The sequence below is a fragment of the Furipterus horrens genome, unplaced genomic scaffold, assembly GCF_987537825.1.
Source record: "Furipterus horrens unplaced genomic scaffold, mFurHor1.1.pri manual_scaffold_2, whole genome shotgun sequence".
NCBI lineage: Eukaryota > Metazoa > Chordata > Mammalia > Chiroptera > Furipteridae > Furipterus > Furipterus horrens.
Window position 1 is genome coordinate 157,853,203 of NW_028327172.1, and position 144,179 is coordinate 157,997,381.

The following is a 144,179-nucleotide window of genomic DNA, read 5'->3' on the forward strand; positions in this document are numbered from 1 at the left end:
CTAGTCTCAGAAGTCATATAACATCAATTCCACTTTATTCTATTTGTTAGAAGGAAGTCACAGTCCACACTCATGGGGTAGGGAATTAGGCTCCATCACTTGAAGGAAGGAGTTTCAACTAATTTGTGGATATATTTTAAAACCACCACAGTGAAATTTAAATCTCATACATTTGAAGTTTTGCACAGTGCTAGGCACCTTTCCTCTACGTAAATAACATTTTATAGATTCGACTAAATTAAAATAAAACTAAAGTGTTATTGGAAACAGCTTCCTAGAATGCTCAGTGCTAAAAGTTCAGGGCAAGTTTTATTATTTATACATTTACATATCTGTATTATTGAGTGTCATTGAGTTACAAACTAATATATATTTGGTTCAAAAATTATGAAATATCATAGTAAGTGATTCTGTATAGAAATGTTTAATGCATATGTTGTAAATACACAATGAATTCTAGAAATTACACCTTGTTATATATAAGAATCAAATATTTTACATGTGAATCAGAGTTGAAGAATATGAGAGCTTGAAGAAAGCTTACAGATGGTCTGTTTAATCCAGCTCCTTTATTTAATAGAGAGAACTGAGAGTCCATTTAACCTCAAAATTCTTTTCTAGAGCTCTCACACATCAATGGCAGAAAGCCACTGTTGATGGGATGGTCACTTCACAATAATGTTGGAGAGGGAATTCAATGCTTTTTGAGGTTCTCTTTTAGTCCTGAAAATCTACATGTCTGAAAACAATCTCTGGGAAAGGCACAATAGGTGTAACATTCTCCCTCTTTTAATGTTGTTTGCAAGTAAATTACAGACTAGTCCATTGGCTCTTTCAAGATCACTTAGCAACTTGTTTGTAGAAATTGGGATTAAAGCCAAAGATATAGATTCTTTCATTTACTCTTTAACTCCATTTATTATTTACCTCTGAAATTTTATTGCCGTTTATCACAAACTGAATTGGCTTTATTATATAAGCAAAGAGGATTGAGTAAAAACTTTTACCTCATTTTGTAGAAGATTAAAGTACTAATATCTGTAAATACATTATGATTTATGTAATTTGATATTAGATAGGAAGAGAATAAAGGTAGAAATAGGCCTGCGGTTTCTTGACTCTTAGATTAGGTACATTAGTCATCAAACCTCTATTGACTGTACTGAAATTTTATAGCTTATATCAGCAAATAAATTTGTATGGCTTACTAGGCATACAAAGCAGGTGATAAGATAGTTTTATTTACCTTGTCTATTTTTTCCTAAGGGCTATTATACTGGCAAACATATATAACAAATTTTGAATATGTACTTACATATGCAAGATGGTGTGAATAGTACAAAATATCAGGGCTTATAATAAATATTATCTTTTGCATTTCTATGCACAGGTTTTAAAAGTAGTTATGATTTTACATGGTTATAGCTTTTATAAAATGGTAAATGAAAAATTTTGATGGAAAATTTTAGTACCTTACTATGCTTCAGATTAACTTAATACCCCATATCGCAATAAAATCATTGGCTTGAACAAAACTATATTTTTCAAAGAAATAGTTGGAAATGAAAGGCATATTTCATTGTGTTATCTCTATATGTTCATTTATTTAACAATTATGTATCAGCTGTCTCACTTGCCATTGGTCTTATAGTTCCTCTATTTCCAGCTACTGAATATACATTTGTTTCTGGATTGCCTATAGACACTTAATAGTCAGCTTCTTTATAGCCTGCTTAATTATCTTGACCTCTCAGTTTATTTCTTTTATACCTCCCATTTATCAGGAGGGTACCTATTGCAAACCCCAAAATCATTTTATCATCTTCCTTTCTCTTACCTTTCAGAACTTGTAAAAGATTCTATTTCCTCTCCTTCATCCTCACAACCTCCCAAGTTCCATCCCTCATCCTCTCTGTCCTGGACCTTTATAGCAAGAGTCTATCTAAGGTGTGCCTGACCACCTCACCCTCCACCCTCACTGTCACATACGCTTCCCAAGCAACCCACATGGCAGCCAGTTACTTACTAATATAAATCAGATCGCATTATTCTTCTTTTTAACATTTCTTATGGGTTCCTATTTCCTCAAGGATGAAGGGTAAATTCTGAATTTCCTAAGCTGATCTCAATTTACCTTTTTGAAACCTTTGGTTACAAACATCTTTGTGTCCAAACATCAACCCCATCTTTCTACTCAGTCTCCAAAACTGATTGCCCTCTGCCAACTCATCCCTTTAGTGTCGCCTCCTCTGTGGCTTTCTCTTCTCCAGGCAGAGTTAATTGCCTTCTTTTCTGTCTCCCTTTACACTATGTGTCTATCTTTATTATAGCTCATATTGCACAGCATCTTCTCATTACTGAATTTAGAGGGCAGGAACCAAGCCTTATTCAAACTAACAAAGGGTTGGAACTCAATATTTATTCTAGATTGGGAAACTGTTATTTATAAACTATACTGACAAAAAAATGGATTTTCTTCATTTTCAAGATGTACTTTTATATGTGCTAGTGAGATAAATGCTTTGTAACTATTCCAGAATTAAGAATTAGCCAATAGCCCTAACCTGTGTAGCTCAGTTGGTTGGTTGTCCTCCCGTAGGGAGAAAGGTTGCTGGTTCGATTCCTGGTCATGGCATATGCCTGGGTTTCGGGCTGGGTTCCCGGTCAATTGGGGCATGTGCAAGGAGCAACTGATCAGTGTTTCTCTCCCTCTCTTTCTTCCTCCCTTCCCCTCTAAGAATAAATAAATAAAATTAAAAAAAGAATTAGACAATATATTGTGGTAGAATAGAGTAGGATTGCAGCAAAGAAGAATGATAAGTTGTAATAGATTGGTTTTGGCCTTTCTTTTTGTGCATATTATGTGCTATATATAAACACTTTTATTTGTAACTATTGATATTGTTACCAAGGACACCCGAGTCAGGGGCTCCCTTCCTTGGTTCTTGCCTTGCTCACAAGAGAACAGTTCAAGCAAGAGATAATACATATAGTAGAAATGAAATAGCAAGTTTATTTATGAAATATACTTGAGCAAAAAGGCTACAAGTGGGTACCCTGACCATTGGGGTTCAGGGGTTATATACTTTAGCTAGTTTCTAGGTATGCCTCCTCCCCCTTGTAGACCTTGGGATCAATATACAATTACAGAGGCTTTCTTTCTCAACTAGTAAAGGCTTTCTGTCTTACTGAAAATGCTACAGAGGCTCTCTTTCCTAGCACAGAGTCTCAAGGACGCCCCTCCTCCTGTGCTATCTTTGCTTGTGATGTTCAGAACACCCAGCAATCTTATCAGACAGGGTTCGGGACTGCTGAATTAATGGGCGAGATGTGCCTCCCTCCCAGCTCCTGCATTGGTTTACTATCTATCCTACCTAACATTATCATTGGATTATTTTTCTGAAAAAAAGGTAGTTTCAGCAAATATGTGATATTGTCCCTTCAGAATTTGAAATGTTGGAATTAAACTGAGAAAGAAAATTTTCAATTAAGTCTTTAATATTTCATTTAAAGGTGCACATATTTGATGTAAGAAACAAGCTAAAACAATGGTGTGTGTAGATTACATTTACAATCAACAATAAACCTGATCCCTGACTATAACATCCTGTCAACTCCATTCATCACAATTCTTCACAAAAGAGCCTAACACTTAGGAAACAGTGGCTTTGTTACCGGTGGTATGTAGACTCTTGGTTCTTGAATTCAGCAAAGAAAGAACTCAGAGCCAAGAACTCTAGCAGGAGAGGAAGTTTATTTAGCATGCAAAGCAAAAATACATTCGAAGGGAAGATTTGAGTGGGCTACTTAGAGAGCTACCTTGGCCTTTTTGAAAGAAAGTCACAGAGGCAGAAGTGAGCCAGCTGGGCTGCACAGACACAGAAAACAAGTTACAGAAGCTAAAGGAGGTCCCTTGGAGACAGGTTCAGGGGGTTAGGCCAGGACAAGCTGCCGCTACCCACTGCCCTAGTTTTAAGAGATTAGGAGAAAGAAAGCAAAGATACAAGCCCGAAGAAAGGTGTGGGCTTGCTCTAGAGAGAGACACCATGCAACAGGTCATTTGTCTTAAGAGTCTTTTATTTGTTTTCTAAAGGCAGGAATTTTAGGGTAGATCTCAGGGGAGGATCTCAATAGAATATTCATCAGCTTTCCAGGCATGTCCTTTAATATGCTGATTCATCAAAATGAGCATGTAGGGTCAGGGTCCTGGTCTCTACAGATTGGTCAGCACTAGGGTAGGGGGCCATTGGTCATTGCATCTGGTCCTGATGCCAGCCATGGCCTCACTTCCTCTGGTTTTGCTGCTTTTCTGGGCCTGGAGCTGAAACATAACTGGGATGTAGATGTCATTTCTAGTTTGACAAAAACTGTGTGTGGTCAACAGACTTTGAGGCTTTGTTCCTAAGATTATATGATGCTGATCAGAATCTCATTGTTCTGAGGGCTTGATGCCTAAGGGAGTGGTCCTGCAAGAGAGAAGGAGGCAGGTGAGTCAGAACGCTGGATGAGATTTGAATCAGTTGTCTGTCTCAGTTTCCCCATTGTACTTGCCGAGGAATTTTCCTGGCTTCTTAGGTAGCCTGCCTCAGCTTTGCTATTTTTGTGTAATTGACAGCCATATTGTAGTAAAAACTCAGATTTTTTTACACTGCAAAGGTAACATAGAAAATACTGAAGAACAGAATACAGGAAAAAAATATGCCCATAGAAACACCATCCAGAGACAACTTTGGTTTTCAATCTTTCTTTTTTTTCTAATACCTAATTTTTATTAAACAGATGTGATCATACTTACTTCTATTAAAAAAGCCACTTGCCATGATGTTATTATACATTAGATAAACATTTAAAACTGTTACCTAAAATGCTGGAGTAGACATATTTTTATTTTTGTGTCTTATAATAATACTTTGATGTAGAGTTTATGAAAAAAGCTTTTGCTCTGTTTCAGATTTTTTCATTCAGAAAGAATCCCAGATATGAGATTATAGGTTCCAGGAACATTTTTATAGGTTGACTCACAATTCCAAACTGCTTTTTAAACAGGTTGTTTCAGCTTATACATCTACTCACAATGTCTGTGAGCACCCTTTTTATCTTAGCAGTCTTGAATATTATCCTTTACTTAAACATTTACTAATATGATAGCCAACTGAAATGTTACAATTTCTGTTGTTCGCTGTTGCATAGTAAGGAATAAAATCAAGGCTTTGGAATCTAATGTAACTGGTTTGGTCATAGCCCTGCCACTTTCCAGCTGTGTTACATTAAGCAAATTACTTAACAACTTTGAGGCTCTCTTTATTCATTGTCTTCCCCTCCCCCAAGCACAGGGGTGTTGTAATTATTAAAAGAAATAGTCACATAAAAGCATTTCACACCAGAGCTTGACACATGACAAACAACAGTGAATCTTCATTTTCCACTGCAAAAGAATGTAATTTACTTAATGTACTACCTAGGAATTTACTTATTACTTTGATTATTATGCATGCAACTTGTGGATGATTTCTTGCACTCCAGGGAAGTGGTCAGGGAACGATCTTAAAAAAAAAAGAACATACCTGACTTGCATCCCTCCATCCTTGAGGAATTTGCAATCTGAAGTCCTTTGAGTTAACTCTTGGTGCTTTTAATTGTTCAGAGAAGTCTCAAAGGGCAATGGTGGAAACTCAATGACGAGTATAGTCGAAATGATCTGGGGAGCGAGTTCCAGGAAAAGCTACTATCTCAGGGAAGGCAAATGCTAAGGAAATATGACTTATTGTTCTATAGAAGTTAAGTACACTCAGGGGGTTTTATTTGAAGCTAAAGTTTGTTCTTAAAAGGTAAACTATATGAAGCACCACAAACAGAGCCAGCTAGGCTAATCTGATGTTGTGCACTTGCTCTTTGTATATTTGTATAGCAAGTTTTGCTCTTTGCAACCCAGCAGAAATAGAGGAATCATGGCATAGATGATGACACACACTGACCAGAAGTCTATCTAGTCCCAGCCATAACTTAAGTGAGTAGGCTAGAGTTAGACTATGATCAAATATCTTCCTCTAAATTCATATAAATTTAGGTTTGATTGCTCTTTGGGGCTCCACATCCAACTTTTTAATCGACTCCTTCCAAATGCCAAAGAATGTTGGTAGTCATAAAAAATCATCAAATATGCTCGCCTGGATAAAAATCTGCACTCTCGTTTGGGGCCATATCCATCAGGGTAGTGGTGGAATTTAAAAACTGCCCCTGAAAAAGCAAGTTTTTCTAGTTGGGTGAAATCTGCCAAAATAATTTACTGTTCTTTGTTACAAATATAAATTCCTCTAAGATAGACCCATTTCTCTCTCCTGATCCACGATTTTCAAATTGAACAACTAAGCAACACACTCGTTCTGGTTCTGTATCACCTGTGGGAGGAATTCCTCTTTGGGGGCGATGTAGACGCCCTCGGTGAGTTTTCTGGCACCAGCGGGAGTTTCAAGTTTCCATTCATGGGGGTGGCGGCAGGCGCACGCTGGACTTTGGGTTGAGCTGCTCCGCTTCCCCTAACAGCCGGCTTCTCTGCAGCCCAGCCCCTGGAAGGAGTCTCTCTTCCTCCACTCTCGCCCCATTTCCCTAGGCGTTCTGGGGCCCTCATTCCGGCCCCAGCGGGATACACCCCGGGAGGGCGAAGCTCGTCGACTCCCTGCACGGCTGGCACTGGGAGCCTGACGGGCGGGGCGCGGCGCGGGCGGCTCTTGCGGCGGCGGCGGCGTTGGCGTTGGCGCTCGGGTCGCGGCGCGAGGCTGGCCGGCCGGCCGGGAGGGGGAGGCGGGGGGGGGGGGGGGCGCGGAGCAGCCCCGCCTTTCCCCCCCAAGAGCCACTGGGCGGCCATATTGCGGAGCTGTCTGCGGTGGCGGCGGCGGCGGCGCCTCTTCTCTTCCTACTGCTAGTAGAACCGCCTTTCCCTCTCTGCCGCAGCGCAAGGCGCGGCATCGCCGCTGAGCGCCGTAGCCACACTCCGGGCGGGAGGACCCGCTAGCTGTTGCGGTAAGCTGCCGGCGCCCCCCCCCCCCCCCCCCCCCCCCCGGCCCCGCTCTGCGGCTCCACCAGAGACGCTGAGGTGGCGAGAAGTTCCGGGGGCCTGCGCTGCTAGGGCCTCGCGCGCCTCTTTTCGCGCGCCACGGCGTCACCACCCTAACGGCCGGGCCGGCTGGCCAGGCCGCTCCCGGGGCCAGAGGAGCCGCGAGACCGGGCCCGAGTCATGACCGGGCTGCGGCCCGAATATGCAGTCGCACGATTCTCTTCCTGGCGGGCGCGGGGCTGCCTTCGGAGTCGGCCCGGCACCCCTCTGTGCTCCGAGGACGGTCGGATTCCCGCCGTATGGGCGCGGCCCTGGGCTCGGCCTGGCACATCCCTTCAGGATAGTTTGAAAATACAGATAGTAAGCGTAGGTAGAAATAGAATTTGCATTTTAGTGAAGGAAATTATTACAATTTCTTCCCCGGCCTCCAGTTTGAAAGTAAGGGTGTTGAATTACTAGAGAGCGTGCGTTCCGCCCTGGTGGCAAAGGGGATGTTGCATTTCGGGGTTTGGGCGCGGAGCCGCTCCTGGCCACCCGCACCCACGCTTCCCGGCCGCCCCTGTACCTGCTGCTGCTGCTGCTGCTGCTGGCGGCCTCGGAGCCTTAGAACTTGCTTGGGCCCCGGAGGCAGTCCGACAGTATTTTAGACCTCACCAGGCAAGTTGAGCACGTTACAGTCCCCCCCGCTCCGTTAAAGGGTTCTAAACTTAATTCTTAGGCTGGCTAGAAAAGGGAGGCACTACATTATTTCAGTTTAAAAAGAAACCTCACTTCCTATACATACAGGTATGTCATGGTTCTTTAATCATTCCCAATATTTGGTATTTTTTTTCCCTTGAAGAGAGGTTTGGAATAAGGTTGGAAATGTAAAGTCAACTACCTCAAAGCTGTATTTTAAAATACAGTTGAGATTTTCAAGAGGACATTTTAATGAGTCCTATGGCACCAAGACTGGCATGATGTAAATGGAAAAGCCTAAGATGAGTACTTGGACGGAGACATTACTAATCTATTGTTTACGGGGCATTTTTTAGAACACACACTAAATACGCTTTTATGTTTCTGACGGAGTTCTGAATGAACAATTACCTCGTTCATTTTGACGGAGAAATAATGGCTTAGTCCATTTGCCAAAACAGCATTATTAGATTTGAGAAGAGAGATTAACATTCAGACTTGCAGTTTTTTTATTTTTAGAATTCCATTGCTCTCAGTGTGCTTTGTTTTCCAGAGAGATTAATGATAATTTACCTCAAATATGACAAAATTTAGATCATTCATTTTGAAGTTAATATAGTATGCTTTAAAAAGGATTGCACTTTCTTTGTTTAATCACTTTTATATAGGGTGGAATTTAATAAGCAGTTAATACACTTTTTAGTAAGGAATAAATAGAAATACATTGGAATTCTTTAGGTTTATTTAAATGAAACAATTTGATTATGGCATTTAGAAATATTAAGTTCTTGCCCTGTGGATTATGCATAGTTTTGTTTACTCCTGTATCCCCTCACATGGAAGAGCGGGTAGGACAGGTTCAAATATTTGTAGAATAGATGTAATTAATTTTGGTGTGGGGGAAGTAGGTTGTGTTTTTTGTTTTAGACATTGTTGTTAATTAATTGAAAATTCATTTTTTCTGTGGTGGTAAGAAACGATAAGCTTTACTATTCCTTTTCTCTCTTGCTAACTCAGTAGTCTCAGGGAAGGGGAGCAAGGATTGTTTTTTGTTTATTGCTTTACCCTTCTCCAGAGCAGAATTGGGTTTTTAAATTCATTTTAATCTTTTGCAGGCTGTTGAAAGGCTCTATATTTTACCTTTACTTTAGTACTCAATCTTTAGTCTACTATGCATAGTTTAACATAATAGAGTCTGAAATATTGGATGATGGTGGCAGCTTTGTTTTTCATTCATTTTTAGTTTACTGCATTTTAACTTATGCCATTTAAAAATGGCCACTTTCTACTAATATTTCCCAAAGACCAAACCCTAAAAACATGTGTTCTATTAAGATTGTGAAGACTGAGCTATGCTGGTGGAGCATCCCTGATAGAGCATAGCTAATAGAATTTTATGCTACTGCTGTGAATCTGGGAAATCGAAGAAGTCACCCTTTCTTGGATGGCTTGGGACCTCCTTTAAGACCAAGAGCTAGGGGGTACTTCTTACCTACCATGAACCATTCTTGGGATTCTGGTGTAGTGGAACTGTATTGAGTTGCTATAGACTCCACACTTACAAGGTTATTTTAAGCCTGATGGTGTTTCTGAGGGCTAAAAGCTGTTTGGGAAACCTCCCTAACTTCTGCAATCAGTATATATGCTCACCTCTTAATGGTAGTAGAAGTGAGAATTCCTTTATCTCTAGCTTCTTTCAGAGAAATCTTGCCTTTCCTAATCGTTTTGGTTCCTTGTGTATTTCTCAATATAAATTTATATGAAAATTTATTTCAAACCATTTTTTAAGATTAAAAAAGTAATACATTTTAGGAGAAAGTTTAAAGACCCAAAAAGATGTAAAGGGAAACGTAAAACTCCTCCTCTCTCCCCAGAGCCCCTCAGCCTCTTTCCCAGTCCTGTTTCTCAAAAGTACGAATTTCTGTCAGCAGTTCCTAGTATGTAGAAAATGCGAGTGCTTACGAGAGGATAAACATATACTTTATATATCTTATTTTTGACGTTAAAGTCTATAAAAATAAGGTTACTTTATAACAGACATTGAAAGGATGTTTATTACTGTGTTAAACATTCATGTTTCTCAGATTTTCATCATTTGTATGGAATAACACAGTGGAATTTCCTATAACAGCGATTTTCAACCAGTGTGCTGCAAGAATTTTTAAAACATGCAATACCTGATTATTTAGTCAGGGGCACTGACCTCTCTTCCCTTAGATTGTCAAATAAAATAATGACAACAGAGCTGGCTGGGCAGCTCAGTTGGTTGGAGCCTCGTGTGTACACCAAAAGGTTACCAAAAGGTTGCAGGTTTGATCCCTGGTGGGGGCATATGTCAGAGGTAGTAACTAATTACCTCCCCTCTTTCCCTCTTTCCCTACTTCCCTGCACTCTCCCTCCCTTCCTCCCTTTTGCCCTCTCCCCCCTCCTCAAAATTATGCCTATTTGTCAGATCAGCAAAAAATTTATTTTTTGGTGTGCTGCAGAATTTTAGTAAGTTTGTGTGTGCCAGGAGACAAACAAGATTGAAAATCGCTGTCCTATAAAAATTCTTAAGGGTGCTTATGTATATGTGCAAATTTTCTTGACTAATGGTTATAGGTGAAATTCACCTCTTTAAGAAAAAAGAAAAGGTTTTATTTATTTTTTTAGAGAGGGGAAGGGAGAGAGAAAGAGAAACATCAGTGAGTGGTTACCTCTCATGCACCCCCAACTGGGCACCTGGCCTGCAACCCAGGCATGTGCCCTGACTGGGAATTGAACCAGTGACCCTTTGGTTGGCAGGCTGGCACTCAGTCCACTGAACCACACCTCCAGGGCTGAAGTTCACCTGTTGTTTTCTTCTTAAGAGTATGGTATATAAATCCCAGTGAAAAAATGGTGTCCTTTGAAAAACGGTTTATGGTTTTGGATAGTGAAATGTCCACATAATGTTTGTATTTGTACTTGGGAACTGTTTGAAAAGAAAATAAGGTCCATGTGATTCACTTTTTTATTTCTTCAGTTATTAACTAATTTCAGCCTCCCGGAAGAGAGGGGTTTATTCAGATTAGGAGATACATATAAGATTTTTTTTTAAATGTATAGACATCCTTGCAGATTCACTAATTTAAAATACTTAGTTTTATTTAGTGGGTAGATATTGTAAATTTGCATATGATAAGTTTTGTATTTTTTCTGTGGTAATATCTGTTACATTTTAATAGAATTCTAAATTAATTTTATGGATGTTATGTACAAATAAGGTAATTAGACTATTATCAAGTGTTCTAATGAGTATGAATAGAATGCTCAAGAAAAGCTTGTTACTTTTTTACTTTTCTGCATGATTTATTTACATTTTAAACAAACTTTTAAAATCATCACTGGAGGATATAGCTATTGATTTCAGACAGAAAAGGGGGGAGAGAGAGAGAGAGAGAAACATCCATCAGTTTCCTTCTTAATGCCCTCCCATAGGATACGGCAACCTAGGCATGTGTCTTGACCAGGAATTGAACCCACAACCTTTCTGTTTAACGGAGGACTCTCCAAACGAGAGACCAAGTGTTTAAGTAAACTATTTTTAAGGTCTAGTAAAGTTGATTTGTTTGTGGAAGATATTCTCTTTGCTGTTAACTATTTAGAAATCAGGTCAGGTCAGCAAACTGGTTTACAAGGCCAAAGCTAGCCTGCTTTTGTAAATAAAGTTTTATTAGAACACAGAAATGCCCATTCGTTTACATATTGGCTGCTTTTGAGCTATAATTACAGTTCATATTTTTGCAAATTTTAAATACTATCTGGTCCTTTACAGAAAAAGTTAGACCCCTGATTTAGAGAGGGGGAAAAAATCCTATTGAAAGAATATTTTAGATAAAGTATCAAAGAAGGAGGTACTGCATTTTTTTCCTTCACAATTACAGAAATTATAGAAGTTACGAATTTCAGTATCAGTAATCTTTATATATATATATCCCCCCCTTCCTGAGTTGTAGGTAGTCTCTGGGCTTTCAGGACCTTAAATGTTGTTTTTTTTTTTTTTTTCTTTTAATTTGTGAGAAGTTGTAGTTAATAGGACTGGCTGCAGGTGAAATTGTGAAGTGAGCAGTCTTTAGTTTCAAGTCTGTACATCATTTAAGATGCTATGGCTGCCATAACAGAAAGTTCTCAAAAAATGCTTCAATAATAAGGAAATTTATTATCTTACATAGTAAAGTCTTAGAGGCTCAAGAATAACAGTAATAACATCAAGAATTCATTCTCTTTCTAATTCTCTGTGTTGCTGTCTTCCCATGAACTTCATAGTATGACTGCTTCCTCTTGTTTCCAGTTTGGCTGCAGCAGGACCAGCATCTCATCCAGACACAACAATATCCAAAGAAATGAGAAATGTCTCTTTTACAGAAGGCCCCCCCCCCCCCGCCCCCAGCAGATACCTTAGTCTCATTGGCCAGGATTGGGGCACGTTTTATATCTAACCAGTCACTGGTGATGGTAATGGAATTGCCCTTTCTTCTAACTCTGTTTCCATTAGATTATTTCCCTTGTTCATATACTAAATGTTTTGGGTTCTTCTTACTTCCACCCAAAATCAGATACAAGATTGATCTGTCATACATAATCTAGCATGAATATGTGAGTTCATATTTATTTATGTATAATCCTCACCAGAGGATATGCTTATTGATCTTAGAGAGAGGAAGGGAGAGAGAGAGATCAAGAAAAAGAGAGCGAGAGAGAAGAAAACAGAGGAACATCGATCAGTTTCCTCCTGTATGTACCCCATCCAGGGATCGACCTGAACCCTAGGCATGTGCCCTGACCAAAGGTTGAACCTGCATCCTTTTGGGGTACAAGATGACACTTAACCAACTGACCCACCCAGCCAGCGTCAAATTTATTTAAATTATGGAGTGAAAATAATTGATTTTTCTGCTAAAATATTTTAAGGCAGGGGTTGACAAATTATGGGCCATGAGCCAAATCCAGCCTGTTGCCAGTTTTGCAAATAAAATTTTATTTGAATGCCTCATAGCTCATTTGTTTGCATATTATCTATGTCTACTTTGATGCTACAACAACAGAGGAATTACAACAGAGACCGTAAGATGAGCAAAACTTAAAAAGTTTATTTCTCTGGTCCTTTACAGACTAGTTTGCCAACCCCTGCTGTAAGATATCTTTCATACATTCAGATATTTATAATCATATGCCAAATATTCTTATTTGATGTGTAAGATGTTGAGAAGGTCACCCTCTAATGGGAATATAGTTATTCTATATGACATTATATAGGTAAAAGTGCATTAGTATTGCTATTAAATACAGTATTAACACTGAGCTAAACATAAAATAAACATTGTTCTGTGTATATTAGAGGTTTTAAGTCTGTGAGTCTTTGAACTTGGGTTGGGAAAAAAGTTCCATCTTTGTGTAATTTTATTTCATTATGAATGTGGGCAGCAGTAGCAGAGACGGTTTCCATTAGAAATTGCAGGTAGTTCATAATCCGTTACTGTTGCAGATATCTTAAAATGACACTTATACTCATCACTAGAAGTTTAAATATTAGATCCACTAGTAGATATTGTTTAAAGATTAATAAAGAAGCACATATCTTACTATGTTATAAATTTGTATGTTTTATATTTTGATAATTGTATTCCAGTATAATTGTTTTTTTGGTGTTATTTTATGTATTTCGTGCGTTTAAAAATTTTATTATGTTTTTAGAGAGAGAAACATGGATGTGTTGGTTTTTTTAAAAAATTGATTGGTTGTCCCACTTCTTTATGCACTCATTGGCTGATTCTTGTATGTGCAACCTTGGAATATAGGGATGACCCTGGAACCAGTGGAGCTACCAGGTCAGGGCAGATTTGTTGTTTTTTTGCATTTTACCCTGGCCAAGTAGCTCAGTTGGTTAGAGCATCATCTTGATACCTCACGGTTGTGAGGTTTTTTGTTTTTTTTTTTAAATTATTTATTTATTTATTTTTAGAGAGAGGGGAAGGGAGAAAGAAAGAGAGGGAGAGAAACATTCATGTGTGAGAGAAACATCTATTGATTGCCTCTCACATGTCCCCAGCTGGGGACCTTGTCCACAACCCAGGAATATGCCCTGACTGCGAATCAACCTTTTTGTTCCCAGGCTTAGCCCTCAGTCCACTGAGCCACACCAGCCAGGGCAAGGTTGTGGATTTGAGTCCTGGTCAGGGCACATAAGAAGCAACTGATTAATGCATAAGTGAATGGAACGATAAATTGATGTTTCTTTTCTTCCTCCTTACTTTCTCTTTCAAATCAATTAAAAAATATTTTATAGGAGGGGGTGCATAGAATTCATCAGAGGGGCCCAGGGTGGGTGAGATGAAGAACTTTTTTTGTAGATGTTGTTATTGATTTGACTGCCAGAGATACCTTATTAATTCAATTTATATTTCTCTTTGTTATACTGTTTCCCAGTTCCCTAGTAAATTGGCAGAGGAATTCTTTAGTAATTTTTTAGTCTAGAAAGACCAAAATCATGTTCAGAGATTACTTTTGTGTTGCAAAAAACAAACAAACAAACAAACAAAATTACAGCTAGGCTTGGGGAAAGATTATCTTAAGAGTAAAATTAGGCAGCCTGGTATAAATTATTGAAGCTTTAGTGTAGGCCCAGTGTGGACTAGACTTAACACCTGTTTTACCACCTGACAGGCAGGAAAAGTCTGTTGTGCTGCTGACTTACCATAGTGCAAGGTGTTAAGCATGAGGCTGTTTTTCCATTGTGTGAGGTAGAGAGGAGGCTGTTTAGGGTCCCATTTAGAGTTAAAGGAAAAAGAGGATGTTTTTTATGAATGATTTGTTTCTAAAATGTGACACATTTAGTGTTTGAGCACATATTCATGGAATTCAGGAATATGTATGCTGGTAGCATCTCTTTTAAAAATTATATTTTATTGATTGTGTTATTACAGTTGTCCCAGTTATTCCCACTTTGTCCCCTTCCACTTGGTACCCCCATCCCCTCCAACACTCCACCGTCCTCCTTAGTTCATGTCCGTGGGTCATGCATATAAGTTCTTTGGCTTCTCCATTTCCTTTATTATTCTTAACATTTCCTTGTCTATTTTGTACCAATTAATTATGCTTCTTAATCCCTGCACCATTTTCCCTTTCTCCCTCTTTTCCCTCCCAGTTGATAATCCTCCAAGTAATCTCCATACCTGTGCTTCTGTTCCTATTCTGGTTGGTTGTTTAGTTTTTGCTTTTTGGTTTCCCATTGTTGATAGTTGTGAATTTTTTGCCTTTTTAATGTTCATAGTTTTGACCTTTTTCTTAAATAACTCCCTTTAACATTTCATATAGTAATGGCTTGGTAAAGATGAACTCCTTTAGCTTTATGTTGTCTTGGAAACACTTTATCTGCCCTTCCATTCTAAATGATAGCTTTTCTGTGTAGAGAAATCCTGGTTGTAGGCCCTCTTGCTTTTTATCACTTTGAATACTTCTTGCCAACCCCTTCTTGCCTGCAAAGTTTCTTTTGAGAAATCAGCTGATAGTCTTATAGGCATCCCTTTGTAGTAACTCTCTGCTTTTCTCTTGCTGCTTTTCAGATTCTCTTTTATCTTTCACCTTTAGCAGTTTCATGATGATGTGTCTTGGTGTGCTCCTCTTTGGGTCTAGCTTGTTTGGGACTCCCTGTGCTTCCTGAACTTGTGTATCTATTTCCTTTCCCAAATTTGGAAAGTTTTCTTTCATTGTATTTTCAAATAAGTTTTCAATTTCTTGCTCTTCCTCTTCTTCTGGCACCCCTATGATTCGTTTATTGGCACGTTTGGAGTTATCTGAGTCTTCTTATACTGTGCTTGTTTTTTTGAATTCTTGTCCTTCATTCTGTTCTGATTGAAAGCTTTATTTCTTCCTTATGTACCAAATTGTTGATGAATCCTGGCTTCCTTCACTTCACTGTTGGTTCCCTGTAGATTTTCCTTTATTTCACTCAGTGTAACTTTCATTTCTTCCTTTATGTTGTTGCTGTACTCAGTGAGTTCTTTGAGCATCCCGATCACCAGTGTTTTGAGCTGTACATCTGAGAGGTTGGCTATCTCCGTTTCATTTAGTTCTTTATCTAGGGTTTTGTTCTGTTCTTTCATTTTGGCCATATTGCTTTGTCTCCTCAATTTTGCAGCCTCTCTGTGTTTGTTTCTGTGTATGAGGCAGAGCTGCTTTGACTTCCTTTAAAAGGCGCCCATCTGGATGAATGTGGCTCCTTTAAATCCTTGGTTGTTGGACTTCTATACAGTTCAATTTTCTGACAGTTCTGGGTGTTACTTGTTTTGAAGTTCAGTTGTAATTCTTTCTGTGGTTGTGTGAAGAAAGGAAAAATGCCTACCTATGCCTCCATCTTGACCGGAAGTTCTTGGCAGCGTCTCTTAATTTTTGGTTACTTTTCTGCCATGATTGTGTAGAGTAAGACTACTTTAAGAAATTTAGGAAGGGTGGGAAGGAGGGACTAATTTTTTTCTCAATAATTAGGTATAATGAGGGCAGAGGAAAGAAGAGTTTATTTTTACAATATATCTTTGATATACAGTGGTTTAGGTGATTATATATTCCTTTTTTTTTTTTAAGATAAAGAAGACACTGACAAAATATTCAACACGAATCAATTAGAGATGGAACCCTAGGAGACATGTATTTAGGTATCATGGCTTTTCATGTGACATTTGTCTGTTCTGCTACTAACAGATTCCAGTTTCAAGAACAAATACAGTAGTCCCTCTCTATATCGTGGTTCACTTATCATGGCCTCACTGTACTGCAGGATTTTTAAAAATATTATATTTAATTATTTATTGCTATATTGAGGGATTTTGCAGTACTGTATATGTATGTTAAAGTTATGTAGGTTTAAGAATGTAGAATATATTTAAGAACATAAGTATGTTTATAAAAGTGTGGAAAAGGTTAATAAGGGTGTGGGAAAGGTTAATAAGGGACTGGAAATGGTTTATAAGTGTGTGGGAAGGGTTTATAAAGCCTTAAAATATATATAAATACTAAAATAAATGTTAAGGTTTCTACTTCACGGATTTTCACCTATTGCGAGGGAGTCTAGAATGTAATACCCGCGATAAGTGAGGGAATACTGTACACTAATATAATTAGAAGGACTAGACATGTTCAACTGAAGTTAAATAATAATTGATGTATTTTTCAATAATCATTTGATTGGCTAAAAACTTGGGATTTAATTACATATACATACAGCCTCATCCTAAAAAATTTAAGGCAGAATTCTTTTCTGTCTCATATTATATGAGCTAGTAAACTGATATATAAACAAGTTAGTGAAATAAATTCTCATCTGATTTATAAAATTAGGAACATAACAAAAATGAGACCTGATTAGAATTAAGTGCTCAGTTCTGTGTATTCAAATATCATTTGTAAGGATACCTATGTTTTGACCTAGTTATAATGGGTGGTTATGCCTTTTTACTTATCTGTATGTAAATGTTGACAATTTGTCATTCTCTACCCCTCAGAAAATAGTTTTATCATGGCACATAGTTTCAACATTAATTGTGGTTTTAATCATTGGTTGTTATAATGAGTGCTACTGAGAATACTTTAGTACAGATTACCTTCTTTTGTAGTTGTTTATTTCTTTGGGATATATTCCAGAAGCATCCTGTTCAGAAACATGTTGTAGCTTTTGTTATGAATTGACAGGTTACTTTCGAAATGTGGAACCAATTTACAGTGCTATGAGCAGTATTTTTCTGCTTGTTTACCAACACAGATTCATCAGTACTGGCATGTATAATTAATAATTGTTTTGATAGTTTAATCAGTAATACTTTAAAGTCATTTTGAAATTTTTTTTAAGTATATCTTATTATGTTGTTACAGTAGTTTCAAATTTTTTCCCCTTTGCTCCCCTCTTCCCAGTACCCACCTTTCCTCCAGCAATCCCACACCCCTTAGTTTATGTCCATGGGTCATGCATGTAAGTTCTTTGGCTTCAACCTTTCCTATATTATTCTTAACTTCCCCTGTCTTTTTTGTATTTACCAATTATGCTTCTTAACCCCTGCACCATTTCCCCATTTCTCCCCCTTCCCCCTCCCAGCTGATAACCCTCCGAATTAACCTCATACCTATGATTCTGTTCCTGTTCTGGTTTGCTTGGTTGGTTTTTGTTTTTAGTTTTTAGATTCAGTTGTTGATAGTTGTGAGTTTGTTGTCATTTTAGTGTTCATAATTTTGATCTTTTTCTTAAGTAAGTCCCTTCGACATTTCATATAGTAATGGGTTGGTGATGATGAACTCCTTTAGCTTAACCTTGTCTGGGAAGCACTTTATCTGCCCTTCCATTTAAATGATAGCTTTGCTGGATAGAGTAATCTTGGTTGTAACTCCTTGCTTTTCATCACTTTGAATACTTTTTGCCAGTCCCTTCTTGCTTGCAAAGTTTCTTTAGAGAAATCAGCTGACCGTCTTATAAGCACCCCTTTGTAGGTAACACTCTGCTTTTCTCTTGCTGTTTTTAAGATTCTCTCTTTATCTTTAACCTTTGGCATTTTAATTAGGATGTGTCTTGGTGTGGTCCTTTTTGGGTCTAGCTTGTTTGGGACACTCTGTGTTTCCTGGACTTGTATGTCTGTCTGTTTCCTTTGCCAAATATGGGGAGTTTTCCTTCATTATTTTTTCACATAAGCTTTTAATTTTTTTTCTCTTCCTCTTCTTCTTCTGGCAACCCCATGGTTTGGTTGTTGGCATGTTTAAAGTTGTCCCAGAAGTTCTTAATCCTCTCCTCATTTTTTTCAATTCTTGTTTCCTCATTCTGTACTGGTTGACTATTGTTTTCCTCCTTGTGTTCCAAATCATTGATTTGAACCCTGGTTTCCTTCACTTCACCGTGGGTTTTGTGGGATTTTCCTTCGTTTCACTTAGCATAGCTTTCACTTCTTCTCTTAGGTGTTTGCCATACTCAAGCATATCTGTCAAGCCTTTGAGGATCTTTATCACCAGTGTTAGTCTCTTTTTGAAAAAAAGATTAGCCTACTTAGATATTATTAAATGTTATGATGAAGTTATAGGTCCAACTTTTATTTATTTGAATTATTGTTCTTTCATTTTAAGGAACTTGTTTTTCCTATTACAGCTCTATATTTTTATTTTAGAAATTTATAGATTAATTCTAACTCATTAGAGACTTAATATTTTAGAGTATGATCATTCTGGTCTTGTTATACTTTTTATTAATAATTTTTTAAAATTGATAATCTGTTACAGTTGTCTCAGTTTTTCCCCCTTTGCCCTCCTCTGCTCATCCCACCCCAGGTCTTGTTACACTTTTTAAAAGAAATGATGATACTGTATGTATGGTTTTATAATCTGTCTTTTAATCAGTATTTTGCAAATAATTTGCCACATCATTTAAAATTTTTTGGTGACATTTTGATTGGCTATGTTTTGGTATAGCAAAGCCTACAGATATATCTAACCTCTTAACTAACCTCTCAATATTCACTTTACTAACTTTTCAGTCTTATATATACTTGTATAAATAGCACTGTAACTAGAATCTTTGTAACTAGACCATTTACACATTTGTTATTTTCTTTTGAGTAAATATTCACAAATGAAATTATTTCCCAGTTTTGTTTTTTTGTTTGTTTTTAATGAAAAAAAGAAGACAAGTTGGTATATGGTAGCACTTGGAACTCTAGGTATCAAAAGCCCATTTGGTCATTTATTAACCCATATGATTTAGGACAAGTCACTTTTATACAGATGTTTCTTTATGATTTAAAGAATCCATATGCTACCTGTGTTGCTTGTCTCCTAATTTTTGTTAATAGGAAATTAAATGATCTATAAGAACATACAATTATATAAATATAAGGCATTGTTAAATAATCACTTTATGCTCATCTGGTAAATAAAGAGGTAGAACTGTATTATTCTCAGATAATTTAAAATTAACTGAAGTAAAACAAACTAACTTGAATTTTAACTTGAATTTTGAAAGAATACTGAATTGAATTTCAAGAGACAACACTGGTCTGAAAATAAACATTTTTAGAAGCTTCTTTTAGAAGTTAACCATATCTGTTTTTGCAAAGGCTTTGGTTAGATTCTGATAGTTAGGCTTGTTGCAGTGTAAAAAACTTAATTAGCTTGTGTAAAAACTTGGTTTTATTTATATTGATCTATAACATATTTTTTTTTTTTATGTCAGCAGACCTCTCTTTTTAAACCTAAAACTTTAATGATGGATTTTTTGTTTGAAAGGTCCTTTTCTGTAGAGTATAACTTGAAAACTTGGGTACATTATTTCCTAAACAAAAAGAAAAAAAAAATCCTACCTTTATTTAGTTCTAGTATTATGAGTAAAACACAGCTTCAGAAATTCTGCAGACCAATGGACGATATTTATTTATCTGCCTAACTGGCTCTGTGTTTGATAAATGCTTTTTCTGTAATTTGAGTGCTTTAACTTTGTTTATACCCTGGCATAGAATTAATGCTCACTTTATATCCTTTGTTTCTTACGAATGAGAACTTGCCCATGATAAGTAGTGAGCAGTCTTTGCTAACTTCTGTAGGGTGTGGTAATAGGGTCTGATATGATAATGGAATGCTAAATCAAGAAAATGTAAAAGTTGGTCTAGGACAACTAAAATTCCTTGTACTATGGAAGGAGCAAATCTGAAATACTTTGTATGGATACATACACAATTCAGGGCTTGTAAGACTCCCACATTGGCAAGGGACATGGGCTTTCTGTCCAAAATTACAAACTCTAAAGAAATAAGCTATAATCAACTGAAGATAGTAAAATAATAATATAGTGACATAAACATTCGTCGGCAGCCGTCCGTCTTGAGAGACGATGGTGTAGCGTCTTAAGAGTCCATCTGCACCGCCGAGAATGGCTGTGCAGTCCGACTCGGGAGTGACATGGTATCTGTCTCCTCCCGTGCGATGACGCTGAAGCTACAGAGCCTGGGCAGGGTAATATGGAGGGTCTGCTGTTGCCCATGCAGCAGACCCCCCCTCTCTTCGCAGCTGAAGGGTCCAAGGGAAAGACGGAGTCGATACAGCTTGGGTTCAGGTGCGCCGCAGGAGTTGCCGGTGTTGACCACAACATCAAACCGCCTTAGGGACTCCGGCTCCGGATTTTCTGTCGGGGTTTACTCCCTTAGCCTTTCCCCTGAAGAGGTATGCCGCAAGGCAGCGGAGGTTTTTTGGAGTCAGAGTTTTCCTTCTCTGATGTACCCTGACTGGAAGATCGAACCAGCGACACTTAGCTCGCAGGCCGACGCTCAATCCACTGAGCTAAACCAGCCAGGGCTGACATAAACATTATAGGGGTAAAAACATAGAGGATTCAAAACAAATTACACAATAAAATAGCATAGTATTGTTAATAAACATTTTTAAAAGCCAAAAAGGAGTTTCTGGAATTAAAAAATATATAATTACTAGAATATTAAACCCATAGACATTAACGCTTTGAGTGCCAATGTTGCTGTGAGCGATGCAGACAAATCTTCCCAAAAGTGCCAGCGTCGCTCCCAGCGACTCTTTTCTCGAAGGCTATAAATGTAAGTAACAATGGGATAATTCATATTTTATGTTTTGTTCTTTTTGTGCCTCAGGTTATATATTGATATAACTTTTTCTCATATTGATCCAAATTTTGAATTTTTACTCTTGTTCAAATACTGACATATTAATTCTATTATGATTTTTACTTACATTTTAAATGGTCCTTTTAATTTCATTTATCTTTGCAATACTCATCGAAACTATGCAGTGTGCATGATAAGGAAGCTTTTGCTAATGGACATTTTCATTGCTTCACGGTATAGCATTAGCATTTTGTTTATAAACTGTTTTTCACTGTTGATATCTATTGATATATGTCTCTAGGGTGAATGCCGTTTTTTTTTTTTATGTTATGAAGTTTTCTTTTTTTAAAAAAAAATATGCAATATTTGGAATACTTTTTGCTTGTTATCCATGTTGCTATGTGTTTTTTCAAATTATAATCATAGGTTTTATATTATGCCATATGTTATACTTCAAAAGCCATATCGAGGGAAAGAATTTATTTTTTCTAAATTGTTATAATAAAATAATTTTGATGCAATAAATATTTTGCTAAATTACATCAAAGAACACCGCTTACAAAAGAAGAGTATTTACTATATGTTGCGAAATTTTCAGCAAATTATTATGAATAATAATGTTTTTATGGACACTTGTCATAAACTCTGCATTTCTCAGCAAAATAGCCTAGCATTTCTCACACGAATTTTAGCAGTTACGCATGGCACTCAAAGGGTTAAAAACAACTGGAGAGAATTAGAGATCAGAGGAATGTTGTACAGTGAGATAAAGAGATGGAACAAATGAAAAAGTAGGCATGGTTAGAGAATAAGATACCCAGTATATGTATAAGAAGAATTGCTGAATGAGGAGAAAAAATGTGAAAGAAGCAGTGGCTAATACTTTTCCAGAATTTACGAAGAGCATAAGTTGTCAGATTTAAGGAAGCTCACCAAATCCTGAACAAAATAAATAAGAGCAAATCTGAAGAACATTCCTGTCCTCCCAATTAAAAAAAAAAAAAAGCAGAGAAGAAAGGCATATTACCTCAGAGAAGTGAGTTAGATTGACACTTAACTTCTCATCAGCAGTAACATGTCCCAGAAAAATAATATCTTTCAAATGCTAAGGGAATAACCATCAGTGTAGAATTCTGTATGAAATTCAATTATTACTTAATTATAAAGGAAGTATTCACTGGAAAGATGTAACACTTGTAAATCTATGCTCACCTAATGACAGCCGAAAGCATATAAATTAAAAAATGGCAATTTACAAGAAGAAATTTGTACTTGGGAAAATGTAATCCATTTTTTTTCAAATTAAGTAGACTAAAATGAATAATAGTAGAGAGACTTTAAAGAAAACATTAAATACTTGGTGTAGCTTAATCTAGTTTATCAAATTCAGAAAATATATTTTTATTTATATTTGGAGCGGTCAAAAAAGAAACTAAACTGACCAAGTACTAAACAAAGGAAACCTAAATGAATTATTTGACTATAGTATAGTAAACTTAAAAATAAATGGTGTAAAAGGTAGCATTCTGCCCCCAGGCCTCTCACCATTACATTTGAAAACTTAAAAAAAGCTCTTAGTAGGGATTAGAAATCATAATTAGAAAATGAAACATTTAGAGCTAAACAATGAAAAAGTACATATAAAAACCTGTGTGAGAAACCACTAACATGACTGAGAGAAATTCTATGGATTCAAATAGAAAGTAAGATATTTTACCATTTTCTTAAAAAATAGTCCCCAGAAAAGGATTTTAAAATTTGTGTTCTTAGGAACTTTCCCATTGCAATTCTCATGTTCTCTTTTTCTTGAACATGAAAGTTCAAGATGGGCACATTGACCTGAAGTGCCTTTTAGTTTAAGTGAGTTTGGAAAGCTCAGAGCTCATCTGATAAGAGACAAAGAAATCTAGCACAGATCTGGTGTTTAAAAAAAAAAAAAAAAAATCACTTAAGACCTGGCTGGGTGGCTAAGTTGGTTGGAGCTTCTAAAATCAATAAAAACACATCCTTAGGTGAAAATTTTTTTCAAAAAATCACTTAAAACTTATACACTCTGGCTACATTATAGGTATTAAAATATATCCCAATGGTACAAATAGGGATAAAAAATTCCTAATATTTTATATAAATTGGTAGTTGTGGCTTGGGATAAAAATTTCAATGACAATAAACACTGATTCAACAAGTGCTTATGTAATCTGGAAAATTTACTGTGACTCAAAAAATTTTGATACATTTATGTCATATCAGGAGTTGGAAGAAAAGTGTTCTATGAAATATGAGATAAAGCAAACAATATTCTGAATTAATATTTTATGGATTATCTGTTTTAATATTTAAGTGTACTAATAAATTATGCATAGTTGGTTATTTTACATATTCAGAGTAAAATTATTTTAAAATATTGTAACTGGCAAAATAGGAAGATCATTTTATATTTGGAACTGCCTTATAATTGGGCATACTTAGTTAATGACCTTAATACACGTATTAGAAAAGAAAAAAGATTGGAAATTACTTGGGTAACCTTTCAAGTTTAGGGATTAGAAAATGGGCCATAAAATAAAGCCAACAAGTGACAAGGGAAATGATGAAAAGAACAGAAATGAACAAAAGAAAAATATATGAAACAAAATAAAAAATGAAAGCTGCCCTTTAAACCAGCAAACTTATGCCAAAATTAATTAAACAAAAGGAGAGGCACAAAGGGAAATGACAAGAGGATTATATCTGCAGATGTAGTAGAGATATTAAAAATCACAAGAACAACTTTCTAGAAATATATTACCAAGAGTTTTATAGAAAAGCAGATTCAGCTACAGAGTAGGGTTTTAAGTGTTTTGGCTATGTTGTATTTGAGATAATCTTTACATGTTGAGCAAGCCAAGTTAGTCAAGCAAGTTTTGGGTATGTACAGATTTCAGAGTCACTGGCTTATAAATGATGTTAATCTCAGGTCCATTTGGAGGCTGTTCTAAAAACCTGAGATGAGAGGGATCTGAACTAAGGCAATGGAAGTGGACTAAGGGTATAGAATTAGAAGACAGAGCTGAAATAAATTTAGGTTATGAAAGTAGGTGACCACAGGAAAGGAATATCTGTCTTACCACTTCATAGCTAAGAGTTAAGGAAATGATTAGACTGAGGAAATGAGAAGTTTAATACTTCCAACTGAATTTCATAACTCAGTGTATTATAAAAAAAAAACTCCTACATTCCCTGTCTTAGAGAGGTTTATTGGCACGTGATTGAGTAAAATTTAGGTAAATGGCCTTACTTCAATGCTTTTACTTTCATTTAGTTTGAAGACTTTTCAGTTTTATTGATTATAACATCTTAAAAAGCAATTGATAATATAGTTTTAAAACATGAAACCTAATTGTATATTAATATAGTTGAGGCTAGTATAATGAATAGTTTCTTGGCAGAGATATTACCAAAATAAACTGATCTTCAAGTAATAATTTATCTAAGTTACCTCTCACTGTAGGTTTTCAAATTGGAATGATAATGATTTTTTTCTGGACATAAAGTATGATTAAGAATGTTTGATCTTTAGGTAGATTTGTGGGGGGAAAAACACCTTTGTTAGATGTTTGTAAGAGCATTTACCCTAAGACAACAGCATGATAATTTTTCTGGATTAGGATTCACTTCTGTTGCCATAGCGGGAGAGGATATAATTAACATTAGTTTTATCTATGTGTCAGTGAGGGCCATTAACTTGCTGGTGAAGTAGCATGCAGATTGCTGTTGTGCGGACTATGGCTGTTCTGCACATCTTAGCTGAAAAAGCTACTCATGCATTTACTTGGATTTTTAAACTTTGAAGAAGAAAAAATAATTTTCTTTATAAAATTATCTTTCATAGTTTATATTAGAATTTCCTTTGTCTTTGGCAATACAGAAAAAAGGTTGAAAAGTATTTTTGAGTTCATTTGTTTAGACTTGAGTCCGTCTGTCCTCACCTTCGCTATCTCTGTGTCTACTAGCCTGGGTCTAGTGGGTGACTGACGCAAGGACAGCATTTGGGCCCTTGTTCCCTTGCTGTGTGTTGTCTCTAATTAAAGTTTTAGTTGGTGATCAATATGCTTTATGTTATTATGTTATTTGAGACTCATGCTATTTTAAATTACAGCTGTAAATATTTTTATAGAATGTGAAATAATAGTAGAAAACATTAAAAATTATAATGAAAGTTCTGTTACTTTAAACTGACGTTTTAAATTTTTTAGAATTGTACACCTGATACATAATTTTATTAACCAGTCACCTCAATAAATTAAATAAAAACTTAAAAAATAAATAAAATGTTTAAATTTTAATGTTATTCTATACATATGATTAAATAAAAGCATTATATTAGAAAGATAATAGGTCAATTATGCTTTCTTTTTCTTTCACAGAAGGTGACAACATAATTTATAAAAGTGAAGAATTTTTTTAAAAGGTGACAAAAAGAGAAAGAAAAATGCCGAAACCAGTAAGTATATTTTATTTTACTTTTGCCACTAGTTATATAGCATGAAGTTCCTTTTGGAACAAGGCAAAGTATTATGGTAGAGTCGCTGGGATGAAAGACTCTGGTATTACTGTTATTTGTTTTAGATCAATGTGGCTAGAGTGCAAAAATGTTATGTAGGCCAATGAAGGTGAAGTATAGGCAACATTGTAGTTCAGTTTTAAGTTTATGGGTTCTAGAATCAAACTGTCCAGTTCTTGTCCTGACTTTGCTATTTAATTTGAGTACATTTGTTTGATTAGTTTAGTCTCTCCAGCTCTTAAATTCTTCATATATAAAATTGAGATATATATGGTGAGCATTGGAAGAAGTTGGTACACATTCAGTGCTCAGTAGATAACAACTTACTGTTAAATAGGAAGAATGAGAGGTTCATGCATTAATAATTATTTCATAATCCTGGCTTTGATGCTGGTGATACCAATGCTGATATTATATAATCTTAGATTTTTTACTTAAGGGTATATGTGTGCTCATTTTACTTAGTTTTATAATTATGCAGTTCTTAAGTTTTATTCCTTTTTCTTTAGATTTTCTTTAACAAAATTTGGGTGTTTATTTCAATAGCTTTCTTTTGGTCAATTACTTTTTAAGAAAATTATTGGTTATAGTTATTGAAATTTTTTGGCATGGGTATCATTTTGGGATTGCTTTAAAGACTTAGCAGATAACAAAGTATGCATTCATTGTTCAAGGGAGAGAAGTATAAAGAAATAAAAGTCATAACCATCAGAAAGGAAGAAGTAAAGTTTTCTATTTGCAGCTACTAGAACTAGTAAATGAATTCAAGATTGTTGGACAGAAGGTTATATTTTTAAAAATCAGTTGTCTTTTTTATATACTAGCAGCAAAATTTGAAAAATTATTTGTAACAGCATCAGAGACATAAAATACTTAGAAATAAATTTACAGAAACTGTACAAGATCTCTATACTGAAAACTTCTGAGAAACTAAAGACCTAAATATACAGAAAAGTATATATTGTCTAGATGTGTCTAGAAAACATTAAAATGTCAATTCTACTTAAATGTAATAGTAGATTGAATGCAATTCCAGTCAGTTAAATTTTAGCAAGCTTCTTTGACTAAAATTGACCAGCTGATTGTACAAGGTATGTGGAACTGCCAAACCAAAATTTATGTGGAATAGCCAAAGCAATTTTTAAAAAGAATGAAGTTGGAAAACTTCGCACTCCTGAATTTTAAGACTTATTCACAAGCTATAAAAATAAGAAAGTGTGATACTGTTGAAAGGATAGCTAATAGGATCAGTGGAACAAAAATACACTGACACACATATATTATAAAGAAAATATCATTATATTTTCAACAAGGTTATCACAGAATTCAATGAGAAAATTAAATTCTTTCCAACAAATAGTGTTGGAACAAAAGCTTATCCATACAGAAAGACATGAACATAAACCCTTATCTCATGCTGTCATTACACAAAAATTAGCTCTAAAATTAAAAACCCAAATTATAAAATTGCTAGAAGAAAACATGAGGAAACATTTTTGCAGCCTTGGAATAGGCAAAGTTTTTTATAGAATGCAGAGTTTTTGAACCGTTGAAAAAATTGGATTTCATCAAAATTAAAAACAGTAATAAAATGAAAAGATAAGACAGAATGGGAGAGAATAATTGCAATATAAAGTGCTTATAGAACTCAGTAAGTCAAATTTTTTAAAAATGGGAAAAAACTTTAAATAAATACTTCACAAAAGAACATATATTAATAGCCAGCAAACACTCAGAAAGATCTTCAATATCTTCAGTATAAGGAAAACACAAATTGAAACTACAGTGAGATAAGACTTTATACTCATTAGAAGTAAAATCGAAGACTAAAATTGAAGACTGATGGTATTGAGTTGGTAAGTATGTGGATCAACTGGAACTCTTAATTTCTCAGAGGAATGTGAAAGTTTGCAACTGCTTTGGAAAACTCAGTATAATTGGAGATTATTTATTTCTTAGGGTAAAGATTCAAAATTGTATATACAGTGGGGTATAATAAACTATATATTGTTAATGCATAAAAATCCTGGAAAAAAATAATTAAAAGTAATGTATTTTTTCCTTTAAACTTTTTAGCTCAGTATTTAAATAGCCACCCCCACCCTCTTCCAAATGAAAAAGAAAAGAAAGTTTAGTTTTTCAAAATGCAAGCTTGGAGAATTTAATTTGATCTTGTTGGCCCAGCTTGTTGGCCCAGCTTTATACTTAGTAGATATGTAACCTAGGTCAAGTGACAACTTTTGAAGATGTTTTTTAAATTGTAAAGCTGATTTAATAATGTGCTTTTATTACCTCAGAGAATTACTGTTAGGATGAAATGAAAAGACTTTACAAGTTGCCTTATAGTGAGTGCTTTTATGTTAAAGATATTGATATGTGATATTTGTATTTTTCATGTTATTTATGTTAATAGCTAATAGGTTTATTCTTGTTACATTTAAATGAATATCTTAAAATTTTCTCAGTTGTAATTTTTATGTTTTGATAGATAACCCACTAAACAGAAATGTTTGGGGAATGTTTTGTGATTTAAGAGTGTAAAGAGATCAGACCTGGAAGTTTGAGGACTTTTGGCCTAGGGCGTTATTATTGTCTTTATAATTGAAGGTGAGTTACTGCTGTGTCTGGCTTGCAGCCAGCAGGAAGGGAGGAAAAAGCACAGGGAAGCTTGCTCACTGTTTTATGCCTCAGCCTGGAAGTGGCCTATATCTCCTCTGCTCACGTCCTGTGGTAAGAGCTTAGTCACGTAGCCGTATCTAATAGCAAGAGACATTGAGATGTTCTGTAGCTTAGTAGCCATGTGTCCAAATATAAGTTTATTACATTTTGGTGGTCAAACAACAAACAATATCACAATTAACATGGTCAATTTAAAGGAGAAAAATTATATAATAAATTTAGAGGGCGCAGTTGCTAAAATTGAACAACTATTCATGATTTAAAAACAGTAACCAATACTCAGGCTAGATCTAAAAGAAAAGCTACAGCAAAAACTGTTGTTAAATGTGTAAACAGTGGAAGCATTTCTTTTAAAATCAGGAACAAGGTAAAAGATAGAGTCTCTCTCTCACAGTTGCTTTTCAACAATGAACTGAAACCTTTACAAAAAAAATTGTTGAAAAGCTAAAGAACCTGAAAGGAAAAACAGCATTTGAAGATGTTAAGATTCTTATTTTATATAAGGGGTTGGCAAATTATGGCCCGTAGGCCAAATCCAGCCCGCCACTTGTTTTTGTATAGCTTGTTAATTGGTTTTATGTTTTGAATGGTTGTAAAAAAAATCAAATAATATTTCATATGTGAAAATCATATGAAATTCAAATTTCAATGTCAAGTTTTATTGGAAGATAGTGTGCTTTATTCTCTGTAACTGCTTTGTTGCTATAGTAACATAGTTGAGTAGATGCAGCAGACTGTATGGTCTGCAACACCTAAAATATTTCCTGTTTGGTCCTTTACAGAAAAGGTTCTCTGGTTCCTGGTTTATATAAACACAAAGATTTACAGGCTTATTACAACAATTGGCAAGGAACTGATAAGGATCGATATAAAAATCAATTAATTGCATTTCTACAGAAGCAAAACCATGAAAATGCTTAGAAAGGTTTTTATTACATTCTTATAATTTGAAACCCTTTAAGCTAATTGAGTTTCAGTATTTGGGATTTTTTGGATTCTAGAAAGCTAATATGCCATATTTATGTGTACATGTCATTATCATGAGACTTTTCATTATCTGTAGATAAGAGTGTGAATATTCATTAGTAGTGGGGTGAATTAATTTACTAGTTAGTCTCATATCACTGCAAGTCAAATTTTTGCTAGAAATTAGCTAATAAACTTGTTTTTAATGCTTTTAGGATGTCAAGGGATTGTGGACCTAAAGAAGACCTAAATTCACAGGGAGAACCATAGCCATGGATAGGAGAGTCCATATTGAAAAGATGTCATTACTCACCCCAAGAGAATTTGTTGTGTTAGTGAATTTAGTATAGTTCCAATTTAAATCATGATAGGGTATTGATTATGATTTATAATGAAAAGTTTACAATTTTATATGAAACTAAAAGCAAAAGCAAAGAGCTAAGAATAGCTAAAACAGTTCTGAACATAATGAGGGGAGACTTGCTCTACCAGATGTCAAGACTTATTTAAAGATATAGTAATTAAGACAGTATGGTATTGGCAGAATGGTTAAATTGACCAATGCAAGCAGAATTAGCGCAGGATCAGACCTATACCTATAGACATTTGATTTGTGGCAGAGTGGTCTTTGGAACACGAATTAACGAACCAGTGTACATCATTTGGATATTTTAAATCTCTGTATCTTTATCCTAATGAGGATTAAAAAATAAATTGGACTTCTACTTCAAATCATAAGCAAAAATCATTGAAGACAACTTATGAAAAATAAAACTTCATTAGGAAAATATTACATGTATACTGATTAGTTAATATTCTGATTTCAGAGTAAGAGAAATATTTCTTAAAAATGGCACAAAAAACTGTAAATAAACATTGGTAAATTCAATATTAAAATTAAGTATATGTGTGCCATAAAGAAGTGCACTTTATAAAGTAGAAGGACAGACTACTAACTGGGAGAATAAAAATTTCCTAACACAAATAACTGACAAAGTACCTAGGATATATAAAGATTTCCTACATAGGGGTAAGAAAAAGACAACCCAACTAGAAAAATAAGCAATACACATGAATAGATATTTCAAAGATGTGGAGACTGAGTAGGCAGTAAACATATTGTATTAGATTTATGTTGCTCTGTAAAAAAATTACTACAATTTTAGTAGCTTAAAACAACATCCATTTATATCTTGCTGTTTTATAGGTTAGCAATATGGGATGATGTGACTGGGTTCTCTGCTCAGGGTTTCACTGGCCTGAAATCAAGATTTAGCTCCGCTGTATTCTTATCTGGAGCTTGGGGTTCTCTTCCAAGCTCATTCCTTTTACTGGGAGAATTTATTTCCTTGCAAAAAATGATCCCCCTTTTATTTTTTATTTTTTTATTTTTTTACTGGAGGATGAAGTTCCCATTTTCTTGCTAGCTGTTGGCCAGGGGTCACTTTTGGCTCCTAGGGGCTGGTGTCAGGTACTTGTCCTGTGACCCCTCCGAATTTTGAATCTGACTTCTGCAACCACTCGGAGAAAAGGTTTTGCTTTTAAAGGATTCATATGATTAACTTAGGCCCACTCACATCATCTTCCCGTGTTACTCATGAGAGTAACAGCAGGAATGGAGATGCTGGGGCCATCTTAGAATTCTGCATACCACCCATACGAAAATGTTCTCAGCCTCATTAGAAATAGGAGATCTGCACATTAAGCCCATATTAAAATGTCGTTTACATCCACTACATTGTCAGACATTAAAACAAATCTGGTAATACCCACTGTTGGTGGAAAATGCAGATCAGCAAAAATTCTTAGACACTATTGATGGGAATTTAAGTTGATACTGTCATGTTGGAAGACAGTATATAGCATTACATGGTAAAGTTGAAGGTATGCACAAGTTATTACCCAGAAACTCTTCTAGAGAAATTGGTCTAGACATATATGCAGTAGGAAACATGTATAAGAATGTTGATAGAAGTATTATTCATAATGGTAAAGATTGGAAACAATGTCTATTGACAGGAAAATGGGTAAATAAATTATTGGCTAACATAGATATTGTATAGCAGTAAATACTACTCACAGAAACATCAGTGAATCTTGGAACTATAATTGTGAAAAAAACAAACTACAGTATAGTATACTTTTTGTTAAAACTTTTTTATCAAATATTTTGTAAGTTGGTGCATATTCATACCCATGTAACTATTGCCCACATCACGAAAGAAAACTTCATTAGTAAGTACTGTACAATTTTAATATAGTTAAAAATCAAGAAAAATGAAATTTTACAAGAAAAACTAACTTTACATATAGATAGAATTATTTGTAATAGAACTGTTCTTTTTTTAAAAAGCAAAGGAATGACAAACAGGAAATTCAGGTTAGTGCTTTCCTCTGAGGGATTAGGGAGAGGGAAATTCACAAAGAAGAAATACACTGATATAGGCAATATTATTTGTCATTTCTTGTTAAGATATGGTGGTAGATTTATGAGTAAATGAAAACTTTACTCACAAAATTTCTGACTCCAGATATGTGGGTTTTCCACATCCAGCAATTCTCCAATTCTGTGTGGATGCTAATTGTGTGTCCTGTAATTTAATTCATTCTGACACTAGCTACCTGGCATTTAGCACAGACTCCACAGGTTAATGGCTGCCTTCCACTCTTCAGACACCAATCACAAGTAGTGGGTCCCAGGTTATGTGCACTTCTATATAATCTGACTACAAATTGAGGATTTCCATGATTCCCTCCTCAGTTGCTTTTATTTGTTATAACAGCTCACAGAATTCAGGGAAACACTTGACTTTCTACTACTGGTTAATATAAAGGATACGGATGAAGAGGAGGGAGATACAGATGATGTGGTACAGAACGGTCCTAAGCACAGGAACTTCTGCCCTTGTAGAATTTGGGTGTACCATCTTCTTTGCATGTGGGTGCGTTCACCAACTTGGAAGCTTACTGAACCCCTACCTTTTGGGTTTTTATGAAATTTCCATTATGTAGGCATGATTGATTAAATCATTGACCATTGATGATGAACTCAATTCCTACTTTCTCCTCTCCCTGGAGGTTGGGGTGCGTGGCTCTAATAACATGGTTGGTTCTTCTGATCACATGGTTGGTTTCTCTGGCTACCACGCCCTCCCCATAGTGATGCTATCTAGGATCCCATCTAGAGTCAACTCATTAGCATAAACTGATATGTATGAAAGGGGCTTATTATGAATAACAAAAGATGCTCCTCTCATCTCTCACTCAGGAAATTCCAAGGGTTTTAGAAGCTCTTCCAGGAATGTCACAATTGAACATTATTATGTTTTATTGTTTACATGTGTTACATGTATTGTTTTATGTGTATCAATAGTTCCTAATAGGTATTACTTTAAAGAAGGAACAATCTCTAAGATTTATTTGATTAGGGAAGGTAGAAGATCTATAGGTATAGAGGTAGTGGTTAGAATGAATAAAAGGTGTAAGGAGAAAGTCTGATTTAGAGTTCTAACAGTGGAGTTAAAGTTTAAAAGATATATTTGCACCACATCATTATGAATTCTAGGTAAAGATGGTACTCTGGAGTTTAAATTATTTTGGTTAACGGAAGGGGGATAACAGAGGAAAGCAGGGGAAGGGTCTGGTCAAGGAACAAGTATGAAGGACCCATGGACATGGACAGCAGGGTAGGGATTGACTGGTAGGGAGGCAGGGCAGGGGAGAGCAATAAGGGGAAAATTTGGACAACTGCAGTTGAACAAAAATAAAATAAACATATAAGATAAATACAAAAATTATTTTGGTTAAGGCATGTTAAGTTTTGGGTAAGATAATCCAACTAGAAAGCTATTTACACACAAAAAAAGTTAGTTTAAAGTAGACTAACAAAGGGCAGTAGATGAATGCTTTTTATAAAGTGAAGAATGCATTTGCAGTATAAATAAAACTCTGATTTTTGTGTTTAAAGAAATAAGAGATACTGAATGACATTCAAAGAATTGCAAGTTATACTTCAGTTTAAATGCCTGTTCTGCATTTGATATTCATGTGTCATTGTGCAAATAATGGGAACTGTTTCAGTTTCTGTAGAAATGAGCATATCTCTTAGAATTGTTGCAGGGGCTAAATGAGAATATGAAAAGTTCATGGCCTAGTGTCTAGTATGTTAGGAATTCAATAAAAGCTCTTTAAATAAGACTTACTAAGGTCTTTGTTTTGTAAATAGATTTAAGATTTTCTATAATTAAAATCAAATCTTCTTACTTTATCTATTAAAGAACCTATTGCCCTGGCTGGTGTGGCCCAGTGGATTGAGTTCCGGCCTATGATCTGAAAGGTCACTGGTTCAATTCCGTGTCAGGGCACATGCCTGGGTTTGCAGGCCAGGTCCCCAGTTGGTGGCGTTTGAGAGGCAACTGATTGTTTCTCTTACATATTGATATTTCTTTCCCTCTCTTTCTCCCTCCCTTCCCCTCTTTCTAAAAATAAATAAGATCTTAACAATAAATAAAATAAAAAGAAACTATTAAATACAGTTATGGAGTTGGTCTTTACTGCCTGCACATTATATTACTTTATTTTAGAAATCAGATAAAAATGTTTTCTCTTGCTTAATAATAAGTGTATTCTCTTTCCCAATGATTATTTCTTTCGTTTTTATTACAGATCAACGTAAGAGTAACCACAATGGATGCTGAGCTGGAATTTGCCATCCAGCCCAATACAACTGGCAAACAACTTTTTGACCAGGTATCATTTAACCACATGAAGTATGCAGCTTTTGACACCATAGTGTGCATGCTATGGCACTTCTTTTTCTGTTTTTATTGATAGTGCAACATTGTAGCACTGGAGTTTTTCACAATACATATTCAGATATCTTGAACAGCCGTATAGATATTCCTTGTCATTCTTAGATTTGAGGGATAGGATTTAAAAAATAAATATTAGCAATTGTTCTTTTTTAGCTGTCATCTTAATTTTTTTCTTTTTTTAGCATTTTATTTTATTTTATTTTATTTTATTTTATTATTGTTGTTCACTTACAGTTATCCCATATCTCCCCTGTTGTTTTCCCTTATCCCCAGCAATACTTGATATCAAACTATATTACAAGGCCACTCTAAATCAAAACAGCCTAGTATTTGTGTAAGAACAGACACATAGATCAATGGAACAAAATAGAGAGCCCAGAAATAAACCCAAGTCTCTGTGATCAATTAATATTTGACAGAGGGGGCAGGAACATAAAATGGAGTAAAAATAACCTCTTCAACAAGTGGTGTTGGAAGATCTGGACAGGTACGTGCAAAAAAAAATGAAACTAGACCACCAACTTACACCATACACCAAAATAAATCAAGATGGATAAAAAAGTCATGACACCATAGAAGCCTTAGAGGAAAACATAGGCAGGAAAACTTCTGATATCCCACATAGCAATATTTTTGCCGATATATCTCCTAGGGCAAGGGAAATAAAGGAAAGAATAAACGAAAGAAACTGCATCAAATTAAAAAGCTCTGCACAGCTAAAGAAAACATCATTAAAATGAAAAGGGAACCAACTATATGGGAAAACATATTTGCCAATGATATCTCGGATAAAGGTTTGATCTCTAAAATATATAACTTATATGACTCAAGACCAGCAAGATAAACAATCGAATTAAAAATGGTCAAAGGACCTCAATAGACACTTAGTCAAGGAGGACACACAGAGGGCCTATGATTTTATTTTTCAATTACAGTTTATATTCAATATTATTTTGTATTAGTTTTAGGTTTACAGCATAGTGACTAGACAATTATATACTTTAGAAATGGTCCCTCGATATTTCAAGTACCAGTCTGGCAATACATAGGTATTGTAATAATGACTGTATTCTCTGTCCTGTACTTTACATCCCCAGCCCTGGCTGGTTTGGCTCAGTGGATTGAGCGTCGGCCTGCGAGCTAAGTGTCGCTGGTTCGATCTTCCAGTCAGGGCACATCAGAGAAGGAAAACTCTGACTCCAAAAAACCTCCGCTGCCTTGCGGCATACCTCTTCAGGGGAAAGGCTAAGGGAGTAAACCCCGACAGAAAATCCGGAGCCGGAGTCCCTAAGGCGGTTTGACGTTGTAGTCAACACTGGCAACTCCTGCGGCGCATGTGAAGCCAAGCTGTATTGACTCCGTCTTTCCCTTGGACCCTTCAGCTGCGAAGAGAGGGGGGGTCTGCTGCATGGGCAACAGCAGACCCTCCATATCACCCTGCCCAGGCTCTGTAGCTTCAGCTCCACTGGAGAGGACACTCCAGTGTCATCGCAAGATGTCGATTCAACACGGGAGGAGACAATTACCGTGTCACTCCCGAGTCGGACTGCACAGCCATTCTCGGCGGTGCAGATAGACTTAAGAAGCTACACCATCGTCTCTCGAGACGGACGGCTGCCGACGAGGACGACGAGGAATAGCAGTTTGATGCCATAGACTTGTTTGCTAGCCTGGGATTAGAACATGGATGTCATGTTAAGGAACTTGGATTACTGATTATTATCTTTTTTTCTCTCCTTAGTGCACAATTTAGTCACCTGTGGTTTAAAAAAAAAAAAACAAAAAAAAAACGGCGAGGAGGGTGGGGCAGTGCTTGGAAACCACCTCCAGAAATTCAGATTTTATTATCTGAGACCTACTTTAAACCATTAGTTTGTGTGTTATTTTTTTTAAAATTTAAGCTCCTCAGGTGATGCTCTATGCAGTGTTCTAAATAATCAAGTTTTATCGGGAAAAGGAGGAGAAAGATTGGTGCCTAGGGGTCAGGTAAGTTAGGTGAATTGATAATTGCAAAGAAGAGGATAGTGATACATCTTGTGTGGCATGAGACTTCTAACATTTATATAAACTTTTATATATGAGCAAGAGAGCGGTAGTCTGTGGTCAGATTAATTTGACCTTAGAGCAGCAATTTTCAACCGGTTTGCTGCAAGAATTTTTAAAACATGCAATACCTGACTATTTAGTTAGGGGCACTGACCTTTTTTCCCTTAAGTTGTCAACAAAAAAATGACAACAGCCAACAAAACAGTAACCATCCACTGTGAATGAATCAAAGTTGTACCTATTTTTGTCCTGGCTGAATAGCTTACTTGGTTGGTGTAGCCCCAATATGATAAGGTTGTGGGTTTGATCCCTAGCCAGGACACATACAAAAATCAACCAATGAGTTCATGAGTGGATGCAGCAACAAATCGGCATTTCTTTCCCTTCTCTCTCTTACTCTGTCCCTCTCTCCTTCTCTCCTCTCTCTCTTTCCCTCTCGCCCTTTCCCTTCCCTCTCTTCTTTTCTCCCTCGTTCCCCCTTTTCTTTCTGCCCCCACCTCTAAAATCAATAAATAAAAATTTTAAAATTATACCTACTTTTTGTCAGATCAGCAAAAGTATATATTTTGGTGTGCTACACAGAATTTTTTTACATCTGTAAATAACCTGTTACACATCTTGGTTTTATTAGGAGTCATTCTCTCACATACTGATCCAAAATATGAAATAAAAAATTTAAATTCCTGGAAAGTTGTTTTTCTTGACAAAGTGGTGTACTTAATTTCTCGATTAGGTAATTAATGATCTAGAAAGCCCTGATAAGGTCTTTTTGGAAGATGAAAGGCTTTTTTTGGTGTGTGTGTGAGTGAGCAAATTGTTTTTTTAAGTATATTTTATTGATTATGTTGTTACAGTAGTTCCAATTTTTTCCCCCTTTGCTCCCCTCTGCCCAGTAGCCCCCTTTCCTCCAGCAATTCCACCCCCCTTAGTTCATGTCCATGGGTCATGAATATAAGTTATTTGGCTTCACCATTCCCTATATTATTCTTAACTTCCCCCTGTCTATTTTGTACCAACTGATTATGCTTCTTAATTCCTGCAACATCTCCCCATTTCTCCCCAGCTCATAACCCTCCAAATGATCCCCAGACCTATGATTCTGTTTCTATTCTGGTTTGCTTAGTTGGATTTTGTTTTTCTTTTTTAGATTCAGTTGTTGATAGTTGTGAGTTTGTTGTAATTTTAGTGTTCATAGTTTTGATCTTCTTTTTCTTAAGTAAGTCCCTTTGACATTTCATATAATAATGGCTCGGTGATGATGAACTCCAATAGCTTTACCTTGTCTGGAAAGCACTTCATCTGCCCTTCCATTCCAAATGATAGCCTTGCTGGATAGAGTAATTCTGGTTGCAGGTTGCCTTTCATCACATTGAATACTGCTTGCCAGTCCCTTCGTGCCTGCAAACTGTCCTCTGAGAAATCAGCTGATAGTCCTATAGGCACCCCCCTGTAGGCAACTCTCTGCCTCTTTCTTGCTGCCCCTAGGACTCTGTCTTTATCTTTCACCTTTGGCATCTCAGTCATGATGCATCCTGGTGTGGTCCCCTCTGGATCCAGCTCGCCTGGGACCCTTCGTGCCTCCCAGACCTGTATGTCCATCTGCTGTGCAAAATTTGGGAAGTTTTTCTCATTTTTTTCAGTTCTTGCTCCTCATTCTGCACTGGTTGACTGTTTTTTTCTTCCTTATGTTCCAAATCTCTGATTTGAAGCCCGGTTTTCCTTCCCTTCACCATTGGTTTTGTGTGGATTTTTCTTCATTTCACTTAGCATAGCCTTCACTTCTTCTCTTATGCATTTGCCGTACTCAAGCATAACTGTCTAGCCTGTGAGCATCTTTATCACCAGTGTTTTGAATTCTGCATCTGTGAGGTTGTCTATCTCCTCATCTGTGAGGTTGTCTATCTCCTTGTCGCTTAGTTCTCCCACTGGAACCTTGATTTATTCCCCCTTTTGGGCCATATTTCTCTGTCTCCTCATTTTGACAGGCTCCTGTGTTTGTTTGCTTCCGAGTCCCAGGTAGAGCTTTCGCTCCTGTTACATTGTAAGGGGCGAAGCCTTACGGATTCATCAGTACAGGTCGACCTGTTTCACCACGTTGTGGCGCTGTATGTGGGGGAGGGGTCCGAGAGGGAACAGTGCTGCCTGCCCAGCACTCGCCCCTTTTCCAGGCACCTTTCCCACTTCCGCACCGGACTGGCGCCCCTCTAGCTGCTGCCCTGGCTGTCGTTTTCAGAGTGGGTGGGTCTGTGGCCGTTCTAGGACCGTGGGGGCCCTTTAAACAAGCAGACTCTGCTGAGAGACCAGCAGTTTCTGCCTCCACCCCAACCCCCACTGGTCAGCACAGTCAGAAGCAATGAGGCTTGATTTTCCTGGTGCTGGGACTGTAGTTGTGAGGTCCAGTGAGGAGCTGGGAACGCTCTTCAGGTGTCCCTCCCGACTTTCTAAAACGTGTGACTGCGCTTTCCGTCAGCCTGCCCCTGCCGCCACTGCTGCTGCCACCACACCATGTCCTCTCCACCCCGGCTCTGCCCCTTCTACCTGTGTGGATGAGTATTTCTTCTTTATATCTTTGTTTGCTGGGCTTCCGTGCATTCTGATTTTCTGGAACTTCTGGTTGTTTCTAGTTTTGAGGTAGCCGTATTCCTTCTTAGTTGTGGAGGGTGACGCAGCGTGTCTGTCTACGTCTCCATCTTGGCCTGAATTCAAGTGAGTGAATGTTTAAAACAAAATCATAAGCAGCTGTATTCACTCTACATTATAGATATTTTACCTTGTGAATTAATAACCACTTATGTTGATTCTTCTAGACCTCTTACTTGTAAATATATAGCCTATCTTATTTGAATAAAAATGTGAATGGAGTTAGCATTTATTGTACTTCATAGCAAGTTGAAATGTTATTTATATAATGAGTGAAATGCTTGTGGTAGTCAAAAACTAACCAGCAAATGGACCTTTTTGATATTGATATTGAGAAATAAATTATTTGTTATTTATTAAGCAGAATTGCTTTAGCCTGGATACTGGGAAAATGAAACCCATTTATTAAAGTGCAATAATGTGTAGTAGCTTAAAAATATGGGCTCTGCAGCCACATCTGCCCACAGTAGAATCCTGGCTATAGCTGTTCAACTTTGGACAGATTCCTGCCTTTGCCTTTTTTTTCTCTTTTGTACAATTAGGTTGATGATAATGTTGCTCCCTTAGAAGGTGGTTATGAGAATTGAGACTCCATGTAAAGTACACAGAACTGTATTTTACATATATGCATACAGTACACATATATACATAATATTTCATATTGTAATTGAAGGTCTAGATTAAGGATTGTTATCTGTTATGGGCTTTCTTGACAATTCTTAGAGTCGCTGTTCTGTTTTCTGACAAATTCTCTTGAGCCTGAGTGTAAGAATCTAAAAGCAGGCTTAAACTTTGGGTGTAGTGAGTATATGGAGTGAACTGGCAGGTAGGTAGGTTCAGGGTTAGGCCAGGAACAGACCTAGAGATAGGTGTCCTCTCAAATGAGGGTACAGTACATAGCTACTTGAATCCACCTACAGCAAAGTCTCTCTTCTAATTATGATGTTGGCTTGAGGCCACCTGCTGTGTGTAGGAGGTTCTAGTTTAGTGCTTAAGGTTCATTGTTTGCTCCCTGCTGACTCTTCCTTCAGTAGCTTCATCTTCCAGCTTCTACCTGTGGGATAGAAGTAGAATATTCATAACCTCAGGGAGTGCTCAGCATGATCTGTTAGGATGCAAGAAAAAAATGTACCAAAATGTTTATGTGTTTGTCTTTCTTTTTTCAAATTATTTAAAAATTATGTGCTTTATAATATATGTATGATAGAATGTGTATAATTTATAAATAAATATACATATATTGTAGTTATGTGTCTGAGCTTATTATTTTTTACTTATACAGGGTGGGAAAAATTGGGTTTACAGTTCATATTAAAAATAGTACAATACTTAATAATACAAAAATAAATTCTGTTTTGTGTACTCACAGCTGTAAACATACTTTTGCCTCACCCTTTACATGTTATGTGATGGAAAGTATCTTGGAACATTTCCAGAAGTAGGCAAAGAGAGCTGTTGAAAATACAAGGCCTCTTCAGGAATTTCACAGCTGAGCTCTCCTGCTCTTTCTGGTGTTTGTTTTGATAGTCTAAAGTTAAGGTACTGTTTCTGGTGCCTACTGTGGCAAGTCCCCTTTTACTTACCCAGCATTGCGAATCACACAAAGTGTAGAGGCAGAAGCTGAGGCCAGCTACACTACACTTTCCTCTCTTGCCCTTGACCTGTATAAATTTCCTCCCCTGCCACTCTGAGCTGCATTGTTTTCTGTGGCTCTGTTGGGACTACCTATATTTTGCCAAGATAAATTATCGGGGTCTTTGTCCATGTAAAAGTTCTGTTGTTTGGCATTGGTTAGATTTTGCATCAGTATGAGATTTTATAGTATATCTCAGAAATTTCTCATCCAGATCATCCAGAAATTTCTCAGTTTTGATTTTTTTTAATGGTAACCCTTCTTAGCACAGCTAAGTAATATTTCCTGTTTTTAATTGGTGTGTGTGTGTGAGAGAGAGAGATTTCAGGGAAATTTTTCAAGAGGGAAAGCAGACTAACAGCTTCAGTTTTGCTATCTTGAAACCAGAAGCCTGGCATGTTTTTATTTTATTTTGTTTTTAAAGATTTTATTTATTTTTAGAGAAAGGGGAAGGGAGGGAGAGAGAGTAGGAGAGAAACATAGGTGTGTACCTTTTGCACACCCCTAACTGGGGACCTGGCTGGCAACCCACGCAGGTGCCCTCACTGGAATTGAACAACAACCTTTCGGTTTGTGGGATGCTGACCAACCCATTGAGCCACACCACTAAGGGTGCCTGGCATGTTTTTAGATTTAAAAGTAAAAATTCCAAGAATATTTATCACTTAAGAACTAATGTTGTATCTTTCTGTAAAGCTTTTTAAATGTTAATAAATTCTCATCTCCTCTGGCTCAATTTTCTCATTTTAAATATGGATTTTAAAAAATATGCTATGTTAAGTGTTGGTACAATCCTGGCTATGGGCCCAAACTTGACACTTTATTTACTCTTAATACTTTTGAGTGCCTACCACAGGCTAATCATTCTTTGAGATAACATGGATATTGAGGTGAATAAGTCAAACAATCTCTTCCCTTAATTTTAGACAAAGAGAGTAAATAGACATACTGCTAATACAGTTAATTATGATATGATAGAGTACTGTTCTCACAGCACATAGGTAAAGTACTGTGGGAACGTCAAGGAACAAGTGATTCATTTTACCTGGATGATAGAACTTCATTTACAGAACGCAGGTTAGTTGAGCTGGGCCCTGAGAAATAAATTATTCAACAGGTGGTAAAAGTACAGAAGAAACACTGTAGGCAGAGGAAAAAGCAAGAGCAAAGTTGTAGAAGGGTAAAATTCATGGCATGTTCCAAGAATGGTTTCTTGCCCAGTGAGGGAAGAACGTAGAATACATAATAGCGAGTGAAGGGAAGAAGAAATGGAGGTGAAATCACCAGTTGGATAACCTGGGGCGTGGCATTTTAATGTCTTCAGAGACTTTGTTACCAAAATGGTACTGCTTGCCTTGCCTAACTGATAGTGTAGTTATGGGGGTAAATGGAACATAGGGTTGCAATATACTTAAATATTTTATTTATTTATTTTTAGAGGGGAAGAGAGGGAGAGAAACATCCATGTGTGGTTGCCTCTTGCACGCCCCCAACTGGGGACCTGGCCAGCAACCCAGGCAAGTGCCCTGACCGGGAATTGAACCAGTGACCTTTTGGGCCACAGGCATGGCACTTAATTGATTGTTTTGGGTTTCCTTGGATATATACCCAGAAGTGGAATTGCTGGATAATAAGACAGTTTAATTTTTAATTTTTTTGAGAAACCTCCATACTGTTTTCCATAGTGGCTGCAGGAGTCTGCATTTGTTGTGGGGGTAAATTGAAATAGTAAAATGCGATTATGACAGCTCTATAGCTGTTTCCCCAGACTCTTCTTGTTATCTTGGGATCATGATGGGAGTTGAAAAGAAAAAGGAGGTATAAAAAAATGGATCAAGTATGATTGAAATAACACTATAAAATTTAATATACAAACCTGAATTTAAGTTTTTAGAAATTTTCCTTTATTTAACATGTTAAATTTAGGAAAGAGCTTCTCTGTAACAAAGGAATATATTTATAATACCTATGTAGTTTTGTTTCTCTTTTGAAGTATAGTGCCATCTAGTTATAGTGTGAATGTTGAACTGAAATTGACTTTTATTTTTTTAAGGTGGTGAAAACAGTTGGTTTGCGTGAGGTCTGGTTTTTTGGACTGCAGTACGTGGACAGCAAAGGCTATTCTACTTGGCTTAAACTAAATAAAAAGGTAAAATATGTATAATAACATTCAGCTAATAATTAAGTTACTTAGAAGGTAATGATCTTGCATTTATGCTAGCAAAGCTTAGGGTCGTTTAATTCAATAAGGCACCATCAGCTTATCTTACAAAAAGAAATATCACTTTTCCTATTTGAAAACTTAGCACATAAGAAATATTATTAGGTATAACTTAGTACTTTGACTTTTATTTAAACATCTACAGAATAAGCTTCTCAAGAGAAGTTACAGTTTGGTTATGAGATAGGATCTATGAGTTATAGGTCATATTTCTGAACATAGAATCTTTTTTTCTTAAATATATTTTTTTAAAGTAAGAATCTTAGAGATTTAAAATCTTACTAATGTTTTACATCCTACCTTCTTCTGAAAAGGATTTGGTGCAACTAGATTCAGTTATTTTGAACTTAAGATTTTTGTTGATTATACTTGAAATTACTGTTTCAGGTTACACAGCAAGATGTTAAAAAAGAGAATCCTTTACAGTTCAAATTTAGAGCTAAATTTTTTCCTGAAGATGTTTCCGAGGAATTAATTCAAGAAATAACCCAGAGACTTTTCTTCTTGCAAGTCAAAGAAGCTATCTTAAATGATGAGATATATTGCCCACCCGAAACTGCAGTCCTCTTGGCTTCCTATGCTGTCCAAGCCAAGTATGGAGATTATAACAAAGAGATTCACAAACCAGGCTACCTGGCTAACGACAGACTCCTACCACAGCGGTAAGTGAAACATGCTTTTATGTTATATTCTCTGAAAAATTATATTTCATAAGTTTGTAAATAGAATTTTTAAAAAACTATGTTAAATTGCCAGCCAAATCAGAGAGTTAGGTTTAAAAGCCATGACTCAGTATGCCCATAGACTTATATAGTCTGCAACTACCTAAACCTTCTGCCTCTTCTCTGTTCATTTCCACAAGAGAAGCAATACATAGAGATTTGGGCTTGGGTGAGAATGTGACTGACTGTTGCTGCTGGGTAAAAATTCTTAACACAGGCAGATAGGTGTTTAACCCTTTGAGTGCCATGCATAATTGCTAAAATTTGTGTGAGAAATGCCAGACTATTTTGCTGAGAAATGCAGTTTATGAAAAATGTCTATAAAAACATTATAATTCATAATAATTTGCTGAAAATTTCATAACATAGAGTAAAAACACTCTTCTTTTGTAAGCAGTGTTCTTTGACGCAATTTAGCAAAAATTTTATTCCATTAAAATTATAACAATTATTTTAGAAAACTTTCCTTCAGTATGGCTTTTGAAGTATAATATATGGCATAATATAAAACCTATTATTATAACTTGAAAAAACACATAGCAACATGAATAACAAGCAAAAAGTATGTCAAATATTGCATACATTTTTTTAAAAAAGAAAACTATAACGTACAAAAAAAATGAACACAAACTGTATTCACACTAGAGACATATATCAATAGATGTCAACAGTGAAAAAGTTTATAAACAGAAATGAAATGCAAAAACAATACAATAGCAAAAGCTTCCTTATGCACACTGCATAGTTTCGACAATTATTGCAAAGATAAATGAAATTAAAAGGACTGTTTAAAATGTAAGTAAAAATTATAACAATTAATATGTCAGTATTTGAACAAGCGTAAAAATTTGAAATTTGGATCAACATGAGAAAAACTTACATCAGTATATAACTGGAGATACAAAAAAAGATAAAACATAAAATATGAATTATCCCATTATTATTTACATTTATAGCCATCGAAAAAAGAGTCGCTGGAAGCGAAGCTAGCACTTTTGGGAAAATTTGTCAGTGTTGCTCACAGTGACGTTGGCACTCAAAGGGTTAATAAATGCTTTTGAGAGTACCAGCCTATGTTTCTTCCATAGAATTAAAATTAAGTTTCTAACTTCTAAAAAGGCATTTAAACTCAGTGTTTAGACTACTAGTCTAGTGTTGTGTTCTTTATCTGCAGTATATTGCTGCCTCAATATGTTATTTCAAGTAGCATGGCATAAGAGAAATCATTAGAGAGGAAACCTAGAATTTGAGTATTGATTCTACTCTTTGCTACTTATGTGCCCTTGGGTACAAAAGCTAAAATCCCCGAGCCTTGAAAATCTGAATCTGCAAAATGGAGATAATCATTCTGCTCTACCTACCTTACAGTTTGTGATTACTATACATGAACTGTATGGTTTACAGTTTTAACTATAAAGTGTGATACAAGTGTTAGTTGATAGCATTACTTAAGAAACTTAGAAAGTACAACATCAGATATTACTTTTAAATATCTTAGTTCTTAAATGTAGCACACATTTCCCTAATATTAGAATGTATGTAAAGATCTTTCTTTTAGAACTGGAGAGAAGTTATTGTTCTTAGTTCAAATTCTCAAGTTTTAAAATTTCTATTTAAATCCAAAACTGTATATTTTTAACCTAAAATTTTAGTTCTGCACCACATCTTCATAGTAGTCAAGTTGTTAGATATAGTTTCTTTTTCATAGGTACTAAATATGAAGACTAAACTATGTCATGTGCACTTTCATTAATTTCCTTTGGTCGTAGACTTTAATGTTTATTTTCAGCTAACAAAGTGTATTCTGTTGATACATGCTTTATAAAGATACTGTTAAGTACAATAGCTTTAATATTTGATTATTAAATGTTACACTATTTTTCCTGTTAATATTATTGCAGTAATAGTTATCTTGGAGGGTAAAACTTCATGGTGTTGAGCAAAAGAATTAGAATTATGAAATACTTATTTGTCTGTAGTTTGTCTGGTTTCTATTATTATTCCAACCCAAAATTCTTTTTTCTTTTTTCTTTCTTTTTTACTGTGGTAAAATACACATAACAAAATTCACCATCTTAATCACTTTTAGTGTACAGTTCAATGGTATTAAATACATTTATAATGTTATGTAACTGTCACCACCATTCATTTCCATAATGTTTTTTTCCATCTTGTAAAATCAAAACTTTATATATATTAAACAATAACTCCCTATTCCCCTACACTCAGCACCTGGCAACCACAATTCTATCTTTAGTCTATGATTTTCACTACTCTATAAATATTTCATACAAGTGGAATTATGTAGTAGTATTTTTTTGTGACTGACTTATTTAACTTAACATAATGAATGTTCTCAAAGTTCATCGATGTGGCAGTATATTGCGAATTTTCCTTCTTTTTCTAGGGTTGCATAATACTCTTTTTTTTTTTTAAGCGTATTTTATTGATTATGCTGTTACAGTTGTCCCAATTTTTTTCCCTTTGCTCATCTCCACCCAGTACCCCCCTTCCCTCCAGCAGTCCCTCCTCCCCTTAGTTCATGTCCATGGGTTGTTCTATGGCTTCACCACTTTTCTGTATTATTATTAACATCCCCCTGTCTCTTTTGTTCCTACCAATTATGCTTCTTGATCCCTGTACCATTTCCCCCTTTCTCTCCCTTTCTACTCCCAGCTGATAACCCTCCAAATGATTCCCATACCTATGATTCTGTTCCTGTTCTGCTTGTTTGCTTAGTTTGTTTTTGTATTTGTTTTTCTTTTTTAGATTCTGTTGTTGATAGTTGTGAGTTTGTTGTCATTTTAATGTTCATAGTTTTGATCTTTTTCTTAAATAAGTCCCTTTAACATTTCATGTAATAATGGCTTGGTGCTGATGAACTCCTTTAGCTTCACCTTGCCTGGGAAGCACTTTATCTGCCCTTCCATTCTAAATGATAGCTTTGCTGGATGGAGTAATCTTGGTTGTAGGTCCTTGCTTTTCATCACTTTGAATACTTCTTGTCAGCTCCTAGCCTGCAAAGTTTTTTTGGGGGAAATCAGCTGATAGTCTTATGGAATTCCTTTGTAGGTAACTCTGCTTTTCTCTTGCTGCTTTTAAGATTATCTTTTTATCTTGAACCTTTGGCATTTTAATTATGATGTGCCTCAGTGTGGTCCTTTTTTTGGTCTAGCTTGTTAAGGACTCTCTGCTTCCTGGACTTGTATATCTATTTTCTTAAACAAATTAGGAAAATTTTATTTCATTATTTTTTCAAATAAGTTTTCAATTTCATGCTCTTCCTCTTCTTCTGGCACTCTTATAATTTGGATGTTGGTACGTTTAAACTTGTCCCAGTGTTTCCTAATCCTCTCCTCATTTTTTTCAATTCTTGTTTCTTTTATTTATTTCTTCCTTTTGTTCCAAATCATTGATTTGAACTCTGGCTTCCTTCCCCTTCACTGTTGGTTCCCTGTATATTTTTCTTTATTTCACTTGTATAACCTTCACTTCTTGCTTTATTTTATGGCTATACTCAATCATTTCTCTGAGCATCCAGATCACTGGTGTTTTCAATTCTGCATCTGATAGGTTGGCTATCTCTTGTTTCATTTAATTCTTTTTCTGGGGTTTTGTTCTGTTCTGTCATTTGGACCATATTTCTTTGCCCTCTCAATTTGGTAGCCTCCCTGTCTTTATTTCTGTGTATTAGGTAGAGCTGCTTTGACTCCATGTCTTGGTAGTGTGGCCTAATGAGGTAGGTGTCCTGTAGAGTCCAATGGCACAGCCTCCCCTATCACCCAAGCTGGGTACTCAAGGTGTGCCCTTCATGTGGCCTTGTAGTTGAGCCTTGGTTATTGTTGGCAGATCAGTGGAAGGGTCTTAACCCAGGCCAGTCAGCTGTAAGGCCTGTCTGTGACTACTGACCACCAACCTATGCCCTCTGTGGAGGATCAGCTGTGTGGGACAGGATGGTGGTGCTCCGATGTGATCTGGAGCTGTCCACTGGGTATGCTGGCCCTGGGGTTTTGGGTGGTGCAGGCCAAGGTCAGCCCCCACCTGTATTTTGCCTGGGCCTGAGCTATAAAGCAATCTGAGATGGCTGCTACTTGTGCTGGCCTTGGAGATTTCCAGGCAAAGCCAAGCTGTGAATCTTAAGCTGGCTGCTGGTAGTGCCAGGCCTGGGGCTCACTGAGGCCAACTGTTGCTTGTTTGATAGGATTTAGGAAGTTGTGAAGCCTGAGCCAAGACCAGCCTTCCATGAGAAAAAGAAGCTTGGGTGGGTCAGTAAGTTGGTGGGGGGGAGTCTCTGGGGATCTCCAAGGGCAGGTCAAACAGTGTTGGCCAGGTTAATGGAATCTCAGATATGGCAGCAGCTTGTTAACTCTATGTGGGGAGGGTTTAGAAAAGAGACAGTGGCTCCTGCTCACCTTGATTCCAGACACTTCAGTTTCTCCCTGTATGCCACTGGTGCCTTTCAAGCTCCTGCCCTGGTGCTGGAGCTCAGAGGGAGTGAGTCTGAGTAGGTGAGTCCGTGTGCAGGTTCTTTAAGAGGAACTGGTTGGGGCTCCAGCAGTTTCTTGGACTGACTCAATTCCTGCTACTTTTGCAGCCAGAAGTTGTGGGGACTTATCTTCCTGGCACTGGGCTGGGGGGCCTGGTGTGGGGCCGGGTCTTCTCGCTCCCATAATATCCCTCTTGAATTTTTATCCACCACACATGGGTGAGAGACCAGCCCGTCCTGTGTCTGCTTCCCTCCTACTAGTCTCAGTGGATATGGTTTCTTTAATTCCGTAGCTGACAGGCTTCCATTCAACTCGATTTCTCAAGGTTCTGGCTGATGGTTGTTCCATATTTTAGTTGTAATTTGGATGGGGTTGCACAAAGAGGTGAGCCATGTCTGCCTATGCCACCATCTTGACCCGATCTCTGCTTAATAATATTCTACTGTATGTTTATACTACATTTTGCTTATCCATTCATCCATCAGTGGATACTTGGGTTGCTTCCACGTTTTAGCTATTTTGAATAATGATGCTGTGAATGTGAGAGTACAGTTGTCTCTTCACTTATCTGCTTTAAATATTTTTTTGCGTATAAACCCAGAAATAGACCTGTTCGATCATGTGGCAATCCTATTTTTAATATTTTGAGGCATCGTTAGATCATTTTCCATAGAGGCTGTACCATCTTGCATTCATTCCCATCAGCAGTGTACAAGGTGCTAATTTCTTCACATCCTCCCCAACAGTTGTTTTTCTTTTTTTTTTTTTATAGCAGCCCCCTTAATGTGTGTGAGATGGTGTCTCATTGAAGTATTGATTTGCAATTTCCTAATAATTAATGTTGAATATATTTATATGTGCTTATTGGCTATTTGTTTTATCTTTGGAGAAATGTCTGTTCAGGTCTGCCCGTTTTTAAATCAAATTATTTGTTTTGTTGTTGAATTTTAGGAGTCCTCTATATATTCTGGATATTAATACCTTATCAGGTACATGTTTTGAAAATATTTTCTCCCATTTTGTGGGTTGTGTTTTTACTCTGTTGGTAAGTGTCTTTTGATGAAGAAGATTTTAAAATTATCGTGACCTCCAATCTGTCTGTATTTTCCTTTGTTAACCTGTGCCCTTGATGACATATTCAAGAAATTACTGTCAAATTCAATGTCATGAAGCATTTGTCTTATGTTTCTTCTAGGGATTTTGTAGTTTTAGATCTTACGTTTGTGTATTTGTGTATTTGATCCATTTTGATTTAATTTTTGTATATGGTGTTAGGTAAGGGTCCAATTTCATTCTTTGCATATGGATATCCAGTTTTCCCAGCACCATGTATTGAAAAGATGGCTCTTTCCCCATTCAATGGTCTTGACACTCTTGTCAAAAATATCATTTGACCATATATTCAGCGGTTTATCCTGTTCCATTGGTCTACGTGCCTGTCTTTATGCCAATATCACATTGTTTTGATAATTGTAGCTTTGTATTAAGTTTTGAAATCAAGAACTGTGAATCCTCTAGCTTTCTTCTTCATTTTCAAGATTATTTGGCTATTTGGAGTACTATATGAATTTTAGGATAGGATTTTCTATTTCTGCTGAAATATCATTGGGATTTTAATAGGGATTGCATTGAATGTGTACATCATTTTGAGTAGAGTTGACATTTTAACAATATTGTCTCTTCTAATGTTTATGGGCCATGTTTCCATTTATTTGTGTCTTCTTCAATTTCTTTCAGCAGCGTTTTGTAATTTTCATTGTACAAGTTTTTCACCTCCTTGTTTAATTTCTAAGTATTTTATTCTTTTTGATGTTATTGGAAATGGAATTATTTTTGTAATTTCCTTTTCACGTTGTTCATTGTTAGTGTATAGAAATGCAACTGATTTTTGTTTGTTGATTTTGTATCCTGCTACTTTGCTGAATTTACTTATTAGCTCTTAACAGATTTTTTTTTTGCTTTTTTCCCCATCACCTTTATCCCCCCCATATCTCTTATGCCTCCGCCCCCCACCCTTGGTCCCTTGCAATTCAAAATTCTTTTTCTCAGATATTTAAAGTACTGAATTGAGAAATAGATTGTTGGCACAGTATAATTTCATTTCAGATAGGATTAGTTTTTATTTTTAGTTGAAGTATAATTTATATATAGTAAAATGTATAGCAGATTGTTTTTAAGTCAGTATGTAGGTAAATATTATGTATAATCAAAGTTACCCTTAAAATTTTTTAATTGTTCATAAAAAAAGACTTTAACTCAACAAATATAACATTTCTTTCAGTGTTAAATCAGATTGATATTTGTTTGAACACCAGATGAAGTAATTGACTTACATTTAATAGTCATATGATTTTAAAAAATCTTAAACACTGCAATCACACTTAACCATGATTTTTTATTTTAAATGTATGTATGCTCTAACAACTCTATTTGAAAGAGAGCACTTACTATTTAAGATTTGGTCTTTGATATTGGAAGTCTAGAGAGCTGTTGAAGTTGATAGTTTCTGGAGGACTAATTCCAGATATCTAAGACTAAAGGAGACTTACTCATAATGTTAGAATACTAATTTTTTTGGTTCAGAATGGAGAGAAATACTTTTACAGTGATCAATTTATTTTGTGTATGGTATATAGCACACTTATTATCTAAGTGATCACCTAAAGGTTATTTGGTGATCACAAATCACAGTAATTCAATGATTTTGGTGGATCCTTTTAATTTTTATATTGAAAAACCCAGATAAGCAATCTGTTCTCCCAAAGTAGTTTAGATTCCTGGTGATACGGATAATCAGCTGCACCAGATAGTATCTTTCTTCTTTAAAGGGAGTTTGATGTACGTAAATTTTTATATCCCAGATTTCTGACTTGGGCAACTGGGAGGTTGGTAATACCTTTTGCCAAGATGTGGTAGGGTGGGTACATTTTGCAGGAGGGAGATTTCAGTTTTGAACCTGTTGAGTTTGAAATATCTGCAGTATAACCAAGAGAGAGAGAGAGCTAGTATTCATTTGTGGATATGGGTTCAGATCTTGGAGAGCAGTTTGAGCTATGATACAGTTTTGGGAATAATTAGTAAATAGATGGGAACCAAAGAGATGGAACTTAAAGTACATAAAGAGCAAGAAAAAGACCTAGGACGGACCTTGTAGGAACTTTACTTTTAAGTACAAAGGGAGAGGCTTCTGTAAAGGATATTGAGATTAATACCAGCAGAGTGTTATATCATGGAATGCTTCCAGGAGAGACTGGTCAGCAGTGTCAAACTGTGCAAAGAGGTTGAGTATGTGCCTGTTGGGTTTAACAATAAGGATATTGGAAGTGACCCTTAGTAAGCAGTTTCAGTAGTGTTGGGGATTGAAGTCAGATTGTGGTAGACCTCGGGCAGTGGATTTGAGGTATGGAAATGAAGGACAGTGAATATGGACAGTTCTCAAAAGAAGTTCATTGTTTAGAAGAAAAAAACTAGGAGTAGGGAAGCATGGGTTTATAGACATGTTCTGTAAAAGAAGGGAAATAATTGATTTTGAATCTCCTTTATTTACTCCACAAATTTTTGAGTACAGTACTCTTGAGTGCCGACAGTGGGCTTTTAGTGGTGAGCAATATAAATGTGGTCTTTGCCCTTTGTAACACAGATAAGTATAGATGATAATATATGTAGGCAGGGAACAATAAATATGTCCCCTGCCATAAAGTATGGAGTGAAGATCCTGAGAAAGTGGAGATAAAAGTCATTTAAAGGCCCAGATAGATTTAAAGTCAAGTTGGATGGGTTGGCCTTAGATGTGAAGAAGGGCTCTTTGGTTCTGGAACGAAGAAAAAGTAGAAAGTTTTGGATACCTGCAAATCGGTCATGCAGATTTAATAATACAAGTACATTATGCAAAATGCAAACAAGTCATATTTGAAATACAGGATATAAAAAGCTATAGCAGAAATCCCAGTGGCATCCAACTTAATTAACCCATACCTTCAGATTTAGTTAACATCCTGAGACCAGCAGTTGGCTGAATTGATTGTGCCTTCAAGGGTGATTGCATTCCTGCTGCTGAGCACAGGCCAAACAGCAACAGGGAGGATAAAGACAAGAAAAATGTGGGAACTTAAATGCTCTGAGGAAGAAGACAAAACTCCTTTCCCCAAAAGCAAGGGCTAAAAGAGAAAGGAGCAGTTTGTAATAATATAACGGTTTGTCTGAAACCCCATTAAGGAATCCACTCTAAACAGTAACTTACCCAAAGGAGGATTGCATCCTAAGATTTTTTTCATATTGCCAAGAAATCCCTTGGATTTCAAGTAAAATTTTTATATAGCAAAACAATATTTTAACACAACATATTTTGCTATCAGTAAAGTATTCTCTGAGGATTCACCACTAAAGAAAGTATTATATGACCCAAAGAGAATAGAAATACATCCTCTGTAGTGTGCATAGTAGGTAAATTATATGCATGTTGAATCTGCTGATTTGATATTAAAATAGTAGTAGTAGGAAATAGTGTGTTTTTATATTTGCATAGAAACACTGGAAGGATACAAAAGAAACAAATGAAAAGTTACTTAGAGGGCATGGGTAGTGAAAAAACGTATGACTTGTCCCTTTTATATAAAGTATTACTAATAGAAAATTAAATTAACGCAAAAATAAATACATCCAGTGAAAGAATTAAGGCCTAAGAATTCTGATTTTCAGTGTTTTCTGTAAATTTCTATTAATAATGAGAGTCATTTTTCACTTTTTTCCGAATATTCACTTAAAAATTTGAATTCTTATAAACTATAACTATTTTAAACAACTTAAATAACAAAATTAACTTATTTTGAGATACTCGTAGGTTCACAGCAACTGTAAAATAATGGAGAGATCCTGTGTATCGTTCTCGCAGCCCTCTTTAATGGTAACCTCTTACATTACTTCAGTACAGTGCCACAATGAAATACAGACATTGATACCATACACCTACCTTAGTCAGATTTCATCAGTTTTACATGCAGTCATTTGTGTGTGTGTGTGAACTTATTCTATGCAATTTTATTGTGTATAGATTTGTATAGCAACCACCACAGTCAGGGTATGATTCTAGACTTTTGAAAGACTATTGATTTTCAATGATAGACTTATTTTTCCTTATAGTGTTTTGGAACAACACAAATTGACAAAAGAGCAGTGGGAAGAAAGAATACAGAACTGGCATGAAGAACATAGAGGAATGCTAAGGTATTTGGATGGTTGTTTCATAGTGTTTTCCTCAAATTAAAGTATTTTTATTTCATAACATTAATTATATCAGATTATCCACCAAAGATTATTTGACTTATTGGAGTAAAACACTAAATTTTAATTCAAAGTATTTTTGTAATTTGTTTGGTATCAGATACTCTTACTTAAATATGTTATAATAAGTTTTATTCCTACAGGGAAGATTCTATGATGGAATACCTGAAGATTGCACAAGATCTAGAAATGTATGGAGTCAACTATTTTGAAATAAAAAATAAAAAAGGAACTGAATTGTGGCTAGGTGTTGATGCTCTGGGTCTGAATATTTATGAACATGATGACAAGTAAGTAAATAGTGAAATCGTCATTAATCAGTTGTCTTGATTACCCTTATTGCTTTTTTTCAAATTAAAAGATAAGTTAATGCCACATAGGCTTTCAGATATCATATTTTCATTTTCCCAGCATCTTGTGGTTCCAGTTAACTTCTCAGTGTATTTGTCAAAATGAGTGGATTCATTTTTATTTGGAGTATGCTTCTTGATCTCTTGTGAGTTATGTCTGGTAACTTAGTTAAAATTTGTTTCCTCAATAGGTGAAGAACAAGTCATACTTTTTTTCACTACCCATGCCCTCTTAAGTAACTTTTCATTAGTTTCTTTAATGTTATGTCTGGCATACAGGTTGAAATTGAAATTAACATATATAAGAAATCAAGAGCAGTGAGACAATGAAATTAAAACATGTTTGATTTATTGTGTTTGTAACACTTTTGTTGAATATTTATAGGAATTATTTTGAATATTTTTGGACAATAGTAAAGTAGAATATCCCTGTATTAAAAATAGTGGACAGTGTAATTTTATTTTGAAATTGACCACCTATTTTTATATTAATATGAAGCACATCCAGGTCTTTTAGCAATTTTCGGAATGATAGCTACTATTGCTTTGTACTTTTAACTTATTTACCATACAACGTAAGCATCCAAGTCTGTGCCAATGAATGGCACCTTCTCCACAGGCATTTCTCTTTATTCTAGGTTGGCTCCGAATTTTTAGTTTCATTGTTACTGGTATCTAATAAAACACATATTTCTAAGCATATACATGATGATTCCAAATGAGAGCATTTTACTAATTTTACTCAGATGTATTTTTTCATTTATATTACAAAGCAAGTTAAAATGCTTTATTCAGAAGGGAAAATTTTTGAGAAGCAAAATTAACTTCAGGGCTATTATAGGCCAAATCTTTTTTTCTTTCTTTTAAAAATTATTGATTTACTTTTTATTGGAGTATCCATTATATATCTTGATACAGATAAAGATGGGGAATATGAAAGAGAGGGGTTATCTCAGGACAAGAGGGAGGGTTTGGGGATCATGGACAAAGTCTATTCTGTAATAGTTCAAGTTATAATGAGAATGTGATCATCTATTATATTTTCAATTTTTAAAAAAAAAAAATCAAAATAGGGTACAACTTTAAAAGGTTAGTTTGGTTCTTTTACCAGCTCTGCTACTAATTACCTTTGTGACCCTGGTCAAGTTATTAACTCTGTGAAATTTGTGTAACTGCCAGATACACATCACAAGATTGTTGTGAGAATTATATGAGGAAATTGCTTTAGAATTTTTTAAAGTAACATATAATAGGATAATATTACCTTAAAAATAGTTCCAGCAACCTCTCTATTAAATAGGTAACTGTGATTTACCTTAGTGGCCATTAAGGGACAGGGTGGTGCATGCATATTGAGTAAAGAATGTTTTTTGTAGAGAAAATTATTTGATATGTTACAGTCAGTCTGCTTCAGAATTAAAAGGACTATGAATAGGTAGAAGTTCATACTCTGTTATTCAAATGCTGACTAAATAGGCCTTTTGGCCAACATAGGTGTCACAGTTATTCATGCTCTTGTTGGATAGCAGTGACACATTTGATGGGGAGTCTGAAACAATGAAATATTTGACATGCAGAAACAAAATTACTTATTCCAATCTGATTCCCTAAATCTTTGTATTTAAGGTGGTAAATGGGGGCAACAGTTGTATAGTCATGGAGTCCAAATTTCAGTTCTATTTATCTAAATATTATATGAATGTTTTAAAAAATTTTGTGGAATATATAAGTCACATACTATAAAATTAAGCCTATTAAAGTGTACTGAAAATTTAGTGTTTTTAGTATATTCATAAATAATGCAAACATTTAAAAATTAAACAGGAAATAATTTTTAGTAAAATGTTCATAATTCACATGAAAAGTTATAAAACTATCTTTTTTCCTCTTCTCTTCTTAAACATATTTCAACTTAATAGTTGTAGTAGCTTGAGCCTAAATTGAGCTTGTGCAAACCTAAGAGGGAATTCCATCCAGGTTTGTGACACATTTATGAAATTTTTGGGATAGTCTTTGTTTTATGTGATTTTTAAAATTTTTAATTTATTTCTTTTTAGAGGGGAAGGGAGGGAGAAAGAGTGAGAGAAACATCCATGTGTGAGAGAAACATAGACTGGCACCCCCCCCCCCCCCAACTGGGGACTTGCTTGCAACCCAGGCTTGTGACCTTGGTAACCTTTCGGTTTGCTGGCTGGTACTCAATCCACTGATCTACACCAGGAAAGACTGTTTTATGTGACTTAATTAATCAAATGTTCCTTAAAATGTAATGTCAGTAGTATGTTATGAGTAAGTTAATACATTTTGAAAATCTGGAACTCTTAAAACTGGTTAACTAAATTAGCCCCCAAAAAGTTGATACAAATTTTGTCCATTGTTTCCTGCTTCTAACTAAAGAAATGTGCTCTTTTTTTTTTTTTTTAAGGTTAACACCTAAAATTGGTTTTCCCTGGAGTGAAATCAGAAATATTTCATTTAATGACAAAAAATTTGTTATAAAGCCAATTGACAAAAAGGCACCTGTAAGTAAAATTTTTAAATGTTTTATGTATTTTAAATTCCTGCTACTTTGCTATGGTATTACTTGAAGAATAACGTTGTTAATTTATTGAATTGCTCCTGAGAAATATTCTTTTTCCATAGTTTAACTTTCCTAAGTGATAAAAAAAAATGGTATTAAAAATACAAAGTTTTAATTTTATTACAACATATAAATATTAGAATTTTATTTTAACTGAAATTTAACTATATTAGGAAGTGAAGGAAAATAATCACCATTCCTAAGAAGCAATTTTAAAAAGCTTGTTTGTTGGTATCTAGAATGTAGCAAAAGGAGGCCTATTCTATATTTATTCTATTTTATAGAATGTTGCATCATGAACATTGTATTTTTGTAACTCGGAGTCATAAACTTAAATCTTTATATTTAAATAGATTCTTTGATTCATCTAATGTCGAGCATACTGTTGTATTGTTAGTAATTGAAAAGAAAAAGGTAAGGAGAAGATTTTTAGGTAAAAAACTTGACAGCCCTGAACAAAGATCAGTTTTGAGATAAATATGGCAAAAGGTAAAACAAACAAAAAACCCTCTTGAAGTGGAGGAACAGATGCTAATAGTTACTTCAGTGAAGAAAAAATAAATGGCATTTAATGTATTGGGAGTATAAGATTATTAGCCTCTCAACAAAACTGGTGGGGAATGAAAAGGTGAGGAACCAGTTATGTGAAAGTATGGGAATTAGGAAATCTTAATGATGTCTAAACTGTGTGTAATGTGACAATTGAATTCATACCACACATTAAAATTTAGTACAGATTATTGTGAGAGATACTGTCGTTCAGGAAGATTTTAAATTCAGAATACTTTATGTTTAGGATTTTGTTTTTTATGCACCTCGTTTGAGAATCAATAAGCGGATTTTGGCTTTATGTATGGGAAACCATGAACTGTACATGCGAAGAAGGAAGCCTGATACTATTGAAGTACAACAGATGAAGGCTCAGGCTAGAGAGGAGAAACATCAGAAGCAGTTGGAAAGGTATGGAATTTATAGCCTTTCATTCTTGATTGATAGAAGTAAGATATTTACAATTTAAGAGTGATGGCCTTGGATGGTGGGGCTCAGTTGGTTTGAGTGTCATCTTGTAAACTGAAAGGTCATGGGTTCAACCCTCACTTAGGGCACATGCCTAGGTTGAGGGTTTGATCTTCATTTGGGGTGCATGCAGAAGGCAACTGATCGATGTTTCTCACATTGATATTTGTTTTCCTCTGTAGAATCAATAAGCATGTCCTTGGATGAGGATAAAAATACATAAATAAAAATAAATTTAAGAACGTTCAGTTTCTTTAACATACTCAGAAGTTACATTTTACACTATTTTCATTGTATTAAAATTAAATGACAGTGTTACCACTATCCTCTTTTAAAAAGAATATGTATAATTTTCAAGTTAGATATCCAAGAAATATTTCTGAGTCAATAGCTTTTCATGATTTCATAGGTGTGCTTTTCTTTTATGCTTGCTTCTCACTGACAGACATTGGTTTGGATATAGTATGAAATTTTCAAGTTTGTTTTGCTTGTGACTTAGGGAAACAATATGCTGAATGTTTTTCTCTGAAACAGTGTCATGGGCCTTGTAGAACTCAAAAAGGCAGTGTACAGAGTACAGTAACACCTGTTCTCCCTACCAGCAACACTGATCTTTTTAACCATGGTTCACTTAAGACTTTCAAAAAAAAGATACTGTTAACTGTATTAAATTGAGAGATTTTGAAATGGAAAGATGCGTTGAAATTCTTATCAGCCCTGGAACCAGATTACTGGGTTTGGCAACAAAATCCCCAAATCTGATGCTAGGTTGATTTAAACTTTGTGCTTTGTTTGAAAAAATTTAGACACGAAATTGAAGTTAACCTTTATTGAAGAAATATTTGTAGAGCAGCATTATAATATAAGAAGTAGACTAGGTCCTAAGGAAAACAATGTTGAGGAGCCCTAAATATATGTAAATTTATATACTTCAAGCATATTGGAAATCACATGATTTGAATCTGATAAATAGGCCCTCTGCTAAGTATAAGTTTGCTACCTATGTTTTTAGTGTTTGTAATTAATGATGCATTTTTTCCTTAAATTTTCTGTGTAATTCAAGTCTTTTATTAACTTAGACTGCTTCTCTCAATTTATCTGCCTTAGAGAAGTTTACTGTATTACAAAATATTTTTTATAAAGGCATTAAACTTGCCAGTAATTCGTGACCACCCACCATTAAAGACACTAAGGTGGTTTGTTACTTTGAGTGGGCTCTGTCATTTTTGACTGCTTTCATGTGGCTTAGGATCACATTGTGGTTCTAGTATTACATGTTTTTTAACATAGTTCTTTATTGGGCTTTACTTTCCATATATTCAGAAATTACAGCCATTCTTTGTAGGGGATTGGCTCTAGGACCCTCACGGATATTCAAGTCCTTTATATAAAATTGTAGTATTTGCATATGACCTATGTATATCCTCCCCTATACTTTAAAGCTTCTTTAGATTTCTTGTAATACCTAATACAATGTAAATACTATGTAAATGTTGTGATACCGTATTGTTTAAGGAACAATGACAAAAAACGTCTGTACATTTTCAGCACAGATAGAACCATCAGAGGCCTAACTACATAGTACACATCAGCAACAACCTAACTTCTTAATATTTTTAATTCATGGTTGGTTGAATGCACAGATGAGGAGCCCAAAGATAGAGAGCACTGATTATGTTATGCATACTTATCACTCAGTCATGTCCTGTTTTGCTTGTCTATAATGCTGATATGTTACTTATTTCTTAAATATATTTGCTTGTTCCTATTTCTCATGCATAGAGGCGTGCTGTGTGGTTTTTAGTATATATAGTATGGTTACTTCCCCTGGCTGGTTTGGCTCAGTGGATTGAGCGTCGGCCTGCGAGCTAAGTGTCGCTGGTTCGATCTTCCAGTCAGGGCACATCAGAGAAGGAAAACTGACTCCAAAAAACCTCCGCCGCCTTGCGGCATACCTCTTCAGGGGAAAGGCTAAGGGAGTAAACCCCGACAGAAAATCTGGAGCCGGAGTCCCTAAGGCGGTTTGACGTTGTAGTCAACACCGGCAACTCCTGCGGCGCACCTGAAGCCAAGCTGTATTGACTCCGTCTTTCCCTTGGACCCTTCAGCTGCGAAGAGAGGGGGGGTCTGCTGCATGGGCAACAGCAGACCCTCTATATCACCCTGCCCAGGCTCTGTAGCTTCAGCTTCACTGGAGAGGACACTCCAGCGTCATCGCAAGATGTCGATTCAACACGGGAGGAGACAGATACCGTGTCACTCCCGAGTCGGACTGCACAGCCATTCTCGGCGGTGCAGATAGACTCTTAAGAAGCTACACCATCGTCTCTCGAGACGGACGGCTGCCGACGAGTATGGTTACTAAGTACCAGTGGTGCTATATTTTAGTTACTTTAAGGCTTAGATGAAAATGGAAAACTTTTAAGTATATTTTTTGCCACAATAAGAATCCTGTGGTTCCTGTCTTGGATAAATTTTATAGCCTTTCATTAGCAAGCATTGTCTACTGTAGGAATTCAGTAACTGTTTCTTCATTTGAATGCCTAGAGGATGTTTTATAACATAGGGATTTGGCAGGTGTCAGAAAATCTTCATATACTCCCTGCTTTACAGCTCAGAAGAAGAGAAATGACAGCTCTATATGTGGGAACAATTTTGGTCAAGCTCATTGGCAAAGTAGCCAGCAGACGTACTGGGGGGATGCTCAGGTGTGCTGCCTGTGCTGCTGGACTCTCCTGGGCAGCAGCAGGAGTTGGGAAGGGGCAGCAAGCAAGCCTCTGCAGTACCTTGGTGTGTGTGATCCTATTCTTGCCCTGTAATTCTCATAACTGGGTTTTTCACAATGAAAATAGTGTTATATATTATATACCATGGGTTATTGGTCTCTGTAGCCTGTGGTCTGAAGTTATTTCCATCCAAATAGATGATGATTCATTCTGTAATCCTGAACATTTTTTTGTATGGCTAAAATTGTTGCCAAATTTAAAAACTAAGAGCCTCAAGTTTACAATTCTAATTTAGACACTCACGCACCAATTGTAGGTTAATTAAGGGATATTTTGTGTCATGGCTGGCTGGCTGCCTGTGTCAGTAGAACCCAGCTGGTGTCATACAGAGAATACAGGCTTTGGAACTAAATAAATCTGGATTTCAGTCCTCTTCTGATACCTGTTAAAAAAAACTTTTGAGTCACTGTTCTCTTATCTTGATATGAAAACAATAGTCGTACCTTCGAGGGTTTTTGTGAGACATAATGACAGCAGTATACAAACATTTAATACATAGTCTGAATTGAAGTTACACATTAGTCTTTTATTTTAAGAAAAATGTAATTGGGCCCATGGGATAGTCTTTAAAAAGTAAAGTATTCTAAAATATTATTTTTTGCATGTTAATACAGATACTTGATAGTTTATTAATATGTTATTTGCATTCTTGAAATAGAACAACTTGGTCAAATGAATGTTTCAAAACCCAAACTCTAAACAAAAATATTTACATCTGTGATTTAGAGTTACATCATTACACAAGAGGCTTCATGGGGAAAGTGGGACTTTACTAAAGCTTTAAAGTTAGAAATAGACTTGAGATTTAGAGAGGGGGAAGATATTTTCAGAAGAGGAAGCCAACATAAGCAAACATGTAGAGATAAGAATATGCATGGCTTGCCTAGGGGCCAGTGAATATACCAAGTTGGTCCTTGCAATTGAACATTGTTTAGGGGAGAAGCAAGCTCTTCAGTTTCATGAGGGAGATAAGACAGACCTGCAAAACTAGGTATAACTAAGGGAAGTGGTGAGCCAAAGGTGTTTGTTTTAATTGAACAGAGCTTTAGTTGGTGATGGCTGTAGTCAGGGGAGAATTCTTATAAGATACGAGGCACAGGCTTTGTAAGAGTGCAGCAGCGTAAACTGTGCATATTGTTTTAAATATAATCAAGTATCTGCTGTTCATTTATTCCATTTTTTGGTACAAAGGCTAATTCTCTGCTCCCAGCCCCCAACTTGCTTGTGGCCAAGTTACCTTTAGTCTTTTTTCCTGTTTCCATATCTCCTTACCTCTGTCCTTGAGGAAGAACAAATGAAAGGTTAACAGGGAAAAACTAAATGAAATCATCACTCATCTCCAGAAGGGGCCATATGTGTGCCAGAGCTCGACCTGACAGGTTCTGAGTTCATGGAATATTATTGTAGCCTTTGGGTCTAGCGATTTGGTTTGTGGTGTGAGGCTCAGGGCCTGCCAAGGAGGCAGGAAGGTAACTGTCCTGGGGACCATGGCGGCACTGGGTAGGAGTGAGCAGAGGCTGGGGAGGTGAGTCTTCATGCTAGGACTGCTGGCAGCCTGGCATCAAAAGGAGTAGCTCTTGCCCATACTAGCAATACTTGAAAAGTACTGTGCTTTTTTCGTCAGGGACAGCCTGCATTTTCAGCTTCCTAAAGGATACAGAAAAGGTAGCAGCCTCTGTGTTGGGGATTCTGGCAGCCACCAGGCCCTTATTTTGCTTAAGGAAATTGGGAAACTCATTCATTTAAGCCTCTTATCACACTCATGTCTCCAAGAGGGGTGGCGTCTCACAAGTCCTTAAATCTCTTTGCCTGCATATACTTGTATATACTCTGTAGATCAAAATAGGATAGGAAGAAAGAGGTGAATGTGCTGCAGAGTGAGGCCAAGTCTAGGGGGTAGGGGTGGGTAGTGGTTGACTCTTCCTCTTGCTGTTGAAAAAGTACCTTGTAGGGAACTTGAACATAGGTGGAGTTCTCCTTAAATGAATGAACTCCAGGCCCTAGAATCTTAAATGCTATGAAGATTCATTAAACCGTTGGGGAGGTGTAATGACTCCTAAACTTCATGTTTGATTTGGTGCATAGATCATTATCGATTATCTGTCTTACCTCTTGCTGACTTGTCACAGTTCTGTTTATCCAAGATGGAGTCTCTTTCTGTATTTGGGGCAGATAGGTATCTAAGAATTGCAGGAATTTTTAAATTTGGGGTTTACAGAGTAAGGAAAATGCCTTTGATGAAACTTTCCTCAAGAGTTTATCAGAGACTGGAGGTTAAGAAACTACATGACTGTGCCCAGCATTTAGAATTGATAATAGATAGCAGTGATGTCTTTTGGGAAGTATTTACACATACTCAGGTAAGTTTCAGAAATGAAACTATAATCCATTTTTTAACTAAAAAAAATGGCAATATTGAGTGTTGATTAAACTTATTAAGTAGGTAATATTTCTGATAATTAACAGAGTCTCCTCTAATTCTTATTTATCTTTATATTTCGGGGCCTCGACATAACATCAGATCCATGGTAGGCTCTTGGAAGATGTTCTATGAATGAATTGAACCATATTTAAAAGAACAGTCTCATTAGGCCCATGGCAGATGCAGCTAAATGATAGAGGCAGTCTGGCCACCTAGCTCTCCTGGTAATTTTTTTTGAACAGCATTAGATACATACCTACTTTCATGCTAATGAAATTGTCAAAGGAAATATAACTGATTTGTCATCTTGTATCTAAGCATAAATTGGTTCTACCTTAGAAATTAAACTTGCATTAATTTATTGCTAATTATTACAAATTGTTGCTTCCCAAGTTATTTTACTGTTTAAAATAAAAGAGGCTTGTGTGCTCCCTTCAAGCTCCTGATAACCTAAAGAAGTCATTTTCTTGGAAATGGCAACTGTGCAATTAACTGCTTTTGTGCTGACCTCTAATTTATTGTCAAAGTTCATTGAGTATGCAAATGATAAATCTTTTTTTTCTTCATACAAGTCTGCATTTAAAAAAAATGCTTACACGGGACATATATTTGACAGTTTTAATTTCCTAACAGTTTTGAAAATTTGTCCTTTGAGACTTTTTTAAATGGCTAAGTTTTTAATATTTTTAAAATACTAAGTGACTATATTTATTGTGACCCCACAATAAGAAACCCAATAAATCCAGTATATGTATAACAGGGTACTTCTATATTTTTAACTATATAATTTTTTTTTGAACACAGATGATTATAATGAAGACATAATTATGCTGTAGTTTCTTCTTAGTTGCTTTTTCAAATTATTAATTTGTAATAAAACAGTTGCAATTCCATTTAAGGGCACAATTAGAGAATGAAAAGAAGAAAAGAGAAATAGCAGAAAAGGAAAAGGAAAAAATAGAGCGGGAAAAGGAAGAGCTAATGGAGCGTCTAAGGCAAATTGAAGAGCAGACACTGAAAGCCCAGAAAGGTAAAAGTTTCTTTTTGACCTTGAATTCAAAATCATTGCTCTGTTGTCAGGCAGTAGTATTTCCTTACTACTATTAAAACCGATTTGTCTTACAGAGAATAAGTACATTTAATGGCCAAATTAAACAGTGAAATTACAACATAAGCATGTTTAAAGCACATTCAACTATACAATTCTAATATGTTCTTTCTCTTTAGTTACTTAAACATATATTTTCATGTGCACTTTTATTCTGTATTGTAAATGACTAAGTATATTAATTTATTTCTGTTCGGGGTTCTATAAACAAGAACACATTTTCAATACTTTCTGGCATGTAAACAAAAAAGCGTTTATGCCGTGCTTTATGGATACTTAAGTACCTTAAGGCATCCAAGTAATTTAAGGCATTTTTAAAGCTATTCTGCCTATACAAATTCTTTTTGGACTCAATCTCTAAATTGGTTTTAGTATCTTAAAAAATACACAACACAGAGATGTTGTGAAGAGTCTACTTCCTAAGCAGTGTATAACCAGAATGCTACAGTGTATAGACGGGTACATGAGATTTGGAGAGTGTGCTTTATATTAAATAACTCTAGGATATATTTCAATCAACAAATAGTGGGAGAACAAAAGAAAAGTATTGAACAAAATAAGATGTTTGTCTCCTTCCTAAGCAATAATATCTCGGGGCTAACATGAAATCAACTATTTATAAAACTTTTCCTGACAGCTAGTAGAACCAGCCATTAGTTTGTTGGAAATAGAAGTTTATTATTCTGTGTAAGGTTTATTAAATAATGACCTCATACAGGTTTATTTTAATTCCTAACACCAGCCTGCTGTGGTGGGGAGGCGCTCTGGAGCAGTGGGTAGAATAATTTGCAATGGGTCTCTAGGGGAAGAAGTCACAAAAATTGCTATAAATCCACAGACTGGTTGATTATTTTAACTCCGAGAGGATTGGAAATAATAATTTCTAAGGGATGAAACAGAAGAAGCCTGGGTTTTATTCTAACTCATTTAGAGACCTTGCTTCCCAGAGCTAGAAAAGGCCTAGAAACTATTTAGTTCAAACCCCAGAGGTAGGAAAGAGACTTGTTCCCAGGCCACAACACAAGGACAGAACTTAATCTTCTGAATTCTAGCTTGATGTTGTTTCTACCACTCTAGATGCCTTTTTCATGCATCGAAGCAGACATTCATAAGGTGCCTGTTTTTGTGCTGCATTTTAGGAATACAAATATAGCATGCCGGGAGTGAAGTCTGTGGTGGCAAAAATATTAATAAAGTGAGATAATGTGTACTAAATGCCCTGTGAATAGTATGAGCAATGCTTTTAGAGATAGAATGCTGTAAAACAAACAAATTCTGGAATGTACTAAAGCGGGTTTTTGAAGAAATTTATGATATTGGTCTGATTTTAAAGAAGAGATTGAATGATAGGTATTTATATAATACCTTTTCTGAGAGAATAGCTACTTACTAAATATTTTAATCTCATTTATTTAGGATGTATAATAAACATATTAATAATTTACACACAGAAAACTACTGAACTAAAGAAATACTAAAGAATATAAGGAAGATAGAACATGGGAAAGACTATAGAACATCCCTATCAAGACCATTTTAAATCAGTCTTCTTAAGGAAAAGGACGTTCAGTTTATTTTTCTAGTAATAAACCTTTTCCATGCTGCCCTAAAGTCTCTATGATTGTCTTATAAATTATGCTAAATTCTCATTCAAATGCAGTAACTCTGACCATATCTAAGTCATGATATGTGGTAGATAAACCTATAATTTTTTTGAGAAGAAACTTTTCTGTACTTCATTATTATCATTTTATTTTTTAAAAATTTTTATGAAGTAATTATTTGAAATGGGTCAAATAATTTAATAAAATCATTCTTCCATTTTACATTTCTATAATGTATTAGTGTTAATTATCTTTTTATAACCATCCTTAAATTAAATTGATGGCTATATTTGGGATATAATACAGCCAGGCTTGCATTCAGTTACTGTTCCAACAAATAACAAAGTGAGTTCCCACCTTCAAAAAGACAACACAGGAAAGAATTAGGGGTGTAGTGATTTTATTCTGGGTACTTATTAAGCAGTGTGTAATATGTATGCACTGTTCTTAATAGATAGTGCAGATCGTTCTATGTAGTTTTAAGTGCAGTGAAGGGAGTAGGCATGTTGATGTGATAAAAGTAGTTGATGTGAGTAGGAGGGTTTGTCCACTTTCAGTTTACATTGTTTACAAATAGGAGCTAAGCTTTAATTTTGTCTTTAACTTAGCCTATGACCATAAGCAAATCATTTTAACGTCTTGATTTTCTAATGTTCCTAATTTCTAAAATGGAAGTAAATAATTCATAACTTAGTTTTCTGAGATTTTCTGAAATTTATAGTTACATTTAAAATCTTTTTTCTTTTTTCTTTTAATATGTTTTATTGATCATACTGTTACAGTTGTCCCAATTTCCCTTCCCTCTGCTCCCCTCCACCCGGTGACCCACCTCCCTCCAGTTGTCCCCCCCTTTTAGTCCATGTCCATTGGTTGTGCATATAGTTCTTCTCAACCTCTCCCTGTCTACTCCATTCCCTCCTACTATGCTTCTTAATTCCTGTTTCATCTCCCTCCCTTACCCCCTTACCCCTCCCTGCTGACCTCCCCCCAATATCTTCCCCATACCTATAGTTCTTTTCCCACTCTCGTTGCCTATTTAGTTTGCCTTTGTTTCAATTCCCTAGCTTCTGTTGTTGGTTCTTGTGATGCAGTTTTCATTTTAGTGTTCATAGTTTTGATCCTCCTTTCTCTAAACCAGTCCCTTTAACATCTCATATAATAGTGGTTTGGATCTAATGAACTCTTTCACTTTTAGTTTGTCCTGGAAGCACTTTCTCTGCTCTTCTATTCTGAATGACAATTTCGCTGGGTAGAGTATTCGTGGTTGTAGGTTTTGGATTTTCATTACTTTGAATATCTCTTGCCTGCAGGGTCTCCCTTGAGAAATCAGTTGATAGTCTAATTGGGACCCCTTTGTACATGATTCTTTTCTTCTCTCTTGCTGCTTTTAAGATTCCCTCTTTATCTTTAACTTTTGACATTTTGATTATAATGTGTCTTGGTGTGGTTCTCCCTGGGTCCAGTTTTTCTGGAACTCTCTGTGCTTCCTGGACCTGTAAGTCTTATTTCCTTCCCCAAGTTTGGGAAGTTCTGCTTTATTATATTTTCACTTAATTTTTCAATTTCTAGTTCTTCTTCTTTGCCCTCTGGCAATCCAATTATTCTTACATTCGGTCTCTTATAGCTGTCCCAGAGGTTTCTGATCATCTCCTCATTTTCCTTGCTTCCTGTTTCCTCTTTCCGCACTGGTTGACTGTTTGTTCCTTCTCTATGTTCCGGTTTGTTGATTTGAACTCTGGATTTTATTTCCTCACCATCTGTCTCGTATGTGATTTTGTTCTTTTCAGTATGAGTGTTTTTCAATCCTTTCTCGTCTTTTTCCAAATCTTTTGTTAATTCTGTAAGCCACCTGATAACAATGGCCCTGAACTGAGCCTCTGACAGGTTCTTATTTGTTCATCTGTCAGATTCTTCATCTGTTGCCTGGTGAGCTGTGCCACCGGGATTTCTAAAATCTTTTTTCATTGAAGTATAGCATAGATATAGTAATGTGCACATTTCTTAGGGTATAAGGCTTCATGAATTTTTACAAGGCAGATTTATTTTTGTAACTACCTAGAAAAAGATACAGAACATTACCTGTACTCAGGGATCCTTACTTGTGTCCCTTCCAAGTCATTTTTTCACTCAAATGTGACATATCATTCTGATTTGGATCATCATAGAGTTTAATCTTATTTATTTATAGTAGCTTTGTTGAGATATAATTCACATACCACACAATTAACCATTTAAAATGTACAATTTAATGGTTTTTAGTATATTCATTGAGTTGTGGTAACCATCAGCACAACTTTAGAACAATTTTTTGACCCCCAAAAGAAATTCCATATCCGTTAGCAGTCATTCCCATTACTCCCAAATCCTCTCTCCCCCATCTCTAGGCAACTTTTTCTCTAGGCAACTCACCGGTTCTGGACGTTTCCTGTTAATTGAATCATGTAAAACGTGGTCTTTTGTGACTTGTCACTGTCTTTCACTGAGCAAAATATTTGCAAGATTCATTCATGTTGTAACATGTATCAAGCACTTTTTTTTTTGTTGCTGAGTAATATTTTATTCTGTGGATAATACTACATTTTACTTATTCATCAGGTTTTGGACATTTAGGTTGTTTCCACTGTTGGCTATTGTGAATATGCAGATATGAACATTATGTACTTGCTATTATGTTTTCATATGTGTTAATTTCTGTTGGGTATAAACTTGGGTGTGGAATTGCTGGGTCATATGGTAACTGTTTAACTTTTTGTGGAACTGCCAAACTGGTTTCTAACGCTACTGTGCCATTTTATATTCCCACCAGCAATGTGTGATTTCTGCACATCCTCACCAAAACTTGCTAATGTTTGTCTTTTGGATTATAGTCATCCTAATGGGTATGAAGTGGTTTTGATTTGCATTTTCCTAATGGTTAATAGTGTTGAGCATCTTTCCTTGTGCTTATTGGCTACTTATGTATCTTCTTTGGAAAAATGTCTTTTCAGATTTCATGTCCATTTTTCAATTGCATTATTTGTCTTTTTGTTGTTGAGGTATAAGAATGTTTTATATTGCTGGATACAGGTCCTTTATCCGATGTCAAATACATGATTTGCAAATATTTTCTCTCATTCCATGGGTTGTCTTTTTACTTTGTTGATGGTATTCTTTGAAGCCCAGTGGCTTTAAATTTGGGTGGAGTCCATTTTATTTCTTGTTTTGTTGCTAGTGTTTTTGGTGTCGTGCCTAAGAATAGTCTTGCCTGGTTTTTTATTTTTTGGTTTTATTTATTTATTTTTGCCTAAACGTATGCATGTAGCTATTTTCAGTTTGGGGATATTATAAAATAAGGCTGCCGTGAGCATTATTGAACATAGCACACATATATTAATTTTTGGGAAGTATACCCTGGGCGTGGAATTGCTGGATAACAGCTATACTCAGATACTGCCACCATTATTCCAAAGTGATTGTATCAATTTTCATTCCTACCAGTAGTGAATGCAAGTTCATATGCTCTATATCTTTAACCATTACTTCCACCACTTGTTATCCTCAGGGTTTCTTCTTTGTGTTGTTTAATCATTCTAGTGAGCACAGTGAGTACAGTACATTGTCTTGATGACCGATGATTTTGAGTACCTTTGTAAATGCTTTAAACTATATGTAAACTGTACTTTCACAACTTTTGCTCATTAAAAAAATTGGATTTTCTTCTTTTTCAGATTGATCTGTAGGAGTTCTTTGCATGTATTGTAAAGTATCTTCTCTCTATGCTTTGTTTACCTTTTTATTTTCTTAAGGGTGTCTTTTAATGAAGAGTTTTAAATTTTAAGTTCCATTTATGAAACTCTTCAATACGGTTGTGAATATGTTATTCTGAACTACCTTCTAAAAGCTTTGTTTTGCCTGTCACACTTAGATCTACAATCTATATGTAGCTAACTGATTTGTATAAGGGTCAAGGTTTTTCTTCCCATATATTTCCAGCTGACCCAGATCCATTTATTGCAAAGACTGTTCTTTCCCCATTGTACTACAGTATCACCTTTGTCACAAATTCAAGACTGTATATGTACAGGTCTGTTTTTAGACTCTGCTTTGTTCCACTTACCTGTTTGTCTACCCTGTTGCCAATGCAACACTGTTCAATTGCCAGTTGTATCTAGAAATATTTGTAACTGACATCTCATAGATGAGTAATAGGTATACAACAAAATACATGCAGTAAGTACACAGTGATTGTCAAAAACAAGACAACACTTGGGCTTACCTATTACTTGAATTTTACATTACCTTTTATGGCATTAATTATTGTTGCACATTTCATACTTTTATAAATTATAAGCCTGAAGTTGAGAAAAGGAAAATAATTAGTTGAAAAAGGTATTATAGGGAGCCATTTAGTTTATAACAGGACAAGCTAAATCTGCAGATTTTATCTGCCAGTACTTGACTCCTTGGTTTGAGTCAGCAATTCAGATATTCTGCCTCTTTTGCATGTACCCTCTTCTTTTTTTTTAATGTTTTTATTGATTATATTGTTACAACAGTTCCAATTTTCTCCCCCTTGTTCCCCTCCACCCAGCACCCCCCTCCCCCAGCAATCCCCCCCAAGTCCATACCCCTGGTTCGTAAAAATTAACTATCCCCCTCCTCTCAAATATTAGGACCCTTTGTAATCTTGTAAAGGACAATGGGCGAAGGTCTCAAGCTCCTCTAGCTGCTTCAAGCTGGACATGGTCGTCGTCCTACCTACCCTTGGGTCCAGAAAACCCTAATAAGAGTGGGGGTGTGGAGGGGAGGGTGGCCTTCCCACATGGGGAAGGATCGTGCAGACTCCAGGTCAGTTGGCTGTCTCCGGTCAACGGCGTGCTTGGTTAAACAGGCTGGTGTCCTTGTTGTGTTCTGGGGGCAACAGATTTGGCGAAAAGGGTTAAAAGACATCATTCAATCCATAACTACTAGATGACAAAAGGCAGGGATTAATTTTTCAATGTTCCATATTAGGGGAAAAAAAAAGCTTCTTTGTAAGAAGGTGTGCTAGGCACATCTTGCCTGTCCAAAACCCTTTTGCCCATTATACTTAGTTTGGGCTGAGGTAAATAGTTTAGGTTTTTCCCCCCTCTCAGACCTCTGGGCCTTTTCTGTCCAAGCCATTAGGATAGAAAAGAGAAACCCGTTTTAAAGTGAAGCCCACAGACCACCCCATTCTTCCCCAACCCAGCCATTTAGTTCAGCCAAACCGTTGAGTCTCAGGAGGCAGCGCTGCAGAGAGGATTAAGTGAGGCTTATGCATACAGATAATCACTCAGGTAATGCGATCATTGGCTTATGTCCTTTGAAAACAAAAAACACGTGTTAATTTATGTAACATAACCCGCAAACAAGTCTCTAAATCTGGAGAAGAAACTTTTAAGACGGTTAGTTGCCCTGTTTTATACTCTACTACTGATCATTGTGATTTTCCTTGAATAATAATTTCTCTCCCTAAGGTTACCCTCCTTGTCTTTAAAGGGACTACATTAAGTCCATTTTTAATTTATCCTGTTCGTTTGCATAAACATAACAAGAGCAGCAAATGATCACTTATGATCTTTAGTTCTGCTTTGCTGGAACTTACCCAAGGAATATTTGGGGTGACCTTCAGTCTGTTCTTCAGGGCACAGAAGCTGTGCCACATATCTGGCATTCATCCTTGCCTGTACACACCTGTTTTTTCCAAGTCTTTCTGGTCTTTCCTTGTGCCTTAAGGTCCCTTCTAGCCATCTTTCAGGAAAACAACCTTCGTTCCTTCCCTGGAAAGATTGCTGTGGACCGCACAACCAACCATGGTACCAGGCCTTTTATCTCACGGGCTTTTATTACCTTTGAAAGTCATTCCCAGTTCCTCAGGGCTTTCTGGTAACAATCTGAGCCCAAGTATGTTTCCTTTAGGCTTGACATTCCAGTCAACGACTTGGTCAAAAAAAAAAAAAAGAACCTCTGTTGACAACTGGTCTTATTAGTTCTATGCAAAGGAACTTATGTCATTACTTACTTGTTTACAATGCCAAACTCTGGAGGGATCAAATAGGGAGAAAAATATACAACGTGAAGGAAAATCTTTGTCCTAATATTCACTGAACTGGCATTTCCATTCTTCATATTTTCATTTTTCCCCCACTAAAAAATTTTTGTTTGTTTTTCCATTACAGTTGTCTCACTTTTTTAGCCCTCTTGTTTCCCTGCACCCTGTCCCTCCCCTCCCCCACATTTAGTCCCCACTCAGTTGCCCCTGTCTGTGTGTCATTCATATATATATATATTTTTTAACTTGACCCATCCCCTTACACCTTTCCTTTCCTCCCCCCCGCCCCCCTTGTTACTGTTAGTCTACTTCTTGTTTACATACCTCTGCTTCAATTTTGCTCATTTGTTTGTGTTGTTCATTAGTTTCCTGTAATAGGTGACAGCATAAGGTATTTTTCTTTTGTTGCCTGGCTTATTTCACTAAGCATAATTTTCTCTAGTTCCATCCATGTTGTTGCAAATGGTAGAAGTTCCTTCTTTCTTTCTGCTACATAGAATTCCATTGTGTAAATGTACCACAGTTTTTTGATCCACTCATCTACAGATGGGCATTTAGGTTGTTTCCAGCACTTGACTATTGTAAATAGTGCTGCTATGAACATTGGAGTGCATAGGTTCTTTTGAATTGGTGTTTCGGGATTTTTTGGATATAATCCTAGCAATTGAATTGCTGGTTCAAAAGGCAGTTCCATTTTTAGTTTTTTAAGGAAATTCCAAACTGTTTTCCACAGTGGCTGCACCAATCTGCATTCCCACCAGCAATGCACCAGGGTTCCCGTTTCTCCGCATCCTCTCCAGCACAAGTTGTTTGTTGATTTGTTGATGATGGCCATTTTGACTGGTGTGAGGTGGTATCTCATTGTGGCTTTAATTTGCATCTCTCTGATGGCTAGTGATGTTGAGCATACTTTCATATGTCTATGGGCCCTCTGTATGTCTTCTTTGGAGAAGTGTTTGTTCAGGTCCTTTGCCCATTTTTTAATTGGGTTGTCTGTCTTCTTGGTGTTGAGTCGTATGAGTTCTTTATATATTTTGGAGATCAATCCCTTGTCTGAGATGTCATTGGCGAATATATTTTCCCATATGGTTGGTTTCCTTTGCATCTTGCTGATGTTTTCTTTAGCTGAGCAGAAACTTTTTAGTTTGATGTAGTCCCATTTGTTTATTCTTTCCTTTATTTCCCTTGCCTTAGGAGATATATCAGTGAAAATGTTGCTACGTGAGATATCTGAAATTTTCCTGCCTATTTTTTCCTCTAGGACTTTTATGGTGTCACGGCTTACATTTAAGTCTTTGATCCATTTTGAGTTTATTCTGGTGTATGGTGTGAGCTGGTGGTCTAGTTTCATTTTTTTGCATGTCCCTGTCCAGTTCTCCCAACACCATTTGTTGAAGAGGCTCTTTTCACTCCATTTGATCTTCTTTCCCCCTTTGTCAAATATTAGTTGACCATATGAACCTGGGCTTATTTCTGGGCTCTCTATTCTGTTCCATTGATCTATATGTCTGTTTTTATGCCAGTACCAGACTGTTTTGATTACCGTGGCCTTGTAGTATAGTTTGATATCGGGTATTGTGATTCCTCCTACTGTGTTCTGCCTCAAAATTGCTGTGGCTATTTGGGCTCTTTTTTGGTTCCATATAAATTTTTGAAGTATTTTTTCTAGGTCTGTGAGATATGTTGCTGGTATTTTAATAGGGATTGCATTGAATCTATAAATTGCTTTGGGTAGTATGGACATTTTAATGATGTTGATTCTTCCCATCCATGAGCATGGTATACGCTTCCATTTATTTGTATCTTCTTTAATTTCTTTCTTCAGTGTTATGTAGTTTTCTGTGTACAGGTCTTTTACCTCTTTGGTTAAGTTTATTCCTAGGTATTTTATTTTTCTTGTTGCTATGGTAAATGGGATTTTTCTTTCAATTTCTATCTCTGAGTTTTTATTGTTGGTGTATAAAAATGCCTTCGATTTCTTAATATTGACTTTGTATCCTGCTATTTTGCCGAATTCACTTATTAGATTGAGTAGTTTTTTTGTGGAGTCTAAAGGATTTTCTATGTACACTATCATGTCATCTGCAAATAATGACAGTTTTACTTCCTCTTTTCCAATTTGGATGCCTTTTATTTCTCTTTCTTGTCTGATTGCTGTGGCTAGAACTTCCAAGACTATGTTGAATAGGAGTGGAGAGAGCGGACATCCTTGTCTTGTTCCTGATCTCAGGGGGAATGCTCTCAGTTTTTGCCCATTGAGTATGATGTTGGCTTCAGGTTTCTCATATATGGCCTTTATTATGTTGAGGTATGCTCCCTCTATTCCCTTTTTGCTGAGAGTTTTTATCATAAATGGGTGTTGTACTTTATCAAATGCTTTTTCCGTATCTATTGATATGATCATGTGGTTTTTGTCTTTCATTTTGTTTATGTGGTGTATCACGTTTATTGATTTGCGAATATTAAACCATCCTTGCATCCCTGGGATGAATCCTACTTCATCGTGGTGTATGATCTTTCTAATGTGTTGCTGGATCCGGTTTGCCAATATTTTGTTGAGGATTTTAGCATCTATGTTCATCAGCGATATTGGTCTGTAGTTTTCTTTCTTTGTTGTGTCTTGACCTGGTTTTGGAATTAGGGTTATACTGGCTTCATAGAACGAGTTTGGGAGTCTTCCCTCTTCTTGTATCTTTTGGAATAGTCTGAGGAGGATAGGAGTTAGTTCTTTCCTAAATGTTTTGTAGAATTCACTTGTGAAGCCATCTGGTCCTGGGCTTTTGTGTGCTGGGAGTTTTTTGATTACTGCTTCAATTTCGCTAGCTGTTATTGGTCTATTCAGACTTTCTGCTTCTTCTTGATACAGTTTGGGCAGACTATAGTTTTCCAGGAATCTGTCCATTTCCTCTAGGTTGTCAAATTTCTTGCCATACAGTTGTTCATAATAATTTCTTATAATTCTTTGTATTTCTGTGGTATCAGTTGTGATTTCTCCTCTTTCATTTCTGATTTTATTTATTTGGGTTCTCTCTCTTTTTTTCTTGATGAGCCTGGCTAAAGGCTTGTCAATTTTGTTTATCTTTTCAAAGAACCAGCTCCTACTTTTGTTGATCTTTTGAATTGTTACTTTAGACTCTATGTCATTTAATTCTGCTCTGATCTTGATGATTTCCTTCCTTCTACTTGATCTGGGTTTTGCTTGTTGTTCTTCCTCTAGTTCTTGTAGCTGTAGGGTTAAATTTTTTATTAGAGATTCTTCTAGCTTTTTTAGGTAGGCTTGTATTGCTATGAACTTTCCTCTTAAGACTGCTTTCGCTGTATCCCATAGGTTTTGGGTTGTTGTGTGTTCATTATCATTGGTTTCCAGGAACTTTTTGATTTCTTCCTTGATGTCATTGTTAACCCATTCATTATTTAATAGCATGTTATTCATTCTCCATGAGTTTGAATGTTTTTGAGTTTTTTCCTTGAGGTTGATTTCCAATTTTAAGGCATTGTGATCTGAGAAGATGCTTGATATAATTTCAATTTTCTTGAATTCATTGAGGCTTGTTTTGTGTCCTACCATGTGGTCTATCTTTGAAAATGTTCCATGTGCACTTGAGAAATATGTATATTTTGCTTCTTTGGGGTGTAAACTTCTATATATATCGACTAAGTCCATTTGATCTAAAGTGTTGTTCAGTGCCTCAATATCTTTGGTGTTTCTTTGCTTTGAAGATCTGTCCATTGTTGACAATGGGGTGTTAAAGTCCCCTACGATGAGTGTGTTGCTGCCTATATCTTTCTTGGAGTCTTTCAAAATTTTCCTTACATATTTGGGTGCTCCTAAGTTGGGTGCATATATATTTATAAGGGTTATATCTTCTTGATGGATTTTTCCCTTAAGTATTATGAAATGCCCTTCTTTGTCTCTTTTTATGGACTTTGCTGTGAAATCTGTTTTGTCTGATATAAGTATTGCTACCCCGGCTTTTTTTTCATGTCCATTTACTTGGAATACATTTTTCCATCCCTTTACTTTCAGTCTGTGTAGATCTTTTGTTCTAAGGTGGGTCTCTTGTAGACAGCATATATGTGGGTCATTCTTTCTAATCCATTCAGCTACCCTATGTCTTTTAATTGGAGCGTTTAATCCATTTACGTTTAAGGTTATTACTGATAAGTACTTATTCATTGTCATTTTCCCCCTTTGTACTCGTGTTCTTCTCTGTTTCTCTCTGTTTCTTTATCTTCTTAGAGCAGACCGTTTAGCATCTCTTGCATTGCTGGTTTGGTGGAGATGTATTCTTTTAGTCTTCCTTTGTCTGAGAAACTCCTTATTTCGCCTTCCATTTTGAATGAGAGCCTTGCTGGGTAGAGTATTCTTGGTTGTAGGCCTTTGTTTTTCCTTGCTTGGAATATTTTTTGCCATTCCCTTCTGGCTTGTAGTGTTTCTGCTGAGAAATCTGAGGATAGCCCTTATTGGAGCTCCCTTGTATGTTATTAGTTGTTTCCCTCTTGCTGCTTTTAGGATTCTCTCTTTGTCTTTGGATGTTGCCATTTTAATTATGATGTGTCTTGAAGTGGGCCTGTTGGGGTTCATCTTCATTGGGACCCTCTGTGCCTCCTGGATTTGCGTGACACTTTCTCTCCTCATGTGAGGGAAGTTTTCTGTCATTAGTTTTTCAAAGAGGTTTTCTATCCCTTGCTCTTCTTCTTCTCCTTCTGGAATTCCAATGATACGGATATTGTTACGTTTCATGTTGTCCTGCAGCTGTCTTAGAACCTCTTCAGTCTTGTTCAGTCTTTTTTCATTTTGTTGCATTGTCTGGGAGTTTTTGTGTACGTTGTCCTCCAGCTCGCTGATCCGATCTTCTGCTTCCTCTAGCCTGCTTTTAATTCCTTCTACTGTGTTCTTCAATTCAGAGATTGTATTCTTCATTTCCTCCTGGCTCTTATTGATAGCTTCCATGTCCTTTTTGATGCTGGTATAATTCTCAATAAGTTCCTTATAGTTCTTCTGGAGTTCACTGTAGTTTTTCTGGAGTTCTTTGTAGTTTCCGCTGAGCTCATTTAGCTTCTCCATAATCCATGTTTTAAATTCTGTATCTGATATTTTGCTCCTCTCTATTTCATTTAGCACTCTTTCTGGGGATTCTACCTTTCCTTTTGATGGAGGGTTGTTTCTCTGTCTCCCCATTTTTGTGATTCCTTTTGTTTGTTGGTGCTTCTTGGAATGATCTGTTCTTCCTGGATCTGCCTCTGGTAGCATCAGATCATGTACCAGACTGACCCTAGGCAGCCTGTTGGAGACTTCCAGGGATCTACTGCCTTTGTCTCTCTTCTTTAGTTGTTACTATACTCAATCTGTGATCAGCTGTCAGGCTTAAGGACTGTGGGTGTGGCAACTTAATTCCTGTAGGCAGGGCTTTTATTTCCCCTTAGTATGACACCACTTGGAGGGGGATGGTCTGTCTGCTGTACTGGGGCTGAGTCAGCACTGGCTGGTCCTGGGAGGGGGTTAGTGTAGCTTCCACTTACTCCTCCGCCCTCCTGGATCTCCGTCTGTGTTGTCCTTGATGATATTTATTTAATCTGTCTGGTTGTATTTCAGCTACTTTTTGGTGGATCTTTTTCTCTGGTTAGTTGATTGAGAGTCACTCTGCCCACCTTGTCTTGAGATCTTTTGTGAAGGTGCTGCTAAAACATAATTACACAACCCAGGCAAGAAACCCACACCCTCCAATGTCTCCCCCAAATACAATCCCACTATAGGCTGCAAATGAGCCCGTGTTAATATACTTGTGGAGATACTGGGACTCTTATTTCGTAGGAGAAACAGAAAGGAGTTGTTTTAAATGAAGGAAGGGTAATTTTTGAGCTGGAAGTTGATAGAGTATTAATATTAGCAATTGGGATCAAGGTTATGTAAGAGAGCAATTAACACTTACACTGTCTGTTTGAAAAGGAGGGGAGGGTTACAGTGTGGAGTGTGAAAGTTGAAGTGTATAGTATTAGGATTATATAATCGGTATATACTATATGATTAGCGTGGGAGGTAGGGTGGACACAACAGACATCCAGGTAGACAGACAGCCAGAAATTGAAAGAGAGGGCTGGGGAGGTTAGAAGGTAGGAAATAGATTGAGAGAGAATTTTTTAAGGATAAAAATACAGAGTAGAAAATAGCAAGACAGGAAGGGAGAGAGGAAAGAGAGAGAGAAAGTAGAGAAGAGAAGGGTAGGAGAGAGAACAAAAGAAGAAGGGGAGGTAGAAGAGAGGGGACTGGATTAAAATTCTTTTTTAAATTATATGTTATAAAAAAGATTAGGAGATTAAAACATGATATAAAGTTGCAAGATAGAAAAGGTGAATATAGAGAGAGAGGAATAGGAGATAGGAAAGCAAGAGGATTTGGGAGGAAAAGAGCTCAGAGGAGGGAAGGAAATCAGGAGGAAGAGGAGATATTAGGTAGGGGAGGATTGAAATTGAAGAGTTGGCAAAAGATAGGATGAAGGAGAGAAATACAAGAGGTAGGGAAAGAAGTGGGGGGATGGGGTAGAAAAAGAGAAGGGGTAAGAATGGGAGAGTAAAGGGAGAGGGGGATAGATTAGAATTATAATTTGAATATTAAGAGATTAGAATATAAAGTGTAATAGGGAGAGAGAGAGATTATGTATAGGGAGAGAAGGAAAATAAGGACAAGAGATGAAAGAAAAATGAATGTAGACTGAAGGGGGACAAAATAAAGAAATTTAATAAAGTTGAAGGTGCGTAGCGCAGAGAAAGGAGAGGGTGAGAAAGGGAGAGAACTTAAAATTATAAAATTAACTGAGAATAGGATGCAGGGGAGAATGCTAAGGGGAGAGAAGGGAGGGAAGGGGAGGGGAGAAAAGGAGCGAGAATAAGAAGGGACTGACGGTAGGGGTAGTTAGAGAGTGAGAGATAAAAGAATGAGGATTTTAATTCAATTCAACTTTTATGCACAGTCTCTGGGTATTTTTGGTTTGTTTGTTTTTTGGTTTTTCCTTGCTTCCTTCCTGAGTCTGCTCCTATTCAAAATTCCATGAGTTTCAAATCTTTTCTGGTTGGTTGGCTGGCTGTGGGAGGGTTCTGCTTGATTCTGGGGTTGCTAGTCTTTTTTTCGTGGGCCTACCGCCACTCTGCTGTGATCTGCGTTTAGCTGTCCCCTCCTGAGGCAGCCTCAGCCCTCCTCAGGCTTGTCCAGCTACTCCTTCCCTCTGTTGGTCCAGCCTGTGCCTGCCAGCAATCCCCGCCCTGCCTCCAGTCCTGTCTCTATTCCCCGGCTACAGCTTCTGCTCTCTTCCCTGTCTATATGCTTGCGCACCCTACCTCTCTCCCTGTCTCAAGATCGTCCTTTTGTTCTGCAGGACTCTGGCACAGTCGGTCAAAGTGCCGGGCCCAGTGGCCCTTTCCTGCCCAGGGCCTCTCCCCTAGTCTGGAGCTTTGCAGTGGCTTTCCTGCCTGTGCTCTTCTCCTTGCCCCAAAACTTTCTCTATTCCGAGCTACCGCTTCCGCTGGCTTCCCTGTCTATCGGCCTGCGCGCTCTATCTTTCTTCCCGCCACAGCACCGTCCCTTTGTTCTGTGGGACTCTAATGTGGTCGGTCAGCGCAGCACTCTCTTTCCCCGGAGCTCTCTGCGGGTCTGGAGCTTCGCAGCAGCCCTTCCCTGCGGGCCCTTCTCCTTGCCCTAAAACCGTCTCCCCTCCAGAACCTCCGCCTCTGCTCTCTTCCCTACTTACACACCCTGCATGTCCTATTTCTCTCTTAGCCCCAAACCTGCCTTTTGTTCTGTGGGATTCTAGCGCGACTAAAGAGCAAACACTGATTTCAAGAACACAGTTCTCCCCCGGTCCGGAGTTCCGCAGCAGCTTTTCTGTGCGGCCCGTCTCCTAGCCCCAAAACTGCTCCTTTGTTCTGTAGGGCCCTAGCGCAAGTGCTGGGGGCGCCCGGGATGCCGAGCTTTCCGTCGGAGGTTGCAGCTGAGGATGTTTCTCTCTAGACTCAGGTCACACAGTTTCTCCCAGTCCTGGTTGTTCACTGTTCTCTCCCTCCTCTGGTTTTTTCGGCCAAAGCCTCTCCCTAACTCCCTACAAGAATTCACTTATCAGTGTGCCCCTAGCAGGGGGAGCCTCCAAGCAGCTCCCGGCTAGTGAGCTCTCCGGCTTGATACTGCAAACGCACGGAGTCTCAGAATGACTCAGCCTGCAGTTTGTGATAAACCCCTCCACCTCCCTCCACGCTGCTCCCACGATCTCCTCCCCGTTCACGTTATCAGATATTCCCACTCACTCAGTCATTCCTCCCCGAGTTTGTTCCTCCTGGATTGTCTCCTTAACAGGAGCGAGCTGAGAACACTGTTCCTACTCCGCGGCCATCTTTCGGGGAAAAAAGCATGTACCCTCTTCTGTTGTATTGCAGGTGATGTATTTACTGGATAGTTCCTGGGTTGGCGGTTTTCTCTTTTTGTTTGCTGTATTAACTATACTTTTCCTCTCATCTTCCATAGCCTCTCATTCTATTTTTTTGTAATCCTTTTCTGAATAGAGAGCTTCTGAAGAGGAAGTTCTGAAGATGGGAGTCCAAGAGAGGAAGAACAGTTGTTGGGATGTCTTTGCTGCAAACTTCTGTGGGCTGAAGATGTCATAACAGTTTCTGAATGCAGCTTTTCTATTGAGTCCCCCTACCTCCCTAGTCTGGCATTTTTAGGTGTTCTTTCCTTAACCTTCCATCCTCAGTCAGGAGACATTCCCGTGCTCTTTACACACTTGCAGTTTTGCTGATTATTTGGTGGTTATAAGTGTTTTATCTTTTTTTTTTTTTTTTTTTTTTTTTTTGAGAGGAGAGGTTCAGTGCATGATTGCAGTGGCTCGCCGTTTTGCTAAAATAAAATAAGTAGTTGGTCTGGGTGTCTGTCAAACACCTCATTAATTTTTAGTAGATGTTTCTCTGTGGAGGGGCTTTGGATTATGGACCTGAATGTTAGAGGTAAAATGAAGATAAAGACTGATAGGTTGAACCTTTATAATTATAAAAGAGGACTCTTGCTCTTGGCTACTTTTGCAGAGTAAGGTGCCTGAAGATCCGTTTCTACATTATTGTCACTGTTACTTTGGACTTTGATTCTTTCCTTATGATTTGCTTACTTCCCAGCTCTCCTAGATAAGTAGTCATCAAAATTATTTTAATGTCCTTATTTGCTAACTCCACTATAATCCATTATAATACTGGATAATCTCTGGATCTAGTCTGTAGTCTGTTTTGGGGGGAATTCGAGGGGTGTCATTTGGTCCCGTCTCCTGGTATGCCTGGTAATTTTGGTTGAATGCCTAACATTGTGTGTGAAAAGTTGTAGAGACTCTGGGCAAAGTTGAACTGGGTCTCAGGCTTTGTTAGTTGGTCTCTCTGGTTTTCCTTCTCTGCTAGTCTGTAGCCCTTTGGGTGTGTCATCTGAAAGACTGCATATTTATGAGGGCCTTTCTGTTTTAGAGGGCCTTGAACTCCAGCCTTTGACTCCCCAGTTGCAAGAGTGACAATCTCTCTTCTCATCTACTCAGCCTCTTCCAGTTGCTTCCTCCTTGTTTACTAGTGTCTAACACTGTGTATATATACTTTAGGCGTTGGCAAACATCTTGAGGGGAAGTAGCAAGCAGATTTAGGGCTTATGTGTCTGTTCACTCCTCTTCAGGATCTTGGCCTCTCCAGCCTCGGATGCCTTGACAGCCCCAAAGTCTAAATCCCTGTCTTCTCAGCCTGGTAGAACACTGCAGGCCTCAGGCTCTGCATTCTGCTCCACCTCTGTTCTACTGTACTGGGAAGAGGGTATGGGGAGTAAATGGCAACAGAAGGAGATGTGCTTGGGGTGGTGAACACATAATATGTACAATGTACAGGTGGTACACTTGAAACCTATATAATTTTATTAACCAATGTCACTCCAATAAATTCATTAAAAATTTTAAAAAACTTTGGAGAGATTACTTTTTTTAAAATAGTTGTGCAATTTTCACTTCTTTGCATTTTTAAACGGTGAAATAGATTTTTAAAAAATTATTGGGCTTCTGCTAAGTTAAAAATGAGGTATATGCCCTGGCTGGGTGGCTCAGTTGGTTGGAGCATCATCCCGTGCATCAAAAGGCTGCAGGCTCGATTTCCAGTCAGGGCACATACCTAGATTGCGGGTTTGCTCCCCAGCTGGAGTGCATATGGGAGGCAATCAATCTATGTTTCTGTATCACATGTCTGTCTGTCCGCCTGTCTTTCTCTCTCTCCTGTCCTTCCCTCCCTCCCTCTCCTTTTCTCTTTCTCAAATCAGTAAACATATCCTTGGGAGAGAATTTTAAAAAAGGAGGTATATGTTCATTTGCAGACTTGCTAATTTAAAAAAACTGTACAGATTGGATTCCTTGCCACTATTTTGGCTTCTTTTGATAATAAGTATAATTGGAATTAATTATTGGGGGCGGGGGGCATACATAATTTTGACAGAACTGGAAGAACAGACTCGAAAAGCTCTAGAACTGGACCAGGAACGAAAACGAGCAAAAGAAGAAGCAGAAAGGCTTGAAAAGGAGCGTCGAGCTGCTGAAGAGGCCAAGACAGCTATAGCAAAACAAGCTGCTGACCAGATGAAGAATCAGGAACAGCTAGTAAGGAACCTTCATTCTACCCTGAGAAGAAGAAAAAATTGCACAAAAGCATGAAGTTAACCTTGTAAAAACTAAGTATATTATTATGCCTTCTGGAAAGCAAACCAAAGATACAAGTAACTTAATAACAAAGTGTGGAGATAAACCTAAAAGTGAAACAGAGTAAAAGATAAATGAAGCCTATTGCTAACAAAAAAATCTGATTCACTTAAACTTTACATGAGCAACTGGCACTTTGCTTTAGATAAACTGACAATATATTGTAGCTCCTATAAGATATCTGTAGGCCATAAGTCATTGGGTTTTTGTTTAGTGGATTTGCAGATAATTGGACTAGGCATCTTCTAAGTAGAAGATGGTTCAGGCATTTACTTGTCTTTGGGTCTTCCTGAGCCTCAGATCCCTCTTTTTGAGTAAAGCAGTAATGCCATCTAATAGGATTATTGGGAAATCAAATGAGATTATTTGACAAAGTGCTCTTTAAACTATGAAGCATTATGTAAATACAGGTTTTTTCTTTTGTAGGCGTTAGCAAATATTTTATTGATAAAAGTTTAAAAATAGCTACTAAGTCACCACATTTTAAGTTCCTGCTACTGAAACATGAATAATTTTATGTCTGTAGAATAATAAAAATTCTTTCACGTTTTCTTCTTAGTAGCTCATTAGACCTACTGTAAATATTTATGATATTAAAGAAATATTACCTTTTTTAAAAATGTAGAACTAAGAAAAACATAAAACAGCCCGAGCATATACATTAAAGCTTTGTTGACTTGATACACATTTTTGAAAATATATTATTTTCTAAGTTTTGGTAATTTTATTGTTTATTTTAGGCAGCAGAACTTGCTGAATTCACTGCCAGGATTACACTTCTAGAACTAGCCAAGAGGAAAAAGGAAGAGGAAGCAGATGAGTGGCAACAAAAAGTAATTATTTGTTTCATTCACTGTCATTTATTGAATATTTTGTACCCAGCAATATACTAAATTTATGGAGATGAACATAGGATACTGTTATAATTTTGAGGAGGAAGATACCTGTGTGTATTGTAGTAAATATTAGCCTATTGATGTGTACGCTAAGTACTTTGGGAGGACAGGAGAGGTGAATGAGGCAGGTGTTGGGGAAACTCTTCTAAGTTTAAGCTGGGTCTTGAATAATAAATTGAGTTTGGGGGTAGAAAAGATTGTGAATGGTTAGAGACTGAAGAAGAAGTCATTCCAGACAGGAAAATGATTGAGTGTAGGAAGTATGAAAGTACATGATAGATATGAGAACAGCCAGTGAGTGAGCAAGCAATTCAGAAATTTTGGGAGATGTGTCTGGAAAGTTAGAGAGGAAATGAAGTTGTGAAAGACATTATATAAATGCCCTGCTAAGGCAAGATGATGGAGAGTATCTGTAGACATTGAGTTCTGAAGATTTCAAAACAGGATTGTATATAACAGGATCAGGTATGGTTTTATAAAAATAACTTAGCAATCAGAGTGAAGGATGAATTGGGATAGTGGGTAGGATTACTTTAGAGCTAAAGACACAAACTAAGGATGTGGCAATGAGAATAAAGAGGAACAAGAATTGTGAGAGACATTTTGCGGAGGATTCAAAAGGGCATGACAGTCAGATGACTGGCTATAAAGTTGAATTAGAGGGATGCAATGATGGTGATACTGAGATTTCTAACATGATTCTTAAGTGGATGGAACCACTATTGTCTGAAATAGCACACAAGTGAAAACTAAGGCTTTAGTTGGAGGAGTGGGGGAATATAAGACTGAGAGCTTAATTCAGACTTTAAATAGCATTAATTCTTAAATGAATACTTACAGTTTTTCTACAATAAAATGGATATGGTTCCTTCTTAAATTTTCTTTGTAGCAGTTTAAATTTCATAGAGAAGTTTTTCATACATTGAGACTTATGTATGTAACTATACAAAAGGAATAAAACTATATTAACCTACCTGTTAACACTACTTTCTTTATTAGAATTTTATAGAGATATATAAACTTAAGAATAACATCACAGGGGCAAATCCTGTGAATTATGAAGATTAGAAAATTCACACAAAGAATCACATTCCCACAAAACCAGGATTAGTATTGTCACACCTCAGTGCATATCCTTTCCGGATCTTTTCCTGTTTGCATATGTGTATCACACACATTTATATATTCACAGTGAGGTCAGATTATATATACTATTTCATTTTAGTCTGTTTCATCTCATCTGTTATTAGACTATATTTAAGATTTAGATATAATTGACATTGTATTAGTTTCAGGTGTACAACATAATTCATATTTGTATACTTTGTGAATGATCACCACAATAAGTCACCATACATAGCTACAGTTTTTTTCCTTGTGATGAAAACTTTTAACTCTCTTAGAGATTTTCAAATATGCAATACAGTTTTATTAACTACAATTATCATTCTGTATGTTACATCCCGTGATTTATTTTATAGCTGGGAATTTTTACTCATTAATCCCTTTGTCGTAGTTTGCCCACCCTTGCCCCTGGTAACCTCCAGTCTGTTCTCTGTGCCCACAAACTCAGTTGTTTTGTTTGTTTTTATTTTACATAAAGGTGAAAGCATGGAATATTTGTCTTTCTCTGACTTATTTTATTTGGCATAATGCTGTCAAGGTCCATGCATGATGTTACACGTGGCAAGGTTTCCTTCTTTTTTTATGGCTGAATATTATTCCAGAGAGAGAGAGAGAGAGAGAGAGTGTGTGTGTGTGTGTGTGTTTAGACAACACCCCGCCCCCCATTTTCTTTTTGCATTTATTCATCATCCAAATTAGAATATTTTTGAAAGTGAAATTCAGGCATACCTGCAAGATATGATAGCTCAGATAATTGGCGCTGTTGGAATACTTCATGTTGTTTCATATCAGATGACACTTAATATCTAGTTAACTAGCCATTAATGATTTTAATTGATTATTGGATTAGAGTAAGTACAGTCTGATCCTTCCACTGTTGGATTACATTTTCCCCCATATAGTTAAAATGTACACTATTAGGTGTGGCATTTTTGGCATTATACAAAAATATCCATTTCTCATCAACCATTTGCAGAACAATTTTAGCAGCAATTGATAATCCTTGCCAGAATTAATAATTTTATTAAGGTTTTTAAAGTAATGTTTTAAAAATTCTGTCACTCCTACCTGCTGGCATTCTTCTATAAAAGTAGAACTTTCATCAGTAGGGTTTATTTTTATTGCCTGAAATACAGTTTCTATTAGGAGGAATTACTTGATTCTTTAAATTACTGATTTTTAAGGTTGCTGATAAATTTATTTTAAATATTCAGGCTTTTGCAGCCCAGGAAGACTTGGAAAAGACCAAAGAAGAGTTAAAAAGTGTGATGTCTGGCCCCCCTCCGCCTCCACCACCACCAGTCGTTCCTCCCACCGAAAATGAACATGATGAACATGATGAAAACAATGCTGAGGCTAGTGCTGAATTATCAAATGATGGGGTAATGAACCATAGAAGTGAGGAGGAGCGTGTAACAGAAACACAGAAAAATGAGCGTGTTAAAAAGCAACTCCAGGTATTTAAAACTTGCAATTCTATGAATATTTAAAATATAGTTTGCATTTTCCTCATTTATCATAACAAAGTTATTAGAAAGGAACATTTGATTTTGGGAAGCATACCTGACATTGTGATCGATTGGCCTGTGAGTGCTTGTCTATAGGTACATCATTTCATCTCTTCCGTTATGTGACTCCATTAGCAAATGTTGGTTAGCTCTATGTAGTGAGGCCTTAACTAGTGAGACATTCTTTAATTACAGTTTAACCCATATTTAAAGATGAAACTATTTTCATGATGTATTTAAAAAACAAATGAATTTAGTTTTTAAACAAAGTGTATATTAAAAAGCAATGATAATTTAATAGACTATCTGTATGACATTACATCATCTGAATTATTTACTTACTGATCTAATTACACAATTAGATCAGAATCAGAAATTTTAATATTCTTGGTCTTTTTTTCACATTAAGTTTTCTAACTTTTCAATTGGTGAAATTTTTAGATATTAATAAAAGAAAATGAGGTGATAACTAATAAATGTATTGACTTTTGGAGAAGGCTTCTCTCATAGTGTAGATTTTAGATCTTACAGTAACATTATTCTGTAATGGCTACATTAAATATTTTAAGTTATATCAAGTATTGTAAGAAAATTAAGGAAATTTAGATTAATACACAAAATCAAAATAGTTGATGGGTGTGGAAATGAAAGGCCATGGGTATTTCTTCCTAACCATTATCCCCTTGATTACTAAAAGTAAAACAAAGTCACACACTTTAAAGAATTCACAGTGGAATTTTAAATATACTAAAAAGCAGATTTCTTATATGTATGTTTTTGTTTTTAAGCCTTTTTCATAAGTTTTTAAAATCTCAGAAAAAAATAAGTCATACTTTTTTATTTTTTAAACATAGGCATTAAGTTCAGAATTAGCCCAAGCCAGAGATGAAACCAAGAAAACACAAAATGACGTTCTTCACGCTGAGAATGTTAAAGCAGGCCGTGATAAGTACAAGACTCTGCGACAGATTCGACAAGGCAATACAAAGCAGCGTATTGATGAGTTTGAAGCAATGTGAGAGCTGTTATTTTGCATACATGTTCTTCATAAGCTGAACCACCAACAGAGAAAAGCAGGCCTTTGCAGATGTGATGGAATGCATCCCACCTTGCCAAAGCACTTATACCAGTTTGACTTGTGGTGGCTAAAAGACATATTTAAGGGGAGCGCTTCAACATTAAGGCAGTGTGACATCATGTTTGGTTTTCTTTTTCATTTGAGCCAGGAAATGGAGGACAGTGTTCATCACCTCCTTTCATATTTTGCATTTTTCTTTTTTTTTTTCTGTTGAAGATTAACACTAATTATCATGTCTGACAAATGTGTATGTGTGATTTAAGCACTTTGTACATTTTAAAGGATGATGGTGATTCAATGAGTGTTTAGGTTGAGTACTCTGTTTTCCCTTGCCCCTTCCATATTTTACCTGCATGTATTTCACATTCTCTCATTAAGTTTTCTCAATGTGCCCTTCTCATATCTTGCCATGCCCATAGCCGTAATTCTGCCACCATACAGATCATTGGCAGTGTTTAAAATGAGGATAGGTCATAGGTGGACAGTCTGATCATTGTGTAGAAGATGACTTTGAATCATGAAAAGGATTAGAAAGTTTAATAGTGTAGTGTCCAGCTGGTGGTTAATTTTTTTAATCCTGATTTTATTACATTATTGGATATTTGCTTGCTTAATTACAGTCATCTTTGACAACTGAATTGATTAGTGTTTCATCTTCTGTCATCCTTTGGTTTTCTTTGCCTACTGATTCACAAAGGTGTAGACAGTAGGTAGTAAGTAGTTCCCTAGAAGTTTACTTGATGATATACTACCTGCAAATAACAGTTTCCTGAAAGATTTTAAAAGTTTTGCTCTTTCACAGACTGGTTTAGACAGACATTTAATAAAAGAAAATACATATTTGTTGGTAATTGATTATAATCATTAAAAACCCTGGACCTTCCTGGAAGGGCAGCATATGAAAACATCAGTCCCATGAGGGGACAGTAATGCTACCTCACTACTACACCTGTGATGAGTGGTTGTTCAACACAATGGAGTGTTCAAGTTATATGTTTTATAATGCATAATAATATTTCAGTCATGGATGACTATGTTTGAAATTTCCTTTTCTTTCAGGATATTTTAGAGTGCTAAATTTTTAACTGCCTTTTTGTTGAGCTGAATCGTGGGACTCTGAATTGTATTAAAATTGTAAGCTCTAACTGGTATACTGTCTTCCTGGAGAGGCGTTCTATGTCTGAGAAGGGAGGGGGTGGTGTGTGTGTGTGTGTGTGTGTGTGTGTGTGTGATTCTGTGTCTGAGAAGGGGTTATGTGTGTGTTGCATTCTGTGTCTGAGAAGGTGTGTGTGTGTGTGTGTCGCGTTCTATGTATGAGAAGGGGTGTGTGTGTGTGTAGGTTGCCCTCATAGCATAAGAAGAGTGTCTGTATCTTTGTTTCTTGGTGTAATTGTTGCATAGTCATTTTAGCACGTTTGGTTCCTAAATCATTGTGCTTATCTTTTTCTAGTCTCTAACTAAGAGTACTGAAATTTGGTTTGTTGATCCTATTTTAGAAATTATAATATTAGGTAATAAATATTAAGTTCAATTATGTCTTTAGAAGAAATCTTTCTAGTTTGAAAGATGTTCTAATATTCACGTTCTAACATTTTTTTTATTGTAAAACATCTGAATTTGGAAATGAGGAAAGCCTTGTTTTCTCTGTGTGGTTCAGCTACTTTTCATTTGGTATTATGCATTCAGATTGACATTTATCTATTGAAATTGCCATTTTGTTAAGACATTTTTCATGCACAGTAGATTCAAGTTGTGTCTGAAAATATCTCTTATGCTTTTTGATTTTGCTGACTTTAAAAGGATTAATCTGGGCAGACATGAAAAAGAAAGGTTACATTTAATATATTTTTTTGGATTTTGTAGGACAAAATATAACTGGTTAACCTTGAAGTGACTGTTGTGCAGTGGTTGTACACATGATTCAAAACACTATTGAAGAGAATGTTTCTACATGAGCACATTAGCAGAACACATGGTGAGCCCTGCATCATGCTTTCAAGCATAAGTGTTCACTTTTCCAAAGCATTAAGGCAATTGCCATAACAGGTGAAAATGTAGACCACCATTGGATTTTTATTAATTTTATTTTTGAATTTGTGTACTACCATTGCTGCATCAGTTTGATATCAGTGTTGAAAAATTACCAGTTATATTTTTGTTTATACTCTATTTGTAGATTAGGATTAAAATGGAGTTAATCCATTTTTAAAGCTGTGTGAATTTTTCTAAACAGGAACAACTATTTGCAATATGGATTTTCATAGTGATTAAACCAATTATAACTTTTATTATTAGCAGTTGAGAGCACATGTTTATATAGCAATGTAAAAATATATTAACGAATATTTGGTAAATTCCAACAGCCTTTTACCATTATCATAATTTTGTGTTGTACAATAAAGTTACAGTTACATCTATAATTTTGGATAACATTCATTGGTTAACAATAAAGTGACAAAAGCTCATGCCTTTAAGGTCCACTGTTGTTATTTAACATGGATTTTTTGGTCTATTTTCTGAAAATTTTCATCTCTATTAGGCCCATAAATCATCACATATTAAAAATGAAAAGCGGTTAGGAAAAAATTATAAAATTCTCATGGCTTTACTCTTTCTCCTAAATTATATCTCTTTTGATATGGAAGTAATAATGATTGTTAATTCTGTGGAAAAATTAAATCGACTCTTGATAACAGAAATCAAGTTTTTCAGTCATTGCTTTTATTGTATAGTGTTGTAGTTTCTTTTTCCTGAAGAAGATAGTTTCATTGTCATTGATTAATCTCACAGTTAAAATGCTAATGTTCTTTAAAGAACTGTACTCTAAGTGCATTTATTTAAATACATATTCTTAAAGTAGCATTACAGAGCAGTTACCATAAATCTAGAAGTTAATTGTCCTTTTAAAAGCTTCTTACTAATTTTTAACATGAAGATTATTACTAATAAACAACTGATAAAGCTAAGTATAGGAAAAACCATGTGTCTTCTCAATCTAGTAATATTTAATTCACTTTTTTATTGCTGTTCTTAAAGGTAGGTAATTTCTTCTCATCCTGTCAGAAAAGGGAATTTTGTATTTCAAGAGTTACTATAAAGAACTAGAATTATCACTTACAGAGTATCTTAGGCCATATTGGAACTCTCACTCCTGATTATTATTATTAGAAAAGAGTTTCAATGTTGGTATTCTGAGAAAAGCAAAAAATGCCTAGACTTTTTGTCTCAGTTGTGATTACCTTGATGAATGGTGATGTTAGAAGTGAAGATACAAAAGCATCCCATTCTGTGTATATATGATGAAAACAATTACGCTTAAAACTGAAGTATAAGGAGTTACTGCCTTTAGCATTAATTTACTGAAATAATTAGTAAACCAAAGCTTAGATATCTTTAGTAAGGATAAGGGAAATCATATAAATATGGAGCTACCCTGCACTGGTTGATAAGTTTCTCTCTTAAGTTTGTTCTAAATGAACAGAAGTTTAGCATTTTCTTAACTAGATTATGCATCAGATATTCTAATGTGGTTTATCACATAGAATGACAGTATTCTAGCACATTTCCAAAGCTTGGTGGATTCTGGAGATGTTTTGATAACTTCGTAAAAGTCAAGGCAATCTGACTCCTCACATTCTACCCTGGGAACCAGGAAAAATTGGCTCACAATAATGTTTCATATATCAAAGCTTATCACTTTCCCATTCTTCACTTTTTCACTTAAATTATCTTAACTCCCATTCCTAGTGGACCTACTTCTTAATATGCCCATCTTTCAAGATTGTAAGAGCTGCCGTTTTTACCTCTGGAAAGATTGTAACTCCTTGCTTTGTTCCCTCAACATTTTTGACCTTCCTTAAACTCTTGATACAAGAGTTTTCTGATTTCAGGTTACATACACTGCTTTAGGAGTCGAAGTATTCATCATATTTTCCACAGAATTTTCAGGTTAAAAGTCATGACTAATATAATTAGTGCCATATCTTTTAAATTCAGGTTTATGTTTGGCTCTGGGCTTCCCCAGCCACTAAATGGTTCCAGGTTCTTATTTAATGATCTCCATTTAGCCAATACGTTTTTATTAAGTACCAGCTATATTCTGGAATATAGAAGCAAGATTAGAATGACTGTGACCCTTTGTAATGGCCTATCTTAAAATAGGAAACTTCAAATATTTATCTAGCTCTTAGACTATTTGCATTCATCTGTTACAATACTAGATTGTTTTTAAAATGGCAGTACCATTTTGTTGATTTATGTTCTTTGTATGCCCAGATTCCTCCGTGCTTGTATCTAGTCAGTTGCTTCCATCCACATAATTTATTATTTGTATTTCTCTATTTTAATTGTTCTTGTTTATTTAATGATCATTTTAAAATTTAGATGTACTTTGATATTTATGCATGTCATATAATTGCTCTTAAAAATAGTGATACTGGTTTTTGTTTGTCTTTACTAAGTCTGTATAGCCAGTAGTCTGTCTTCCAAGTGGTAATATGGTATCAAAATTTTAGATTTATACAATGATCCTTGGAAGAGTTCTTTTTGATAAAACATGGATTTATTTTATAAAATTCTTACACTTTTATAATGTATGCCATAGTATTACTTTTAGTTTTTACAAGTTAAATTAAGATGTTTTATTTTCAGTTTTAGACCTAGAAATGCATGTATGTCTTAGGTTCACAAGGCAATACCCCCCTCTCTTTCCTGTTGTTGATACTGAAACGTCTGTAATTCAAGTCTAGCATTTGAATGTATATGCATGCCATCATTCCATTTATATTATTATTTACTTTAAAATTTTAGCTATTGGATAAAAGTTTTGTGATGAAGGAAACTACTACAACATAAAGCAGATCAGCAGAGGAAAATTAGTGAAACAGAATAAGAAACAGTATAGTTTCTCAGGTATGCTTTTTCTTTGGTAAATTACTTAATTTTTATTTTATAGCTCTAACTTTATAAGAAGACTCATACCCAGCTGACAAAACAAGTATAATAATAATCTGTATTAAATGTTGAGATGTTTACTGCGTTAGGAGTTTTCTATTGAATCTATTTACTGCGTTAAAATATACATAACAGACAAAAATGGGGAGACAGAGAAACAACCCCCCATCAAAAGGAAAGGTAGAATTCCCAGAAAGAGTGCTAAATGAAATAGAGGAGAGCAAACTATCAGATATGGAATTCAAAACATGGATTATGGAGAAGTTCAATGAGCTCAGCAGAAATTACAAAGAACTCCAGGGAAACTACAGGGAACTTCAGAAAAACTACAAGGAACTTACTGAGAATTACACCAGCATGAAAAGGGACATAGAAGCTATCAATAAGAGCCAGGAGGAAATGAAGAATACAATCTCTGAATTGAAGAACACAGTAGAAGGAATTAAAAGCAGGCTAGAGGAAGCAGAAGATGGGACCAGCGAGCTGGACGACAATGTAGACAAAAACTCCCAGACAGTGCAACAAAATGAAAAAAAGACTGAACAAGACTGAAGAGACAGACAGCTGCAGGACAACATGAAATGTAATAATATCTGTATCATAGGAATTCCAGAAGGAGAAGAAGAGCAAGGGATAGAAAACCTGTTTGAAAAACTAATGACAGAAAACTTCCCTAACATGAGGAGAGAAAGAGTCATGCAAGTCCAGGAAGCACAAAGGGTCCCAATGAAGATAAACCCCAACAGACCAACTTCAAGACCCATCATAATTAAAATGGCAACATTCAAAGTCAAAGAGATAATCCTAAAAGCAGCAAGAGAGAAACAACTAATAACATACAAGGGAGCTCCAATAAGGCTATCATCAGATTTCTCAGCAGAAACACTACAAGCCAGAAGGGAATGGCAAAAAAAATATTCCAAGCAATGAAAAACAAAGGCCTACAACCAAGAATACTGTACCCAGGAAGGCTCTCATTCAAAATGGAAGGTGAAATAAGGAGTTTCCAAGACAAAAGAAGGCTAAAAGAATACATCTCCACCAAACCAGCACTGCAAGAGATGCTAAAGGGTCTGCTTTAAGAAGAAGAAACAGAGACAGAGAAGAACATGAGTACAAAGGGGGAAAATGACAATGAATAAGTACTCATCGGTAATAACCTTAAATGTAAATGGACTAAATGCTCCAATCAAAAGACACAGGGTAGCTGAATGGATTAGAAAGCATGACCCACATATATGCTGTCTACAAGAGACCCACCTTAGAACAAAAGATCTACACAGACTGAAAGTGAAGGGATGGAATAAAGTATTTCAAGGAAATGGACATTAAAAAAAAAAGCTGGGGTAGCAATACTTATATCAGACAAAACAGATTTCACAGCAAAAGCCATAAAAAGAGACAAAGAAGGACATTTCATAAAACTTAAGGGGAAAATCCATCAAGAAGATATAACCCTTATAAATATATATGCACCCAACTTAGGAGCACCCCAATATGTAAGGAAAAGTTTGAAAGACTCCAAGAAAGATATAGACAGCAACACACTCAATGGGACTTTAACACCCCGTTGTCAACAATGGACAGATCTTCTAAGCAAAGAAACACCAAAGATATTGAGGCACTGAAGAACACTCTAGATCAAATGTACTTAGTCGATATATGTAGAACTTTTCACCCCAAAGAAGCAAAATATACATTCTTCTCAAGTGCACATGGAACATTTTCAAAGATAGACCACATGTTAGGAAACAAAACAAGCCTCAACAAATTCAAGAAAATTGAAATTATATCAAGCATCTTCTCAGGTCACAATGGCTTAAAATTGAATATCAGCCTCAAGGGAAAAACTCAAAAACATTCAAACTCATGGAGAATGAATAATATGCTATTAAATAATGAATTGGTTAACAGTGACATCAAGGAAGAAATAAAAAATTTCTGGAAACTAATGATAATGAACACACAACAACCCAAAACCTATGGGATACAGCGAAAGCAGTCATGAGAGGAAAGTTCATAGCAATACAGGCCTACCTAAAAAAGCTAGAAGAATCTCTAATAAAACATTTAACTCTACAGCTACAAGAACTAGAGGAAGAACAACAAGCAAAGCCTACATCAAGTAGAAGAAAGGAAATCATCAAGATCAGAGCACAATTAAATGACATAGAGACTAAACTAGCAATTCAAAAGATCAACATAAGTAGGAGCTGGTTCTTTGAAAAGATAAACAAAATTGACAAGCCTTTAACCAGGCTCATCAAGAAAAAAAGAGGATCCAAATAAATAAAATCAGAAAAGAAAAAAGAGAAATCACAACCAATACCACAGAAATACAAAGGATTATAAGAAATTATTACGAACAACTGTATGGCAAGAAATTTGACAACCTAGAGGAAATGGACAAATTCCTGGAAACATATAGTCTTCCAAAACTGAATCAAGAAGAATCAGAAAGCCTGAATAGACCAATAACAACTAGTGAAATTGAAGCAGTAATCAAAAAACTTTCAGCACGCAAAAGCCCTGGACCAGATGGCTTCACAGGTGAATTCTACGAAACATTTAGGAAAGAACTAATTTCTATCCTCCTCAGACTATTTCAAAAATTCCAAGAAGAGGGAAGACTCCGAAACTCGTTCTATGAAGCCAGTATAACCCTAATTCCAAAACCAGGTCAGGACACAACAAGGAAAGAAAACTACAGGCCAATATCGCTGATGAACATAGATGCTAAAATCCTCAACAAAATATTGGCAAGCAGGATCCAGCAATACATCAAAAAGATCATACACCACGATCAAGTGGGATTCATTTCAGGGATGCAAGGATGGTTTAATATTCGCAAATCAATAAACGTAATACACCACATAAACAAATGAAAGACAAAAACCACATGATCATATCAATAGCTGCAGAAAAAGCATTTGATAAAGTACAGCACCCATTCAGGATGAAAACTCAGCAAAATGGGAATAGAGGGAGCATACCTCAACATAATAAAGGCCATATACGGGAAACCTGAAGCCAACATCATACTCAGTGGACAAAAACTGAGAGCATTCCCCCTGAGATCGGGAACAAGACAAGGATGTCCACTTTCTCCACTCCTATTCAACATAGTCTTAGAAGTTCTAGCCATAGCAATCAGACAAGAAAGAGAAATAAAAGGCATCCAAATTGGAAAAGAGGAAGTAAAATTGTCATTATTTGCAGATGACATGATAGTGTACATAGAAAACGCTATAGACTCCACAAAAAAACTACTCGACCTAGTAAGTGAATTTGGCAAAATAGCAGGGTACAAAGTCTATTCAGAAATTGAAGGCATCTCTGTACACCAACAATAAAATATCAGAGATAGAAACTAAAAGAAAAATCCCATTTATGATAGCAACAAGAAAAATAAAGTACCTAGGAATAAACTTAACCAAAGAGGTTAAAGGCCTGTACTCAGAAAACTACATAACATTGAAGAAAGAAATGAAGGAAGATACAAATAAATGGAAGCATATACCATGTTCATGGATAGAAAGAATCAACATCAATGTCCATACTACCCAAAGCAATTTATAGATTCAATGCACTTCCTATTAAAATACCAATGATATTTTTCACAGACCTAGAACAAACACTTCAAAAATCTATATGGAACCAAAAAAGAGCCCGAATAGCCACAGCAGTTTTGAGGAAGAAGAACACAGTAGGAGGAATCACAATACCTGATATCAAACTATACTACAAGGCCACGGTAATCAAAACAGTCTGGTATTGGCATAAGAACAGACATATAGATCAATGAAACAGAATAGAGAGCCCAGAAATAAACCCAGGTCTGTATGGTCAACTAATATTTGACAAAGGGGGAAGGAACATCAAATGGAGTGAAAAGAGCCTCTTCAACAAATGGCGTTGGGAGAACTGGTCAGGGACATGCAAAAAAATGAAAGTAGACCACCAACTTACACCATACACCAGAATAAACTCAAAATGGACCAAAGAGTTAAATGTAAGCCGTGGCACCATAAAAGTCCTAGAGGAAAACATAGGCTGGAAAATTTCAGATACCCCACGTAGCAACATTTTGACTGATGTATTTCCTAATGTAGGGAAATAAAGGAAAGAATAAACAAATGGGACTACATCAAACGAAAAAGTTTCTGCTCAGCTAAAGAAAACATCAGCAAAATGAAAAGGAAACCAACCATATGGGAAAATATGTTTGCCAATGATATCTCAGACAAGGGATTGATCTCCAAAATACATAAAGAACTCACACGACTCAACACCAAGAAGACAGACAACCCAATTAAAAAAAGGGCAAAGGACTTGATCAAACACTTCTCCAAAGAGTACATACAGAGGGTCCATAGACATATGAAAGGATGCTCAACGTCACTAGCCATCAAAGAGATAGATGCAAATAAAAACCACAACGAGATACCACCTCACACCAGTCAGAATGGCCATCATCAACAAATCAACAAACAACTTGTGCTGGCGAGGATGCAGAGAAATGGGAACCCTGGTGCGAATGCAGACTGGTGCAGCCACTATGGAAAACAGTTTGTAATTTCCTCAAAAAACTAAAATTGGAACTGCCTTTTGAACCAGCAATTCCATTGCTAGGATTATATCAGAAAAATCCTGAAACACCAATTCAAAAGAACCTATGCACCCCTATGTTCATAGCAGCACTATTTACAATAGCCAGGTGCTGGAAACAGCCGAGGTGCCCATCTGTAGATGAGTGGATCAAAAAACTATGGTACATTTACACAATGGAGTACTATGTAGCAGAAAGAAAGAAGGAACTTCTACCATTTGTAACAACATGGATGGAACTAGAGAGAATTATGCTTAGTGAAATAAGCCAGGCAGCGAAAGAAAAATACCTTATGCTGTCACCTATTACAGGAAACTAATGAACAACACAAACAAATGAGCAAAATTGAACCAGAGGTATGTAAACAAGGAGCAGAGTAACAGTAACAAGGGGGAGGCGGGAGTCAGAGAAGGGGGTGAGAAGGGGGTAAGAAGGGGAAGGGTCTAGTCAAAGAACATGTATAAATGACCCATGGACATTGACAACTGAGTGGGGACTGAATGTGGGAGAAGGGGGTGACAGGATGCAGGGAAGCAAGAGAGGAATAAAAGTGGGACAGCTGTAATGGGAAAACAAAAAAATATGCATAACATAAAATTTACCATTTTAACAATTTTCAAGTGTACAGTTTAGTAATAGTACATTCATGTTGTTGTGCAACTGTCACCTCTACCCATCTTCAGAGCTTTTTCCATCATCCCAAACTGAATCTATTTATTAACCACTAACTCATTCCCCATTACTTTCTTCTTAGTCCCTCGTAACCACTGTTGTATTTTTGGTCTCCAAATATGACTATTCTAGGGAGCTTTTATAAATGGACTCATAATATTTGTCCTTTTGTGTCTGTCTTACTTCACTGAGTATATGTTTTCAAGTTTCATTCCTGTTATTGTATGTATTAGAATTTTATTCTTTTTTAAGGCTGAGTACTATTTCATTGTATATATGTACCATATTTTGTTTATCCATTCATCAGTCAATGGACATTTGGATTGTTTCCACATTTTGACAATTGCCAATAATGCTACTATGTACATTGGTGTACAAATACCTGTTCAAGTCCTTGCTTTCAATTTTTTGGGGTATATACCCAGAAATGAAATTGCTATGTTTAATTTTTTGAGGAACTGCCATACTGTCTTTCATAGTAGCTGTGCCATTTTACATTCCTACCACCAGTGCATAAGGGTTCCAGTTTTTCCACATCCCCACCAACAATTGTTATCTTTGTTTTTGATAATAGCTCTCCTAATGGATGAAGCGGTACGTCACTGTGGTTTTGATGTACATTTCCCGATGATGCATTTCTCTGTGATGTTGAGCCCATCTTTTCATGCACTCATTGACCATATGTATATCTTTGCCAAAATTTTTATTCATGTTTTGTCCATTTTTAAAAATTGAGTTTGGTATTTTTGTTATTACTGAGTTGTACTTCTTTATATTTTCTGGATATTAATTAATCTCATCAGATTATATGAGTTGCAAATAATCCCTTATATATGTGAGTTGCAAATATTCTCCCATTTGTGGGTTGCCTCTTCACTATTGATATTATCCTTTGATGCACAAAAGTTTTTAATTTTTATGAAGTTCAATTTAATTTTTCTTGCCTGTGCTTTTAGTTTTCATGTGTTTTAAAGAGAAAAAGGAAATTTTGGTGAAGGTATTACTAAAAGGAGGCAGACCAGGATGGCTATCTTATGTACACTGTTTATAGAGTCAATAGAGATGAAAAGTAGACTCTCTAGACTGCTCTAGAACATGTGGTTAACTGCTCACTGACTAGGATGGCGAAGCTAGAATGCATTGGTTCAGAAATTTATGGAGCCTTGAATCGTATGCTGAGGTGGTTTTGGTTTGATTTGAAAACACCTGGTGTTTGGGGAATGAGTTACAGAAGGGAACAATAACTAAGCTTAGGTCTCAAGGAAAATTCATGCTGCTATGTAAGGTATACTGAAAGGTATATTTGAATAAGAGAATAAAGAAAGCTTAGTAGAACTATGTATCCTGCAATTAGCCTGAAGAATGGCTGTGGTCATGAGAAAGATTAAATTACTACTTTCCGAGAATTTAAAAGGAAATATCTGCATGTAATTTGCTCTCATGTTTGCTATGTAGTTCTTTTTTGCTGCTTATTTTCCAAGTGACCTCTTCAGGACAGTTAAGACTTCTGTTTTTATTTTATCCAGCCTTCAGGTTGGGTTCTTCAGTGGCACAAAGAAGTAGAAAGACATCCAAGGAAAAATAGATTGGATTCCGAGTTCTAATTCCAGATGTTCTACGCTCTTGTCTGATTTTTATAAGCAGTTTTCATATTTCTGAATTAGATGGTCTGTTTAACAACATTTCTCTGGAATCAGATATAGACACTTAGATTCCAGATGCATTGTCTTCTCAAAAATGCAATGCCTGACCAAGGGTTAATATCCCTGTACTTGGAATTTTAACACTTGCTTGTAGTTGAAAAACTATTACCGCAGAGAGTGCTTACAACAGCAGTTCTGTCAATATTCTTTCTGCTTTCAGATGCTCTTAATAATGTGACTAGAAAGCAATTGAAGGATTTTCTAAAACAGGTTTTTAAGGAGTTAGAAAAACAGTTCTTAAAAGGTAATTTTGAAGAGGTTATATTCAACAAAACACAAGTCAGTGAAGATTATCTCAGAATATACACACACAGTTTATTCTCTGGCTATGATAGTTTTGAATAACTTTGGAAATTTCTGTAGATATTTAAAGTAGAGAATCGTATTGATTATGCCCCATCAACTTAGCTTTTGCTAGAGATGATTTGATTCATCTACTTATGCCCAAATGATACATTAAGGGTTGCTTTTCCTTATTTTAGCTTATTTTCCCCATATAATTTCTAATACAGTATTTCTCTCAATTTTTAGGCCATAAAGTTTTTGAATATAGGTGAATAAAGTATTGCTAGTCTTAAGGTACAAGCAGATGGTTTTCCTTCCCACTAACTTTAGAGAAACTAACAACTTTGCTGTTATGTAGATAATACTTGATACTAGCACATTTTAGTTTCCTAGAATATTTGGGTTGATTAAACTATTATTTTTCCACTATAAATTTTAAGATCTTTTTAAAGTAGTCAATTATAAGTATGAAAAATGTTTTTGTTGGTAGGTAGAAAATAAAATCATTGTTATTTGGTAGTTTATATGCATTCTTAAAATATCCTGAGAGAATACTTCCATTTTGTATAGAGTACCAAGCAGTATATAACCTAGAATTAGGACCCAAACCTTATCATCTGTAAAGTTTATAAATAGTTTCATATAGTACATCACATTACATTCTAGTATAAGCTGATGTTTTAAGGATTTTTATGGTAAGTTTATAAAACTTAGACTTTTCCAAAGGCTTTGCATCAAATGTTAGCAATTTATCCATTAAATCATTGGCATTAGTATTTTTGGAATGTTCTCAAGCATTAGGAAGACTGGAAGCAAGTACATGTCTTCTAGATTACTGGTATGATGTCTATAGGTAAGAAAATGTTCTCTACCTCCTCTTATTTTTGAACCATTGTGCTTTAGCTCTTAGAGAATAGACATTTAAATGGTTTTCAATTGAATAGTATTATGAAAGGAATGCTGAATGGGAGACAAGGTGGCATGGTATTTTTTCTCATAAAGTATTAAAACTAATACATATGTACATAGGCATTCATACAGTCATTCTTTCTTCCAGAGATTTATAGAGTAATGGCTATTTATGCAAAGCACAGTTATAGAAGGTAGATGAGACCTTGTGACTCTGTCATGGAAATTGTAGTGAAGTCAAGGAGTTGAGACATGGACTCAAGATATGGAAAGTAAAGTAGTAAAATACCAGAAAAAAAAAAAGATAAAATGTTCAAGAGTCAGAGAAATTAGAAGTCACTTAGTAGGTGCTAATTAGCAAACAAGAAGCATGATATTGACTTTGACTAATGAGGCCTGAAAAAGTTTTCTTTCATTTCTAAATTACAGGTGCTAGAAAGCATCAGAAGTATAAATTCATCCCTAGGGAGGTTAGCTACAACTTTAGATTTATTGGCTTAGTTCTCTGCCACTAAGGAATTGCAAATTCTTTAATATCAAATATAAATGTGGTTTCCTTATAATAAGTCTTGAATATGAGCAACCTTATTGATAATGATTTATATTAAAATAGCCGATCTTGAAACATAATAATTAGTTTTCTTATGGCCTTTTGTTTACTGTATTTGACTTGCTATTAAGTTTACCATTTTTACTACAAATTATTTTTTACTTTATATATTAGGATATCCATAACCTCAAGCAGTACAGGTAGAATTTCCTTCTCAAACAATTGTTAATTATGTGGATTTTTGTAAGTTTATATAGTAATAGCTTCTATCATAGCAAAACATCAGAAAACTGGGATAGTAAGGATTTTTTTCCTTTGGAGATTTTTAAAAGCATTAAAATAATCAAGTTACTATGAAATTCCCTCTCCCATTGAAATTTTTTAGCTCCACTTAAACTTTTAAAAACAGAAAAGTAGATATTAAATTACAGATAATTTAGGAAAGTATATTTTTATTGGCTTCTGGTATTATGTGTTGAAGTTGCCCAATAGTGAAAGGTGCTTTAAGTCATACTTAGAAAGCCTCATTTTAAAAAATTTGGTTAAATCATTAAAATTCTTAAAAATAAGTGATACATGCACATGAAACAAAATTCAATAAATACAGTAGGATAACTTTTAAAAACAAATAAGCCTTTCTCTGTCATCTAGTTGTCAGCTCTCCCCATAGATAACTTTTCAACTTGTGCCTCTTTCTGGAGATTACCTTACACACATAAATTACAGCATTCTGTTAAGATGGTTCTACATATCTTTCACTGAATGGTGTGTATTTTGGAAATCATTACATATTAATACAAAAAGAGGTGCTTCTAAACCTCTGATGAACATTTATGTTTTGACCATCCTTTGCTGTTATAAGCAATACTGTGATGTGCAAACACTGCTGTGTTTTATCCTCTTTAAGAAATTGTGTTCCAGTCCAGTGGATAGGGTAAGTTTATATAAGATTTTCTATGTATTATGCATTTCTAAATATAGGAAGTTATTTTTTACATAAAAGATGTAGCTGTACTTTCATTAAAAAAATTAAATAGCATGTGCTTATTGTACACTTCATAAGTGGATTTCTGTATATATCAGACTTACTTAAAAGGTGACACAGCTATAATTATCTTAATGGTTCACTTTTGAGGGCCCAAGTGAAAAAGCTCTGCCAATAATTAGAACTGACTTCTGCTAATTCTATGATCAGAAAATATTATTTTAAAAAAGAAGCAAATCAATAGGTAGGATTTTCTAAGTGTACTTTAATCGCTTTGTAAAAGAATTGTTTGGGCTTTGATACCTATTTTTTTTTTTTTGGCTTGAATTGATTAAGCAATATTGTTTCCATTATTTTTTTCCTTTTTATTGAATTTATTGAGGTGACACTGGTTAACAAAATTATACAGGTTTCAGGTGCACAATTCTCCAACACGTGATCTGTGCAGTGTATTGTGGGTTCACCACCCAAAGTCAAGTCTTCATCCATCACCATTTATCGCCCCTAACTTGGATAAGTTTTTAGTTTTTAATTTACTTTGCCACCATTTCCACGGTAGTTTTCATTTGCCTGCTTTTTTTTAAATGGCAAATGACAAACTCAGATCATTGCCAAACATGCTAATACGTAAGACGCTTTACCATGCCCCCAAACGACAGCAAAAGTATTCCAAAGAAATTTGATTCTGTACATTTTCTTTGATTTTTAAGACGGTAAGTCAACTTTGTGTTTTTGTATACAACAACTTCTAAGTTATAATATATGCCTCATCTTTTAATTCACTACATTACTGTGTTTCTTCTTTTTGGTTTAAGAAAATGTCCTTTGATTTCAGAGCTTTCCTTTGTGTATGTAAACTAGCTCTTGTCTATAAACTTTGGCCAAGTTCTTAAATTATTTTCATGGACCACAGAGCAGTCTAGATTTGTTTAAAAAGTGCTAATGTTACCTGATGTTAATCAGAAGAAACATTGATCTTAGTAGTTTGCAGTATCCTTCTCTCCCCCAAGATGCACATGAATTCTAAAGAGACAGAAGTCGCCATCGTTCCCATTGCTCTTTCAGCGACCCTATGCTGATGAGTTCTGATCCCTGCCATCTGTTTCTGCATGGCTTTTCTGGGTATACTCAGATACTGTCAAATAGTCATATTACAGATTCTGTGGCCCATGGTTCTCCATAGCCTAGGGCACAAGGATCGCTCCCAGGTTCTCCTGCTGCTTCAGCAAATTTTTCATTGTTATTTTACCAAAGATGCCTGGCTCCAGGTTTTATCAGTTCAGATTATATCAGATGCATAGCCAGTCTGATTGGAATTCAGAGAGCGTTGGGGAAGATGTGAGGCGGCATAATATACAGATGATTGCATGGGTTTTGGAGTCGCACATTTGGGTTTGAATGTCCCAGCCACTTACTAGCTGTGTGACATGCGGAAGCCACTCAGCCATTTGGAGCCTAAGTTTCCTCATCTTTCAAATGAGAGTAACAGTATTCATCTTGTGAGCATTGATTGTAATAATATACACGGAGTACTCTGTTTATAGCTTGACATATTAAAAGTGTTAATAGTAACTTCTGTCATTCTGTTTTTCATAATATTTTTGTTCATCTGTCAGTTGTGGATATTAGTGTTTGTACCCAAGTCCTTTGGATTCCATTTTTAATGTCTTCTGTTTGCCTTTTAAGGATTTTACTTGTGATTCTTAGAAAGTCTTACTCAGTATATGTGTATTAGGATGTGTACAAGATCCTGTGTTAAGTATGTGGAGATAAAAAGAGACGTAGTTCGCCCTGAGCAGTAAAGAGTTTACAGTTTACTCCCAGAAGACAAACAATTCGTGTTTTGTGGATAGGTGAGGTTCCCTTCTCACTTATCCCAAGGCCCAAGCTTCTCTGCGTACACTTGGCTCTCTCAGTGGCCTAGCCAGTGTGCCAGCTCTATGCTGACAGCTGTCAAGCCTCCACCAAACCTCTCCCCTGAACATGAGACTTCCATATTCAGCTCTCTACCTGGAATTTCCACTTTGATATCTAATAAGCATGTCAAACCAAACTCAAGAACACACACACACACACACACACACACACACACACACACACACACACACACACACCACACCACACCACCACCACCACCACCACCACCACCACCACACCACACACACACACACCCTACCTTGCTCCTGCCTCAGCCAATAAATGACAAGTCCATTTTGTCAGTGAATCAGGACAAAACCTTGACTCCTTTTCTTCTTATATCCCACATCCAACCCAACCATAAACTGTTGGCCCAATGTTCAGAATACACACTACCCAGAATTTGACCACTTCACACATGCTCCAGGCTCTCACCCTGAGCTTGCTTGGATGGTTGCTAGAGCGTTTGGATGGGTTTTCTTGCTTTCTCTCCTGCTATTCTATAAGAGAGCAGCCTTAAAAAGGTGAATCAGATCCTGTCACTTCTCTGATTCCTCCAGAGGCTTTCCTTTTCAACAAGAGCCCCAACCTTCTCAATGGCCATGCAGATCCAAATATGTTTTGGTCCCTTGTCACTCTGGGGCCTCATCTGTTGATTTCCCCTTCTCTCCCTGAATTGAAGTCAGCTGGTTTCTGTTTTCATTCTTTAAACTAGTCTGTGCTCCTGTTACCTCAGCTGCTATGCCCTTTTTCCCCAGATATTTTTATGCCCACTTCAGGATTTTGCTTAAATGTCACTTCAATGTGGCCTTCTTTTGCTGCCTTTCCCCATTATTCTCTACCCAGTTGTTTTCATTATTTTTCTCTATAGTATTATGTCAATAACATGTATTTTACCTATTTTTATATTTATTATTTGTTTCCTTCTGCTAGAATGCAAGCTTCCTGAGGGCAGGAATTTTACTGTTCTGTGCAATATGTGCTCAGTGCTTAAGAGCCATTCATGTCTGGCATATGGTTATTTATTGAATGAACAGGATGGATGACTACTGGGAGCTCAGACGGAAGGTGCCTAATCTTGCTGGAGGGTTTCAGGGCAGGCTTCCTGGAGGAGATAATTCCTGAACCAAGTATTTTTCAAAGAATTTTTATTGATTGATTTGAGAGAGAGAGACATTGATTCATTCTTCCACTTATTTATTCATTGATTGGCTGTTTCTTATATGCGCCCTGACCAGGGATCAAACTCATAACTTTGACATATCAGGACAATGCTCCAACCAGCTGAGCTATCTGGCCAGGGCTCCTAAATCAAGTAAAAACAAGTTTTTCTTAATCAAGGGGCAAAGCTAAGAAGGCTATCCAGATAGAAGGAACTCTGTATGCAAATACGGCAAGGCACAATATGACTCCTAGTAATGGAACTGTTTGTTTATATTGACAAAATAGAAAGCTTGAGATTCAGAAGGTGGTGAGATGAAACACTAGAAAACCCAGAGGGGAAGCAGGTGTGGATATGTGATGACATTTCTTTGGACACCTTTAATTTTGGAATGCTGATGGAATGTCGGGGGAATTCTCCCAAGGGAGCAGTATGAGGAGAGACACGGTTTTATCCAGTGCCTTGGTGAGCGCTGCCTGAGCAGAGGAGTGGTGCAGCAGAGAGGCCAGGCCCCGGGAGAGAGCCGCAGAAACAGGAGCCGACAGAGATGGATAGCCTGTGTGACCGCCAGTGTCAGGAGCGGAAGTCTAATACAACATTTAAAGTGTACACGAGTTTTGGAAACCAGGAAATCATTGAAAAGAGCACTTCTTTTGGAATTCGTATAGTTTTTACTTAGCTTAACTATGCAGTGTTTCCTGGAAAGAGCTTCCCACAAACCTGTGCATAGAACAAGAAGATGCTCTGTCAAGCAGTGTCCTCTGTCACCTCCAGATGTTTGAAGCTGACACTCTAGTGTGAACCCCAGCCCCACCCCTGCCCAAGACCATGACGATATACCTAGGAAATGAAAATCTGTTCCCGTATTTACCTTCTAGAGATGCTCTATGTGGCACTCGAATGTTGTAATCTGTTCAGATAATTTCATTCATTCATTAAATATTAAGGGCCTGAAGTTAGGTCCTGAGGATTCATAGATATTTTTTTAAAGCATTCATAGTGTAGAGGAGGAAACAGGAGTTAATAAACAACGTGACAAGTAAACGAGAAGACATACAAAGATCTAGGGAGCCACCAAACTCTTGCTAGCGTCATTGTCAGCAGTCACCTAAGGAACAAGTACCATTTCCCCAGCTTCCTTATAGGGCCAAGGGAACGTTTTGGTGGCTGCCCAGCAGTGATCTCAATGCTGGTTTGCACAGGTGTTGCAAGAAAAATCACATTTCAGGGGTATTTTCCAGTACTAGGACCAAGGCCATCAGCTGTGTGAGCAGAGGCTGATGCAGGCTGGGACCAAATTCAGCTCCAGAGCTGAGTGAGGCAGTGCTGAGGAGTGGTGTGAGTCAGGAAAGTGAGCTTATAACTTGGGCTAATTCTATAGACCTCAGGGTAGGTTTCAATGGATTTCATGTATGTCCTGGAGCTGTTAAGAAACTTTGTTGAGAAGAGTACTTTCATTTAGTCATCCAAATATTTTAGTCCCTAGTGTCATCCAGATGCTCTGTACATCCTTGTCATTGAGAATATAGCAGTGAGTAAGACTAGATCCTTACCCTAATGGACTTAGTTTCTGTAGAAAGTCATGAAGTGCAAGCCAAATTTAAACCTTGGAAATTGTGTTAGATTGAATCATGTCCAACTGGCAGTATTCAACTATCTTTGACATATAAAAGCTGCAAATTTATATGAACTTGATATTATGAAAGAAGCAAGGACTGAGTTGGGAAAAATATGGGGATGGTAAATTAGGGATAGGAAGGTCACAAAAAGTCTCTGAGAAGAGGAGACATATAAGTTGCCACCTGAAAGAAGAGAAGGCTAGGTCTTCCTCCTCTTCTATTTAAATTAAAATGGTAAGTGCGGATGCCAGAGGGATGGAGGAGGGCACTGGACCTGGCAGGGCCTGGGTGCAGCCCGAAACTCCCACCCTGGCTGAGCAAGGCAGCAGCTCCTCAGATACAGCAGGCTCACTGTTGCTATACCTTTTGATTTCCAAGGTAAGCCAGAAAACGGCTTTTAAATAAAACAGCATTTAAAGAATAATGCTTTAGATATTTAAGTTGAAATGTAATTTTATGCAAAATGTCCCAAATTTTATGTCAGCTTTTTTTTTTTTTTTAATTTAGAAAATGTTTTGCAATCTGAACAATGTATCTGCTTGCCAGGAGTGCCTACTCAGCATCAATTTGCAATCTTCACTTTAAAACATTCCAGGTAGAGGGAATAGCTTATACAAAGGCAGGCAAGAAAGGGCTTGACACTGTTCATTCAAGGAACAGAAAAGAGGGTGGTATACCCAGAGCTGAGGGAGCCCACAGGTGAGGGGGTGTGTGAGTGAAGTTTGGAAGGAGCCAGATAGCAGGAGCTCACAGAAGTATAGGGGCCAACGTGCAGGGACAGAAGTACAAATTTAGTGTGTACAGTGATACCTCGGCTAACAAAGATAATTCGTTCCGGAATCACATTCGTTCACTGAAATCTTCGTTAGCTGAAACGTGATTTCCTGTAGGTTTCTATAGAAAATCATTTAATTCGTTCTGGATGCTGCCCACGAGTTAAAGATAAGTTTTATAAAATAGTAAAAAGCACACTATAAAAGGGCAAAAACTCACCAAAGGTTGAGATGAACAGCTACCCAAATGGATGAAGGAGAGTGGAAAGTAGAATGAAAAACTGACCATCTTTACACTACTACAGTACATTGTCATCAAATCCAAAGCTGCTTATGTTATCAGGCATCTCACTTCTCACTGTCTCGAACATAAACAACCCAGTCGGGTTGGCGGGTCTCCCCTATGTGATGTGGTCAGCTCCTTTCTTTGTCACACACATGCAGACAGAAAAGATAAGCTCCTGGAATGGCCTGACCGTTCATGTTTGCGGCTTTATGTTAGCGCGCGCATCCACTAAAACATTCATTAGCTGGGTCCGAGAAAACAGCAAAAAAATCTTCGTTAGCCGAAAAATTCGTTAGCAGGGTCACTCGTTAGCTGAGGTATCACTGTACTCCACTCAGCAAGTGTGTACCCTGGGGTGACACAGGGTGTATCTGCCTGGAGGAAGGGGCACCTTTTCCTAATCCACACACAGATGTCATGAATGTTGGACATCTTGCATTTTTCCATTTTACAGTTCAGTAACCTGCCCAAAGGAAACCATAGTGCCGGAGTCTGCTTTTGGGTGTTGGCTTTCTTTTTTTTTTAAGTATATTTTATTGATTATATTGTTACAATAGTTCCAATTTTTTCCCCTTTGCTCCCCTCCGCCCAGCACCCCCCCCCAATAATCCCCTCCACCAAGTCCATGCCCATGGGTCGTACATACAAGCTCTCCTGCCTCACCCTTTCATATATTATTATTATTGTTTTTAAAAATAATTAACAATAAGAAAGAACAATCCCTCCCTCTCAGACTTAAGACCCTTTATAATCTTATAAAGGACAATGGGCAAAGGTCTCGAGCTCTTCTAGATGCTTCAAGCTGGACATGGTCGTCATCTTACCTACCCTTGGGTCCAGAAATCCCTAATAAGAGTAGGGGTGTGGAGGGCAGGGTGGCCTTCCCACATGGGGAAGGATCATGCAGACTCCAGGTCAGTTGGCTGTCCCCAGACAACGGCGTGCTTGATTTAACAGGCTAGCATCCTTGTTGTATTATGGAGGCAACAGATTTGGCAACAGGGTTAAAAGACATCATTCAATACATAACCACTAGATGACAAAAGACAGGTATTAATTTTTGAATGTCCCACATTAGGGAAAAGAAGGGCTTCTTTGGAGGAAGGTGTGCCAGGTACATCTCACCTGTCCAAAACACTTTAGCCCATTATATTCAGTTTGGGCTGAGGGAAATATTTCAGGTTTTCCCTCTCTCAGACCTCTGGGCTCTTTCTGTCCAAGCCATTAAGACAGAAAAGAGAAACCAGTTTTAAAATGAAGCCCACAGACCACCCCATTCTTCACCAACCCAGCCACTTAGTTCAGCCAAACCATTGAGTCTCAGGAGGCAGCAATGCAGACAGGATTAAACGAGGCCTATACATATAGACAATCACTCAGGTAATGAGATCATAGGCTTAATGCCCTTTGAAAACAGAAAACACATGCTAATTTATGTAACATAACCCACATACAAGTCTCTAAATGTGTAGGACTGTCTTATCGGAAAGACATCCAGTTGCAAGGCATTTGACATTCTTCTTGCCTGTAAATTAAACATCTTTGATAATACCACAGACATAGTTTAACTTTCAAATGAAAACATATTTCAAATGAAAAGAAACTTTAAAGATGGTTAGCTGCACTACTTTATAGTCTACCACTGAGCATTGTGATTTTCCTTGAATTGCGATTTTTCTCCCTAAGATTACCCTCCTTGTCATTAAAGGGACTGCATTAAGTTCATTTTTAATTTATTCTGTTCATTTGCATAAACACAACAAGAGCAGCAAATGATCACTTATGATCTTTAGTTCTGCTTTGCTGGAACGTATGCAAGGAACATTTAGGGTGACCTTTAGTCTGCCCTTCAGGACACAGAAGCAGAACCACATACCTGGCATTCGGCCTTGCCTGTAAAAACCTGTCTTTTCCAAGTCCTTCTGGTTTTCCAGTGTGCCTTACGGTCCTTTCTAGCCATCTTTCAGGAAAACAACCTTCATTCCTTCCCTGGAAAGATTGCCATGGACTGCACATACAACCAAGGTACCAGGACTTTTATCTCGTGGGCTTTTATTACCTTTGAAAATCAATCCCAGTTCCTCAGGGCTTTTTGGTAACAACCAGAGCCCAAGCCTGTCTCCTTTAGGCATGACATTCCAGTCAAAGTCTTACTCAAAAAAAAACCTCTATTAACAACTGGTCTTATTAGTTTTATGCAAAGAAACTTATGTCATTACTTCTTTACAATGCCAACTTCTGGAGGGATCAGATAGGGAGAAAAATATACAGTGTGAAGGGAAATCCTCGTCCTTCTAATATTCACTGAACTTGCATTTCCATTCTTTATATTTTCATTTTTCCCCCACTAAAAATTTTTTTGTTTGTTTTTCCATTACAGTTGTTCGACTTTTTTCCCCTTCTTGCTTCCCTGCACCCTGCCCCCCCTTCTTCGACATTCAGTCCCCACCCAATTGTCCATGTCCATGGGTCATTTATACATGTTCTTTGACTAGACCCTTCCCCTTCTAACCCGCTTCTCTCCCTCCCATCTCCCCCTTTGTTACTGTTAGTTTATTCCTTGTTTACATACCTCTGGTTCAATTTTGCTCATTTGTTTGTGTTGTTCATTAGTTTCCTGTAATAGGTGATAGCATAAGGTATTTTTCTTTTGTTGCCTGGCTTATTTTGCTAAGCATAATTCTCTCTAGTTCCATCCATGTTGTTGCAAATGGTAGAAGTTCCTTCTTTCTTTCAGTACTTATTCATTGTCATTTCCCCCCTTTGTACTCATGTTCTTCTCTGTCTCTCTCTGTTTCTTCATCTTCTTAAAGCAGACCCTTTAGCATCTCTTGCAATGCTGGTTTGGTGGAGATGTATTCTTTTAGCCTTCTTTTGTCTTGGAAACTCCTTATTTCACCTTCCATTTTTGAATGAGAGCCTTCCTGGGTACAGTATTCTTGGTTGTAGGCCTTTGTTTTTCATTGCTTGGAATATTTTTTTGCCATTCCCTTCTGGCTTGTAGTGTTTCTGCTGAGAAATCTGATGATAGCCTTATTGGAGCTCCCTTGTATGTTATTAGTTGTTTCTCTCTTGCTGCTTTTAGGATTCTCTCTTTGACTTTGAATGTTGCCATTTTAATTATGATGTGTCTTGAAGAGGGCCTGTTGGGGTTTATCTTCATTGGGACCCTTTGTGCTTCCTGGACTTGCATGACTCTTTCTCTCGTCATGTTAGGGAAGTTTTCTGTCATTAGTTTTTCAAACAGGTTTCCTATCCCTTGCTGTTCTTCTCCTTCTGGAATTCCTATGATATGGATATTATTACATTTCATGTTGTCCTGCAGCTGTCTAAGAGCCTCTTCGTCTTGTTCAGTCTTTTTTTCATTTTGTTGCACTGTCTGGGAGTTTTTGTCTACATTGTCGTCCAGCTCATTGATCTGATTTTCTGCTTCCTCTAGCCTGTTTTTAATTCCTTCTACTGTGTTCTTCAATTCAGAGATTGTATTCTTCATTTCCTCCTGGCTCTTATTGATAGCTTCTATGTCCTTTTTCATGTTGGTGTAATTCTCAGTAGTTCTTTGTAGTTTTTCTGGAGTTCCCTGTAGTTTCCCTGGAGTTCTTTGTAGTTTCTGCTGAGCTCATTGAGCTTCTCCATAATCCATGTTTTGAATTCCATATCTGATAGTTTGCTCCCCTCTATTTCATTTAGCACTCTTTCTGGAGATTCTACCTTTCCTTTTGATGGGGGGTTGTTTCTCTGTCTCCCCATTTTTGTGACTCCTATTTTTTGTTGGTGCTTCTTAGAATGATCTGCACTTCCTGGATCTGCCCCTGGTGGCATCAGATCCTGTCCCAGTCTGGGCCTAGGCAACCTGTTGGAGACTTCCAGGGATCTACTGCCTTTGTCTGTCTTCTTTAGTTGTTAATCTATTCAATTCAGGTTTAAGGACGGTGGGTGTGGCAGCTTAATTCCTGTAGGCAGGCTTTTTCTTCCCCTCGGGCTGACGCCACTTGGAGGAGGGGAATGGTCTGCCTGCAGTATGGGGATGAGTCAGCACCGGGACCCGGTTGGCTGCCTCCCCAGTTCTCCCCTCAAAGCCACCACACCAAACTCTCCCCAAGCGTCTCTAGTCCTCTCTGCCTTTCCTCCGCTTGAGCCCAGGGTAAGTGGGGGCAAAATATTTTTGTATGTGATCCGCCAAAGAGCTCTTTTTCTCCAGCTGTTTCTCTCTTTCCGGCTAGCAAGAAACCCTGTGGCTTTTCACTTTTCACCGCTGGATACTATTTTACTTTCCACTCTGTTGCTGTAGGCTGGGAAGCTCAGCTGGGGGTTTAGACCCTGCCCTTCTCAGCTCGGCTGCTGAGCTGTTTCTCAGTCCCTTCAGCTGCCACCCGTGTGAGCCCAGCCAGCCCTTCCGGGTCTCCGCACTCCCTACCGGTCACGTTGTGATGTAGCAGCCTTTTCTGTCTCTCCGTGGTTATAAGACTTCTCTCCAGCTAGTCTTTGGTTGGTTATTCCAGATGATTTCTCCAAAATTAAGTTTTAAATCCAGACTAGTTCTGGGAGGAGGTTAGTGTAGCTTCCACTTACTCTTCTGCCATCTTGTTTCTCCTGGGTGTTGGCTTTCTTTGAATTGAAGGCCTGTATCCTTTTCACTACAAAACACCAACTACCTTTCCTACTGAGATGCGTAGATGACAGTGCCCTTCAGAGGATTTGCTTGTCTGCATAACACAAAGTAAATGTACCTGTTAATTTAGAGGCCCACAAAGGATGCTTTACATATTGAATATAGAGTAACAGTGACCTGGAGATCAAACCTCATCAAACTAAAGACCAGACTCATTTGGCTGTTTTGTGCAGACTACTAACACCAACTTGTCAAGATTGCTCTCGTGTTCAAGATAAGGTGAATAGAACTTAAAGATGTACAGTTGAAATATATGACTTACTGTTGTGAGAAAGCATCTTTTTATTGAGTGAGAAAGCCCTTGGAATCAAAAGGGTCTCAGCTCAGGATCTTGGAAAAATGGAGCGAGATGAAATTCAAGAAGTAAAAATAGATACTGATAAAAATAGGATTTTTTGGACATCCAACAGGTGTTGAATAAAATATTTCAGGAATTCAGTGAGCAGGTCTTTAGTGATATGATCTGTATTCAAGAGGCTGAGGATCAGAGGGAGAAAGGCTTTGGCCTGGGAAGCTCGAGCCTGGGGAGGGGCGAATGGTTGGGTCGCCACAGTGTGAGGCCTGAGAAAGGAAGCCAACCCGCAGCACTGAGACAGGTCTGCAGTTTACGTGAACCACCAGGTGAACGTTGGTGGGTGGAGATTGCCAAATTAATTTTCAGAATTAAATGTGAGAGAGTACTTCATTAAAATACACCATCAGTTCTTTGTCACATTAAAATATTTGAAGAGAAAGTAACATAATATTTTCCAGATGATCTATGTGGGTTATTTAATTTGTAGATAAAAGTGGATGTGATTTAACTTTCTTATTCTTTAAGCTGATAGATTTTTACCTGTAGAATTAAAGCAAAAATAGTATTTTAAAGATAAAATCATTACGATGCCTGTATTTTGCTTTTAGATTGGTAGATTCTAATTACAGGTATCTCCCGTATAACATGGTACTTCTATAACACAGTTTCACTCTAACACGGCTAAAGAATTGGGGGAAACTCCTGTATAACACGAAATTAGGGAAATCCCCATACAATACTGAATGTAATAAAGTTTTGGACTATATTAATCCAATAAACTCATCCTTCAAAGAAATAAAACCAACATTAAATGCTTGTTGGAAAAATATACGGCCAGAGTCAATTTAAAGTGAAAATCTAATCGAGCCAGCAGAAAACAGTATGGATAAAATAGTAGAACTTGCTAAGTCTTTAGGAGAGGAAGATTTTAACGATATGACTGTAGAAGATATCCAAGAATTGCTGGTAGAAGAAGAAACCGATGAAGCAATTTTGGTGGAAATGATATCTGGTATGTGCCAAAATAACTTAGGGGACGATAGCACTGATGAAAACAAGTTAAACAGCTTACTCTAAAAAGCGTAAAGAAAGGCCTAGACTTAGCTAAACAGAGTCATGTTTCTTAAATGAAGATCCTTGCACTGAAAGCAGCACAAAGTTTAAGAGAGAACTTCAAAAGTGCTTAGCACCATATAATGAAATTTATAAAGCTCTCTCAGCTAAAAGCAAGCAATGTAAAATCACTGATTTTTTGCAGAAAGTAGAGCATAGAAATCAAGATAATGCTGAAGAAAGTTCAGAGGATGAGGGTATCTTGTCAAACACATTCGGTTAATGGAGCTTAGTAATGATGAAGAAAACATTACTTAGTTCATATTAATATGTAATACTTTTAATGAAAATTGCTTTAATAAATATTTCTCTTAATTATAAAAATATAATAATGTTTTTAAATTTTTTGGACCCTAACGCCCCTTTTTGTACTAGTTCTGTTTCGTATAACACGGATTCGCAAAACATGGCATTTGTTAGGAACCTAACAACCATGTTATACAGGGATTATCTGTAGTATCAAACTAAAGCAGAAGTTGGCAAACTTTCTACAGAAGTGCAGATATTAACTGTTTTTGACTTTGTAGGCCAAATGGTCTGTCACAACTACATAACTTTGCTGTTTTAGTACAAAAGCAGCTACAAGTATAGAGAAATGAATGAGGATGGCTGCCTTCCAATAAAATTATTTATGGACACTGAAATATGGATTGTAATTAATTTTCATCTGTTATGAAATATTTGCCTTTTGATTCAATTTTTTTAAAAAATTATGGTCTGTACAAAAAACAGGTGGGGAGCTAGATTTGGTCCATGAGCTACAGTTTGCTGACCCCTGAATTAAAGGATTTAAAAACAGCCACGTTCTTCCAAAGGCCAGTGGTCTGTTTTTCTCAGCCATCTGGAATTTTGATTTGCTCATGGGGGGCTTGTTTTGTTTAATGAAGAGGTTTCCCTACACATTCTAAAATCTTCTGGTAGTGATTCCCAAACCAGCATGTATCAGGTTCACCTGGGGAGTTTGTTATACTGCAGACTGCAGTGCCTGCTCCCTGAGTTTCAGTTCAGTGATCTATGTGGGACCCAGGAACGTGCACTTTAGCAGCTGAGGCTGGTGCTGCTGTTCTGGGACAACACTTTGAGAATCACTGATTTAGAGATGAGGGTGCCCAGCACTGTGGGAATAACAAGGTCGCTTCTTTTACTCAATGTCCTTAGAGTGTTGACTTCGCATTCAAAATTCTGATAGTTCAAAGACCTGAGATAATTGGAACCAAATATATAATTTCACCATCTATTGTGTTTTTCTCCATGAATTTCTGTTTTAAACACTTAAAAAGTAGAGATTGTTTTACAACAGTGTTGGGAAAAGGTGTGTGTCTAGGAGAAATATAAAGGAATAGATATTATATATAGTACATATTATTAAAACATAATTATATATATATATTTGCCTGTTTTGATAGAATTTTTTTTTAAATAAAAAGGTTTAAAATTTGTCAAATGCAATTTCTGTATATATTGAGATAATGTGTATGTGCTTTCTGTGTGTTAACATATTGGATTAGATTAAGTAGATTTTCTACTGTTAAACCAAGTTTGCGTACCTTGGTTAACTTGACATATGACTTTGTGGCTTGGTGCTCCTCCAATCCTGAACCCCCTGTATCGTGAATATCCGTTCCCCTTGATTTGTCTATCTTCCGCTCACTCCTTTTCAAGGGTCTGTGTATTCAACCACATTAATCTCATGGCGCCACCTGGTGGCACGTTTTGGAAATTTCTGACTTGCTAGCTCCATCTCTTTCTCTTAGGGAAATGAGGTTTCCTTGGTTATCACTGTAACCCCTCACTCTGTTTTCTTTCTTGTGCCTTACATTCATCCACTTTCCTCCCCCATTCTCCTTTCTCTTGACCTTCATCAGATTAGTCGCTTTTCCTTCCTTTGCTCTTTCTCCCTTTGTTCCTTTATGAGTATAAATCTACCTCAGTTACGGTTATTCATGGTGACAGTAGTGCTGGTGACTAAGGAAAAAACACAGTAGTGCATTTTTAAATGACATTTGATACGATAAAGTGCCAGCTCTGGTAACTTTCCAAGTCTTTGAAAATACTTCAAATTCCCTTTAAAATGTTCTTAAATTTCAAGTACTATACTAGTCATCTAATTAATTCTGCCCAGTTTAACATCAAGCCGAAGTATAAAAAAAGATTATAATACTGTTAATAAGTTTCATTGTTCCTATCTTTCTTTATTACTAGCATTGACAAATTTGGAGTTTCTACTGTATTTTACTGCCAAGACTCCATTTTTCATTATGGGTTAAACTGCCTGGAAACCAAACTACCATCTATAACATGGTTCCTATGGGCAACAGCCCACCAGAGATGCCCTTTTGGCACATAACTGATTTATAGAGATTGCCAGTAACTGACTGTCTAATGTTTAACTCACGAGCACAGAAATGCTGTAAGCAATATTCTTCCCACTCAGAGAACTCACATATGGATAAGCTTGGCTGGTTTAGCAGTTTCTTTGTAGAGTTAATTGTGACTGTTTTTGGTGTCTCTAAGGGCTATATCTGAGATTGGCAGGTGAGTCAGCCAAAGAAGACAGACCAGAGAAAGCAGGGCTGAAATCGATCTCTTTAACCATTGCAATGCCAACAGGGCTGCAGGAGAGATGGTTTTTATTGTTTGTCTGTATTAACTCACACCAATCCTTTAGTGGGCAGGTATAGTATATTGAAAATGTGCTTATTCAAGAATAGCAACTCTTGATTTCAAAGGAGACACCACTAGACTATTTTGGGTCTGTAAGTCTGGTTAGTGCCTGCAAGACATTTTAACAGTGCCTAAATGAATCAAGAGAGAACCTCAAATAAAATATAAACCCTGTCTTATATATTATTCTAATAGTTACAAAGCTTTGATGTGTATGGCTTTGAAGTCCATTAGTCGTGAAACTGAATAGTTTTTGTATAGTTGCTACAACTATTAGAATTCTAACATCTATTTAAAAGGAAGATTTAAAGTTATTCTTATTTTCATATTGTAATTATGGATATTCAAAAGTAGACTGAAAAAGAAGTTCAAAGTTAAGAAGGAGATGACCGTGGCATTTTGGTTACCAGGGGCCCTGCATGACCCAAGGTGATGCGCCCCCCACCCTGCCTCCGCCTGACACTTGGCGTCCTTCAGTCCTTCTGTGTTCTTTTGCTAGATGCTTTCTAACCTCTTGATGTCTCTTTTAAAAGGTGGGGACCCAAACTGTATGCATTGTTCCAGATGCGTTCTTGCCAGAACAGCATAAAGCAAATGTAACAGTTAGGAAGAAGGCTCCCTCCCTCACTAGGTAAGTACATGTGGCAGCTGTGGCCAGGGCCAGCCCACCTTCCCATTAGACTTGCCATACCTGTCCACTGCCAAGCTGCTAGGACCCCACAAGATCTGACTCCTCGGTCAAAGGAGCTGACTCAGAGCAACCCCTACCATTATAGCATCTAATTCCACCCCTCCCAGGTTCTTTCTCAATGGTTTACATCTCTCGGGCCTTTTGCCAATCAAGAACATCTTCCTTCAGTTTAATAATTTTAAAGTCAGATAGTTTATTAAGCGAGATTTTACCTATAACCTTGGTGAAGTGATTGGACCTGCTACTTTAGACTGTTGGCTTATGGGCATGAAAGAACCCTCGTGATGTGGAGTGTTGCAGGGCAAGCTCACACAGGACACTGTGCAGCTGTTAGGTTTCTCCTTATTTTAAAACATATTTAGATATACTTAAAAATGAAGTGCCACACATGCATATTGAGTAGAAGGATTCCAGAACTGGTTCCTAAGCCAGGTTAGTATTATGCCTTGATCTCAATTTGGAAATATTTAAAAATCATTGATCAACCGCGATAATAGCCTGTTTTAAAATTCCTTAATTTCTTTGGCAGAGACTGATTTCACCTGTCCCATTTCTAAGTAAAACCACGGCAATGCAGCTTATCTGTAGATCTTGAATGGTTCATTTGACCTCCTCCAGTTTGCTAATGAAGTCTCCCAAAGTTCTATAAACCTAACTGCAGCTATACATGTACATATTTGATATAATACTTTAAGATCTGGAATAAATGTCCATTATAACAATATTATTTTTTAGATTTTTTTTTTATGTGACATATAAAATGGTCATATATATTTGCTTCAGGTGGGGGATTTTGATGTAATTTGCTTTTTGGCCTTGCATTTCAGATTGCTCTGAGATGAGTTGAAGGTCACATAGAATCTCTGACGGTCTGTAGCAGCAGCAAAATACTTCACTGTTTCAAATCCATTTGAAGGGCTTATGACAAAACATCACCATTGCTCTCTCACTCATTTTGAACGGGGTGGAATTGATTGTGAATTCATATAGTCCAATTAGCCTTACTCCTAATATTTGAGCTAAAATCCTTGGTTAAAACACCTTCTTAATGTTCCATAGATTTCTACAAACAATTTTCAGTTATTCATCTTTATTTTTTAAAATTTTGTAAGAGTTTATTTGAGCCAGACTAACAGCACATGCCAGGGAGCAAGATCTCGAGTGCTTCAGAGGATAACAGTTTGGCAGTTTCTTTTACGAATTTGAAATTATGGAGAAAAAGGACGATTATATAGATGTGGGAGAAAGCAAAGTGAGACTACAGGATAGTTAACAAGATTACATGCTCACTTGAGGGTGGTTAGGGCTTATTTCAAAGGTGTGTTAACCTAGGTGCCAGAAACAATGGACAGGGACTACTCAAGGCACAGATAACCTCCCACTAAAAAGTTGTATGTTTGGGCGTGACCACCCACCACGCCCACTTAGAAATTTATGATCATGTCATCCTGTTTAGCTATTCATCTTTAAATCATTTCTTCCAGTGCAGGAATTTATGTAACTCTTTCCATTTTGTTTGCTGATTGGCAAAAGCCCCCAGATTAAAATGTTCCTGATGTTGTGCAGCTTTTTGTCATTGACTTTCATCCGTTAACATTTTTGCTTTTTAGAGCAAAGCCTTCAAGTGATTGTGACTCTGCCATTGTCATCAGAAGTAGGAACATAAGTTTTCTGTATGACTCACAGGAAAAGTCAAGATCAGATGACAGAGATTTTGAATTATCCAGAGATTAATTTATTAAAGGACCAAGGAATTGGCTATCACCACATCACCTCCTTCAGCTTGAAATGTTGCATAGTTGGCAGCCTCAGAAAAGAAATGCTGGCCCCCTCCATAATTGATTATGATGTTATTGACCCAAGAAAAAGGACAAGGACTTCTAAGTGGTTCTCTGGTCCTTCTCCAGTCTTTAGAGTTTCTCCATCAAACGCTCATCCTGTCTTTCTATGGCGTATGGGATTATGGTAGTGAGGAATTAGAGATGGCACCTATAGCCACGGACAAGCCAGAACCATGGGCTCTTCCGGGATAGAATTACCTGCAGCCTCAGGTACCAGGCCGTATCCCAATTACTAATCAGCCCCAAAAGCTGGCAGTCTGGTGTGTTCAGATACACAGGCTTCTTGCTCTCAGCCTTTAGGCCTTGTCCTTTCTCTGAGGCGCTAGGCTGATTTTAGCTTAGGAGGCTGTGTTAGACCTGATCTGAAGACACTCTCTTTTTAACCCCTGAGTGAGGAGTGGCCTGAGGGCAGAGGTGGAGGTGGTGCAAATACAATGAGCTCATCTCTTGGGCACACATGCCACATAGGCTGCTCAATGACTTCTCTTGTGATTCACATCACAAAAACTTACATGACTGTGAATATCTGAAAGGGAGTGTGTTTATACTGGGATCTCATATTCTCATCCTAATTCTGGATCTGAAGTTTGCACGATCCACTAGTTAGATTCCCTTTGAGACCAAACATAACTGTAGCCTGGTGGAGCTCAGAGGGTAGAGTCTGTGGACCCACCTTTGTCTGGAACAAAATGTATGTTGTGGCTTTGCATCTATCCCCTCCTAATTTAATAGAAAACTGAACCACGGCTAATGGTCCTCAGGAAATGTGGAAAGATTTTCAGGCCGTGCTCATGTCAACCCTATTATGGCAATATTTATGTTTCATGTTCTTCTTTCTTACCTAACTTTCCTGTTCACTCTGTCTTCATGCAGGTCCCTGGCATCAGGCATGTGGCGAGCTTTAGGATAAGGACCTACCAGGATACGCCTAAGTTCTGAATGTGAATATCCTTCCCCCAAAGTCCAGAATCTCTGCTGGAACCAGATGGACCTGTGTTCCCCAAACCAGGGCTCTTGCTGATGGTTCCCTCCACAACTGAGTTTACTGTTGGTTTTCCCTTTCTTGCTATCCCATCTCTCCAAACCCCTCTCGATTGATTGCCTTTCCTAGGGACTGACCTTGGAAAGATGGGCCAGGACTTGGGGATTCTGTATTGCACCCACAGTCCCAAGCCAGAGTCTACCGCTTGCTGTCTGCAAGGCACCGTCCCATAAACATGCCGGAAGGCATCAGCTTCTCAGAGCCCACTTTTAGTCTGCATGACTAGCTTGCAAGGAGGGATATATGGAGAGAATTTCCAAGAATTTTCCACTCAAAAAAAAAAAAAGTATGTGAGTTATTTTTGGCTTTTAACTGAGAGCTAACTCTGGTGTACAGCTCTGTTTACTTGCGCACATCTGTGAAATCTGGAGACATTGATGCAACATTCCTTTTCCTGTCTGGGCTGTTTGTATAGTTGTATATAAATGTAGCAATAAATATATTCTAACATCAGCCTGGGGCATTCATGACTTTCCACTTGATTCTGCATGGTGATGGTATAAGCAGTGACTATCACATTCTCAAGGAACTGCCCTACTGACCAGCGGGGCTTGCCTGCCCCGTCTCAGGTTCTCACCTTCTCTGATTTCACAAAGCGTTAGTTTGGAGTTGGCCCGTGTTTGGAGAAAGAAGGTTGAGGAGTCCGGTGGCAGAGTTGGGACATGAAGCAGCATTATTAATTCACTAGGTGGCACTATTCTTGGCACTCTGAGGTGGCTTGAATGTCCAAGGACTGAAGCTTTGAGGATTGGGTGACAGTTTGCCACATGAGTCAGCTATTTTATTAGTAGTCACCCTTGCATCCTGCAAGAACGTATTGTACTGCAATTATATGGCAGGTACTTACCTGCCGAGCACAGATACTCCTTAAAGATTTTCAGAGAAAAGCACAGAAAATGTGCCAACAGGATATTGAATTTCCCATCTGAACCTGATATTTTTCAAGGATACTAAGTCTAACTGTTTTAGAAACAGTGTGCAACTAAAGGGAACACATAAGCAAATAACCTTTTTTGGCAGAAATAATGTTGTTTGTCTTAATGTCAAGGAGTAGTTGTTCCCAAAGTGGTCTCATAATTTATCTGAAGTCATTGGTTATCAGGTATTTTGATCACTTAAAAAATACTTTTGTTGTGGTTTCTTATCAAATTGCTGTTTCTCAGGTCTTTCCTCCTTTGTAAGCAGAAGTTGGTGGAAATGCATTCTGCCATAAGACCTGGGAATGCAGTGGGGCTGGAAGTTGGGTGTCCTGTGGCTGGGGTTTGAAAGCAGAACCTGAAACACCGCTTTTTTTTTTTTTTTTTTTTTTGGTTTTTCAATTACAGTTGTCCCCTTTTCCCCCAATTTCTCTCCCCCACCCAACCCATGAAACACTGCTTTTTATGTATTAAAACAATGTAGACCGGAAGCACTTGACAAAATCATCAGGTGGAGCCCTTTGAACCACTGATCAGATAACTATCTGAATGATCCATCATGCCAGGTCTATTCTCACTTTCGCCTTTTAATAGATCCATCAGAGAACCTTAGGGTCAAGAGATAAAGAGTGAACAGTGTGGGCTGCTTCCTTCCACAGAAAACTCCCATGTGATTCCACTTGACACCCTTTTCTCCACATAGATTTCTCTGGCCAGGACTAGTGATTCAGGGAGAAAGTATTTAAGAAGACACATGACAAATAATCCATTGTTTCTGGTAATAGTGTGATATAAGATAAGGCCAATTATAGATAATAGTATATATGCAATGGTTCATAAGCTTGTTTATGGAGCTGTGGCGGGTTGAGAATTTCCAGACTGTGGGTGTTAAACCTGGATGTAGGTTGTGGTTCTGCCTCTAATTAGAGGTTAGACCCGAACACATCACCCCACCTCTCTGAGCCTCCGATTCTTCTGCTGGGAAGAATCGAGGTATTTTTACTAATAGGTAATGGTATTTTTACTAATGATTTTTAAGATTCTTTTTATTTTTTGAGCTTCTCCTTCTTTGGGAAAGGGAAAGGAGTAGCATACTTTTAAAAAAGAAATTCCTCGCCTGAGGATATGTTCATTGATTTTAGAGAGAGAGGAAAGGAGTGGGAGAGAGAGAGAGAAACATCGATGCAAGAAAGAAATATTGATCGGTTGCTTCCCATGTGCGCAACGACCACGACCGGGAATCAAACTCTCAGCCTAGACATGTGCCCTGACTGGGAATTGAACCCATGACCCTTTAGTATATGGGATAATGTTCCAACCAACTGAGCCACCTGGCCAGGGTGGGAGTAACATACGTTTTAGTGTTAAAAAAGAAGGTCATGGGATGGCAAACATGGACAATTGAGAGGCAGCAGAGAATTATGAAGATCACGTATTTTCAGGTACTAAGAAATGCATTAAGATAATGACAGGTCAAAGCAGCACCTGGTCAAACCACTTTGGAAACAATATGTTTAGCTTTCCATCTTCACACCTTACTGACTGGGTTTCTTCTTGGGGTCCCTTCTGCAAAGGGGCAGAAAGACAGCAATCTACACTTACCACTGGGACAGACAGGTGGACGTTGAAGCCTCAAAATAAGAAGCCACTTTTCTTCATTAACGAACAGGGTAGTACCATGAAGAGCGCCCCTTGGCGCTTGTAAACTGCTGCATTTCAGTCCTGGTCAAGCAGGCAAAGCTGACAGGTGCAGCAACTGAGAGGGAGACTACGGGTCAGCAAGGAGCACGTTGGTGGGGAACGTTCCCCGCTTCAGTGTAGAAACAGCACCGATTAGCACAGCGCTCCTGTTCTCTGGGCCCACCCTCAGCCCTTCGGCCCTTCCCTCGCAGGTGGGATGAGCTGCCAGACTGGTGGGCGTGGAGAGGAGCTGCGGACCAGCCCTTCCCCCTCTTTTCCTGCGGGGAGCCGGCTGTCCGCAGGAAGCGCAGATTATGCCTCTATGGCTTAGTTTTCCAGAGCAGGCTGGGCTGCCACGCAGAGGGGTGAGTGTCTGATCTGAGGTTCAGGATTAGGAAGCTATCGCCACGGATGCCATGGCTTTATCAGTGATCAAGGAGCTCTGTGGACGTCACCTGCTTTTTCTTTGGCTTTACTTCCCAACTGGTTTGGCACAACAATTCTCAGTTTAAGGTGCCTCAGAATCACCTGGAGGATTTGTTAAGCCACCTTTGCCGGTCCCTTCCAGAGTGTCTGATTCCCTGGTGCGGCTGCGGCTGCGGCTGCGGCTGCTGGGCGGGAGTCCACACTCACAGGCCCGGCCGTGCTCGGCTGAGAGGAGTTCTAGTTATCCGCCCCCTCAGGCCCTGGGACTGAACGTTCTCAGGGCCCAGTCAGCTGGTGTCCTTCAGAAACGGGCTGGCAGACACTCCTGGTCGGTATGAGTAACTCCTACAAATCAATATCCTTTTCTAGCCCGCGGCCTTGGAGAGAAACAAATGGTTATGGATTACACTTATTTCTGTTCTGAGTAGAACAGCAGCGGGACCAATGCCAACCACAAATCAGCCCTGAAATGCCAATTTAAAAACAGACGCCAAGAGACGTGTGCAGCTCTCCTTCAGCACAACCTTGTAGAGTGCTGCGCACGAACGGACACTTCAGGGGGCTTTGCAGTACCGACGAAGCTAGTGCCCTTTGAGAGCTTTCAATTGAAATATAAAACACAAACCTTCGCAGATTAGTGGACAGAATCTCCACGAATGAAAAGCCTCCGTGGAATCAGCACCAGACCAGAAAGAGAGCATTTATCCCCCCCAATCCCCCTGTGTTTTCCTCAGTCACGGATCACCCCTCCCAGGTAAGTGCGATCCGATCCGAATTCTGACAGGGGAGGTATGGTTTACTGCTGCTGTTAATATAAGTGCACTCATTCAGCCTGTACTCCAGTGTCTGGTGCCTTCCACTCAGCAAGCTCCTGAATTCCTAACAACCACTCTCCCCAGGCCTGCCCGCCCCCTGCTCCACGCGAGCTGCTCTCGGGCCTCTGTTCTGGGGCTGCGCCCACCAGCTTCCTGCACCCTCTGCCCCACGTGCCTCCACAGAGCCGCTGTTCCGGGAGCCAGCCCCTCCCCCCCCTTAACGGTCAACAGCTGGACCTCCCACCGCCAGCCCTTCCTTCAAGCTTCCCCAAACCTCAGATTTCCGTTCGTCAGAATAGACAAGGCTGTCGGTCCCTGACAGCTCCCACAACTCAGAGGCTCATCCCTCGATCCCTGGGCCTTGGCGACGTTTGCTTCTCACAGTTCTGGGGACCAGATCGTCCCTGCACCGTTTGGAGCACGGACGGGGTCGCTCGGGCACCACTGCAGGGACATAGGCACCGGAGAAGCCCCAGGGGGTTTCCAGCGCCTCCTCCCAAGAGCTACACTGGTCTCTTCTCAGATCCCTTTCATCAGAAGTAGCCACAGGGGCTGGGAGAAGTAAGAAAATATTTGGTGAGCATCACTATCTCTGTTGCACCGACTTTCTTAAAACCAGAGTATGTCCCCCTTTCCCCTTTGAGAGAAGGAGAACTGAGTGATATCCCCAGCTTCCTCCCCAGTCTCAGAAATACAGCAGACAGCAGCGGCGGCTGACCTGGCTGCCTGCCCCTCGCTGCGCAGGGGCCCGCGTGACCGCAGGCCGCAGCAGAGAGGCAGCGCGGAGGTTGTGTGCACCAGGCCCCTTGCACCCTGAACCTCACATTTTTCTTTGGCACTGTTTTGTGTGTTTTTTGTTTGTTGTTTTGTTTTATTTTTCTGGTTTTCTGGTTGAACTAAGGTGAAGGCAACTCAAGTTAGAGCCAGTGAGTCATCGCCCTTCCCTGTCCTCATGTGAACAGGACTCTATGGCCTGAAAATGAGACTCATTCTAATGCCAACTCTGTCATCTTCTGTACTGTGACTTTCGACAAATTGTTAACCTCTCTGGACTTTATTTTTTAGCAATAAAATAGTAAATTGATTTCTATAACATATTTTTTTCTCCTCAAATAGATAAAGTGTGTAGGTGCTTAGAACCTACAGGTGTCCTGTTATCCTGGGGCAGTCTATTCACTCAGCCCTGAGGGACTTGTGCTGGAAGGTGCCCTAAAGGTACAAATGCAGAGACTTTGTGTAAGTTCTGAAATATAGGGTTACCTGAAGGAATGCTACTCTTTATTCCTTCATTTGAAACCACTTAGAACCATCTACTGTGTCGTTGGGCCCTTCTCTCAGAGTGAGTGGTTGGCAAGGATCCCTGTTTCTGCATCGTCCACTTTAAGTGGCGCTGGTAAGTCCTGGGTGGCATTCATCAGTCCTCACCTGCTGCTGATTGAAGGCAGAGTGCAAGGCTGATCATTCACACAAAAGTAGAAGTTGTAACATCTTGCTCAGAGAGAGCTGCTCATACAGTGAGCCCAGCTATCACGTGTCGACTTTCTCTGTGCTCTGTCCTGGTCCTGAGACCAGCCAGGGAGGTCAGGGAGAGCTTTGAGAGGGATAGAGTGGGGTCTAGAGTCAATGGATGGCTATGTGACAGAGTGCTTATATACATATCATCAAGAATGCCACCTAGGTGTGCCCTGGGCCTGCCTGTGAGGTGACTAACAATGTCTGGGAGTAAAAACGGCCCTATCTCCATGCTGCTGCTGGGGACAGTGGATCTGATTAAAAATTACTCTGCCCTCATACATTTTACCCTGGTATGTGTGGTAACAGGGGCATGATGCTCCCTTTCCTTGCTCTGTTGGGAGAGAGGAGCTCAGCTCTGGATGACACAGCCAAGGTCCTGACTCAGTGCATTTCCATCTGTGGAAATACCCTCCAAATCCACACATCCCACACATCAGAGGGCCCAGGACCAAGGCCCCATTCCTAGCCAACCCAGAGGCTCCACCACCCCAACTTCCTGTCTACCCAAGACAGGGACAGTGGGAGATACTAGGAAGTGGCCGACCTCAAGTAGCTCATGACATCAAAGGAAGATTAGAACCCCTGGCTCTGAGTAGCCTGGGTCCCAGCTACCACCTAAGCTGTGCTCACTCAGGCAGAGCCACCGTCCAAGGCGATGCCTGGAATGAGATGCCAAAGGAGCTTTGTTGATTCACATATGTACATAGCAAACACATAATTCAAGCCCCTGCTTTCATGGAGCTCGTGTTTCCGACTGAGGGAGGTGAGCGATACATAAACCGTGGTGAGCAGTGCTAGAGAAGACATAAGATGAAGCACATCCCAGAGGTGGCTCTGGGGTCGCAGTTTACAGCTGGTGGCCAGGAAGTCTTCTTGAGAGGTGGACATTGGAGCAAGGACCTGAAGAAGTGAGGGAAGGATCCATGCAGGCACCTACAGTGACAAAAGCAGGCACCGAAAATGACAAAAGTGCCCTGAGAGGGGAGGGTGTGTAGCATATTTGAAGAAGCTGCTGGAAGGCCAGGGAAGGGAGCTGCAGCTCGCAGAAAGAGCCTGGGAAATGCCACTTCACCGGGGCAATTATGGCGCCGTTGGCCACGCAGTAGCCTTGGGAAGCAGGGTGACAAGATGAGACCTGCCATTAGGGAGGTGGCAGGAGAGAGCATGTTGGCAGGGCATGCTTCCTTCAGGTATGGTCTTGAGAGGTGGGGAAGATTCTGAAATGGGAAGCAAAGGAGGAGCAAGCCCAGGCCCAAAGCTGGAGCTAACAAGGACAAGCTTGGCGGTACTGAGGGAAGACGACACTGTCTGACTCAGCTGGCACATAGAACAGTGGGCTGAAAGGCAAGGCCAGTCTGCACACTGGCCTCCAAGTTTGCAACTGGATTGCTTTCATCCAGAGCATGTAGAGGACAAAGTATGTCCCAGTTGAATCTACAAACCCACTGGAGGGTTTTCAATAGAGGATTGACTGACCTTTACAATTTTAAGAGAATATTCTGGTTGCCCTGTGGTGAGTGGGTCAGGGGGGTGGTAAGAGTGGAATTAGCGTTCTAGAGACAATGCACAGGCCTGGGCAGCGATAGGCACTGGCCCCTGCTCTGGGCCAGGTGCAGTGCTTCGAGTGGTATCAGCTGCTGATTGTACATGTCATGGTGGCCATGTGGCAAAACCCTCATCCAAGATTAACACAATAAAAATCTGGGTTGGATTCAACTTCAACTTCCCTTCTTCTCCCCCTAGTGCACACACTGAGTTGGTTTGTTTACACTCTCATGGGGTTGGGCAATCATAGCAGCCTCCCCACAGCTGACCCTCCTCTAGTTTTATTGGCCTTTTCAAAATTGGGACCCACCATTTAGTTCCTGTTAAAAATCTTCAACATTTTTAGTGGCCTCAGATTGCCTATTTGCAGGGACCCCAACCTCAATATCTTCGGGAGCCAGGCATGACACAGTCACGAGGCCAGCAGTGGGGGCCCCATCAGAGAGTGCACACCTGGCCAGAGGCCATTAGTGGAAAGGGAAGCACTCTGGCCAGCATAGAAGCATCGGGTCATCCTGCCGGGCTTATATGCTCCCTGTTTGTGATTCTGGGTTAAAGGACCAAATCCCTGGCATCCACCGTCTGGCCTCAGAGTGCCTCCCAGCTTCTTCTCCATGAGCTCAATGATTTTGCCAAAACCTCTCTGTGCTCGGAAGGTGCTCTGTCATGCCTCCTTGTCTCTGTGCATGGTTTCTTCTGAGTTTTACATTTTCTGTCCCCCCAGAGCAATCAACCTCTGGGACCCAGGTCCAAGGCCACATTCTCTGTGACACAAACACAGCATTATCACTGGTGGCCAGCATCCTGGACCGCTTCCCTTTTTCCCTTTTGACTATGCTCTCCTCAGAGGCAGAAGCCAAGAGGATGACAGCTCAAGTATAGCCCAGAACATGAAGCAGGTGGTGCTGGCCATCAATTCCTACCCCGTTTTCTTCTCCTTCAGCACCTAATTTTGCAGCTGCTTATTTAACAATTGCTAAATGAATGTGTTAATCAATCAAAGAGAAAATGGAACTCAGCACAGCCACTACTCTTGCGGCAGACAGTACTGATTTGGGCAGAGGGAGAAAGACTGTGCGTAAGAAGCAAGGAACCTAAATATAGGCTCGGGGCCCAACAGAAGTCTGCACTAGGAGAGGGAGTCTGACTTCTGTTAGAGAGGCTAGAGAAAGCTGTAGCACAGGGTGGCATTTGTCTGGACTCCAGGATTTCCCTTCTGCTGGTGAGGCAGAGATGAAGTTATCTAAGGGAGAGGAGCTTGCAGGATGGGGGCTGGAGGGATGGGAGCACTCGCCATCCATGTTTTGGGAAGGGTCAGTGGTCTAGCACCTATGGGGGGAGGGGTGGCACTATGGTGTGTCTGGCATGTTGCTGTGATGGGTGGGCTTTGAAGATTATTATAAGGAATTCTGACTTCATATATAGGTAGTGTGTGTTGGGAGTCAGGGAGTGGGGCTTCAAAGGCTTCCAGGAAGTGCCTCACTAGAGGGTTGACGCTAGCTGGGGTACAGGGTGGAAAGATGATTTGAGGGAGAGAGAAGCAGTGGGAAGATTGCGTGAGAAGTGTTCCCAGAGGCCTGAGTCAGAGCAGTGGGGTGCGCAGCAGTGGTGAACGCTGGATCTATTAAGAGAGCTGAGGGAAGGGTTTGGGAAACTCTGCATGCTATGAGGGAAGGGAGGGGAGATACTCAGGTCTCTGGCCAGAAAGGGAATTCATGTCTTTCAGCAGCTATCATGTCCCAGACTCTGGTGCCAGACATTCAGTGCAGATATCTTATTTCATTATAATGACACCCCTGGAAGGTGGGTTAAAAGTTTCCCTTTTTAAATAGATGAAGTGGCTGAGCTTCAAGATAAGGACCCACTCAAAGTCATCAGTATGGCAATGGAGTTACCAGACTGGCAAGCAGGTCTGTCTGGTTCCAAAGTCTGTGCACTTGCCACTGTACCTCACACCTCAAATTCCTCAGCAGCCACTAGCAGGGCTGCCCTGTGCTCTCGAAGCCAGAAGCCAGAGTGGTTGGAAATCACCACTCTTTTGACCACTGGTTGGAGGTGGGAAAAATCGATTCTTCTCCACCAGACCCTGGCTCCCTCTCCCCAGCTCTCCTTGCTGTAGGATTTTTCCACTTTGTCCAAGGCCCTGGGCGCAGTATCACTGGAAACACAAACTTTTGCTTTACAACCCAAAAGAGCCAATGTTTCAAAATTCATTTATTTTCCTCTCGGAGGATATAGTTAGCCTGAGAAACACTGGGTCTCTTGGAGGGCAGGGTTGGGGTGGTGGTGCTGTGACCTGAGGCTGGTAAGGGGAGGTTGCACTGGTTCCTCCGGTTACAAAGAATGCGCAGAAGGCAGAGGCAGGGGAAGCTGCTGGTTATGAAATGCACCTGCCACCTGGCTCCTTAGCAGCTGAGGAAGCAAGCTGTGGGAACCATCCTCCTTCAACTTCTGCTTGAGCCTCTAGGGCCAGTTGCTCAATCCTCGAATCCATATATATTTTACTAACATAACTAGAGCTTGTGGCTGGATTCAAATGTTCCCTACATCACCTTTACCTCTTGGCATTTTCTGCTAGGAATCTAGGAAGTGGCATCACAAACCAGTGTATTAAATTCTTGTTAGAGAGATGGAGTGGGAGCCCTCAAAGCCAGTTGCCACCTTCCTCTTTTCCTATCCCTGTGAGCATGATCACTGTTGCCCAGTGATCTCAATGTCTCCTGAAAATCTCTGGCTGGGGAGGCTGGGACATGGAGTTGAGAATCCTGCCCCTTCTGGTGACTCGAGTGCAGGAAGAGATGGTGGGGTGTGTGAAGGCAAGAGCCCAGGGCTACCCCTGATGCCTGAGGCCCAAGGAGGCTCTGCTCTGCAGTTTGTAAGAATGCGGGACTGGTGGAGGGGCTGACCTGCACTGCCCCTAGGCCAGTGGCCTCCTCCAGTCCCACTCACGTCCCCCTCCACTGCTCTCCACCTCCCTGCACCCAACTTGGTCCATGAAGGTGAACTTGGACGACAACAGCTCACTTGGTCTATAAATTCGTAGTGTCTAAGGTACATTCACAACAGCACAATGTGCTTTGTCCTGGTCCTGATAATTTGGTAAAATATATAGCAAACTCATAAATCTCCTCCTGAGCTTTTCATTTACAGTATTCCCTCACTTACTGTGGGTATTACGTTCTAGACTCCCCCGCAAAGTGGGAACCTTACATTTATTCTACACTCTTAAACCTACATAACTTTAACAACATAAGTATACAGTACTGCAAAATCCCGCGATATAGCAAAAAATCAGCGATAAATAATTAAATATAATATTTAAAAAAATCCCATGATACAGTGAGACCGCAATAAGTGAACCGTGATATAGAGAGGGACTACTGTAGTTACAAAATCATATTTGCCATCTCCCTTAATCTTTTCACCTGCATACTTGGAACAATTAGTCAAATGAATGATAATTACATCTTTGGAAAGCAGAGGGGCACAAAGACCTTTGAAGGCTGAGGAGGCCTCTGGTGCTGGTGGGGCACCTGAGGGGTTGAGGGGTGACTCAGGGGGCAGGATGAGCACTGAGACTGGCCAGCATAGGCCTCCAGACCAGAGCAGGGCAGGCCAGGAATTTGGTGAAAGGGAAATGCATTTAAACATTATATCTCTTATGCTGTCGGTATTCTGTCTCTCACTGAGCTCTCCTGAGGAACTGGGAAGGGAATCTGTTCAACCACCTAATTAAATTTTCTATTTCTAATCTTGGGCTGCATTTGTGCAAATAGAAAGCATGGGAAATGTAAATGGAAGTTGCTTGACATAAAAGGTCATGTGTTTGCAGTAGGCATTGTCAAGAGTCTGAAAGCTAAGGGCTCTGGGCATGGCTGGAAACATGAGAAATGATTATGCTGCCTTTGCTCTCTAAGACTACAAAGGATGCCAGGGAGTAGAGACAAGAGGCCAGACTTTAATCTCCTTCCAGCACAAGAACAGCCTTCCCTTCCAGGACACTGTGGGAAGTGGATTTTCTGAGGCCCTGAGCTCTGAGCCCTGGTCAGCTGACTGGGACTTGAGACAGGGCCATCACCACAGCCTAAGGACAGGAAGATCACTGGATCCTCTTTCCCTCCAATACAAGTGGCATCTTTGTCATGACTGTTTATAAATAAACAAAAGCAGAGTGTTGAAGGGATGTGGATCTATTGAAGTAGAGAAAAAAAAACCTCTAATTCCTATTTTTCCTAGTCTTTCCCTGCCCCTAGGTGATCATAGGATGTTTAAGTGTGTGCAGTTACAGTATCTCTTGTGTTCCTCAGGCCTAAATTTTTATAGAATAACCCATACCAGGTAATTATGGGCCCATTCTTAGTACTGTCTGGTAGCATAGTAAAAGGGGGGGGGAAATGGAAGCATGTAGAGAGGAATTTGTCTTTAAACTTTAACACTTTTTTTCATTTCTAAAATAGGGATAATGCCTGTTTCATAGTGTTTTTGTTTAACTTATCTACAACATGGGCCCCTCCAATGTGAGGAGTGTCCCTATCAGCCCTATCACTCCAACTTCGAGAGTGGTAGTTATAAACTAGGAGAAAAGACTCAAAGAGAAAAACAATCACCCAATTTCATGTGACATCTCCACAGAAATGTGCATTGTCCACCTGAGGCCACAGAGCAGCTATTGCTCTGTCCAAATCATCTCTGTAGGTTCCTACATTTGAAGGACAACTTTTACTTTTACTCAGATCGGGTGGAAGGGGTGCAGACAGGTGTGATGAGCGTCACCTTCAGGAATGAAAGAAGAGCTCAGAGGAGGTCAGCAATGCAAACCATGAGCTACTGAGCTGTGAGATTCTGGAAGGTTTACCTTCTGTTTTATCATCATTATTTTTGTTATTCCATTTATTTTCCTATTATGATCAACAGAAAACTGTTAAGTCAACAAGGGCCTAATAATGGGGTTAGCAAGAAAATGGGGCGCCAAGAAGATCTTTGAAAAATTATTATCTTTAATTATAGTTGACATATGTCCTGGCTGGTTTGGCTCAGTGGATTGAGCGTCGGCCTGCGAGCTAAGTGTCGCTGGTTCGATCTTCCAGTCAGGGCACATCAGAGAAGGAAAACTCTGACTCCAAAAAACCTCCGCTGCCTTGCGGCATACCTCTTCAGGGGAAAGGCTAAGGGAGTAAACCCCGACAGAAAATCCGGAGCCGGAGTCCCTAAGGCGGTTTGACGTTGTAGTCAACACCGGCAACTCCTGCGGCGCACCTGAAGCCAAGCTGTATTGACTCCGTCTTTCCCTTGGACCCTTCAGCTGCGAAGAGAGGGGGCGTCTGCTGCATGGGCAACAGCAGACCCTCCATATCACCCTGCCCAGGCTCTGTAGCTTCAGCTTCACTGGAGAGGACACTCCAGCGTCATCGCAAGATGTCGATTCAACACGGGAGGAGACAGATACCGTGTCACTCCCGAGTCGGACTGCACAGCCATTCTCGGTGGTGCAGATAGACTCTTAAGAAGCTACACCATCGTCTCTCGAGACGGACGGCTGCCGATACGAGTTGACATATACAATATTATACTAGTGTCAGTTGTGCAAAATGTGCTCACCACAATAAGTCTAGTAACCATCTGTCACAGTACGTAGTTAACACAATGTTATTGACGAGACTCTCATATTCTCTGTGCTGTGACTTATTTTATAACGGGAAGTTTGTACTTCTTAATCCCCTTCTCCTTTTTTGCCCACCCCCAAAACCCTTCCCTTTCAGCAACAATTAGTCTTTTCTCTGTATCTGTGAGTTTGTTTCATTTTATTTGTGCATTTGTTTTGTTTTTTAGATTCAACATACAACCAAAATCATATTTTATTTGTCTTTCTCTGTCCAATTTATTTCACTTAACATAATACTATCTAGGTCAATCCAAGTTATTGCAAATGGCAAGATTTCATTCTTTTTTATGGCTGTGTATTAACCATTGTATATATGTGCCGCATCTTCTTAATCCATTTATCTATTGATGGACATCTAGGTTGCTTCCATATCTTGGCTATTGTAAACAATGTTGCAGCGAACATAGCAGTGCATATATCTTTTTGAATTATTTTCATTGTCGTCACACAAATACCAGAAGGGCAATTGCTGGATCATATGGTAGTTCTATTTTTAGGAGAACCTCCATAATGTTTTCCAAAGTGGCTGCACTAGATTACATTCCCACCAACAGTGCACGAGAGTTTCCTTTTCTTCTCTTCCTTGCTGGCACTTGTTACTTGTTATCTTCTTGATATTAGCTAACCTGACAGATGTGAGGTGATATCTCATTGTGGTTTTAATTTGCATTTCTCTGATGATTACTGATGTGAGCATATTTTCGTGTGTCTATTGTCCATTTATATGTCTTCTCTAGAGAAATGTCTATTCAGATCCTCTGCCCATTTCTTAATTGGTTGCTTGTTTTTTGTTGTTGAGTTGCATGAGTTCTTTATATATTTAGGATATTAACTTATCAGATATATGAGTGGCTAATATTTTCTCTCATTCAGTAAATTGCCTTTTTATCTTGTAGGTAGGTTTCTTCACTGCAAAACCTTTTTAGTTTTATGTAGTCCCATTTGTTTATTTTTGCTTATGTTGCTTTTATCCGAGGAGAGATATCTAAGAAATATTGCAAAGACCAATGTCAAAGACTTTACTGGCTATGATTTTGTTTTCTAGGAGTTTTATGTCTTCAGGTCTTACATTTAAGTCTTTAATCCTTTTTGTTTATTTTTGTACATGGTCTAAATAAGGTGGTCTAGTTTCTTTCTTTTTTTTTTTTTTTTTGCATGTATCTGTCCAGTTTCTTCTACACTATTTACTGAAGAAACTGTCTTTCCTCACTTTATATTTTTGCCTCCTTTATAGTAGAGTAATTGACCATAAATATGTGTGAGTTTATTTCTAGGCTCCCTGTTCTGTTCCATTGATCCATGTATCTGTTCCAGTGCCAATATCATAGTGTTTTGATTAATATAGTATAATTAGAAATCAGGTAGTGTGGTACCTTCAATTTTTTTTCCTCAAGATTGATCTGGCTATTTGAGGTCTCTTGTGATCCCATATAAATTTTAGAATTATTTGTTCTATCTCTGAAAAATAACATTGACATTTTGACAGGAATTGCATTGAATCCCTAGATTGCTTTGGGTATTATGGACATTAAAATGATATTTATTTTCCAAATAATGAGTATGGCATATCCTTCCATTTATTTGTATATTTTTCAATTTCTTTCTTCAATGTCTTATAGTTTTCAGAGCACAGGTCTTTTACCTTCTTAGTTAAACTTATTCCTAAGTATTTTATTCTTTTTGATTTAATTGTAAATTGAATTTTTTCTTAATTTTTCTGATAGTTTGTTATTAGTTTATAGAAATACAACAGATTTCTGGATGTTAATTTTTTTATCTTGAAATTTTACTGAATTAATTTATTAGTTCCAATTGAATTTTGGCGGAATTTTTAGGGTTTCCTATACATAGTACTATCTATGCATTCTGCAATGGTGACAATATTAGGGTTTTCAATATATAACTTGTTATCTACAATAGTGACAATTTTATTTGTTCCTTTCCAATTTGAATATCTTTTATATCTTTTTCTTGTCTGATTGCTATGGCCAAGACTTCCAATACTATGTTGAATAAGAGTGGTGAAAGTAAACATTCTTGTTTTGTTCCTGATATTAGAGTAAAAGCTTTCTGCTTTTCACCATTGAATATGATGTTACCTGTGGGTTTGTCATATATGGCCTTTACTATGTTGGGGTATATTTTTTCTATACTCACTTTGTTGAGAGTTTTTTAAAAAATTATCAGTAGATGTTTAATTTGTTCAAATAGTTTTTCTGAATCTGTTGAGATGATCATATAATTTTCATTCTTCATTTAATTTATGTAGTATATTACGTTATCTTATTTGTGAATATTGAACCATTCTTGTATCCCTGGAATAAACCACACTTAATTATACCGTATGACCTTTTTTATAAAAAATATTTTATTTATTTATATTTAGAGAGAGGGGAAGGGAGGGAGAAAGAGAGGGAGAGAAACATCAATGTGAGATAGAAACATCAATCATTTGCTTCTCATACATGTCCAGAATGAGAACCAAGCACACAACCCGGGCATGTGCCTGGATCAGGAATCAAACTCGCAACCATTTGCTTTGTGGGACAATGCCCAACCATATTAGCCACACCAGGCATGGCAGTGTATGATGTTTTTAATGCATTGCTGAATATGGTTTGCTAATATTTTGTTGATGATTTTGTATCGGGATATTGACACACACATATATATATTTTTGATAGTGTTTTTCTCTTGTTTTGATGTCAGGGTAATGCTGGCTTTGTAGAATGAGTTTGGAAGCTTTCTTTCCTCTTCACTTTTTGGGAATAGTTTGAGAAGGATAAGTGTTAGTTCTTTGAATGTTTTGTAGAATTCAGCTGTGAAGCTGTCTGGTCCTGAGCTTTTGTTTGTTGGTAGTTATTTGATTGCTTATTCAATTTTGTTTCTAGTGATCAGTCTATTCAGATTTTCTGTTTCTTCCTGATTTATGGAATTCTATATGTTTCTAAGAATGTATTAATTTCTTCTAGGTGATTCAATTTATTGATCTACGATTGTGTAGAATATTCTCTTAAAATCCTTTGTGTTTGTATTGTGTTGAGGTAACCTTTCCTCTTACACTTCTGATTTTATTTGGACATTTTTTCTCTCCTTTTAAATAATTTCTTTGAATTAATTGTGGTAACATTGGTTAATAAAATTATAAAAACTTCAGGTGTAAAATTCTATAATACACCATCTATATACTGAATTGTATGTTCCCCATCCCAAATCAAATTTCCTTCTATTACCATTTATCCCCCATATACCCTCTTCTACCTCCTCTCATTCCCCTTTCCCTCCGGTAATCACCATGGTGTTTTCTGTGTCTATGATGGGTTTTTTCTTTGCTTAATCCCTTCACCTTTTTCACCCAGTCCCTGAACACTCCTCTCCTCTGACAGCTGTCAGTGTGTTGTCTGTTTCTACAAGTCAGTTTCTATTTTTTTGTAAGTTTATTTTTATCATTAGAGTCCATATATAAGTGAAATCATATGGTACTTGTCTTTCTCTGACTGGCTCATTTCACTTAGCACAATACTCTCTAGGTCCATCCATGCTGTCCCAAAAGATAAGAGTTCCTTCATTTTTATTGCTGAGTAGTATTCCATTTTTATCCCTGGCTGGTTTGGCTCAGTGGATTGAGCGTCAGCCTGCGAGCTAAGTGTCGCTGGTTCGATCTTCCAGTCAGGGCACACCAGAGAAGGAAAACTCTGACTCCAAAAAACCTCCACTGCCTTGCGGCATACCTCTTCAGGGGAAAGGCTAAGGGAGTAAACCCCGACAGAAAATCCGGAGCCGGAGTCCCTAAGGCAGTTTGACGTTGTAGTCAACACCGGCAACTCCTGCGGCGCACCTGAAGCCAAGCTGTATTGACTCCGTCTTTCCCTTGGACCCTTCAGCTGCGAAGAGAGGGGGGGTCTGCTGCATGGGCAACAGCAGACCCTCCATATCACCCTGCCCAGGCTCTGTAGCTTCAGCTTCACTGGAGAGGACACTCCAGCGTCATCGTAAGATGTCGATTCAACACGGGAGGAGACAGATACCGTGTCACTCCCGAGTCGGACTGCACAGCCATTCTCGGCGGTGCAGATAGACTCTTAAGAAGCTACACCATCGTCTCTCGAGACGGACGGCTGCCGACGACGAGTATTCCATTTTGTAAATGTACCACACTTTTTTTCTCCACTCATCCTGGTTATTGTAAATAATGTTGCAATGAACATAAGGGTACATATACTTTTTCAAACTAGTGTTTCAAGCTTCTTTTGATATACTACCAGAAGTGGAACTTCGGGGTCATAAGGTAGTTCTATTTTAAAATTTATGAGTTAATTGCATACTGCTTTCCACAGTGCTTGCACCAATCTACATTCCCACCAACAGTGCACAAGGATTCCCTTTTCTCTACATCCTTGCCAACAGTTGTTTGCTGATTTATTTTAAAGTATATTTTATTGATTATGTTGTTACAGTACTCCCAATTTTTCCCATTTATCTCCCCTCTGCCCAGTATCCCCCTTCCCCCAGAGGTCCCACCCCACCTTAGTTCATGTCCATGGGTCATGCATATAAGTTCTTTGGCTTCACTCATTCCTATATTATTCTTAATTTCCCCCTGTCTATTTTGTACCAACCAATTATGCTTCTTAATCCCTGCACCATTTCCCCATTTCTCCTCCTTCCCCCTCCAAGATGATAATCCTCCAAATGATCCCCAGACCTATGATTCTGTTCCTATTCTGGTTTGCTTAGTTGGATTTTGTTTTTCTTTTTTAGATTCGGGTGTTGATAGTTGTGAGTTTGTTGTCATTTTAGTGTTCATAGTTTTGATCTTCTTTTTCTTAAATAAGTCCCTTTAACATTTCATAAAATAATTGCTTGGTGATAATGAACTCCTTTAGCTTTACGTTGTCTTGTAAGCACTTTATCTGCCCTTCCATTCCAAATGATAGCTTTGCTGGATAGAGTGATCCTGGTTGTAGGTCCTTGCTTTTCATCACATTGACTACTTCTTGCCAGTCCCTTCTTGCTTGCAAAGTTTCTTTTGAGAAATCAGCTGATATTCCTATAGGCAACCCTTTGTAAGCAACTCTCTGCTTTTCTCTTGCTGCTTTTAAGATTCTCTCTTTATCTTTCACCTTTGGCATTTTAATTATGATGTGTCTTGGCGTGATCCTCTTTGGGTCTAGCTTGTTTGGGACTCTTTGTGCTTCCCGGACTTGTATGTCTATTTCCTTCGCCAAATTTGGGAAGTTTTCCTTCACTATTTTTTCACATAAACTTTCAATTTCTTGGTCTTCCTCTTCTGGCAACCCTATGATTCAGATGTTGGCAGGTTTAAAATTGTCCCAGAGGTTCCTAAGCCTCTCCTCATTTTTTTCAATTCTTGTTTTCTCACTCTGTACTAGTTGACTTTTTTTTTCTTCCTTATGTTCCAAGTCATTGATTTGAACCCCAGTTTCCTTCCCTCACCATTGGTTTTGTGTGGATTTTCCTTCGTTTCACTTGGCATAGTCTTCACTTCTTCCCTTATGTGTTTGCTGTACTCAAAAATATCTGTCAAGCCTGTGAGCATCTTTATCAGCAGTTTTTGGAATTCTGTGTCTGTTAGGTTGGCTATCTCCTTGTCATTTAGTTCTCCCACCAGGACCTGATCCATTCCCCCTTTGGGTCATACTTCTCTGTCTCCTCATCTTGACAGGCTCCTGTGTTTGTTTGCCTCTTGCCTTAGGCAGAGCTGTCACTCCTCTTATGTTGTAAGGGGTGGAGCCTTAGGTATTTGTCAGTACAGGGCAACCTGTTTCACCATGTTGTGGCACTGTGTGTGGGGAAGGGGTAAGAGAGGGAACAGTGCCACTTGCTCAGCACTTGCCCTCTTTCCAGGCACTTCTCCCACTTCTGTATGGGACTGGTGCCTCTCTAGCTGTTGCCCTGGCCATTGTTCCCAGAGTGTGTGGGTCTGTGGTTGTTCTAGGACCATGGGGGCCCTTTAACAAGCAGATTCTGCTGAGAGACTGGCAGTCTCTGCCTCTGCCCCAACCCCCAATGGTTTTCACAGTCAGAAGCATTGAGGCTCGATTTTCCCTGTCACTGGGACCGTGAGCTGTGCGGTCTAGCCAGGAGCTGGGAATGCTCCCAAGGGGTCCCTCCCCACTTTTTAAAACATGTGACTGCACTTTCCGCCAGCGTGCCACTGCTGCCGCTGCCACCACACTGTGTCCTCTCCACCCAGGCTCTACCCCTTCTACCTGTGTGGGTGAGTATTTATTCTTTATATCTTTGTTTGTTGGGCTTCCATGCAGCTTGATTTTCTGGAACTTATGATTGTCTCTAGTGTTGAGGTAGCTGTATTCCTTCTTACTTGTGGAGGGAGATCCAGTGTGTCTGTCTAGACCTCCATCTTGGCTGGAAGTCCTGTTTGCTGATTTATTGATTATGGCCATTGTGATGGTTGTGAAGTGATATCTCATTGTGGTTTAATTTGCATTACTTTGATGATTAGTGACATTGAGCATCTTTTCATATGTCTATCAGCCATCTGTATGTCCTCTTTGGAGAAGTATCTATGCAGTTTCTTTGCTTATTTTTTAATTGGATTTTTAAAATTGAGTTTAATAAGTTCTTTATAAATTTTGGATATTAACTCCTTATCAGATGTATCATTGGTTAATATGTTCTTCTATTCAATAGTTTGTCTTTTCATTTTGTTGATAATTCACCTATGCTGTGCAAAACTTTTTAGTTTGATGTAGTCTCATTTGTTTATTTTTTTCTTTTCTTTCCCTCACCCAGGGAGATATATTGGAAAAATATATTGCTACAAGAAGTGTCCTAGATTTTACTTTCTATGTTTTCTTCTAAAATTTTTATGGTTTCAAGTCTAACATTTAAGTCTCTGATCTATTTTGAATATATTTATTTTTTAAATCTTCACATGAGGATATTCTTTGGTTGCTTTTTAGAGAGAGAGGAAGAGAGAGAGAGAGAGAGAGAGAGAGAGAGGAAGAGAGAGAGAGAGAGAGAGAGAGAGAGAGAGGAAGAGAGAGAGAGAGAGAGAGAGAGAGAGAGAGAGAGAGAGAGAGAGAGAGAGAGAGAGAGAGAGAGAGAGAGAGAGACTTTAATGTGAGAGAGAAGCATTGATTGGGTGCCTCCTATACATACCCTGACTGGGGATAGAATCTGCAACCCAGGCATGTGCCCTCACCAAGAATCAAACCTGCAACCTTTTCGTTATGGGACAATGCTCCAACTAACTTAGCCAAACCAGCCTGGGCCATTTTGAGTTTATTTTTAAGTATGGTGTAAGAAGGTGGTTGAGTTTCATTTTTTTGCACGTACCCGTCCAATTTTCCCAGCACCATTTATTGAATAGACTGTCTTTAAACTATTGCATGTTTTTATCTCCTTTTTCAAATATTTATTGACCATAAAAGTGGGTTTATTTTGGGACTCTCTATACTCTTCTATTGATCTATCTTTCTGTTTTTATGCTAGTACCATGCTGTTTAGATTACTATAGCCTTTTTGTATATTTTGATATCAGGTAGGGTGATTCCTCCAAATTTATTCATCTTTCTTAAGATTGCTGTGGCTATTCGGGGTCTTTTGGGGTTCCATATACATTTTTGGAATATTCTAGTTCTGAGAAATACATCATTGATATCTTGATAGGAATTGCATTGAATCTATATATTGCTTTGAGTAGTATATACATTTTAATGATGTTAATTCTTCCTATCCATGAGCACAGTATATGCTCCCACTTTTTGGTATCTTATTCAGTTTCTTTTTTCAGGATCTTATAACTTTCTGAGTACAAGTCTTTTACATCCTTAAGTTAATTCCTAAGTTTTTTAAATTTTATTTTTATGCACTTATAAATGTGATTGCTTTGTTAGTTTCCTTTCTGATAGTTCATTACTGGTGTTTAAAAATGCAACTGATTTCTGAGTATTTATTTTGTATCCTGATACTTTATTGAATTCATTTATCAGTTCTAGTAAATTTTTAGGGGAATCTTTCAGGTTTGCTATATACAGTATCATGTGATCAGCAAAAAATGACAGTTTTAGTTTATTTTTTCCAACTTAGATGCCTTTTGTTTCTTATTCTTGACTGATTGCTGTGGCTAGGACTTCCAGTACTATGTTGAATAAGAAAGGTGAAAGCAGACATCCCAGACTTTTCCCAACTTTAAGGGGAATGCTTGTAGTTTTTTTCCCAATTGAGTATGATGCTGGCAGTGGGTTTGTGATATATGGCTTTTATTATGTTGAGGTATGTTCCATTTCCACTTTGATGAGAATTTTTGTCATAAATGGGTGCTGGATTTTATCATATACTTTTTCTGTACCTATTGGTATGATCATGTACTTTTTAGCCTTAAGTTTTTTAATGTAATATATCATATTTATTGATTTGTGAATATTGCACCAGCCTGTATCCCTGGAATAAATCCCACTTGATCATGGTGTATGGTCTTTTAATGTATTGCTGGATATGGTTTGCTAGTATTTTGTTGAGGGTTTTAGCATCTATATTCATGAGGGATATTGGCCTATAATTTTCTTTATCTGGTTTTGGAATTAGGATAATGCTGGCCCTGTAAAATGAACTTGAAAGTATTTCCTCCCTTTGAATTTTTTTGGTGTAGTTTGAGAAAGGTAGGTAATAGTTCTTCTTTGAATGTTTGGCAAAATTTACCTGTGAAGCCATCCAGTCCAGGACTTTTGTTTGTTGGGAGTTTTTTGTTTGTTTTTTGATTACTGCTTCAATTTCATTAGTTGTAACTGGTCAATTCAGATTTTCTGATTATTCCCGATTAAGTTTTAGAAGATTCTATGTTTTGAGGAATTTATTCATTTTCTCTGGATTGTCCAATTTGTTAGCATGTAGTTGTTTATAGTATTTTCTTATAATCCTTTGCAGTTCTTTGGTGTTAGTTGTTACTTCTCTTTCATTTCTTATTTTATTTATTTGGGTTCTCTCTCTCATTTTCTCTTTGAGTAAAAGTCTGAGTAAAAGTTGATCAGTTTTGTTTATCTTTTCAAAGAACCATCTCTTAGTTTCATTAATCTTTTGTTTTTTTTTAGACTCTATTCAGTTTATTTCTGCTCTGATCTTCATTATTTTCTTTTTTCTACTCACTTTGGCTTTGTTTGTTGTTTTCTTTTAGTTCCTTTAAGTGTGAAGTTAGGACTGCTTTCAACGTGTTCCATACATTTTGGGGTTGTTGTATTCTCATTTTCATTTATTTAAAGGTTTGTTTTGATTTCTTTCTTGATCTCATTGTTAATCTATTCATTGTTTAGTAACATGTTATTTAGCCTTCATGTCTTTAATGTGTTTTGTAGTTTTCTTTCTTGTGATTGAATTCTAGTTTCATACCATTATGGTCAGAGAAGATGCTTGATATGATTTCAATCTTCTTAAATTTATTGAGACTTGTTTTGTGTCCTAACATGGTCCATGTACACTTGAAAAGAATGTATATTCTGCTGCTTTGGGCTGAAATGCTCTGAAGATATCAATTAAATCCATCTGATCTAGTGTGTCATTTAAGGCCACCCTTTCCTTGGTGATTTTGTCTGGAAGGGCTATCCATTGATGTCACTGAGGTGATAAAGTCTCATACTATGACTGTATTACTGTTGATTTCCCCCTTTATGTCCATTAATATTTGTCCTGTTTATTTCTTCCTTATGTTCCAATTCATTGATTTGAATCCCAACTTCCTTCCCTTCACTATTGATTCCTTGTGGATTTTTCTTTATTTCACTTAGTGTAGCCTTCACTTCTTCCCTTATGCATTTGCCATACTCAACCAGTTCTCTGAGCATCCTTATCACCAGTATTTTGACCTCTGCATCTGATAGGTTGGCTATCTCCATTAAGCTTAGTTCTTTTTCTGGAGTTTTGATCTTTTCTTTCATTTGGGCCATATTTCTTTGTCTCCTCAGTTTGGCATCCTCCCTGTGTTTGTTTCTGTGTATTAGGTAGAGCTGTTTTGACTCCCTCTCTTGGCGCACCTGTTACATTGTAGGGGCAGAGCCTTAGGTATTAGTCAGGGAAGAGCAAACCATTTAACTGCTTGGAGGTGCTGTATGTGGGGGAGGGGTCAGAGAGGGAACAAGGCTGCTTTCTCAGCATTCGCCCCTTTTCCAGTCACTTCACCCACTTCCTGTATGCGACTGGTTCCAAGAGTGTGTGGGCTTATGTACATTGATTGGACTGTGGGGGCCCTCTAAACAGACTCTCTTGAGAGATGGACAATGTCTTCTGCTGCCCCAACCCCCACTGGTTTTCACAGCCAGAAGTTATGAGGTTTTATTTTCCAGGCACTGGAAGCCTGGGCTGCATGGTCTATCCTGGGGTGTGGGGGGGTGGGGGGCGTTGGGATTGCTCCACAGGTGTTTCTCCTGTCTTTTATCTACCACACGTGAACATGAGACTGCTTGCTCCACCAGCCACTGCCACACTCATCCTCTCTGCCCCTCCTACCTTTCTGGATGAATACTTCTTCCTTAAATCCTTGGTTGTCAGATTTCTATACAGTTCAATTTTCTGGCAGTTCTGGTTGTTTTTTGTCTTGAGATTAGTTGTGATCCTTATGGTTGTGTAAGGAGGTGAAATGTGTCTACTTATGCCTCTATCTTGGCAGGAAGTCTGAGAGATTTTTCTTGTTTCTTGGTGTAGGTCTTTATCACTATGAATTTCTCTCTTAGAACTGCTTTTGCTGGTTCTCATTGATTTGGTATTATTCTGTTTCTATTTTCATTTGTCTCAAGATATTTTAAAAATTTTTTTCCTTGATTTCTTCATGAACCCATTGATTGTTTAGTAACGTGTTGTTAAGCCTCCACATGTTTGTTTTTCAAGTTTTTTTCTTGTATTTGACATCTAGTTTTAAACCATTGTGATCAGAAAAGATGACATAATTTCAGTCTTCCTTAATTTACAGAGATTGTTTTGTGGCCTAACAAGTGGTTTTCTCATAGAAAATGTTCCATGTGCACTTTAAAAGAAAGTGTATTCTGCTGTTCTGGGGTGGAATGTTCTGAAAATATTAAATTAACCTTGATCTAATGTGTTAAGGTCACTGTTTCCTTGTTGAAATTCTGTCTGGATGATCTATACATTGATATAAGTGGGGTGTTAAATTTTCTACTATTATTTTATTACTATTATCTCTCCCTTTATGTCTGTTAATATTTGCTTTATGTATTTAATTACCCCTATATTAGGTACATACATATTTATAACTGTTAGATCCTCTTGTTTGATTGATCTTTTCATCATTATGCAATGCCTTCTTTGTCTCTTGTTTGTCCGTTTTAAGGTCCACTTGATATAAGTATTACTACTCAAGTTTTTTTTTTAATTACCATTTGCTTGAAATATTTTTCCATTTCTTTACTTTCAGTGTCCATGTGTCTTTCAATCTAAAGTAGTCTCCTGTAGGCAGCATTAGCACAGATCCATTCTTATTCATTCAATCAACCCATGTAATTATGGATAGGTATGTATTTATTGCCATTTTATTGCTTTCAGGTTTTGTAGTTCTTTGTTCTTTTCTTCATCTCTTGTGCTCTTTCTTTGCATATTGATGACTCTCTATAGTGATTTTTTTTGGTTCCTTAAACAATTTTCTTTTGTGTTATTTTTGGTTACTGTGAGACTCATATATACCAAACCATGTTTATAGCAGTCTAGTTTAAGTTAATGGTCACGTTAGTTTTATCACATTAAGCAGTACTTTTACTCACCCCATTCACATTTTTGACATATTTTACATCTTTCTTGTGTGTGTATGTGTATTTCTTAATTCATAACTGTAGTTACACTTGCCTTTACTACTTTTGTCTTTTAACCTTAATAGTAACTTTATGATTGGTTGACCCACTATATTTACTAAATGGTTGCCTTTATCAGTGAAACATTTTATTTTCTTATTTTTAGCTGTGGCCTTTTCAATTTAAAGGAGGCCCTTTAATTTTTTTGTAGTGCCTGTTTTGTGGTAAAAGTATTTATATTTTGTTTGTCTGGGAAACTTTTTCTCTTTCTGTTTCTTGCTGGATAGAGTATTATTGGTGGTAGGCTTTCATCAATTTGAACAGATTGTGCCATTCCCTTCTGGCCTGCAAAGTTTTTGCTGAAAAATCAGCTTATAGTCTTATGCAGGAATGCCTTGTATGTCACTAACTGCTTTTCTCTTGCTGCATTTAAGATTCTGCGTT

The 144,179-nt window shown here is 37.7% G+C and overlaps 1 protein-coding gene and 1 long non-coding RNA gene across 3 annotated transcripts; one reads left to right on the top strand and one right to left on the bottom strand.

Moving 5' to 3' along the window:
• Positions 1-4,340: 4,340 nt before the first annotated feature.
• LOC150019806 (uncharacterized) lies at positions 4,341-6,665 on the bottom strand. Its single transcript, XR_016509300.1, has 3 exons — positions 6,399-6,665; positions 5,565-6,237; positions 4,341-4,466 (listed from the first exon to the last, which is right to left on the bottom strand). It is a non-coding gene; the product is annotated as an uncharacterized LOC150019806 (long non-coding RNA).
• Positions 6,666-6,886: 221 nt separating this feature from the next.
• LOC150019807 (radixin-like) lies at positions 6,887-119,842 on the top strand. 2 transcript variants are annotated; one of them, XM_090266689.1, is made up of 16 exons: positions 6,887-7,020; positions 25,755-25,831; positions 34,202-34,285; positions 42,723-42,818; positions 43,278-43,552; positions 53,239-53,322; positions 53,523-53,669; positions 56,155-56,251; positions 57,107-57,270; positions 63,435-63,565; positions 81,791-81,951; positions 82,791-82,883; positions 85,286-85,528; positions 86,434-86,594; positions 116,358-116,455; positions 119,230-119,842. In XM_090266689.1, the coding sequence occupies exons 2-15, from the start codon at positions 25,820-25,822 to the stop codon at positions 116,422-116,424; spliced, it is 1,815 nt and encodes a 604-aa protein (XP_090122815.1). In that variant the 5' UTR covers positions 6,887-7,020; positions 25,755-25,819; the 3' UTR covers positions 116,425-116,455; positions 119,230-119,842. The 2 variants fall into 2 exon arrangements, with proteins under 2 accessions (XP_090122815.1, XP_090122814.1); XM_090266688.1 differs by lacking the exons at positions 6,887-7,020; positions 25,755-25,831 and adding an exon at positions 28,603-28,621.
• Positions 119,843-144,179: the final 24,337 nt, after the last annotated feature.

Excerpts from the sequence above, each read along its gene's own strand:
- LOC150019807 (XM_090266689.1), top strand. Across the intron at positions 42,819-43,277 it reads GGCTTAAACTAAATAAAAAG|GTTACACAGCAAGATGTTAA; the intron begins GTAAAATATGTA and ends TTACTGTTTCAG. Across the intron at positions 43,553-53,238 it reads GACAGACTCCTACCACAGCG|TGTTTTGGAACAACACAAAT; the intron begins GTAAGTGAAACA and ends TTTTCCTTATAG.